The sequence below is a fragment of the Mustela nigripes genome, chromosome 1 (genome assembly GCF_022355385.1).
Source record: "Mustela nigripes isolate SB6536 chromosome 1, MUSNIG.SB6536, whole genome shotgun sequence".
Classification (NCBI taxonomy): domain Eukaryota; kingdom Metazoa; phylum Chordata; class Mammalia; order Carnivora; family Mustelidae; genus Mustela; species Mustela nigripes.
Genome location: NC_081557.1, coordinates 263,798,836 through 263,910,191, shown reverse-complemented (window position 1 = coordinate 263,910,191; position 111,356 = coordinate 263,798,836). Strand labels below are relative to the sequence as shown.

General features: G+C 46.7%; 3 protein-coding genes across 5 annotated transcripts in view; 2 read left to right on the top strand and 1 right to left on the bottom strand.

The window, feature by feature from the left end:
- FAM47E (family with sequence similarity 47 member E) overlaps positions 1 to 15,443 on the bottom strand; it is a 37,442-nt gene extending 21,999 nt beyond the window's left edge. For both annotated transcript variants that reach the window (XM_059397156.1, XM_059397167.1), the window contains exons 1-4: positions 15,299 to 15,443; positions 10,486 to 10,861; positions 8,238 to 8,380; positions 714 to 864 (exon numbers count right to left, since the gene is read on the bottom strand). In XM_059397156.1, coding sequence (XP_059253139.1) covers positions 714 to 864; positions 8,238 to 8,380; positions 10,486 to 10,861; positions 15,299 to 15,372 — 744 coding nt within the window. In that variant the 5' untranslated portion in view covers positions 15,373 to 15,443. The remainder of the gene's footprint in view (positions 1 to 713; positions 865 to 8,237; positions 8,381 to 10,485; positions 10,862 to 15,298) is intronic.
- A 21,246-nt stretch (positions 15,444 to 36,689) lies between these two features.
- On the top strand, positions 36,690 to 105,134 carry SCARB2 (scavenger receptor class B member 2). Its single transcript, XM_059385384.1, has 12 exons — positions 36,690 to 36,894; positions 56,843 to 57,000; positions 70,188 to 70,335; positions 71,544 to 71,732; positions 77,900 to 77,991; positions 82,577 to 82,696; positions 85,404 to 85,573; positions 96,167 to 96,285; positions 97,808 to 97,881; positions 100,078 to 100,129; positions 103,095 to 103,253; positions 104,700 to 105,134. Exons 1-12 carry the CDS (start codon positions 36,778 to 36,780, stop codon positions 104,736 to 104,738), a joined length of 1,437 nt encoding a protein of 478 aa, XP_059241367.1. The 5' UTR covers positions 36,690 to 36,777; the 3' UTR covers positions 104,739 to 105,134.
- Positions 105,135 to 110,643: 5,509 nt separating this feature from the next.
- NUP54 (nucleoporin 54) overlaps positions 110,644 to 111,356 on the top strand; it is a 35,902-nt gene continuing 35,189 nt past the window's right edge. The window contains exon 1 of one of the 2 annotated variants that reach the window (XM_059385366.1): positions 110,644 to 110,781. In XM_059385366.1, the coding sequence (XP_059241349.1) occupies positions 110,715 to 110,781 (67 nt within the window). In that variant the 5' untranslated portion in view covers positions 110,644 to 110,714. The remainder of the gene's footprint in view (positions 110,782 to 111,356) is intronic. The other variant, XM_059385371.1, reaches the window with a different exon arrangement.

The following is a 111,356-nucleotide window of genomic DNA, read 5'->3' as shown; positions in this document are numbered from 1 at the left end:
CTGATATGAGGAAGTGGAGATGCAACATGGGGTTAGGGGGGTAGGAGAAGAATAAATGAAAGAAGATGGGATCGGGAGGGAGACAAACCATAAGTGACTCTTAATCTCACAAAACAAACTGAGGGTTGCTGGGGGGAGAGGGGGTCAGAGAAAGGTCCATAAGTGGAGTTATGGACCTTGGGGAGGGTATGTGCTATGGTGAGTGCTATGAAGTGTGTAAACCTGGCGATTCACAGACCTGTACTCCTGGGTATAAAAATACATTATATGTTTATAAAAAAATTTTAAAAGTGCAAAGAAAAAAAGATAATTATGTGAGGTGATGCATGTGTTAATTAATGCAATTGTGGTAATCATTTTGATATATATAAATGCATATTTATATATATCAAATTATCACATTGTATACCTTAAACTTACACAATATCATAAGTCATTTATATCTCAATAAAGTTGGCAAAGAAAAAGAGCCACTAAAAAGAAAGAAACAGCAACAATGTGGCATATAAACAATAAGCACTCAAATACTCTGCAAGCTTGCAAACTTTCCAGAAACATCATCTATAGGGAACACTCCTATCATAAATGATGGAAGAATCATAATTCCTTTATAACTTTATTTGACTTAGATCATATCCTAACATTGTTTTTTAATAATAGCAACTCTGAGCTTGACTTTAAAAAGTTGGTTGTAAGTATTACTATGAACTTACAAAAGTAGTAGCCCAGTTGCAGAAGTCCCTAACTCCTTTGCGCACATTTTCATGGATAAGAGGACCATCTTCACGGAGCAAATCTGTTTGATGTGGCTTCTTTTCTTCATAAAGCCATTGACCTGGATGTGACACAGCAGTCTTCTTGGGACTAAGAATAATGAGATCATCAAAGACTTACAAGATGAGACACCATGAATCCAAACAGATATCAAACACTATCTTAAAGAAAGAAGTGGTAATGCTTGCATTTCTAATAGTCTCTCACAAGTTTTACAAGGTAGACGTTAATTTTCCAGAGACTACCTTCTCATTATTAATATCATAAAGGCAAGTATATCATGAGTTGTTATAATAATTAAAATGAATATAGCATTTTATTAGTATAAGTTGATATTTTGAAATTATGAGTACCATTTTTTTAAAAAGATTTTATTTATTTATTTGACAGACAGAGATCCCAAGTAGGCAGAGAGAAAGAAGGAAGCAGGGTCCCCACTGAGCAGAAAGCCCGAAGCGGGGCTCGATCCCAGGACTCTGGGATCATGACCTAAGCGGAAGGCAGAGGCTTTAACCCACTGAGCCACCCAGGCACCCCGTGAGTACCATTTATTAAGGCATGTGCCCATTTACTGTGTTTGGAGTTCCCTAAAGCCATTGACAATCTTAACAAGCAGGAGATGTCCTTGACTTCTCTCTCTCATCCCTAAAATCCAACCCGTTAACAAATCTGGTAGGCATGGGGCGCCTGGGTGGCTCAGTGGGTTAAGCCGCTGCCTTCGGCTCAGGTCATGATCTCAGGGTCCTGGGATCAAGTCCCGCATCGGGCTCTCTGCTCAGCAGGGAGCCTGCTTCCTCCTCTCTCTCTGCCTCTCTCTCTGCCTGCCTCTCTGACTACTTGTGATCTCTCTCTGTCAAATAAATAAATAAAATCTTTAAAAAAAAAAAAAAAGCTTTAATAAAAAAAAAAAAAATCTGGTAGGCTTAAATTCTACCTCTGTCTCTGGACTGTTGCAAATGTTCTTCACTGGTATCTCTGATCTCCCCTAGGGCCCCAACCCCCAAACCGTAATCCATTCTCAGCACCGCAGCTAAAACAATCACTTCAAAATATAAATCTGGTCATAGCAAATGAGGTCCCCCTTCGCCCTCAATTAAACCTCTCAATACCTTCTTTTTTAGGTTGAGATAGAACTCACATACTATAATATTTACCATTTCAAAATATACAATTCAGTGGCTTCCATACATTTACCAAGTTATGCAACCACTGTCATTATCTAATTCTGGAACATCTGCATTGCCCCCCAAAAAGCATCTCCGTAACCACTGACAGTCACTTTTCATTTCCCCCATTCTCTCTGCTCCTGAAAACCAGTAATCTACGTTTGGTCTCTATGGATTTGCCTATTCTAGACATTTTATCTGAATGGAACCTTATATGGCATTGTTAAAAAAAGATTTTATTGGGGCACCTGGGTGGCTCAGTGGATTAAGCCGCTGCCTTCAGCTCGGGTCATGATCTCAGGGTCCTGGGATCGAGTCCCATGTCGGGCTCTCTGCTCAGCAGGGAGCCTGCTTCCCTCTCTCTCTCTCTGCCTGCCTGTTTGCCTACTTGTGATCTCTCTCTGTCAAATAAATAAATAAAAATCTTTAAAAAAAAGATTTTATTTATATTTATTTGACAGAGAGATAGAGAAAGAGCACAAGTAACCAGAGCAGCAGGCAGAGGAAGAGAGAGGAGCAGGCTCTCCACTGAGCAGGGAGCCCGATGCGGGGCTCGATCCCAGGACCCTGAGATCATGACCTGAGCCAAAGGCAGCTGCCCAACCAACTGAGCCACCCAAGTGCCCCAAACATATGGCATTTTGTGTCTGGCCTCTTTCATCCAGTACGCTGCAAGGATCATACATGTTATAGCATGTATCAGTGGTTTCCTCCCTTCTATGGCTAAGATTCCATTGTCTGAGGAGACCACGTTTTGTTTATCTGTCATCAGTTGATGGACATCTGGGCTATCATGCACAGTGCTGCTATGAAAGAATGTTCAGGCACAAGTTTTTGTATTCAATAGATTATTACTCTTCCATTAAAAAGACCTAAGTCTTAATTCCGTTTCCAAGGTCCTTCATGGCCCAATCCTTGCCTGTTTCTCTGGACTGTTGCAAAAGTAGAAGAAGAATCTCCATTACCATCCTCCCTCACTCTCTGAGCTGCGGCCATCATGGCCTTCTGTCAGTTTCATGAACTCCTCACGCTCCCTTCAGCCACAGGGCCTTTGCACATGTTGCAACATCTGATTGCAATGCCTTCTGCATTCCCTCATCTCCCTTTTGTTCCAACATACATATCCCTTCCTCAGGGAGGTGTTCCCAGGCTGTCCCCAGAACCCACACTCTCTTCCCAGTACCCTGTACCTTTTACCCAGAGCACCCATATATTAATTCATCCATCCATCCATTCAACAAACATTTACTAAACACCAGCTAAGTACCAGGCACAGCTCCGGGCATTAGGATTCAGCTGTAAATAAAGTTTAAACCCTGTCCTCATAGAACTTAAGATTGAGACAGATGGGAAAGAGGTAAGCCTATGCCAGGTGTGATACAAAGAAAAATAAAAATATAAAAAAAAATAAAGAAAAATAAAACAGGGCAGTTGGTGTGGACAGTGTTGACGGGGGGCTTTTTATTTCTACAGAGAAGGCATCACTACCAAAGTGATAGTTGACCAGGGACCTCAAAGAAGAAATGGATCAAACCAGGCAGATATCAAACTGCAGACCCAGGCAGGAAAAAACATGTACAAAGGGCCCAAGGCATGGGTGTGCTGAGCATGGTCGAGGCACAGCAGAGAGGCTCGTGTGACTAGAGGGGTGAGACCAAGGGACAGAGTAGCAGAGAGCGAGGCCTGATGGGTAAGGGTGCCTGATCGTAAGAGCATTTAGAGTCAACCGTGAGACTTTGGATTTTACTCTGAATAAGCAAGCAGTTGGAGAATTTTTAAAATAAAAAACACAGCATTTATGGCCATGATATGGATGTCGCAGTGTGTTTGTGTAATTGAGGTGTGCTTGACCCATGATGTCACCTGAGTTTCAGGTGTGCAACCCAGGGATCCAACAAGTCTGCATGTTACGCCGGGCTCACCACAGGTGTAGCTGCCATCTGCCACCCTATGAGGCTGTTATAATACCACTGACTACATTCCCTGTGCTCTGCCTTATCTGGAGAATTTTGAGTAGAGGAATGAGGCTGACTTAAGTTTTTAAAAGAATCATTTTAACTACTGTTGGGGCAGAGAGCAGGGCTATGTTGGGTGGAGCTTACGAGACCAGTGAGTAAACTATGACAATAATTCAGGTAAGAGATGGTGGGATCTTGGAACAGAGCAACAGTCATACAGTAGGTATGACTGATATATTTCAAAGGTAAAGCCATTAAGATTTGTTGGCAGTTTCGAAAGTAACTAGAAGAATGAAGTTACTATTTAATTATCTAGAGAAGATAGAAGGGTGAGTAGGTTTGGGGAAGAAATCAAGAGTTCAGTGTGGACTTGCTGAGTTTGAGATGGCAAGGGTAGATTCATGGGCAAATGTTGAACATCTATATAAAGCTGGGCAGAGGGAGATCACCTCAGCAGATGACCGAGTCCGATGTACTTCAAGGTCAAAAAGAAGAGGAGGAGGGACCTGCAAATGAAGACTGGGGAGAGATCATTGAAGGGGGACGAGAGCCATGAATGAGAGGTGACCTGAGGCCAAGTGAACAAAAAAAAACAAAAGTGTTTCAAGAAAGAGGACATGATCAGTTGTGTCAACTACTACTGGCCCATCAAACATGATGATCACTGAGAAGTCAATGGCGACCATGACCCAGGGCAGATCCACTGGAGTGCTGATGAGTTAAAGAAAGAAGAGGAAGTAAATACGGGCACCTCTTTCATGGAGCTTTGCTCTAAAGGAAAGGAGAGACTCTGTGCTCAATAAGTTATTTTAAAGATGGGAGATATTACCTCACCCTGTGGTAAGCTGATGATGGCCCCCAAAGGGATCAGGTGCTAATCCTTGGAACCTGTAAATGTTACTTTACTTGGAAAAATTATCTCTCTATATACGATTAATTTAATTAATTTAACTTCAGATGGGGAGATTATCTTGGATTATCTGGGTGGGTCCTAAATGCCATCACAAGTTGATGAGGGAGCAGGAGGCTGGCTGAGGACAAAGCAAGAGCTGGCGCCTTGTACCCCCCCTCCACCCGCTCCCCTCCATATGTGTAGCATTCCTCAGGCACCCCTGACTGCCATAAAATGATAAATGGTTAACTTGCAGAAACCACAGTCCTGCAAGGCAGGAGTCTCCCTTGGTTTGCAAATGTCCTTGAGATTTACAAACAAAGAAGTTACCTTATCAATAGCCCAATTTCCAAAGACAGAGAACTCAGTTCCTCAAGCCCTAATGTCACCCTCCCCTCCATAAAAAACCGAAGGAGGCGGAGGTGGAAGGAAAAGTAAATCAAGTTAAATTTCTTCTAAACCTAAATCTCATTAACAAGGATGCTTGATAGCAGGAATGTAACATTCCACCAGGAGACTCCCAATTGTCTTTACTTGATAGTAACCAGGCCTTCAATATCCTGATAGTGCTTTTTTCCGCATGCGTGGTCTAACCCGGCCAGTTCTGCTTCTGTAAGATTGCTTTGTCTGCTTTCGCGGGCGGACCCCCTGACCCAATCCACTGACGCCAAGTATGCCTGTTCAAACTGTCAACCAATCAGCTCAGCCCTACCCGAAACTTGTTTGTATCTGTCTATAAAAATCCTGCACCGACCCAGCTCCGGACCTCTCAGCGTTATCGGCAACGAGCGGCGCAGAGGTCCAGGCTCGAACCTGCAATAAACGACCCTTGCTGCTTGGCTTTGACTCACGTCTCTGGTGGTCTTTTAAGGTGGGAGTAATACTCAGTTGGCATTTCAAAGTGTCCTTGTAAGAGAAGTGCAGAGGGAGATTTCACACACACACACCCCCCACACACACAGGAGAAGGGAATGTAAAAACAGAGCAGAGAGATTTGAAGATTTTGACCACGAAGATTGGAGTGACATAGCCACAGCTGTAGAATGCCCGTAGCCACCAGAAGCTTGAGGAAGCAAGGAGTGCATTCCTTCCTAGAGCTTCTGGAAAGAACATGGCCCTGCTGACACTTAGATTTCATCACAGTAGTACTGATTTTGGACTCTGGCCTCCAGAACTGTGGGATAATAAATTTCTGTTGTTGTAAGCCACCAGATTCATGTTATTTTATACAGCAAGCACGGACAAGGACATGCTAACAGAATGTGCTAAGACTACACTGACAGAAAACCTTACCATTAGGCAATTACACATTCATTCTGTGATGATAATTTATTAAGATATTAGTTTGGTTCACTTCCTCTATACTATTATCTTTTCTCCTTCTAAGTAGACAACACATCTGCTTTTAATTTCTTTTCCTGAAGATTTTTTCAGGGTTGACCAGGGAAACTGCCTACTGTTAAAGGCAGAACATCTCTCCAGTGGAAGGAAGCCCAAGCTTGTTGCACCAATTATACTCGACATTGTGGGTGACATGGAAGGGGCAGGGGCGCACAGGGTGTAGCACAAACAGCGAGAATGGAGAGAGGAGTCCCAAAGACCAGAAAGAGGTTAAAGATCAGTCCTGCAATTACTGGGGACCTACCCCACTTTCTTATAGTACAAATGATGACCATGACTGGTTTGCAGCTCACTGGGATGAGGGTTTGGGGCCAGACGTAAATAGAAAAAGAGAGAAAAGTGGTGTTTTAAAAACATACGGCTTTGTGAACTAAGATGGCGTACTTTCTGTATGTATTCACTGTTCCCTTCCACACCGTGCTGTAATCACCATGAGGACAGGGTCCTAATCTGTTTACCATTCTGTCCTCAGAGCCTAGCATTGTCTATGACCCATAGCAGGTACTCAGCAAGTACCGTTGTTTCGTTTCATTCCGTTCTACAGAAAGAGAACCAGCTAACAGTTCGCCGAGGATCAAAAAATTCAAAGATGTTCATAGGGCCACAGTGACCCACTCTGCTGGGCTCTCCAAGGGGATCCCTACTTATAAAGCTCCTCTCCCTCCCCCCAACCCCCAGTTTCTGAGCAAAACAATACAAAGAGCAAAGATGAAAGCCAAAATATTATTACTGACAACAACCATGTTGGAGCACATGGATTTAGGTCCAAAGGACCTGGTCACTGAAACCCAGAAATGGGCAGACTGTCCCGGCACCCAGCAGGCTCCAGTGGTGCTGGGCCAGGCCGGGGGTCCCCTCAGGAAGGGAAGAGCAGACAGGGTTTGTGTTTCTCATGCGCCATCTTGCTTCCTACTGGAAGAAGGACAGAGCGGAGATGAGTGTGCCCAGGTCTTTTCCCCAATTCTATGAGGGGCCAGGAGAGTTGGGTTCCTGTCACCTTGCGTCTCACGTCAGCAAACAAGTATAATTGAATAAAAGCTCTAATGTGGTCCCTTCCACACACCCTGACCATGGGCCTGGGTCTTCAGTGGCCCAAGGGCTGTGGATCAGCCTTTCTCTCCTTCATCCACACTCCTAAGGGCCCACCAGTGATGTCATCTAAATTCACAAGTTGAATTTGTATCCAAAAACTATTTTTTTCATATTTTATTTATTTATTTAAGAGAGAGAAAAAGAGAGACGGAGCCATGGGTTGTGGGGGGAGGGGCAGACAGAGGGAGAAGCCAGTTCCCTGCACAGCCCATTAGGGGGCTTGATCCCAGGACCTGAGCTGAAGTCAGGTGCGTAACCGACTGAGTCACCCCAGCGCCCCCCGAATCTATTTTTGTGTAGCATACTTATCGTCCCATGAACATTTCAGGTTAATTATGTGAACTGGGAATATAAGAGAGTGATACAAAAGAAGGAGGTTTCTATGAAAATTAAGCTTAGTGCTTTGGAAAGGGTTAATGAAGGTAGAGTTCCTGGTGTAGTTTAGGCAAAAATGATGACTGGGAACTTCAAGCAGGCACAGACTCCAAAAAAGGCTTGACATGAAAAGACTGAGCAAGTGAATGTACTGTTACGTTTTAGAGTAAAGTGAAATGCTTCGAGGACTTGATATCATTCTGTATAAGTCCCTGTGTTCCTCTTTCTGTTTTGGTTTGCTTTCCAGCCAACTACTGGTCCCAATCACGTTGAGTAAAAGGCTTCTGACATAGATAACTCAGTCGCTGTGGGTCAGTTAGCCAGGTTTTCTGCAGTTTTCCTCTTCCCAAACTGCTGTCCTAGAGTCATGTAGGGTCTATTGCCGGGTAATTCACATTCATTTCTGAAATAAACACTACTCACAGGAGGACCCAAGGCTTTGTTGCCTTCTCCTTGGAAGTTAGGTTATTAAGTAAGTTATTTTGCTCCTCGAAATTATTCAAACGGAGCTTCGAGAAGGGAAGTCCTCAAATATTTCGTCGGTGTCAGAACCAGCAAGGGGTTAAGGACAATACTTACAGGCCCGGGTCGTCTTGGGTGGAAAGTTTTTTTCTTAAGAGTTTGGCTGGTTCCTTTGCTCTTTTCCTGACACCCTGACAATAGGCCCACGTGTCCTCCAGTTTCCTGTCGGGATCCAGCACGTCCAGCACCTTGAATAAGAGCTACAAACAGAAAACCACCTTGGAGAGAAGACCAATGTGCCAAAAAAGAGAAGCCCCTGGATTCTAAAGCAGAACAGACCAACATGCCCCTTGGCGTTGCTTTTCCAGCGGTTAAGCCGTTCATCGGTTTCTGTGCGAGTCCTGGGCGGGGCGCTATGGGTAGGTGTCCCCCACCTAGATATTAGGGATCGGCTGTTGTGCTACGTCCATTTCCTCCAGACGGAATAGTCCCCCTGGGCCTACCCCAGTCCCTCACTGCTCCCCTGAGCCCAGTGCCTCCAGATAGTTTTTGCTTTTAACTTCCTCCCACACATAACAGTGTCTAGATTTTTCTTGGACTCCATCCGTGCTCCACGGGCAGGCCAGGACAGTTGAGACCACGGTGACTGGTTGAGCAACAGGCACACAAGCCAGGTTTTACCCACGGGAACCAGGCGATGGGATTTTGCTGGAAGCATGCAAAAAGAGGTGATCTTTTTCTTGGCAGAATTTCAATCTAGAGCAGCTGGTGGCCACCATGGTACCATAAGAAGAGATCCCACCTCGGAAAGAAGCCAACACACCTCGCTGGAGAGGTCAGACATGGAAATAAGGGCCACAATCCCAAGTGCCATCTGGGGGTAAGTGGAAACAATCTGCTTGTCATGGGCTCAGCAGCTCTGGCCTGTAGGAGGCCCAGGAGGAAAGCCCCAGGTGGAAAATTGATTAGAAATTCTGGTTGTCCTTTCTACAGACTTTTCTGCCACCGGTCACTTATTCACTTATTCACTTTCCACGAATCCTTACTGAGGGTCTACCCCACGGCGGGTATAGTGGAGCACAGTGAAAGATGCCGATGAAGTCCCCGCCCTTCTAGAGATTCTACTCCAGCAAGGAGCCCAGGGGCGACAAGAGCTATGACGAAAAATAGGTCACAACGAGTGCTAGAGGATGGGGCAGAGGGGAAGTGTTATTTTATGAGACATCTGAGCAAGGATCTGAAGCACGTGAAGGAGTGAGCCAGACAGACGTGTAGGGGCAGGTGTCGGGGCACAGAAGGGAGATCAGAACTGGACATGCTTGCTCAAGTTCACAGAGCAGCCAGGAGGTCAGCATGGCCAGGGCCCGGTGAGAGCAGGGGTGAGGCTGCAGCGGGAGCAGAGCAGGGGTGGGGCAGCGAGCAGACGGGCACACAGGGCCTTTCAGGCCATGGCAAGGACTTGACTCTGACTAAGAAAGGGCCTGGGAGGGCTTTGCAGAGAAGTCAGGCTCGCCGAGTGCCCGAGGGAGCAGACTACGTGGGCGTAGGCAGGGCAGCAGGCCCTGTAAGCTCCCTGCCCAATATCCATTCCGCCTTTTCCCTTAAATCTAACAGAATTATATTCCAGATTTTGCTTTCCGTCCCAATGCCCAACCAAGAAACTCCATTTTCTAGTGTCCCACAGCAGCTAGAAGTGCTCAGAGGAATGAGATTTTGCCACGAAGGTTGTCCTTTGTCTAATTAAAAGACAGTCCACTGGCCCGGACCCTTTAACCTTGGCCCCCTTCCCCTTCTCGTTTGAAAGACAGACTGGATGCCTGCAGGCCTGGAAGCGCCCTGGGATACAGGAATGGGAGCCACAGGCTGAGGATTCCGGAGCTGAGAGTCAAAGGCAGCCGGGACGCGGGGCGTACTGAAGCCGCGTCCAAACCCAGCCTGACCATGTGGTCAGTTTCCCCAGAACCTTGCGGGCTCCCCGCCCCACGCCCCATCTGAGACCTAAGTACCTCGGACACCTCCCGACACCAGGCTAAAGGAACAGAAGCAAGACTGACAATGTCCCCGGTGGCTCCTGCCCTCAAAAAGGCCCAGGCGAAGCAGGCTGGTAGAACTTCGGGGTGAAGGCGTTGAATGTTTCTGGTTTACTGGACCTTTCGAAGTTGTGTGGCTTCATAGCAAACACAGGGAGTGGCCCGTGTGTTGCTGCCAGTGTCCTTCCCGGGAGCAAGGAAGGCTGCGCCAGCCCCCGGGGCGCACCCACTTGTTCCCCCCAACCCCGCAAACACATCACCCCTCAAAGGAGCTCCCCCACATCTAAGGGGAATTCCTCTAGAGGCCCTCCCACAGCCCTAGGTCAGGAGGTCACCTCAACGGGCATGTCCTCTCCCAGATTAGGGTAGAGAGCCAAAGGGTGCGGGGTCCGCTGGGCTTCCACGTCCGCCAGGAAGGCCCCCCGCGCCCGCGCCCGCTGCGCAGGGGACAGCTCAGGAAACGGGGCTGCTCCCTCGGGCCACCTGCGCTGCCTCTTCTCTGGGGCGGGTCGGCGAGCTGGGGGACGGATCTGGGGGAGAAAGGCCTCCTGAGGACCGCGAGTGAGCAGAGCCTCGCACGGCGGGCAGCCCCTCCGGAAGTCATCCAGGCCCTTCTTCACGAACGTCCACCGCAGGCCGTCCAGGGCGGGGGGGCGCGGCGGCCGGTGCCTGGGCTTTGTGAAGCCCTGGGAAGGTAGACGCTCTTCGCACCTGGAAGACAGCACGCACCACGGGGGGGGGGGGGGGGGCAGAGGTTGGAAGGAGGTTGGCCTCCACCTTTCTTGAGGGCATGAGGTAGGGGAGGAGGGCTTGGTGGAGGGGGCGAGCTAATCAGACTCCTAGCTCGGCGGCCCACCACCTCCAGCCTATGCACGGCCCCTCCCCTGTTCGCTTTAGGCTGTTGGCGCGCATCCCACGCTCACTGCTCTCCCTGCGCAGGCAAAACCCCTCCCTCTCCCAGATTTGAAATGTTCCCTCTCACTTCTACCCGCCTTGTAATATCTGCATCGTTCTTGTATGTGCGTTTTTTCTTCACTTACATAAATGGGACCGTTCCACTTCTTACTGATTTGCCAAGCACCGTATTATAAAGGCCCATCCATGCCACTAGGAGTACATCTAATGTTATTACCACCAGGTTCATCTACCCATTCTCCTTGTCACAGGTTGCAACAAAGGACCACAGGGCAGGGGGAAGAATCTGGATCCCAGGGATCACTCACCCTTAACCGGCTGAATGACTTTGGCACTTCATTTAACCTCTGTGGGCCGCAGTTCACTCCCTAAACCCAAAGGGTCAAAGTTTTCAAACTGGCCGTCCACAGGCAGCGTGGGGCCTACAGACCTGTCATTTGGTCCCTTTTCTCTTTGAATAAGAATTAGAACAGGGGCACCTGGGTGGCTCAGTGGGTTGGGCCTCTGCCTTCAGCTCAGGTCATGGTCCCAAGGTCCTGGGATCGAGCCCTGCATCCGGCTCTCTGCTCAGCGGGGAGCCTGCTTCCCCTCTCTCTCTCTCTGCCTGCCTCTGCCTACTTGTGATCTCTGTCTGTCAAATTAAATAAATAAAATCTTTTAAAAAAATTGATCAGTTAACTTATATCAAGGACTTCTTATATAACAGGCATGTTCTAAATGCTTTACATGCATGAACTTACCTAAATCTCATAACAATCCAATGAAGTAGGTACCGAGTACTAGCATTATTCCCACTCATAGATAAGGAAATCGAGCGTCAAAGAAGTTTGGAACAAAACAAACCCTTGTGAGAGATCCCCTAGCTAATAAATGGTAGAGGGGAGATTTTAATCCAGGTGGTGTGACTCCCGAGAAAGGTGTTTGAGCCCTACATACATAATCTAGAGCAAAAATTAGGTTCTCTGGGAACACTGGGTCCAAGTTTCCATGGAGCCACCAATTGGTATAATAGTTGCCCTCTATAGACAAGTCCTAGGCTCTCTTAGTCACAGTCTCCACCCTTCCCTACTGCCTTATTCTACCCAGCCTGCTTCCCCCAGTTCCCTTACCCACCAGACCCCTGTCTGCACAGGGGTCTGTTAGGGTATGACTATGAGATGGAAGCAGTTGATGGAAGGAAAATGAGACTCGTTCCTAGATAATCTAATATATTTTAGCCATCAGGACTGGGAACATGAGCAGCTTAAGGGCAGGTCACTCATTATCTTAATACATCACTTCCTTAGTCAGATAGTTCTATATTATTGGTGTCTTTCCCTGAAGCCTCTTCACCTCCAGGCCCCTTTCATCTGTAACACTCTTTATACCAAATCTACTCCGTGTTGCACTCAACCCTGCGGGCACAAGGCATTTTTAAGAGTTTCCCGCTTAATTCCTATTCTTTCCTTATGAGTCCTAGAAACTTCTTGCTTGCTGGGTGTGCGTATGTGTGTGATTGGGCTTAAACCAGCTCTACTGTGAAGATCTAGATGAAAGGATACAAAAATTCGCTCATTGAAACAAACAAAACACTTAAGGAGCTGAACAGCAGGGTGTTGAAGTTTCATCCAACCTTAACATCTGATGACCCATTCAGCATGACCTACTAGCAAGCAACCTTCTATAATATTAGACACCTTTACAAAGTTTATTTTCCACACATTTACAAGTAACTCAGACATCCAAGCACTTCATGAAATCAAATCTGATGACTGTTTTTTGCTTAGGGACAGTTATATCACTCAAAAATGGGGACAGCCTGGCGGCTAGTTCCAGTCTCATAGACTGTTAGAGCTGGCGGGACCTGAAGGAAATCTAGTCCACCTCCTCTCAGACACTGAGTTCGGAGAGATGAACAAGCGTCCACTAGGGCTGGAGGCCTGCCCACTGCCCTGCTTGCCTCTCAGAGCTAATAAACTTCCCTCTGTGTTTTATTAAGTCTATGAAAATTTTTGCTTGGCCCAGAAAATCAAACTGGACACTTTTTTCCCCTAAATATTCACTATTTTCACAGTCATTAGCATATGCTACATGGATCAATATCCCCATCTGTAAGAATTACAAGAGTATTGATCATTTATCCTAAAGAAATGAAAACCTATGTTTGTATAAAAACCTGTACACAAATGTTGATAGCAACAACCAAAAACTAGAAACACCTACATATCCTTCAATAGGTCAAATGAATAAAAAACAGTGGCACATCCGTACCAGCAACAAAAATGAACGAATGGGGTGCCTGGGTGGCTCAGTGGGTTAAAGCCTTTGCCTTCAGCTCAGGTCATGGTCCCAGGGTCCTGGGATTGAGCTCCGCATCGGGCTCTCTGCTCTGCAGGGAGCCTGCTTCCTCCTCTCTCTCTGCCCACTTGTGATTTCTGTCTGTCAAATAAATAAATAAAAATCTTAAAAAAAAAAAAAATGAACGAACTACTGGGACACCTGGGTGGTTCAGTCAATTAAGTGTCAGCCTTGGGCTAAGGTCATGATCTCAGAATCCTGGGATCCAGTCCCACATCAGGCTTCCTGCTTAGCAGGGAGCCTGCTTCTCCCTCTGCCTCTGCTCACCACCTCCATGCTCTCTCTCAAATAAATAAATAAATAAATATATTTTTTAAATGGACAAACTACTAATATGATGGCTGGATGGATCTCAAGGGCTTTATGCTGAGTGAGGGGAAAAAAAGCTCATCTTAAAAGGTTTTATACTGGGGCGCCTGGGTGGCTCAGTGGGTTAAAGCCTCTGCCTTTGGCTCGGGTCATGATCCCAGGGTGCTGGGATGGAGCCCCGCCTTGGGCCCTCTGCTCAGGGGGGAGCTTGCTTCCCTTCCTCTCTCTCTGCCTGCTTCTCTGCCTGCTTGTGGTCTCTGTCTGTCAAATAAATAGATAAAATCTTAAAAAAAAAAGAAAAAGAAAGGTTTTATACTGTATTATTCTATTTATCTAACATCCCCAAAAGAACAGAGTTATGGAAATGAAGTACCATATTGGCTGCCAGAGGCTGGGGGTGGGGAAGGAGTGCTGACAAAGGGGTTGCAAGGAGTAGGGGCCTTCTGGTGAGACAGTTGTTTTGTTCCTTGATGAATACACGTGACAAAACTTCATGGAAGTTTATACACATCCAACTGCAAGCAAGAGCGGGTGAAACCTCAGCACGGTCTGTGGTCTAACTAATACATTGTGTCAGTGCGCATTTCCTGCTTCCGTACGGTGCAGCGGTTACCTAGGCTAGTTCGCTGGAAGCAGCTGGGGGACGGGTCCATGGGACCTCTGTACTGTTTTTGCAACTTCCTGTAAGTCTGCAATTATTTCAAAACAAGAACTTTGAAAATGTGGGGGAAAAGAATTTCCAGAAGGCCTCCTAATTGCTAAAATGTATGCAGTATATGCTTTACGGATGACACGTCGGTTACTCCTCACAAAAGTCCTCTAACGCTGGCTCATTGTGTTGTTCCCATTTCACCGCCCAGCAAACTGAGCCCGGGAGGAGCTGTAGCTCGTGCAAGGTCGCGAGGCAAACGAGAGGAGCTGCCGGCCTTGACTCAGCCTCTGCGGTTCTAGACCTTGAAATCTGCCGCCACGTCGGGCTGCGTCGCAGCAGCCGAACTCCGGCTCCTACACAGCTCAAGGAACCCGCGGAGACAGAAAGCCTCGGGTGGCTGCCCTGCGAGGGTGACGCCGGCCGTTCCACAGGCCGCAGAGCGCCCCAGCACCGGGGCTCCCCCGGCCCAGACGCAGGCCCGGTTCGGCCACAGGCACAAGCGCGGGGGTGGGGGGTGCGAAGCCCCAGACCCCGACTAACCCGGAGAAGGGCGGCGGGACACCAAGCTCTCCGGGGACCTCGGTCCCCCGCCCGGAGCGGGTTTGTGGGTCCGCCTGCCCCGGAGGCCGCCGCGGGGAACACGGGCTGCGCGACCGCAGCGCCCCGCGCGGGTGGTTTCTGTGACGACCGTGCAGCGGCCCAGCGGCCGGGGAGGGAGGGCGGGGGACCTCCTGCCCGCCCCCCGCCGTCCGCGCCCCCGCGCCCGCCCCCCGACCCTCCACCCCGCCCCCCGACCCCCCACCCCGCTCCCCGCCCTCCGCACCCGCCCACTGCTCCCCACCCCCACTCCCGCCCCCGCCCCGCCGCCCCAGCGTCGCGCGGAGCAGGCGCCCCCACGCGGCACCCGCCGGAGACGGTCACCGGGAAGCGCTTACCGGGGCCCCCGGTTCCCGCCCGCTGGCCCCCGCGTGGGCGCCGCAGGCCCGCACAGCCCCCCGGGCACGGCCATGGTCTGCCCGGCCCGGCGAGCACAGCCCGGCCCCCGCGGTGCGTGTTCCGGCCGCCCGCGTCGCTAGGAGACCGCGGAGCCCTGCGCCCGCCGGGTTCGCCCCGGCGCCCCCTTGCGCCCCCGGCGTTCCCCGGCCTCGCGCCGGCCGGACGCCTGCTGTGCTCAGCCCGGTTTCCAGAAGGGGCTGTCGAAGGAGAGCAAGACGCGGCCGGCGGGACGGATGGACGGGTGGACGGACGCATGGATGGACGGACGGATGGACGGACGGACGGATGGATGCACGGATGGATGCACGGACGGATGCACGGACGGATGCACGGACGGCCACGGAAGAGTGGAAAGGGAGGGGAGAGGTCCACCGACTGCTGGCGGTCGGGCAGGACTTGGGAATCCCTGGGCCTCGCCCTGCAAACTGACTGATTTCCAGAGCCTTCCCCATCCGTGTCACTGGACCCTTGTGCCCGGACCCGCTTCCAGCGTGACGTCCTCACCCGTGGTCCGGGTGGGCCGCAGCCCCACGTGTGGGCGGCCTGAGGCTGTGTTGGGTTTGCTGAGGTCGCCGCCCCGCGAGGGCTCCTGCCTGAAGCCTGGGGCGCTGCCTGCAGAGGGACGGAGCCGCAGGCGCTCTCCTGCCCCAGATGCTCAACTGTATTAAATTGTTCTTTACAGCGGGACGATGTCCTCGTCAGTGCGAGTCTGGAGTCTTCTGGTCCTGGAACTCTGCGGGAGGAAACGAGCGTCGCCTCTGGAAGCCGGTTGCCATGTGGACGCGGGGGAAGTGGCGCTCACACGGGACAGAACCAGCTCCCAGCGCGGGTTTGGCGGCCCGGAGCTGGGAAGGCAACAATCCAGACGCGAGCGGCGGGAGGAGGCACGGGTCGCTTCAGGCATGAAGCCAGCAGCTCGGGCACACACTGGACTAATGTCACAAAGACCGTCTTCCCCTTCCAGGTGGAGCCGGAGGAGTTTTAAAGCAGGGGGAGGCCCGGGTGAACGGAGGGAGGCTGCGTGCAGGGGCAGCAGGAGCGGGGCCCTTAGCCATCTGCCTTCATGACCCTGAACTTGCGGGCATCCATGGCCGCTGTTTCCGAATGTAGCCGGGCCTTATCTTCTGGGAAAGTTTGGTCCTTCGCTCCTCAAGGCCAGTGGTCTGCGAATCTCAAGGGAAGTCAGTGAGCTCTGCAGCAGCTCGCGGGACTCAGGCCTGCAAGCGAGGAGCGCACGAGCTGGAAGCAAGCTGCCCTTCACGCTGCCCGGAGTCCGTGGACACTCGTTCCAGCATCTTCATTTGCTTTATGTATTCAGCCGCCTTTTCTGTGCGGGGTAGAGCCGTGGGGTCCCACCACCTGAGATAAATCCCCCCTCAGCTACTTAATAATTATGCACCCCTGCGCGCCATTAATCAAACTTTTTTTTTAGCTCCATTGATTTTCTAGTCTGAAATCGAGAAAATAATAGCATCTCCTTATAAGGGTGATGAGCAGATCAGAGAGATGGTGAATGTAAAGCTCTTGCCAGTGCAGGTTGTCCCCAATCCCCCCACAACTGCTGAGCATTATTATCTCGGTTGTAGGCGGTGGGTAGTAGAGTCCATTAGTGGAGGGATGCCTGGGGGGCTCAGTCGTTAAGTGCCTGCCTTAGCTCAGGTCATGGTCCCAGGGTCCTAGGATCGAGCCCTGTGTCAGGCCCTCTGCTCAGCAGGAAGCCTGCTTCTCCCTCTCCCACTCCCCATGCTGTGTTCCCTCTCTGGTGCTATGTCTCTCTTTGTCAAATAAATAAATAAAAATTTTTTTAAAAAGAGTCCGTTAATGAAGAAAGCGACAAACATAGTCATTATGAAGAGCCTGATTCATTGTTTTCAGGATCCCTGGTAGTATCTTTCAAGTTCATTTGCTTGTGGATTCAAACTTCTATTACTTTGAGGAAGTAGGATTTTTTCATAAGAGTGAGGGTAAGGGTTTTATCTGTTGCTCCTAGTACTGGGCCTGGCGTGCAGGAGGTACTCCTTCGACGAAGAGTGGCTGTTACGGTCATTCCAGGTGCTAGGGATGCAATGAGGAATGAAACAGAATTGGCCCTTGTCAGCTCAAGTCTTGGTTTCTAGTGTTTGTTGCATGAATTAATAAGAAACCGCCTGTTTCAAGACTTTTGCATCTGATTATTTGCTCCATGCAGTCACTTTGACTCCATATCTAGTAGAAGACAAAGAACTTCTTTTTATTTCATCACATTCTAAACCTAAATTACAGTCATTAGTCAGGGAATCTCTCATTCATTCTCTCTCTGTCTCCGTCTCTTTTGCAACACAAGGGTAAAATGTGTTACATATATGAGCAGATGTTATTTCAGAGTGAGGATAATGAGGTTCTGCGCGTCTTTTCTGGCTTTACGGCCAGGTAGTGTAACAATTTTATTTCTCAATAGGATTTCTCAAACACCCACGACAGGGTTGCCAAACACCATTACTGCATCTTTCCCACTCAACGACTAATTGCTCTCTCTGTAGCATTCTGCCACATACTCAGTAATAGTCAGTTCATGGTACTTCCAGGGGCGGGGTGGGGGGATGCGTTTGAACAACAGAACTTTAAGCTGGGAAATTATAAAGTGGTCATAGACTGGTAGAAACCCTTGGTATCTTTACAAAATGTTACCAGTCATCTTTGAAGGACTACAAAGACCACTGTACCTCAGCCAGTTCTTACAGCATTCCTACAGATAAATTTACAGTGGACATGAGCTCACAAAATAAAATCCACGAGGAGACAAGATAACTGAAAGACAGCAGAAACAACAAAGAATGGAATCCGGTCTGAGACTATATGTATTGGGATGTTCAGACACAGAATATATGCAAATAAGATTAATTGTGTATAAGTATATATATATGTTTATGTACATAAAATAGGCATGTTTCATGTGTTTGGGGAATAATAGAGGGATTTGGAAATATCAGCAAAGTATAAGAAACTTTTTAAAAGATAAATTTGAAAAGGAACCAAATAGAACTTACAGAAATGAAGACTATAGTCATTTCAGCTGGCCTCGGAAGGTGAGGGTCCAATGGACGGACGGGTCCCTGAGACCCAGCGGGCTGGTAGGTTTGAGAAGATGCCTCCAGCTGTAAGTAATTCCTGCAGTTCGGATGTGGTAGGAGCTTTCCTGCTACTCACCTCCTGGTTACCTCATATCCTGTTTGGTTCTCTTCTATCACCCCTGGAACATGTTCTTGCATTTAAATCCCTTACTTTAAATTCACTTACTGTGGCTGCTGCTTTCCCGGTTGGGCCCTGGTACATATGTTACTTATGACCCAGCACTTCCCTTGCAGGGTATAGGAATCCTGAGGAATTTTCTCCCATAAGGGAAGATATGTATGAGGATATGTATCACAGCATTATCAGTAGTATCAGTGAGTTGAGGATGGTGCGTGTGTCCATTTCTGTGATGCAAATGAAAAAAATGGACGAATAACCAGGAATCCGTTAGACGTAACAGTTAGACGTAACAGTCTGACATACTCAGCAACATGGTTAGGCTTTTGGAAACATGGTGCTGGGTGAAGAAACAGTGAGATTCTTTTTACTGCAACGTGATTTATATAAATTAAAAATGCATGCACACCGAACAAAAATATATGTTTTACAAGAACTCCTACAAAGAGTAGGATATACTTCAAGCACTTAGGAATGGTTGCTTATGGAGAAGGCAGAAGAATAGAAGTGAAGATTGGAAAAGGAAAGGGGTGTCTGAATGAGTAAGAGAGGACCTTGCACACCCAACTGAGAAAGGAGCCTCCTGAATTAAACAGTAAGATTAACCAAGATGTTACACCTGCAGTTGGAAAAAAAAAAAAATGTTGCCAGAGAAATAGTTACAAGGTGGCACTGAGACACAGTTTCAAAGAATACATTGTGGATTGTGAAAGGTTGAAACAACACCTGCTCCAAAGTCAAGTTAGCTTGCAATAAAGGGCAACCACATGGCACAGAGGGTAAAGCAAAGAGCCAGGGCTGGTGACGAGTCCTGGATGACACAGGGATGTTGTCCGAATTCCATGGCAATGTTATGTGAAGAAGAGGATTCGAGGTCTCCTGATTTTCTTGTCATTTGCACTCAGATCTGAGCAAAGATTATGGGAGTGTCATAACTGAATAGAAATGTACAAAAAAATCCTGCTTCATAGCTTTTTAGGGTCTAATACAGCCTCAAAGGCTGGACTGCTCTCTCAAGTGGGGCTCAAATTATGACCATAATACGTTCAAAAATTGGAAACAAGGAGCATTTGGAGTCTGTTGCGGGGCCTTGAATTCTCATCCAGTGTAGTTAAATTAAAATGTAACAATAATAGAAAATAAATATTTAACCATGATATTAAATTTAACTTCCCCTTGCTTGTATTTTTAGAATTGGTTTATCTTAGTTCAAAAGTGTTCAAGTTCTGGAAGATTCTTTGCATAAAAGGTTGTAGGAGTACTTGAAATAATGACCATCTCCAGAGCCCCCTACATCATCAATATCAGTTGAAAACCACATTATATCTGTTTTTCATTAAGCTTCGAATGAGCTTTGCTCTTCTCTTTACAAATAGAGACTTTAAAGTGTGTTTTGCTCATTAATTCTGAGGCTGCTCCAAACATAATTAACTCCCTCTCAGCAATTAACATATTTGATGGTGTTTATTTGGGCTTTTCTCCATTTGTACAGAATGATGCCAAAAAAATATTTGTTAGGTTGAACTGAATTTTGTTTTCACAGTTTGTGAAGCCAAAGAAGCAATTCAAATAAAACAGTAATCCATTATCGACTCATTAGACTTATTAAGCTAATGTCTAATGACATGAGATCGAGACAATCACTCAAACTCATGCAACCAATTAGTGGGGGAATCCCATCATAACCCAGAGCTCTACACTGAGTCACCCAGAAAAAAGTTGACTCATAAACCAAGCTAAACAGTCAATATAATATAGTGGCTAACCTGGGTGACCAACCTGGGTTTGAGTCACAGCCCCGCCATTAATAATGTGGGAGAGTCCCTCGCAGTCTCTATACCTCAGTTTCTTCTTAAGGAAAACAGACCTGCTAATATTTTACATCATGTGGCTGTGGTCCGGGTGTGGTACAGAAATCTATGCTTTCTAATAGACATATAATGCAAGTCACCTATGTGAGCCATATATGTAATTTAAAATTTTCTAGTAGTCATTTTTTTTAAAAGATTGAGTTTATTTGAGAGAGAGAGAGAAAGAGAGAGCACGAGGGTGGGGTGAGGGGCAGAGGCAGAGAGAGACTCAGACTCCTGGCTGAGCCAGGAGCCTGATGTGGGGCTCGATCCCAGACTCATCCATGGGGCCAGACTCCTGGGTACGTCCACAGGGTAGCTGGACTTTACTTTCTGCCATACTGACAATCTTTGGAACAGCACTGGGACAGGCAGACACCTAAAATTCACTCTGGCTCATACATACCTTTGCCATTATTCATACCAAGTCAAGCCAACTTTTACTTGAACGTGACCCTTCCAGGCCAGGGCAGTTTCTAACCTGTGTTTTCCACATCACCTTTACTCATCTCATTACCTGAAATAAATACATGACAAAGTTCCAGACTTGGACAAGGCCTTAAGATACCTTAATAACTACAGGGAACCTAGATAATTGTGCTTACACTGGGGCAAGTCCTTTACTGTCTTCATTATTTTTCCTTTAAAATTCCTGTGATAACTATAAAGTGACTTAAGCCTAAATAGCCAGCCTGACAGGTTTCTTCTGGTTTGGGACAATTAATTAAAACATTCTTTAATCTCTCCAAACCACTTCATATACGCACAACATCCAAGCCCATTTTGTTGTGGTGTCTGAGCCTACAGTGTTAAGCACATGAATGTCGGTGCTGGGCTGCCTAGATTTGAATCCTGGCTCTAGTACGCATGAGCTGTGCAAACTCAGGAAAGTGACCTAACCTCTCCGTGCCTCAGTGTCCTCGTCTGTGAAAATGAGACCAGTGATAGCGCTTACCTCGTTGGGTTTTGTGAAGATGAAGTGAGTTATCAGATGAGAAATGCTTGAAAACAGTGCTTAGCAGGTATGTAAGCTCCCAGGAAAGAGGATTCAGAGGATTTCGGAGATGGAGAAACTAAGTAGAGCGAGTGGATGTGTTAGGGATCTGTGCTTCTTAGCATACCCAGGCCAGCTTTGCTGACGCAGGACATGGTGATGCGTAGGTAGTAAGAGCACCCAAACCAGTCTCGCTCCTCTCGGTTGGTGACAATCTCTCTTGAGCCCTTAACTGGGAATCCGCATCTGGTGTGTCCAGTCCCTAGCTTCAGGATCTCCGACAAGTTATTTTTCAAGCATAATATGAGGATATAATCCCTCCTCACAGGCTTCCTGTAAAGGAAGGAAAACAGGAAGTGCCCACTGCTGTCCCTGGCCTATGACAGAGGCTTCCCTCCTCCTAATGTCCACCTGAAGTTTGTCAAGAACAAATAGTTTGAAATTTCATTTTAAAAAGTATTTCTGAGGCGCACCTGGGTGGCTCGGTGGGTTAAGTGACTGCCTTCGGCTCAGGTCAAGATCCCAGAGTCCCGGGATCGAGTCCCGCATCGGGCTCCCTGCTCAGGGGGGAGCCTGCTCCTCCCTCTGACCCTCTCCCCTCCCATGCTCGCGCTCTCTCTCTCTCTCTGTCTCTCTCAATAAATAAATAAATAAATAAAACCTTAAAACAACAACAAAACAAAAAACTCTATGACAGGAGCAGCGCCTTTACAGAAGTCCCAGCACAGCGGGGGACAGTCACCTTCAGCTTTTGCACCAACCGCAAGGCTGGCCTTCAGGCTCCGAGCGGTCCAGGCTCGCGGGTCCCCGGATCTTCACCTGCATCCACGCGGGCTCTTCGGTCAAGAAAGCTCAGGAGGCGGTTTTGAATGAAGGGGACTTCGTTCTTGGCTCAGGAAATCCGCCTTTCTAGCAGACACGAGGTAGTAGGCTCACAGAGATGACTCTACTTCAACAAACGGAGGGCAAATCTGTAGGTGAAAGCGAGGAGAGGCACGTCGGATGCAAGCCCCCGAGACTGCTTCCACACGGAGCCCTGGTCTGTTCCTGCGGAAGCCCCGGCACAGCCTCTACAGGCCTGGAGTCACCTGGTCCACCACCCGAGGCGGACTTTCCAGGGCATCAGTAGAAGAATATTTTCGCAATGGGAACGGCTTCTTTTAGGAAGAGCAGCAGATCCTATCCGTGTTGAAAATGAAAACAGTGGGGGACACCTGGGTGGCTCAGTGGGTTAAGCCTCTGCCTTTGGCTCAGGTCATGGTCTCAGGGTCCTGGGATCGAGCCCCGCAGCGGGCTCTCTGCTCAGCAAGGAGCCTGCTTCCTCCTCTCTCTCTCTCTGCCTGCCTCTCTGCCTCCTTGTGATCTCTCTGTCAAATAAATAATAATAATAAAATTTTAATTAAAAAAAAAGAAAATGAAAACAATTTGGAACACTGAAAAAATAAAATTAAATTAAACAATAAAAGAAAAGAAAAGCAAGCAGAAAATACCATTCAAAATAGGGCACCGGGATAACTTCTTGCATGCTCTTTCAGAAAAAAGAAAACCTGTTTAGCACAGCTGACTATGAAAGAACGTGCAGGTCATTTCAGGAACTCCAGTAATGGGATGCGCTCGTCTTGTCCCATGACCTCACTGACACTGACATTACCTCATTGCCATTACCGCAGTGACAGTGAAGACAGGACAATCTGCTGACAAGTCTCCGGTTATCACTCTGAGACCTGCTACTACTTCAAGGTCATGAATTTGCTTTCCACAAACCCATGCAAGTGTTAAGACCTAATACTGAAAGGTAGACTATTTATTAAATACGCCGGTAGAAAGAAAAAGAAAGAAAGATAGATAGAAACAAAGAAGCTATTTCCTTAAAATGAAATTAACTTTAATTTTACTATTTAAATCAGCCACAAGACAATTTTAAAGAAAGACTAACACCCGCCCAAATGAAATAATGATGAGACATCATTTAAAACTATTCATTTAAACAAATCCCAGTGGTCCATTCTATATAAATGAAACCTACATATATTTATATATATATATGACATATATGTATGTATATATACACATAAAGATTTTAAACTGAATTTATAATTTAATATTTTAAAAGAAATATTCTGAGCTATTTCATTTTGTGTATATTAAGCACTTCTGCTTATCAGCTTTTTAGGGAGGCATAAAAACGACTTGTCTTATCTGAGTGGGACTCCTCGCCTGCTGTAAAGTCGGTTACAAGAGCGCTAGCAAGTGTTGTCGCTCCTCGGACACCTAACTCCCGTTCCACACGGGACACTTCAGAACGGTAACAACATTTACGGAGCATCTCCTGTGGCACATCACACACTTCATCTCATTTCATCCTGGAAACAGCTCCGTGAGGTAAGTCCTGTTTATGACGTGGGTAATAAGAGGCTTAACCCACTGAAGTAAGAAGAAACTGAGGCACACAGAGGTTAAATAATTGGCCTAAGGACATCCGGGTACTGAATAAGGGAAGCAGGATTCGAACAGGAGTGGGCTTCAGGGTACACCGACAACATTGAACTTCACCTGAGCCCTCTGCCCCCAGAAAGCAGCTGAGGTACCTCCGACCTTCCTGTGCTCCAGCTAACCTCAAAGGACCCCTTGCCCAGCAGAGGGAGGACCTGTCCTCACCTTCCCTCAGGATCTCCTTTACCTGCCTTGACAAAACCCCAGACCCTCTTTTTTCCTTTGAGACATTCATGCCTCCCTGACGAGAGTGCATTTTGCCCCTTGCAGTAATTGAAATAAAATCATCTCTTTAATTGTCCTGAGCATTTTTACACCAGAAACTTACCCATATTGCCGATTCCTGAGAAAACAAAATCCAATTCAGAGATGCCTAAACTGTGCTCAGGCAATGCATCTTTTGGTGGAGTGGACCACATACGTGTTACCCATCCTCTCAAAAGCATTTCAGGAATTTTGAGCATGGGGAGAGAAAGCAGATCCCTGAGAAGACATGAGGTATGGTCAGTCCACGGAAAACTCGGACTATTTTTTAAAGATTTTATTTATTTATTTATTTATTTATTTGAGAGAGAGTGCAAAAACAAGAGAGATCTCAGAAGCAGAGAGAGAAGCTGACTCACTGCTGAGCAGAGAGTCCAATGCGGGGCTGGATCCCAGGATCCCAAGATCTTGATTTGAGCCGAAGGCAGATGCTTCACTGACTGAACCATACGGACACCCTGAAAACTAAAACTATTAAAACTGATGTGACAGATTTGCAGTTTTGAAAATAGAACTTCTTTCCTCAAATCAATCAATCTCTTTCCCAACCTGCCCCTTGCCACTCTGCCTCCTTCTCTCTGTCTCTCGCAATGTCATCAAATAGGAACACTCTCGGGGCGCCTGGGTGGCTCAGTGGGTTAAAGCCTCTGCCTTTGGCTCAGGTCATGATCTCAGGGTCCTGGGATCGAGCCCCACATCGGGCTTTCTGCTCAGCGTGGAGCCTGCTTCCCCTTCTCTCTCTGCCTGCCTCTCTGCCTACTTGTGATCTCTGTCTGTCAAATAAATAAATAAATAAATAATCTTTTAAACTTTAAGTTCTCTCAACGTGGTCTGATGAGTCTGGGCAATAGTTGACTCTACCCGAGGGCTCTCTGTACGGGATTGCTTATTGAAAGCACATTGGATGAGGACAGCCGGATAGAAAGTGTCCTCGAACACTGACATCAGGTACAGAGATGACCATGACAAAAAAGCTTTCTCCTCCCTTAACCAGCACCCCTAAATTCCTCCCACCTTACTCAAAGTCTTGACATTTAGCTTTCAACAAATATTTGAACCTGGTACGTTCTGGGAACTCCTCTAAGCACTGCAGAGGTAATCTCATGGTTGAGTCTCTCTGTGCCTTGGTTTTTCCATTCTTATACAGTATCAGGAGTAAGGCACACAAGTAGAAAGTTCCCTACCTTCTTCTGCATGACACCTGCTTTCAACTTCCAGGAGGGCAAACTTCAGGACATATAGTAAGGAGTTCGTCTCACTCTTGTCCTAAGTTCACGTGTCTGATACTGTTGGCATCCAAGTTTTCCCTTCTTTTTCTCAATTACCATAGATGGCAAATAAGACATATCACTTTTACAGTGTTCTTTGGCGCAAATTTAATAAACCTTCATTAAAATTTGAGAACTCTCTGGAAGAAGGGAAAAGATATTGGTAAGGTCATTTATTAGAGTTGTTACGTCATCAATGAGAATTATCTAGGTTTCTGTCATTGTCTCTCCTTTATTACAGAACTCACGGCCCACTTAAAGGACGTGTGTCATTTCTTAGCAAGGGCTTTACCTTTGCCCAGCATATTTGTGGTCACCATCATTGTCATATTGCTTTAAAATCCTACTGAAATTACCCACGAGTTATTTTTGTCAGAAGCTGTGTCTCCTTCTTAGGAGGGAGTTACTGATAGAAGACACCTGAGCTGGGGGGCTCTTGCAAACCCCTGGGACAAGGAAGCCTCATGTGTCTGGGGCTGTGCAGACCCTGCCGACTGAGCCGGCCAGGCACCCCAAGTAAATGGAGAATGCAGGAGGCTTCCAAAATTAGCCAGAAAAGCACAGGTTTATGTTGTAGACCCCCTAGAGAATCTGGTGATTACATAGGACCTGAGAGGCCCCAACAAGACAACATTGGGGTTAGGGGCAGAGGGTGGGGAGGAAAAAACCGTGATTAGAGAGACGATCCCTGCAGGGCTACAGGGTAGATGCTGTTCAGAAGGACAGGAGACTCCATTTTTTAAAAAAGATTTTATTTATTTATTTGACAGAGAAAGAGCAGGCATTAGCGGGGGAGGGAGGAAGCAGCAGAGGGAGAGAGAGAACAGACTCCCCGCTGAGCAGGGAGACCAATGCGGGGCTCGATCCCAGGACCCCGGGACCATGACCTGAGCCAAAGGCAGACGCTTAACCCACTGAGCCCCCCGGGCCCCCCAGGAGGTTCAATTTAAAAAGTGATATTTTGCACCATCAAATAGTAAGATTTTATTTTAGGCAAAGTATTGGGCCTGCTCAGCCTCTGGAATTTCTACGTAAAACTCTGACATTATATTTGGCTGGAGCCCTCACTTATTTAAAACCCGCTTTAAGGACACCTGAGTGGTTCCGTCGGTTAAGCATCTGACTTTGAGTCAGGTCACAATAGCAGGGTCTAGTGGCTGAGCCCCGTGTCAGGCTCCACAGTCAGTGGGGGGTCTGCCCATTGCACTGCTTGTGCACACGCTCCTTCTCTCAAATAAATAAAGGAAATTTTTAAAAGAAATAAAATTAAATAAAAATAAAATAAAATAAAAACCATCTTATTGAGGTATGATTGACACTAAAAAGCTCTATCTATGTAATATTTACAACTTGAGGGGTTTGGAGAGAAGCATATTCCCACAGTCACCATGATCTGTTCTGGCACCACATGCCATAAACATATCCGTATTCCCCCACAGTTTTCTTACCCCCTCTTATTATTATTATCTGGTGAGAGAGAGGGAGAGGGAGGAAGGGTAGAATACTTAGCATGAGGGACACCAGGGTGGCTCAGTTGGTTAAGCGGCTGCCTTCAGTTCAGATCATGATCCCAGCATCAAGGGATCAAGTTCCTCATCTGGGTCCTTGCTCAGCGGGGAGCCTGCTTCTCCCTCTGCCTCTGCCTGCCACTCTGCCTGCCTGTGCTCTCTCCCTCTCTCTGACAAATAAATAATAAAATAAATCAATAAAATCTTTTTAAAAAAAAAAGAATACTTAACATAGGATCTATGCTTGTAGCAAAATTTTAAAGATGCTATATTGTTACCTATACCCTCCATCTCTACTACTTACTCACCTTGCCTAAGTGAAACTTCGCAGCCGTTGACTGATACCTCCCCTGTTGCCCGCGGTCCGCAGCTCCCAGAAACCCCCATTCTACTCTTTGCTTCTGTGAGTTGACGATTTTAGGTTCCTCATATGAGGGGTACCACGGAGTATTTGTCCTTCCGTGACCAGTGTATTTCATTTAGCGTAATACCTTCCAGGTCCACCCACGTTGTCTCAAATGTCAGGATTTTTTTTCTTTCTTAAAGCTGAATAACATAATATTCATTGTGAGAATATAACACATTTCTCTATCCATTCAGGCATTGATGGATATTTCCGTTGCTTCCGTGTCTTGGCTATTGTGAGTAATGCTGCAATGAACATGGGACTGCGTGTATCTCTTTGAGACCCTAATTTCAATTCTTTTGAATGGGAATCTGGACCATACAATAATTCTTTTTTATTTTTTTAATTTTTTGAGGAGTTTCCATACTGTTTTCCACACTGGCTGCACCAATTTACATTCCCACCGACAGTGCACAAGGGTTCCCTTTTCTCCAGATCCTCACCAACACTTGTTTTTCTGGGGTTTGGGGTTATTACTTATTTTTTTTTTTAAGATTTTATTTATTTGTCAGAGAGAGAGAGCACAAACAGGGGGAGTGGTAGGGAGAGAGAGAAGCAGGCTCCCCGCTGAGTAGGGATCCTGATGCAGGGCTCAATCCTGGACTCTGGGATCATGACCTGAGCTGAAGGCAAACTCTTAACCAACTGAGCCACCCAGGCGTTCCCAAGGATCGTCATTCTTATTTTTTATTTATTTTCATTTACTTTTTATTAGAAAGAGAGAGATGGGGAGGGAGGGGCGGAGGGAGAGAGAGAGACCAACCCCAGTGGAGGCTGAAGTGGGGCTCAGTGGGGACCTTGATCCCACAATGCTGAGATTATGACCTGAGCCAAAAATCACCAGCCAGATGCTTAACCACTGAGCCACCCACCCACCGAGGAAGCCCGGACCCTCATTCTTAAATGTGCCATTTCTTTTTTGGGTTTTACACACAGATATGAGTTCCATCAAGGTCATCGCCATTATTAAAAGACTTTGTACCTAATTCCATTATATCACCCGGCAGAAGTTAAAGAATAGGTTTTACCTGTGAAAAAGAGAACTCACAACACTAGGGTCAAGGCTGCAGGACAGTGTGCAGGTTCTGTTCTAGAGGAGGAAGCTTTCCCCCACCACCCATTCTTCCCCTACCCCTACCCCGCCCCCCCCCCCCCCAGAATAAATCTCCCTTTCTCTAGAACAAGTGTGAGACAGTGGCCTTGTTTTTAACCAGTAAACACACTGCGTGGTGACAGGCATTCTAGATTTAGAGTTTTGTCTTTCTCTTTCAAAAGATTTTATTCTTAAGTAATCTCTACACCCCAAATGGGGCTTGAACTCACAACCCCAAGGTCAAAAACCTCTCCAGGGCTTTTTCTCTTAATAGGGGTTGATCAGGAATGCCAGCTGCCCTGTACCTGGGCACCTTCCAGCCTGTGGGGTATGCAGTCTCCCGTGAGGAGAAGAGGAAAGTGGAAGGAAGGTGCCAGTCCCATGGGCAGGGTCTCTGCTGAGAGAATGAGGGAATTTGGGGGGGGGGGGTCCCTGCTGACCCCAGGTGAACACACATTCTTGGACAGTCCTGCTCCTTACATTAATAGAGAATGTATTTGTAACTGGTTATCCCTTTTATCTTCGCTCTGGAGATAAAAGATTCTAGAACTCTCTAGAATTATTTACAATTACTGGATTTTCAAAAGATCTTCTTCTAGGAGTGAGTATCCCTCAAATCAAATGGTATATGAGAAAGTAAAAGGAAGAAAAAAAAAAACCCTGGGAGTGTTTGATCTCGATACATTTTCTTAATTCTCCCATCTTCTTATAAAATCCCAATGTGATCTGTATTTTTTTGCCAAAGTGCAATTCACATAACATTAAACCAACCATTTCAAAGTGCACAATTCAGTGACATCAGTATAATTACATTGTTGTACAATGACCATCTCTATCTGGTTCCAAAACTCCATCGCCCCAAAAGAAAACCCTGTGCCCACCAAGCAGTCACTTCTTTTGTCTCCCTGACAGCTCTCAGTCTCGTTTCTCTCTATGGATTTACTTATTCTAGTAAATAATTGTGTGATTCCCACGAATGGAATCACACAATATATGACCTTTGTGTCTCTCTTCCACTTGGCTCACTATTTTCTAGACTCTTCCGTGCTATAGCACGTATCAGTACAGTGGCTGAGTAATATTTCACTGTATTTACCTAACACATCTTGTTTATCCGTTCATCGGCCAAAACATTCAGGTTGTTTTCCCCTTGGGCTGTTGTGAATAGTATTGCTATGAGTATTTATGTACAAATATTTGAGTACCTGTTTTCAGTCCTTTTGGTATAAATTGGGAGTGGAGTTGCTGGAACATATGGTAAGGCTATATTTAACTTTTTAAGAAAGTGTGATTAGTTTCCTTATCTCCTCTGGCTTGATTAGTAACGCAGGAAAACAGTACCGCTCCCGACGGATTGCAGTGCAGCTGAAGCAGTCACTAGTCATAAATATTCTAAAACATCCTTCATTGAAGCTAAAAAGAGAGAATCTGGTTATTTATCAAGGAACTGGAAATGTTTCTAAACCAGTCGTAAAGTTAACTGAATAACCATCTTTCTTGGTGTTGTATTCACACAGGAGGCTTCTGGGTGATACTTTTAAAGAGGTTCGGGGGATGTGGCTCTAGGTTACAGGTGAGGGACAGGACTTATTTTTAGACTTTCCAGAATCTAGCACCTTAACCCCTACCCGCAGCCCTTTCCACAGCCCCTTCTCCAGTCGGCCAGACCAGACGTCTCCTTTCTACCCCCTGGGGCTGCCAAGGACCGTCCCCACCCCCGGGCGCAGCCCTCTTCACTCCCCATTGCTCCCCCACTCTCTCCCCACCCAGAGACACATACTGAGTAAAATTGACTTTTTCATCTAAAACAACTTCTACCAATGGAATAAATCCTAAAACAATAACCGTAAACTCTAATGTTGCTTATTTAGCCCTGATTTCATAATGTGCAGGAATCAGACCTCGTATTTCATCAGGTGCCACGTGGAGCTGAGCAGGGTCCAAACACAACCCAAGGGCTGCCGGGGTGGCTCAGTCGGTTGGGCGTGTGGCTCGTGGCTTCTGCTCAGGTCAGGATCTCAGGGCCCTGGGAAAGAGCTCCAAGTTGGGATCTGTGCTCATCGAGGAGTCCACGTGAGGATTTCTCCCTCTCCCTCTGCCCGCCCTCCCACCCCACCCCTGCATGGGGGCATGCTCCCTTTCTCTCTCTCGGTCCAATAAGTAAATAGATCTTTTTAAAAAGGATTAAGAAGGGATGACTGCGTGGCTCAGTTGGTTAAGCAGCTGCCTTTGGCTCAGGTCACCATCCTGGTGACTTGACCTGGGATCAAGTCCCTCGTCGGGCTCCTTGCTCGGCAGGGAGCCTGCTTCGCCCTCTGCCTCTGCCTGCCTCTCTGTCCGCCTGTGCTACTCTCTCTCTCTCTCTCTCTGACTAATAAATAAAAAAAAATCTTAAAAAAAAAAAACAAAGGATTAAGAAAAATAAATGCAACTCAAACTTCATCTGCTTCTAGAAAGTACCATCAAACAACCTCAAATGAGAACAGATTATAATACTTTTCACATCCGGGCATACAATGGAAATTTACTCGTAGCTACCCTGAGGCTGAGGGGAACCTGCAGCTCCTTCCTGGACTGGGTTTCTCATCCAACACCACGTCCAGGCAGGCAGAGATGTTCTCTCTCTCAAACAGCTAATGCCAACCCCTCTGCCCCTCCTGGTTGCCCACGTCGCTGAGAATAATGTTGGTACTGTCACAGCTTTTTTTTTTTTTTTTTTTTTTTTTTATTAAGTCAATCATCACTGCTGTCTTTCTCCCTCAGAAAATAGGAAGTTCTACCCAGGAGTTAAGTGGCAAAGAGCCGGGCTTAATGTCTGGTGGATGGGGGTTCAGCACCGGCTGTGTTTCTCACTGGCCACGTGACTTTGAACTACTTGGCCAAACTCCCTGTGCCTCAGTGTCCTCATTTTTAAAATGGAGACGCTGCGTCTACTTTACAGGGTATTGCCAGTGTTCAGAGAGTAATGCAGGTCCCATGCCTGGCACCCCGCTTGGCCGCAGATAGATGCTGTTGACATAGTAACCATTTCTGCCCCCCCCCGTTTCTTTTCTCCCCCTCGCTCCTCTGCCCCCCCAAACCCACCACCACCACCATCTCACACATTCCCTCAGAAGAGACTATGTTTGTGGCTTTAGGGGAGGGCCGAGAACAAAGCAAATAGGTTGTGGCTTCCCAGTTACCGTGTTTCAAAAACGCCACATCCTTAGAGGAACGAGAAAAGAAACACAGATTTGAAGCGGGGGAGGGCTCCATATTTCTCCGCAACTCCAAGCAGAATAAAACCAAAGCCAAAGCCAAACAAACTAGAAAAGACTGCCCTAGCTTGGGCTGCAAAGACCGTGACGGGGAAGACACAGGGTTTCGTAGCTGGAAGAGGTAGCAGACGGGACCACGGGCAGCCTCAGATTCCTTCTGCTCTGCCGTGCTCAGAGTACGACCTATAAAGGACCAAAAAATCTCTAATCCAGGAGCTATCAGTTGTGTCATAACAGAATTCTTTAAATATTAGGAGTTTGGGGCACGTGGGTGGCTCAGTGGGTAAAGCTTCTGCCTTCAGCTCAGGTCATGATCCCAGCGTCCTGGGATCGAGCCCCATATTGGGCTCTCTGCTCAGTGGGGAGCCTGCTTCCCCCTCTCTCTGCCTACTTGTGGTCTCTGTCTGTCAAATAAATAAAATCTTAAAAAAAAAAAATATTGGGAGTTTGCAGTGACCGGTAAGATCAGAAGGATGGAGACAGAAATTGTTTCCTTTGTCTACCATGGCCTAGCCGACCACCCCAAACTGCGTAGCTTAACACACAGCCGCTCATGTGCTCACATGCTACCTCGCCAGTAGGGCTCCGCAGGGACAGCCCGTCATCTCTGTTCCCCATAGCATGTGGGGGTTCGGAGGGGCTATGACATCCCTGACGGCCTCTCGTTCATTCTCCAGTCTCGCTCGCCGTGGCTTCTCATCACCCAGGGGTCTCTCTGAGCTTCTACCGTGGGAGCTGGATCGCAAAGGAGTAAAGGAAGGGGCTGCCAGGCCCTTTAAGGCCTAGACTGGGACCTGGCCTCGTCAGTTCCAGCACATCTGGGGGCTGGAGCAGGTCACGGCCAGCCCGGATTTAAGGGCTGGAGGGGTAGACGCCACCTCAGGTTGCAGGAGCGGCAGCAGCCTTCAAGGGAAGAGTTGTTCACAGTCACGTTTGGGGTTTGTCTGCCCCACCTGTAGAAACCGGGTGTACTTTAAATGGTTACACTTGGGCGCCTGGGTGGTGCAGTCCATTCAGCGTCTGCCTTTGGCTCCGGTCATGATCCCAGGGTTCTGGGATCAAGTCCCCATTAGGCTCCCTGCTCAGCAGAGAGTCTGCTTCTCCCTCTCCCTCTGCTTCTCCCCCTGCTCATGCTTTCTCTCTCTCTCTCGAGTGCTCTCTCTCTCCCAAGTAAATAAATGAAATCTTAAAAAAATAAATTTTTACACTTAGCACATTAATAATTTTAACGTAAAAGTACACAGTGATTACCCAATAACCTCTGTTGAAGACATAAGTGGTCTAGATTTCGGGGGAGGGGGCCAAAGAGCCCTTCTTGCTTCTCTGGTCTTGGAGTCTGTTGTCCTGGAGCCTTTCTTAGGGTTTGTGAAGGAAGTTTTTTCTCTTTCTGAGTCTTGAATGACTGTGAGTTTTGCAGAAGGCCCCAGTATGCGATCATAAGGGCCCTGGTCCTTCTCAAATTCCTGTGCTCCTGACTTTGGGTGTCGAGTCGAAAATTCCTGCCTGTCTCCCTGCAGGGCGCCAGGCTCCGCATCTAACCGGTCGCGGCAGAGATCTCCCAGGCCTTCTCCCCCTCAAGAGGGTGGTTATCAGGGGGACAGTGGCCTGTGTAGCACCCCTCATATGTAGAGATGATCTCACCTGTAGAGGGAAATGCTTCTAGTGCACAAAAACGGACTTAATCATGCCAATTAGCAGTGGCCGCGACATGTCCCATAGATCAGAAATAAGGAGGAAGTCCCAAGGGGCTTTGGGAAGCTTGTGGAATGTGGGAGCTTGGGGGCATCGTCTATCTGTAGCCGCCATGGGGTGGAGAAGATATGACTGAGCAGAAAACCAGCCAGGCCAGCCACTAAAAAGCCATTACTGTGGGATTATAGACTGCTGTTTGGGGAACATGGATTTTTTTTTTTTAAAGCTGTTTATATTTTCTGTAATTAGGTCCTTTTGTTAGTGTTTAGTGCATTTTTTAGATGCTAGTCTGGTCAGCTGTGCTAAGAGGAACCAAGAAAGAGGTTTTTGTCCAGTCTGGACCAGAGTTTTAAAGGGGAAGCAGCTTACCAGCCGCCTGACATGATGGAAACAATGGAGTGGTGTTGCCTGAGCCAAAGAGCCTCAAAGGGAAGGTAAACTGAGGGCAGCAGAGTCGGAAACCCTTGTTCAGCAGCCCTCCCCACACCAAGATGTGGTTCTCACGTCTGGGCCCATCTCTCCGTCCGCATGGTCTGTTACTCCCCTATTGGCCCAGACAAGAGGCCAAAAGGAACCTCAGAGGACAAGGAGAAGGAAGAGTGGCCGGGCATTGGTGGCCCAGCCCTGGAGTGGGTGTTGGCCGTGGAGTTCGCTCTCGAGAACAGAGCTAGCAAACAGAAAATCTAGTCTGAGACACGGGGGAGGAAGGGTTCAATTTGAGCATGAGCTGCTGGGAGCCAAGAGCCAGACACTCCGGAAGGAAGGAAGATTACTGAATCTTTTTTCTAGTTCAGGAGGGAGAAGACACACACAGACGCAGAGCCTCCAACCACTGCCCAGGCAGAGCAGAAGCAAGGGCCAGGGGTGTAGTGTGGTCTCTGAAGCGAAGCGGGGGACAGGGAGAGCTGAGATGGATGGCTGGAATCTACAGCAGAGATGGGGGGCAGAATAGAGCACTACCGTGGCAGGTGGGGGTGGGGGGAAGGCTGCTGATTGTGGGCGCATGAAGACTGGGACCACCGAGGCACTGAGGCCATGAGGCTTGGAAGGGTTGAATCACCCCAGACCTCTCCCCTTCAGCCCCCTTGGGGCTCTCACTGGAGAGCTGGGCATGGGTACCACTGTCACTGTCACTGTCCTGGTTCAGTCCTGCCCTTAGGATCTGTTCCAGGTATCCAAAACTGAGTAACACACTAGGCTAAGCCTCAGTGGATGAAAATAACAGCAATCCTTTATTTTGCATTTCGGGTAAGGCAAGGCAAGAACCACTCTGCTCCATATGTCTGGGGCCCATGGCTCAAATGGTTGGGGACAGCAAGGGGCTGGGGGCGCATCTCTTTTCCTGCAGGCTCAGGCCATCTCCCAATGGCTTCTCCTGTGTTCTCTCCAGCATAAAGGTCTCAGGGTAGCTAGACCTACAGGTGGCTCAGGGCCTCCAAAAGCAACCGTTTCCAGGCGCCCGAGGCAGAAAGAAATTTCAAGGCATTTATGATCTGACTTCAGAAGTTCCAGGTTATGTGTCTTCTCCATATTCTATTGGTTTAAGAAGTCCAAATTCAAAGGTACCTCTCAACAGAAGGAGTGTCGAGGAATCTGCCATCATTTTCAATGCATCTCACTGAGTCCGTAACCAAGTCCCCCTGCCGAACGGCCGGTCTGCAGATTCTCATGGACAGCAGCTGGGAGGCAGCAATGCGCAGGGCAGAAAAAGCAGGGACTTTGGAGGACACCCGCCTGCCTTCCTGTCTAGACAGGCTCCACCATTCAGCAACCGGTCGAGCTTGTTAGGTTACTTACCGTTCAGAGCCACGGTTTCCTCTGGTCGAACAGGAATCATACCATTATGGCGACCAGGGAAATGTATCTTTCAGATCTTCCAATGCGGAGCATAACCGACCAGTGCATCTGTCCCAGAGCCTGAGATTGGAAATCTGTCCTCTGATACTCATCCCCGGCTTGGTGCAGAGGCCACCCGGCTGGCGCTGCTCACCGGCACGACTAAGTACAAGAGGTCTACTCCTGGGAGATGCTGGACCCCTGGGATAGGCCAGCGAGGCTTGAGGACACCCCACCTCCTACCCCCCACAGCCCAACCGTACTTTCTTACTTTCTTAGAGCTGCTCCGGGGCACGAGAGCTCCTTCCACATACCCCTCCTTCCTTGCTTCTCTACAGAGCTCACACCTGGCTTCCTGCGTGTCAGTCTCTTGCAGAGTGTTCTTGTCTGGCACTGCTCTTGGGGGGAGTGGGTCAGACAGCCACCAAGTCACAATGTGGCGGTATTAAATAAATGGCTGCGTGAAAGCACCTCACCGAAGGCTGGCACGTGGTTGACCTTCATCCCACGAATTCTGAGTTCGGGCTGTGCAGGCTTTAGCCTGTCCGCCTGGGACATGATGGTGAGCAAAGCCCATAGGGACAATGTCACCCCCACCTGCTTGACGCGTCTTCCTGAGCCTCACTGCTGAGGGATAACGTCCCGGCTCTTCTACGGGGCGCTGAGAGCCTTTCAAAGCGCATTTCCACACGGCCCGCACCTGAGATCCTGCACACCGGAGCCTCGCTGCTCTCCTTCCATCTGACCTCTTTTACCCCCGGGGGCTTCGCACGCGTTTTTCCTCTCCTTGAAACGGCTCTCCCTGCTTGCACAGACCCCATACGGGATAAGCCCTTCACATCCTCCAAGATCTAGTCCAGTTGCGGGGCCCTCGGTCACCGGACAGAGCGGGCTTGGGCGCCCCCATCTCGGCGCGCCGCGACGGGAGCAGAGCCGCTGTGAGCTGTCCCTGCAGCGCCGGTCCGGAGCGCGGCCGGCTGGTGCCCCCCGAATCCCCGGCGCCCGGCCCTCGCAGGCCCGCAGCTCGCATCGCCGGGAGCACAGGCCATTCTCCCGCGCGGCCCGGGCGCGCGTCGCGGAGGCGGGGGCTCGGCTGGGCCGGGCTGCGGCCCGGGAGCCCCGGGGACCGCCCGGGACGCGCGCGGCGGGCGGGGGCCGAATCGCCGCGGCCGCCGCGGGGCACATGACTGCGGGCCCGGCCTCCGCCCCGCCCGCTTCCCCGCGCAGCTGCTCGCCCGCCGCCGCCTCCCCCTGCAGCGGCGAGCCGGGCCGGCCAGCGTCACCGCCCTGCGCGCTCCCCTCTCCCTCCCGACCGCGCCAGCCGGGGAAACCGAAAGCGAAGCGGCTCGTCCCACTCGCCGGCGGCCGGCCGGGAGCACGCGAGCCGGGAGCCCAGCGCCGGAGCCGGGGGCCGCGCGCAGCGCCGGGGCCGCGGGCGCCGCAGGGTCGCGGGGGACGAGCCGCCGCAGCCGCCGCCCCTCCCTGGTTCCGCGCGGTCGCGGGCGGGCGGGCCCGGAGCGGCGCGCGGGATGGGCAGGTGCTGCTTCTACACCGTCGGGACGCTGTCCCTGCTCCTGCTGGTGACCAGCGTCACGCTGCTGGTGGCCCGGGTCTTCCAGAAGGCCGTGGACCAGACGATCGAGAAGGTGAAGCGGGCGCGCGCGCGCGTGTGTGTGAGTGTGTGTGTGTGTGTGTGCGCGCGCGCGGGCGGCTGTGCGCGCTCCCGGTCGGGCGGGGGACGCTTCCAGCCCCCCACCGCCTCACTCCCACCCCCCAGTGCTGGACCTCGTGCCGGGAGCCGCCCTCCCCGGCAGGCCCCGGGCTGCAGCCCTCCTTTGCGGCGTGTGTTCTTGGGTGGACGGGAAAGGGTTAAAGAAGGATGGGGAGGCGGAGCTGGAACCGCGCAGCCCACTTCTCCGGGAGGCTTTCCCTCACCTCCTCCCGCTCGCCTCCCGCTCCGCGCCCCCCCTGCCTGCGCCCCGGTCTCTGTCCGGCCCCAGCCCCTCCCCCCCCCCCCCGTCAGGGAAAAACAAACCCGGGCCCGGGCGGGTCTGTCGCCGCGCGCTGCCGCCCTCGGAGCGGCCCGGGATGCGGAGCGGCGGGGCCCTGCGGTCCGCGGCGCTCGCGCCTGCCTGGGCTGGGCCCGGCCGCTGGGCGGGAGGCCAGGCCTCGGCCGGGTGACATTTCCGTCCCGCAGAGTCCCTGCTGGTTTCCCCCGACTGAGCCTGGGGCATCTCATCGCGACGGCCTGGGTGGCTTTGTCTCATCAGGGATTCGTGCTTTTCTTAAATAACCATAAGCTTCAGGCAAGGACGCGGTTAGATTCTTGAAAGAATCAGAGCCTGTCCCTTACCCTAGATGAGTGGGCTGGAGAGCTGGTCGTCTGGAAGACTCCCCGGTTCCTTCCTTCTTCCTTCCACCAGAGGAAAGAGGAACAAGAGAGAGTTACTGGGATCACTTTTTCTTAAAAAAAAAAAAAAAAAAAAATCATTGGAGCAGCCTTCCTCCTTAGAACCGTGGCCCCATGCGTCCTCTGTCCCATGGGTTTGCACCTTCTGTCACCTGCACTAAAAAGCCAGTTTGATCCCTGAACTCCTGGTTAGTCACGTTGTCTCGTTCTGGTGACAACAGACATATTCCTTTAACAGAGGTTGCCAAAAGCCATCAATTCCTTGGAATCTGGCCGCTGGAGGCAAATTTTTAAAAGGCAAAAGTCGTGGTATAACCTAATTTAATTTTAAAGTTCATGTTATTGTGGGAAGACGGAGCTCACTCTGAGCTTCTGGAAGACCGCTGTTGTCCCTGAGCTGTTGTCAAGGGAAAACCCAATACCGGTTTCTGTATTCCTGGCCACCTGCAGATCCGCGGCCAGATTGTTGAAGGATATAATCTCTTGCTTGGGTGACCAGAGTGAGAAGCAATCCAGTTATAGTCAGTCTGTGAATCTTCTTGGGTGGCTTTACAAGGTGGCTTCAGGGGAGCTCCGGGAGGTGAGGTCTCCCCCGGGCCTCAGGTATTGCCAGCCCTCAGATGCTCTGCGGCTCCCCCTTTCATGGGCAAGGAGGGAGGTGGCCTCGAGGCAGCTGGCCTGGGCCTTGACTTGGCACTGATACTTGGTGATCAGCTTTTGCATGTGGTTTTCTATGTAAGGACTAGACTCTGATCAGACTAACTCAGTATAGTACAGGGGACGCGGGTTTTCAGAATTCCCTCTCCCCATTATGGAATGCGGAGCAGCGTGGTATGTGAAATCAAGTGACAGAGCGCGCTTCAGCGGGCAGGAATATTGCAAGTCAGCCGGACGGCACGCATTACTGTCGAGTTCTCCTCTCCGGGGTCACCTGTAGTGTGGACGCATGGGGCAGTGGGACAGAGAGTGGGACTCTGCCGTCCGCACTCCTCCACACGGACCCTGGCTCCACCAGGAACTAGCTGGCGGCCCTTGGGCCAGGTGCTTAACCTTCCTTCATTCTGGGTTTCCCAGTCTGCAAATGGGAATAGTAACAACTCAGGAGAATAGAGAGGCTATACAAATTATTAGGGGAAAATGGGTAGTTTTCATGGACTATAGTTAGTGCTTCGTAAAGAAATTTTATTTTTGTTAGAAGCTGTATGAGTACAGACAAAATTCATGAGATTTGAAGTCAGACACCCTGAGTTTCAATCCTGACCTCACCATTTGCACGCGCTTTGATTCTGGGCAAGTTACTTAACTTCCCCGAGCCGGTCTCATTACTTGGGAAGGCAAGGGTGTTTGCTGTTTCAAGCTCGGTGGTGCATTTAGTGTGGAGCACACTCAACTCCCGCCGCAGGCCCTCGCACAGGCCCTTCCAACACCCTGTATTTAATTCTGTATCCAAATTTTTTGGGGGGAAGGTTGCTTAGAAAGGGTTCCTCACATGGTATAAGCTTCCCACGAACCCTGGACCTGCCTGTGTGTGTGCCACTGGGAGATGGAGAGAGCTAATGTGGACGGCCCCCAGACAGCCCAAGCAGGGGACAGCTGGTCAGTCATGGCCACCGCCATCATGGCCAGAGGGGCCATTGCAGAACGATTCCTTCATAACTTGGCCTTAGTTGGGTTGTAACGAAGTCCATCCACTCTGATGCTCCCAGTTCTTCGTTTTTTTTGTTTTTTGTTTTTTTCATGTGAAGATTATCCATGGCCTGGCTTGACTATATCAAAAAGAGAAGAGAGGAAAAGGGTGACATTCAGAAGAGGGGGTTTAGCTCATTGTGAGAAGCGTGGCAACATAATTTCTATTGGAATAATTTGCAGGGAGATGTTAATATTAAAGGGAGACTTCCATTTTGGCCGGTGAGTGGAGTGGAAGGAACCGAGACAGTTTGGTTCCATTCTGGGCCTCCCTTGTTTACCAAATGCCTCTATTGGGCAAGTCCTAGCAATTGGTTCTGCTTCAATTTTCTCAATTGCAAAACAGGCAGAGTAATGTCTCCTCTATGTTTGCTCACACCCACTTCTTGAGGGATATTCTGGGCATTATCTGGATCTTCTCTGTCAAGTGTTCTTTTGGGGATTTTTTTGGTTTTAAGATTTTTTTTTAAGATTTTATTTATTTATTTGACAATGATCAGAAGTTGGCAGAGAGGCAGGCAGAGAGAGAGAGAGAGAGAGGGAAGCAGGCTCCGTGCTGAACAGAGAGTCCCATGCGGGGCTCGATCCCACGACCCTGAGATCATGACCTGAGCCAAAGGCAGAGGCTTAACCCACTAAGCCACCCAGGTACCCCCCTGTTTTAAGATTTTATTTATTTTTTATTTGAAAGAGAGAGAGAGAGAATGGAAGTAGGGGGAGGAGCAGAGGAAGAGGGAGAAGCAGACCCCGTGCTGAGCACGGAGTCCGACACTGACGCCAGGCTTGGTCCCAAGACCCTGAGATCATGACCTGAGCAGAAATCAAGAGTCGGAGGCTCAGCTAACAGAGCCACGCCGGCGTCCCTGAAGCATTTTGACTTCCCTGAAGACAGAGCTTTGCAGAAACCTTTCCATCTCTGTTTCCCCCCCAGAGCCAGGAAAGGCAGAATTTCATGCTCTCCCTTGCTAAGCCTACCAGCTGTCCTGGCCCGTAGCACAGTTCGTGGTCTGTGGTGGGCACACAATAAATGCCTGGAGCCTCCTTTTTGGTCATTAGAGTCAAAAGAACAGTGTTCTAGGAATCAGCAGACCTTGGCTAAAATTCTTTTTGTCCGTTGCTAACAAATACTGAGATTAAGCTGAGCCAGCCAAGGAGCAAATACTGAATCCCTCAAAAGCTCAGTTTCTCACGTAGATGGGAGTAATAGGGACCCTGGCCTTAGGCTGGTTGCAGGAATGAAATGGAAGGATTGGCATAAAGCATCCAGTGCAGCACCTTGCAAAATGCCCAAATATTCACAGTTGTTATTGTTTGTAGCTGCATTTTGTCATCTGTGAGCTGAAGCTTATGTAGTAGGTAAGTTTCCTTCTCGTTGCAAACTTCCGGGACTCTGTGACACAGGCACGTGAGCTCTGTTCGAGAGCGACTTTGCAGCGCAGAATATTAAATTTGCCCTTAGACTCACTGGCGGTTTGAACATTTCCCAGAAATGGGAGTGCAGAGCCAGTCAGAGTCCATCCGGGCTGCCTGAAATGAAAAGTTCTGGCAAGGGAAGCAGTGGGAAGGAAAGAGACTGTTTCCATGTTTCCTACTCGCAGGCCGAGGAAGGATGACCGCATTGGATGTCAGGGATGAGACCAATGGGACAAATATTCTTTATCCTTGGCCGGGACCTGAGACTCTGGGCAAGCAGGAGCAGCTGGCCTCTTTTAGGAGCCAAAGAGCTTTGGAACTATGCTGCTGAGGCCTCAAGAAATAAAATTTAATCGTGGGTGATTTAACCAAATAACATTAATGTGGGGGGTCTTCTTTTTTTAAAGTCGAATTAGTTAAACATCTTCATGTCTGTTTATGTGAAAACGATCAACTCTATGTAATCTTAAAAGACTTCTTGCCTGCTATTTCCTTGAATTACTGCTTTTCAGAGTTGTGAAGACTAGAACCTTAGAGTAAGAAAAAAACCTGAGACATCACTGAATCTGTTAATTTATAGTCAAGGAAACTGAGCCCCTTTCAGCTTTAAAATAGATGGCGGTAGGCACCAAATTGTCTTTATATTAATGTGCTGCAGGAAAGGTAGAGAATTGACTTACCAGAGGCCAGATGGAGAGGTAAGGGTAGGGTTAGGCGTGCAAGCTGAGTCTCCTAAATCACTTTTCCCATCCCAAGGATGACCAGAGAGCCTGTTGCCAAACAATCCTGGTTTATTTACACCTGCAGTCCTAGCACAGCACTGGCACCTTCTTTCCTCTTGAAAGATCCCTGGTTTGGACAGTCAGTTCTATCCTCACATACCACACTGTCCTCCTCTTCTTAGCAATTAAGAAGAGCAAGGAGCTACAGCCCGTGCATCCAGCCCGTGGATCCAGAATGACGGGGATTTTTTTTGTAAAGCTGAAAGAGGAAGCTCATGGGAGAACCATAGAACAGGAGGGCCTGTAGAGGACAGAAGAAACTGGAAAGTCAGCAGGACCAGGCACTCTGCATCTCCCACTCCTTCCTCTGTTTTCCCCTCCCAGATAGTTTCCTCTGTTGACTCAGTGCGCCCAGGCTGTTTAGTCACTGGGGGCTTCCTCGGCCGCAGCCTTATGGGATGCTTCAGCTGCTGAAGCTCCCACGAGCAGGCTTTATCTCGTGGTTTCTCCTTTCTAAATGTGTAACAGACTAATGTGATCCGCTCAGCGCAAGCAGAAGTCATAGACTCTTAAGCAGAGGCAGTAACCTTGCAAGATGCGTTAGCTCCTAAGCAAAATTACCCGTCGCCTCCCTGGCTTTTAGAAATGTGATCTTGTGATAGTAAAATCGTATTACGTTTCTTTCAATATCTTACTAATTCTTAGCGACCATGAGTGCATTCATTAACGGTCAGGGCAATGGAGTAAACCCGTAGGTCTCACTGCTGTCCCTAGACCCTAGGAACCACATCAGAATCACTTAGAGAGTTTCAAAACGCAGATGCTGCCAGGCTTGCTGAGCCAGACTCCTTAGCCCCGGCCCCCAAGTTAAAACGCTGACCCTGACTGGTTTGGATGGTCCTTGTGGCAGCCCACATCTTTGTTCCTCGAGATAGCGGTTCCTTTTTTTTTTTTAACCTTTGTATTTTATTCTTTATTTTAATTTTTCTGATAAGAAATACATGCCATTCTACAAAGTCAGATACAACAAAAAATAATAAAACAAAGATAACTACTGTTGACATAGTGTTAATCATTCCACGATTTTATTTATGCACATGTAGTAACAAATACACTTTTCAAAAATGGGGTGCTTCTGTTCCCACTTTTATTTATTTTTCATTTCTTCTGGTATAGTGGGTATGTGAAAGAGATGACGATTCCAGCAGAAGATGTTACTCTTCGTGGATACTGTTGTTCTTCAAGTTTACATTAAAGGAAGGATTTGGGTGGGGGGAGGGGAAGGGTGTTGCTTGTGAGAACTTGTGAGAACTGTTCTTGCTTGCTTTTTTTTTTTCTTGCTTTCTTAATAAAGTGCAAGATTTCATTCTGTCGGGTGCAGCAAAGGGACCATCTGTTCTGCCAGACATTTGCTTGTGTCCTGGGGAAGAATCAGCAGGTGGGACTGTAAGACCATTAATGAAAACATAGGATGTTGGCCAAGCGACTAGGCATTTATGGCCTGTGTCATCGGGAAATATTCTGTATGTACATGGTATACTAAATGCGGGGACCATTTTTCATCAACGCTGGTAACCAGTCAAAAGCGACAAAGGAAAATAAGGCTACTTTTTGGTGTTGCTGTCTGTATCGAAAAGTGTTTTTATATATATGCTTTGGCAGTCATTCATTTATTTAGCAAATATGTACCAAGTGTGGACCATTTGTGAGGCAATGTGCTAGCAGCTGTGGATCCAAGAGTAAAGTAGACACAATCTTACCCTTGCAGAATTTGTAAACTAATTCAAATTTTGGGGGTGCAGGCCCCTTTACACTCTTAAATTGAAGACCCAAAAGGCTTGTGTTTCTGTGAGTTGTATCTATCAATATTTACAATATCAGAAATTAAAACTGATAAATTTTTATAGCACCAGAGTACCCAAGCACGTATTAGCTGTCAGAGCAATGACACCGTTACATGTCTTACGGCCTCTGGAAAACTGCTCTCTACAGTCATGAGAGAATAAGCATGAAAAGGGCAAATAATGTCTTAATATTATTATGAAAATTGTTTTGACCTTGTGGACCCCCCGAGAGGGTCTTGGAGACCCCCAGAGGTCCTCAGACCACACTTTGAGAGCTGCTACTCTAGTTTTCATTTAATTAATTATGCTGATTTTTAGAATAACTTAAAAAAAATAACATAGTATCTCTGTTACATTTCTGTAAGAGCAATTCAGAAACTATGTTATTAATCGGGCCACCAGGATTTTGTTTGGTGGGTTGTACATGCCTTCCTTCAGTCTCCACACAGGCCCATGGGTCAAGTTCGTAGTGTGGATTTTCGGCACTGTAGCTTCAGTGACTCTCTTGTCGTCCCCGTGTGCTAATCGAAATAGACAAGACCATGCGCATCTCTATAATTGAATTATTTGAAAAATCGCCTCTAGCCTCAGCCCTGCCTATGACGATGTCAGTCCTTATGTCAATCCGTAGGACATACTTTAGTACTGGCTTGAAAGCTCCCTTTGAAGGTGGGGCCCTGTCATGTATAGCTGTGTGTCATCTTCCCATTGCATCAAGTGCAACGTTGTGCATAACAGATGTTTTAAGTATTACTTGGTGAATGCAAGAATGAGTAAATGAAGACGTACATCCTTGGGGATGATCTTGTTTGCTTATTATGTATCATGTTGTTTATCTTCACAGTTTTGTTATACTCTGTAGGCCAGTGGTCATTGCCTCACTAGACCTTTAAAATCTCCAAACTTTGTCCAATAGTCCCAGTTTCTAGCTTCTCCTGAAGCATGTGGTTGTTGTGCGTGCTCACCTGGCCACCGTCCGGTGCGACATCTGTCTGGGCAGAATGAGGCCACCCTTCAGAGGGGACCTCCCCCCCGTTCCCATGACCCTCACATTCCTGCTGGCTCCCAACCTCGGAGGCCCAGGGAAGGAGCCCTTTGTGATATCCTGCCTGCTCTGCTGTTGTTCTTAGAATAAAGAAATCACCTGTTTGTATCTGAACCTTTTTACCAAAAGAAGGGAAATGGGAGGGTGGTGTGTTTAACAAAAATGGAAGAGGGCACAGTTCTCTGAAGAAGTGAATATTATCCGCAGGGTTTGACACCAAACAGATGGGCAAACCCACGGCCGCGACACTCAACCACGCCGGCCTGGCCCCTTCAGCATCTGCGTGTTACGGGCTTTCTAGAGACGGAGAGGCAGATGCCATCGTTAGAGCAGGGTTACCGCTCTGGCAAGTCCCACCTCAAGGGGAGTTGCTTTCGACACGGTCCTTCTGATGGTCAACAGTACTGGAAGGAGAGGGGACGGCGATCCTAGCAGGCGCTGGAGGCATCCCTCACATCCAGCCAGAGATGTAATCACAGCCCAGCAGGTTGTGCAACAGTAAGAGTGGCCCTACGGGGTAGGCGCGGAGCCCGGGCATTGTTTCCATGGGCCCCTTCTCGAGTCACGTCTTAAAAATCCTCCTCCTCGTCCGCTCCTTCAGCCACCCCCTCCCCCCCCACACACATCTGCACGCACATCTGTTTCTCCAGGGTTCACCAGACCCTTGATCTGGTTTCCAGCTGGTGGCTGCTTTCTCTCCCTTTGGGCTGGCAGTTCTCAGCCTTGGCTTCACATTTATTATCACATGGAAGCGTGTAAAGAGTCATCTTGGGGGTGGACACCTGGGTGGAGGGCTCGGGTCATGCTGGATCGAGCCCCACGTCGGGCTCTGCTCAGAGCCTGCCTCTCCCTCTGCCTCCGCCTGCTGCTCCCCCTGCTTGTTCTCTCTTTCTCTATCTCTCTGTCAAATAAATAGAGAAAACCTAAATTTAAACAGAAGTCACCTAGCGGCTTTGTAGCCGGAGCTTTCAGGGACGGCTGTCGCCCGCGTTGTCCCTTCTGTCATTTATAGACGGAGTAGCAGCTTCCGCATCAACTAATGTGTGAACATAAGCTGTCAGATCTCATTAGCTGACATTATTACAATTGCAATTAAAGCAAAACGGGCTCATCAACAGTGACATTAAAAATGCCAATGTATTTGCTCCTGAGTGAAAATAAGGTCAGAGAGTTAGGGCAGAATGCGGATGGCAGCTTCTTTCCTGTCCTGCAGCAGAATTTAAAAAAAGGAAAGCAGTACAGATGACATACATGACTACGAGAGTCTGCACTGGGTCTGCTTCGTTTCAAGGAGAAAAAAAAAATTATTTATTTTTAAAGATCTTGAATTGCGAGAGAAAGTGCACCCATGCGGGAGAGAGAGCATGCGCATGCGCTCATCACAAGCGTGGGAGAGGGGCAGAGGAAGGAGACGCAGGCTCCCCGCTGAGCAGGCATCCCGAGGCAGGGCTGGATCCCTCCTGACCTGAGCCCAAGGCCGGTGCTCAACCGTCCACCGTCCTCGGAGCCACCCAGGGAGAAATTTTAAAAAACAAAGCAAACCAGCTAGTATTTTGGTATTTGGTGAGTTTTATGAACGGGGAGTCTGGTGAGGACCATTCCCACGCATTCCCACGCCGTTGGGCCAGGTTGTCAGGGTTGGTCTGCGTCATCTCCGGGTGAATGTAGACCCTGTAGACAGCGATGTGGATGGTCAGGTTGTGCGGAACCATCCAGTGGCTGTCTGGTGAGCTAACAGAACAACCGGTAGCGCTCTTGAATCCTGGAAGTTGCCTTAAAGAATTCCCCATTCCCGTCTAAGCGTAATGCATTATCTTATCCTTATCTTATTCTTATTCTTATCATTTGCAAGTGGCTTATACCAGGACAGCTGCTTCAGCAACCCTCTAACCCTCTTCCTCCCGCCTTCCCGGAAGATCTCTGTCGGGCTGGCTTGGATGTGTTGTGTCCTGTGGCTGTATTCTGTCAGGGCAGCTCCCACACCAAGCCGCTGACCCAGCTTCTACCCTGGGAGCAGAGGGTGGTTGAGTGTCGCTGATGCAAGAAAGTGCCTGGGAGGGAATGACAGATGATGACAGGTGACCTCCTGCGTCCCCTGAGTGAGGCAGGGGAAGGACCTTGGGCTTTATCCTATGAGCACTGGCGAGAGTGTCTGCTCCCATAGACACGTTTCATAGAACTTTCTGGAGGCTGAGGTGGAGCAAGGATTTGAAAGGATCCTGGAGAAGAGAATGTCTGTAGTATTGCTGCCGCCCAGGCCACCTCCGGGATCAGGAGTTGAGATGGAGAAGAAGAGTACAGGGTTTAGGATTAATTAGGGGAGGAAAATCGTAGGTCCATTTTTGGTCACACTGAGGGATGTCCAGATGAGGAGGGGATTTTAGGATGGGTCCATACAACTGAGAGGATCCAAATAATTATTACTTTCTTTGGGCTGAATTACTGGGCCTCGCACATCAGTGTTCACTGGCTGCTTCACGCGTGGCAGTTTTGTGTCCTTAGCTAAATTTCTTCGTCAGAACAGGGCCCATGTCTGTTGGGCACATAGAAATCTCTCAATCTGTACATACTGGCTAATTAGCTGAAAACAAGTTTTTCGGTTTAAATGATGAATTTGGTTGTTGACACTGCAGATTCACCACACGACTCCATAACCTTCCTAATCTCTCTTTTGGTAGTAGTACTACAATATTACGCCTGGAAAAATCCATCATGTTCTACTTGGGTACAATTTATAGGCAATATCCACGTCACATTGTAAAAATGATTTAGGACCTTGCCCTGAGATTTAACTTCGTGTAACTGGAAAACTCGGTTAATGACGGGGTTTGAGTGGTAACAGTCGCCACCAACAGCAGAATCCTCCGTAAGAAAGATCAGTTATTCCCAAGCTATATTTTCGTGTTTAAATTGTGCAAAGGGCTCCTTGGGACCAAGGGAACTGGTTTGTTATCTTGGGCAGAATTAATGACTTCTTGTGCCAGACATTTTCCGGGCTTGAGGTTATATTACTTGTTTGTTTCTAAATCCATCCTTTGCGGAGCAGGCCCCTGGGAGTGCACAGTCGAATGCTCAGAGGATCTGGGGATAGAAATTAGAAGTTTCAGGTCAAAATGAAGCCCTCTTCTGGACCATCCTCTGGCAGGAGGTTGAGGTGCTTTTTGGGGGCTCATTAGCAGGACGGGGCAGAGAAGCTAGCAGGCTTCTCTTCGGTCGGCCCCTCACTGAGCCATCCTGGGAGTTGGCCATGACTCCACACAGCCGCCCTGGTTTCCTTCCCTCCAGAGGTAAGGCCTGACTCCGCAGGAAGCGCGGAGTCTATGGAGGGGTTTCTGCATAGATTTACAGTCTCCCGGGGGCTGCGGGGTAACACACAGGATGCCTAGACACATCTGGATTCCAGATAAGTAGGGCATAATATTTGAGTGGGTACGTCTCTTGCAAGATTTTGATTCACTTCAGTTTCTTGTTTGTTACCATCTGCCGTATTTACTTCATCTCTCTCCGACAGCCTTTTTCTGGAATTATTTGAGTATAAGGTGCAGATACCCAATTTTTGGCCCTGAATCCTGCAAGCATGCGTCACCTAAGAATGAAAGTACTTTGTGACACACTCCATGCAGTATTTGGGGCGCACCCGGGCGTCCTCTGTTTTTAAATGCTAGATCTGGCAGCTCTTCCCCTGGGGGATTTGGTCTCGGGCAGCTGCTAGCGGGGCCAAGCATGGAGTTTATGCAAACCCACAGACCTGGACTGGGTCAGATTCGATTTGACTTCCTGGCTGTGTGACCTTGGGAACACCAGCACCACCATTTCCTTATCTGAAAAAAAGGAATTTTTACCTTGCAAGGTCCGCGTCAGGCTTGGAGATGATGGCCCAACGCCCTAGCCCAATCCCCGTCACCTAGAGACTCTGGAAGTAGGAGCTGACCCTGGTCGTAAGGGTGCCGGAGGTGAATGTCAGAGGAAGGACATAAAAATAAGGAGGTCGGGGACGCCTGGGTGGCTCGGTTGGTTAAATCCTCTGCTTTCAGCACAGGTCATGATTCCAGGATCCTGGGATCGAGCCCCGCATGGGGCTTTCTGCTCAGCGGGGAGCCTGCTTCCCTGCCTCTCTCCTCTTGCCTCTCTGCCTACTTGTGGTCTCTGTTTGTCAAATAAATAAATAAAATCTTAAAAAAAAATAAGGAGGTCACTGTATTTATGAGCTACCCTCTGTTCTTTCATTCCCTTTCTCCATCTGCACTTGCTGTGTGTACACACCCGACATGCGGTCCGTTCTGGGACTCGACAAACACGGAGCATCGTGGCGCGGAGCAGAGGAGACACATTAACTGTGCAGGAAAGGCCAACGCTCGGGAGGGCAAGACTTGGGTGGAGGAAGGAGCGAGGCGTGTCTGGGTGTTGACTCCACTGACAGGGGTTGCGGGGGGGGGGGGGGGGGGGGCGATGGCGGTGGAGGCCGGAGGCAGATGGCGAGGAGAGCCCCAGGTCCTACGGGAACCTGTTCCCCGTGTGGCTCTGGCGGGCTGTCACGGATCGCGTCTGTCGTTGGGCTGTGCGTTTGCTCTGTTCGGTTAAGGACGCTCCATGTTCGTTTCTATCCCCAAACTGCCCTGGTCGCCTTGAGATCCGGAGGAAGAAGTTCACATCAGACTTTTGTAAAACCAGGCAGCTTTACCCTCCCTTCCAGGGAGGATTTAGCCCTCCTTTCTGGAAATGCTTCTTGTCTTTGGATGTTCATGGCCTAAGAGCTGGACGCAAACCAGAGGAAATCACCTCGAGCCGAGCAGTTAAGCCATCTGTGCACTCACACTTGCTGGCTCTTTCGAGATTCGTAATTCTGAGGCGGTTTTCTTTCGGTAAATGAGACTGCGGGTCCTTTCTGACTCTGAAATTCTTCGCAGACTGGGACGCTTGTCGGGAGGAGTTAGCAAGGAAGGCAGCGCGCTCAGTCCGCGTTCTGGGCCCGTGGGGTGGGGGGAGAAATACTGGGGAGGCGGAACCCGGGGTGGGGGATGGCGGCTCCTGGAGCTTTTGTGGGACAGCGGCCGCAGCTGGCCCGGCATCAGCCTCGCCTTTGTTTTGCAAGGACCGAGGAAAAGCCCAGATGAAGCGGGTTCTCTGGGGGCCCACTCCCTCTCCTTTCCCTCAGGCCCCACTAATGACATTTTATAGAATCCGAGTTTCTGTCTTTGATTTTCACTTAAAAAAGAAAATAAGGGCATGATTATTTTTTCAGCTTCCAGAAGGAATTTATTTCTGCTGTAAGAAAAAAAAGAATCCTAACGATGTGGAAAACTTGGAGAACAGAAGACCCCTCCTGGTCCTGTCCCAGAGAGACGTGTGATTGGATGGTTAGCGTAGAGGCTTAGAGGTGTTGATGGCAACTAAAACACTGACATTTTTAAATTATCTGGATTTAACCCCCCCTCCATATTTTCATGTTTGCCTTTTATCTGCCAGTCTTGTGCACATGCATATATATTCTACACGGTCTTTCTCCATTTGACAAAGATCATGAACATGTTCCTTATTTCTGTGTAGTCTTTATCATTTTAATGGTTGCTTTCTCCTCCAGCCTGTGAGTTATCATATTTACTAAATCATTCTTTTCTGTTTGACATTTTGGTTATTTCTGATTTTATGCTAATTCCTCGTTGTCTCAACCTAAACTGAATTACAGACGGAGCTATAAGACAGGATCATGACTAAAGACTTCCTGTGTGGTCTCTTTTGTCTTTTATCGTTTAACATTTGCTGGACTGTCAACCGTGCAATGGACATGATTCCTTGTTTCCTTTATTTTTTTTTTAAAGATTTTATTTATTTATTTGACAGATCACAAGTAGGCAGAGAGGCAGGCAGAGAGAGGAAGGAAAGCAGGCCCCCCGCTGAGCAGAGAGCCCGATGCGGGGCTTGATCCCAGGACCCTGGATCATGACCCGAGCCGAAAGCAGAGGCTTTAACCCACTGAGCCACCCAGTGCCCCTCCTTGTTTCCTTTAAACCGAGAACTTTGATCCCCACCCTGAAGGTGGCAATAATCAAGATCACAGTTACCATTCGTTGAGCGTTTGGGTGTGGCCTGAGATAAGCACTCTGCGCAAACCTCATTTCATCCTTACTATTCTCCTAGCCAACCCCTCCTTCCCACTTGGACCCGCTTAACCTTTTAAAACACGTCTCTCCTGCCTGTGTTGACTCAAAATAGGCAATGTGGCACAGAAGTTAGGAGCTTCAAGTAAAAAATCCAGCCTAGGTGAGGAGAGACCATTTGAAAGGTCTAGTGCAGTAGGAAGCAGGGAACGTACCGTAGGGAGAACACTGACAGAGTGACCTCCTGGAGCCAGTTTTGCTGGCAACGAGGGAGAGTAAACAAGACTGAGAAGGAGAGAAACTTAACCAGAGTTTGGCTAATGAGCATTTTTTTTTCCACCTTGTTGAGGTGTGATTGACAAATACAAATTATATATATTTGGTGTTGAGCTGTGTAAGTTCTTTGTGTATTTTGGATAGTAACCTCCTATCAGATATATCATTTGCAAATATTTTCTCCTCTTCAGGAGATTGCCTTTTTTGTTTTATTGGTGGTTTCCTTCGCTGCCCGAGGAGACTTACCAAAAAAATGGTGCTTTGGCTAATGTCAGAGAAATTACTGCCTGTCTCTCTTCTAGGATTTTTATGATGTTAGGTCTCACATTTAAGGTCTTTCATCTATTTTGAGTTCACTTTCATGTATGGTCCTGGAAAACAAAGTCAGTGGAGGGGAGTGAGAAATACAGGCTTCCTGTTCTGGAATGAGTAAATCAGGAAACAAAAGGCACAAGATAGGGAATCTAGTCCATGGTACTGTACGGATACTGGAGGGTGGCAGATGGTAGCCACACGTGTGGCGGGCGCAGTATTATGTACAATTTACTGACTCACTATGTTGTACACCTGAAAGTAATTGTAACATTGTTTATCAACTATACTTAAATTAAAACATGTTTTTAAACTGTATACATTTAAGGTCTACAGCCTGACGTTTTGAATAACATCTACACTGTGGAATGATTATTATAATCATACTAATTAACATATCCATGTCCTCCATAGTTGCCTGTGTGTGTGTGTGTGTGTGTGTGTGTTGGGGGTGGGGGGTGAGAACACCTAAGATCTATTCTCTCAGCAAATTTCAGGTATACCAGAAAGAGTTATTAACTATAGTCACCATGTTGTACATTAACAGGCATCTTGTTCCCATCGATCGGTGGGAATATATGGTTCAACTCATTAGTTAGGAGGGAAAAAAAAATGGGAGTGTGGAGGGTCTGCATCTGGCCTGGTCAGGTAAAGGAAGGATAAACAATGGGGGGAAACTTATCCCAGTTATAGGGGAATTTTTTTGCAGTAAGCCATTTCCTGGAACACAGAAGGGGGTGGAGGTTCCTGAACTGTTTACCGTTTTCCAGGAATGTGGGGCTCTGGTAAAATTCAGCATCGCCAGGAGCTCAGGTTTGGAGTGAGTCCGGGTGGGAGGCTGACTCCACCTTGCAAACCTTAGGCATTCTCCTAACCTTGGAGCTTTGGTGTCTCGAAGCGTAAAACAGGGAAAATGATTTTCATGTTTTAGGCCATTCAGGGAATTACATGAGATAAAGGGCAGTATAGTGCCCGGCTCTTGATAAAACTCTGCAGCTCCAAACCTCCCATGGCTCCCCACTTCCTGTCAGATGAAATCTAGGCTCCTGTGACCCGAACCTTTCTTTCTAAGTGAATACACAGTCACACCCACTGCTGTCCCATCTCTGTATGTTTTATTGTCTCCTTCTCTACACCCACTATCTTTCCAGTTAAGCCAAGGGTTCCGAGAGAGACGGACACGGAACAGGCAGGCAGGAAGGGCCCACTCTGCCAGGACAGAGAGGATAGTGGAACCAACCCCGGCTGTCCGTAAGGTGTCCACCCACGTGACCTTCCTCTCTTTGCTAAGTTTTTATGCATTCTCCCTGGCCCATTGTAAGGACTGCCGTTCTCCGTCTCAGTTCTTAGAGTCTCTTCTCTAAGCACGGTTGAGAGCCTTTTCTGGCAGCCTCACTGACCAGCTGTCACATGCTACCTTATATTGCGGAATTACTTGCCTGTGTGGGTCGGTATTCCCCGAAGTAGGGGGCGTGCTTTTGGAATGGGTCATCTCTGATCATGCCTAGCAAGTATGCAGTGTTTTGATGATTCACATTCATAGTTCTATATTTTGCAGGAAAACCAAGGGTCTAGCACTGCTTCAGATAGTTGTTAGGAAGAGGGTCATGGAGGGACATGGATTTTTTTCCCATCCACGAAAGGAGCTGCTGCTCTTAGCTCTTTAGGGTTCTGGTTTACTGATAAGATGCACAAACTGACAGGTGCTAGATTTCCCAGGTTTATGTGATTATAATGAAGGTATTACTTTCCCGTATCTGAACATAACTAAAATGTCCAGGGAGCAGACACCTGCTCTGGGTACTCTTTAAAGCTCCCTTGGCTTTGTGGCTTGGGATCTGCTCTTGTAAGATCTGGCACTGTGACTTCGCATGTGACCATCCATGCCTTTCTTTGGCACCTCTCTGATGGCCTCCTGTCAACTACTCCTCATGGCGCCGTAGTGGCCAGGTGGTGGAAGTGGCCGCCTCTTGATTTCAGCTCAGGTCATGATCTCAGGGTGGTGGGATCGGCCCCAGTGTTGGGCTCCACGCTGGGTGTAAAGCCTGGCACTCTCATGCTTGCTCTCTCTCTCTGAAAGGAAGAAAGAAAGAAAAAGAAAAAAGTTCTTCTTGTCCAGCATCTTATAAGCAAAGTCGGTGGAAGCTAGTATTTAATTGTTCCCTCTCTCTCTCTCCTTTTAAAAATATTTTATTTATTTATTTGTCAGAGAGCGAGAGAGGGCACAAGCAGGAGGAGGGGCAAAGGGAGACAGAGAAGCAGGGTCCCCGCTGAGCAGGCAGCCTGACCCGGGGCTCCATCCCAGGACCCAGCAATCATGACCTGAGCGGAAGGCAGACGCTTGACCCGCTGAGCCCTCCAGGCATCCTGTGATCAAGTATTCCAGTACTCTGTTTTGTTGATTGAATAGATATTTGTCCAAGAACTGCATTGTTCTAGACACTGTGGGGAAGATCAAAGGGAAAAAAAAGACCCTTTCTTTGGGTCTTTTGGGTTAGCGCCTTCTTTTTGAAAAAGCCAATGGTTAACCTCATTCAGTTCCATACTGAGTAGATGCACTGTCCTCATTTTTGGTCGCAGATTTGGGCTGCTTCATGTTGATCCCCATTAACTTTGATTTTTATCAGGTGTTTTTGATCCTGACCACTTTTTCCCCAAGAAATCCCAATGTAATGTGTTATTGGGTTCAAAAGAAGGCGTGGTGCATCCAGTGGAAGAGGGATACCCAAGGCATTCATGGGAGAGGATGTCATTGCCTTGCCCCATTCTGGAAATTTATGGACAAGAAAAAGAGCTCCTTATTTTAATGAAGTCAGACAACTTAAAAAATATCTTTGGACCTTCAAAGTCCTCTAGAAGATGAATTATAATTTATGTATTATATTTCTCATAGTTAACATATCAGTTTTAGGTAGGTTAAGTTCATGTTACTAGGGTATTTCTGGAGGCTAACATGTATATACTTTGGTGGAGAATCTCTACCATACAACTTGTATCGCTAAGATGTATAGTATAATTTAAACCATGTACCAGGTTTTTGGTCTAAATCATGTAGGAGAAGTTAAACTTAAATTGCATTCTATTATGAGTCATATATTATCAGTATGAGCGCATTTCTGCAAGCATAGTTATGTTGAAATAAAGTTTTAAAAAGTAAAAAAAAAAAGTGTAGTATATTTTTACCCATTTTAAAATAACTATTATATGCAGAAATAGGGTCGGAGGGTAGAGAAGAGCCGCACAGGATTCCAGCCCCAGCGCCGACCTTCACCCACACCCCTTTACCCTTCTGGAGCCCCGGAGTTCCATCTTGCCAACCTCAGGACCTTTGCAGTTCTGCGGTTCTCTGGCTCTCAGCGTGACTCTCTCCAGCTCCTCTCCAGGTAACTGAGATAGGAGAGGAGATAAAAGACCACCAGCTTCTAGAAAAGCCTGCCTCAAGTTGGTGATTCAGCTGCTCCGGGGCTGGGCAGAGGAAGACCCAGGCATGCCGGGCATGTGGGGAGGACTTCACCCAGGAAAGGCTGAGCTGAATGTGGAAGATTGGAGGAAAGGAGTTTCATGGTTTGTCTTTGAATTTTTCTGTCTTGTCAATCTGATCTTATTTGAGAAAATCACTAATGATAGTAAACACCAAACTATTTCAATAATGTGTGGTTTGAAGAGAAATCTGACCATTGGACATTTTGAGCAGAAGCCGAACCACAAATAATCCCCAGTTCTAGGGCATGGCCGACTCAGGGATGTAGTTTATATCCAGCCCCCACCCAGACCACTAGCTTGACTTCAGCGAGCTTGGGTTCTCTGCATCTGCCCATCCCAGAGCCACTTTGTTCTTGGCTACAAAGATTTTCTATTTAATAATAGAGCCGTATCATTCCTTCTGATAAGTCGGAGGCCTAGACTGTTAAAATGGGACATTCTGTCCTGGGCTGTGTCACAGTACATGGTAGCGTGTGGTATCTATCAGACATGTTTTGAGGCTGGTCCCGTTGTCTGTTGTCACTCGGAGCCTCACGACTCCAGGTGACCTCAGTGCATGCTTCTCTTACCATCTAGTCTCACTGTTTCACCACTGGCCATGTATCGTCCATACCAGTCAAATCCATTTTCCTCTTTCGATTTTCTTTTTAAAATTATTTTCCTCTTTCGATTTTCTTCTGAAAATGTTTTAAATGTCTGTTTCTTCATTGGTTGTAAAAAAGTTGGAGAGTACTGAAATTCACCAAGTAGGAAATAACAATGGTCCAGATTCCCAATACTCCAGAGTTAATGACTGTTCATCCTTTGGGTTGTCTATTCTCAGTCTGTCTCTTTTTCTTGTGTACTTCAATACCCTAAAAAATGAGGATTTTTCCCGTCTGTTGAGGACGGTTGGGACTACTACATAGTAAGTTTCGGTCTCTTAACCTGGAGTGCTGTGTTAATCAGGCCTCCGTTGCAATGCTGCGTAACACACAATCTCCAGGTCTTGGTGTCTTATAACAGTGACATTTGTTTCGCACTCGTGGTGTGCAGGGGGCTGCACATTGAGCTGGGCTGGCCTCCATGAGCTTCATGTCTGGTCCACACATCACCGTTTTAGGGCCTTGGCTGAAAGATCCACAGCCATCCGACGTGTGCTCTTCTCTTGGCGACGGCCGATTGGTGGAAACCCCAGCCTTCTAAGGCCTGAGCCCCAGATGGGGGCACCGCCATCCCACCCACATTTCATTGGTCAGATCAAGTCGCTTGGCCAAGGCTGAAGTCAGCAGGGTGGAGAATACTCCTCCCATGGGGGACCAAGATGTATGGGTTTGTTAGGGCTGCTGTAACAAATACCACAGACTTGAACGAAGGAAGTTCATCGTCTCATGGTTTCGGATACTGACAGTCTTGAGATGAGGGTTTCATCCAGGGGGATGTCTTCTGAGGCCTCTCTCCTTGGCTCGCCAGTGCTGTGTCTTCTTCTTGTGTCTCCACATGGTCTTTCCTTTGTGTGTATTTAGCCCTAAGCTCTCCTTCTTAAAGGACATCAATCATACTGGATTACAGCCCACCTGAATGACCCCACTGACCCTCGGGTTTCTCTTTAAAGACTCTGCCTCCAAATACGGTCACATTCTGAAGTACTAGGCATTAGGGTTTCAAGATCTGAGTTTGGGAGGGGACCCGTAACACGCAGTAAAGATAGGAAATGAAGGAAGGATTGTCGATAACAGACCGCAAGCACCTCACATCAGTAAGGCTCAGCTTCCTCATCTTTTAAGACAGGGATAGGCATTTCTACGTTATGGTTTTATTAGGGACTGAATGAAAAAAATTCCTGTGAACCCCCTGCTGGTGGAGATGGTAGGAATGGGTGTAGTTCTACCTCTCATGGAAGGACCGAATCCAGCCATCTTGGGCCCATCACCTTGTTGTTCTACCAGCCGGGCAAGCTAGGAGTGTGCAGTGCTTCTCGACTTTCCTCTGCAGCTGTACCATCCGTGGAATCTCCATGACAAAGTCAATAGGGCTTTTTGGGTGTTCAATCTATGACCTTGGTTTTGGTAACACCATTTGTACCCATGAGCTATGGCTACCATCTTTCCTTTACTACAAGTAGTTATTGAAGACCTTTTATGGCTTAATAGGGCTGTGGGCTTCCTATTGACCCGAGGCACGGCCTTCCTCCCAAAGGACCGCAGTTGAATGCCTGTGGGAACAGTAAGTGAGCCAGGAGGTCAGAGCAGGGAGCGTCCCTCTCTCTGCCTCTTTGTTCAAAGCCAACTGCCTCACACAATGTCCTTTTGGTTTTCTCCCCTAGAATATTGTGTTAAGGAATGGTTCCGAGACTTTTGACTCCTGGAAGAAGCCCCCTCTGCCTGTCTATGCCCAGTTCTATTTCTTCAACGTCACCAATCCAGAGGAGATCCTCAGAGGGGAGATCCCTCGGTTAGAAGAAGTGGGGCCGTATACCTACAGGTGAGTCCTGACCACATCCCTGCCGGACCAGCCGGAAATACGGAGTGACCCCACTGGGGGCGGAGTCCACTTCTCTTCCCACGAGAGTCCTTTGTGTGCTGCATGGGGAACACAGGTTTGGTGACATCTGTCTGAAATGTTGCTGGTGTTGGGCACACGCCTGTGACACCTTGACAGAGAAAGGCTTTGTGAACTAGGGCCAGTCTCAACCTGTTAGGTTTAGGAATGCAGCTGCCTCCTCCCGAGTTCGAGGAGAAAGTGGTTATTGAACCATGAAGAGCTTTTCCCTGCCCGCAACCCTTTTAAGGTTACCCCTTGATTCTCTTTGATGACTTTTAGGCCTTCCTCTCTTTCCGTCCCCCACATACCATTTTAGACCAGGTACTAGGATTCGTTGTTTGTCAAAGACAGGCCTTTCTGTCTCCCGCTCACTCCTCTCCCACCCCTCTTGGGCATGAGAGATAACCAAGTGGCAGGGCAGGTTAGAGCCTCTGGCAGGGATGACCAATTCTGAACACGGGGGAGGTAGGGGAATCACTTTAATCATTTTCTAGAAGATTAGTAGAGGGAAGTGCTCGGGGCATCTTCTGGTCAGAGCAGTTTCCCAATGGTTGCCATACCCAGCCCCCCACCCCCACCCCCATAACCTTTCCAACAAAATTTCTCCTTACCAAGTTTAAGAAAAATTAGAGGCAGGGAGCCTGGCTGGCTCCATTGGAGGAACGTGCAACTCCTGATCTCAGGGTTAAGTTCAAGCCCCAAGTTGGGTGTAGTGATTACTTTAAAAAAATAAAATAAAATAAAATAAACCCAACAATGGTAGAAGAAGCACACAGCAAGAATTTTTTTTTTTTTTTGTACAGAACTGCTAAATGGCAAAAATGCCTCAGAATTCTGTCATAATCTGTTGCTCAATAAATGGTTGCTGACTAATGCACATTATAAATTAGCATTGTTCCCTAGCAAGAATTCAGAGATAAAAATCTTGGTCCCACGGGGCACCTGGGTGGCTCACTCAGTTAAGCAGCCCAACTCTTGGTTTCAGCTCAGGTCATGAGCTCAGGGTGGTGAGATTGAGCCCCGAGTCAAGGTCGGTGCTCAGTGGGGGGGTCCTTTCCCTGTCCCCTGCCTCTTCCTGCCACATATGCGTGTGCACCCACACACTCTCGCGAATCAATACATACATAAAGAAAAAAAAGATCATCCCTGTCCCTGCCTCGGGTGTTCCCGGTCTAGCTCTGGAGTTGAATTACCTGTTTGAATCTTACTTCAACCACTGACTATTTTTTGTGCCTCTGTTTCCTTACTGGAGATAATAATAGGACAGGATTGTTATAGGGATTAAATGAGCCAACGAGTCAGTATTTAAGAAGTGCTTAGATTAATGCCTAGCACATACTTAGTGCTAATTAAGTGTTTGGTATTATTACTCATCTTAGCGGACCGTTTTAGTCTGTATAAACCAATATCCAGATTTGTAAAGATGAACCCTGCTGCCATATAAAGGAATTTTAAATAAATACTTGGGTCTTCACTCCTAAAAGCAAAGTTCTGTATGGGTTTAATGCCTCCAAAACTATGCACTAGGTAGAGCTGGTCTGTGTTTGTGGCTGTGTTTGTGGCTGCTGAGGGATAATTAGAAGTTGAACTAGAATTAGGATCTGAATGTCCTGTTTAGCTGTTTTCCCATTTTGCAATTTTAACCATTTTCTATTGCGATTAAAAGAAAGCAATATAAAATGCGTAACCATTTTTAAGTGTACAGGTCAGTAGTGTTAAGTGTGTTTTTACATTGTTGTTCAAGAAATCTCTAGAACTTTTTCGTCCTGCAACCTCTGAAACTGTAACCATTAAGCGACTCCCCTCCCCCACCCGCGAGCTCCCAGTAGCCACCATTCTCCTCTGTTTCTGTGCCTTGGACTGCCTTACGTACCGTGTATGAATGGAACCGTTCAATATTTGTCTTTTTGCTCTTCTTGTTTTTTCACTAAATTTTTTTGGGCAGAGCGAGACTGCCTCTATGTAATAATGAAGTCACCTGAGAACTAAGAAAAACATTTGCCTTCGGGGGCTCCTGGACCTGTTCCTATGGTCCAGATCTTCATCTGAGAAAAAGAGATGTACTCCAATCATAACCCAGAAAAATACCAATATTCCATTAAAATGTCTTCCAGGCCGTTGGGTCTGCTGATCTAATGTGCTGTTGTAGATGTGGTTACGGGGATAGATAAGTCCTAGAAGTAAAGCAGTGTCTGTTACCCAACTCCCACCATTTCCCCTTTTAGATGGGCCAAGACTTACTCCTAACAAAAGCCCAGGAACATCTTGCTAGGGCTTGTTAACCCGGGATCCACAGGTCCCTAAGGGGTCCGTGGTTAGAACTGAAAGTGGTCTGTGGGGTGCGTGGGTTAAAGCCTCTGCCTTCGGCTCAGGTCATGATCTCAGGGTCCTGGGATCGAGCCCCACATGGGCTCTCTGCTCGGCAGGGAGCCTGCCCCCCCCCCACCCCGCCTCTCTGCCTACTTGTGATCTCTATCTGTCAAATAAATAAATAAAATCTAAAAAAAAAAAAGAGAAAGTGGTATGTGACTTAGGTGGGGAAAAAATTATGATTTGTCTTCAATAGCCACTCACTAAAATTTAGAATGTCCTTTGAGTATAAATGTAGGCAGCAAACCACAGCGATGTGAGCCCGACCCGTGGCTTCATCACCAGTGGAAACAGATACTGTGTGTCTCGTGATAGCTGTTGCTCAAGATACTGTGCATTCTCAGAAATACTTCAAAATTACAGTAATATTTAGACTTATGACTACATCTAATTTAAAGTGTCAGTATGGAAGCATGTAATTACCATATCACAGGTTTTTTAAATGATACCTGTATTTTGGTAATCAGTTTTCTTTGTAGTCCTGAGTATTTTAGTCTCTGTATGTAAAAACCTTATCTGAGAAAGGGGACTGCCCCGGGGGCCAATGGGCAGTGGCACAGATTAAAGACCTGAGAGCAGATTCAGTTTTTTGGAAAAGCAGGTAGGTTACTCAGTGATTGCCTCGTATTCCCTTCCTCCGGTTTTTCTCCCTGCCTTGGTTTCTCTTCTGTTCCGCTGCCAGAACGATTCCCCGAAGGGAGATCTGACGCTTCCTTCCCTTTCCTGCTCAGGGCTCTAGTGACTCTTCCTCTGTGATATTCCAAGCCTGAGCAATCTGGCTCCTTTCCGATGTCTAGCTTCTTTGTTTTATTTTAATTTCAAGTTATTTTTTTGGTACTCTCAACCTAGGCTTTGATACTCTGACCAGAGCTATCCAACAGAAATGTACGATAAGCCACATACGTAGTTGAAAATGTTCTAGGTGTCCCATTTTAAAAAGGTGAAATTAATTTTAATATTTTATTTACCTCACTACCATCCCAAAGAATGTCGTTTTGACATGTAATTACTATCCAGAATTATTAAGGAAGTACTTTACATCCCTTTTTTTTTTTTTTTTTTTTTAAATACTGAGTCTTTGAAATCCATAACACATCTCATTTTGGACCAGCCGGGTTTCAAGTGTGTGACGCAGCCACGTGGAGCTGGTGGCCGCCGTGTGGGACAGCGCAGTTCAGCTGTGTTCCCGTGGGCTGTTGGTCCTCAGACGCAGGACTCTGCCCTTACGTGCTGGTCCCTCAGGCAGGAATGAATTCACCAGGACGCCTGGTGGCTCAGTCGGTTGGGTCTGCCTTCAGCTGGGTCTTGATGCCAGGGTTCTGGGATCGTGTCCCGCTGGCATCCGGCTCCCTGTTCAGAGGGGCGCCTGCTTCCCCCTCTGCGGCTGCTCCCCACCTTTGGCGTGCACCTGTGCACTCTCTGACAAATAAATAAATAAACTCTTTAAAAAAAGAAAAAAAGAATGAATTCACCACTGCCTTTCTCTGCTCAAATGGTGCCTCTGCCTGAATCTTTCCCTGACTTTGGACAAGCTCTCCCTGGTATGAGTGTCTGTTACAAACGGACTAGAGGCATTTTAACAGTCAGTTATGAATCTTTCTTCCCCATCCGTGGAAAGCTCCAGGAGGGGCAGAAGTCAAGTCTTTCATCCTGGGACATCCAGTGGCTGGTGAATATTTTGAAACAAGTGAATGAAACATCCTCAGCGGTGGCTTAAATGCACAGGGACACAGGAGAAGGAGTGGTTGAAATCCACAGAGCGCGGGTAGCGCGGCTGGAGCTACAGACTTAGGGAACCCCGGGGCCAAACATGGGTGCAGGAGAGGAACAGGGTCTTGAAAATGAACGCCTTTGTTCAGAGCAGCCACTCACATGCACGGTACGTATGGACCACCCAGCGTTTCTGGCAGGGGCAAGTGGGTCCTGAGCTGGAGTTTGTAGAAAAACGTAACTTTTTAGCGACAATTGCGGCCCTTCTAGTGAGCCCTCTGCAGTCATCTAGTGGATCTGATCTAGTGGATCACTCAGGCTTTAATGATGCTATTATTTCCACAGACAGAACATTCCAGTACCTCCTGCCCCAGTGCTTGGGGGGTTCCATGGGCTCCCTACCAGCTGAGTCAGCTGATATGACTGGGTCCACAGGGGCCTGGGGCAAGGGAAGGGGAGGGCCTGCGGGCCTCCCGCTGGTCGCTGGTCGGTGTGGGCTGGTCTTGGTGGTGGGAAATCTCTGAGAAGGGGAAAAGGCCACCGCACGCGGAGCTGCAGGGGGCCTGATTAATTTGACAAAATGATTTATCGTGGCACGTTTCCTCAAATTTTCACACACTGTTAAGTTCAGGATATTCCTGTTTCTGGAAAAAGATGATGGTGGTTCCACCCTAAAAACCCGTCAGTCCGGTTTGAGGAATGTAGGGCATTATTTACATGTGTATGGAGCTGTGAGCCGAGCAGCCCTGGACGGGCCTGTTAGCCCAAACCAAACTGGCCTCATGGTTCTGTCGCTTAACTGATACATTTGCCTGAAACGAATATCCAATTTATGGTATTTTCATTGGCTTCTGTGAGCTTCTTGAGATTTTTTTCATTTTGTCAGATTTTTTTTTCTTTTGGGGCAACTATTTAGCCTATCAAGAATTAAAGAGAAAAATCCACTTGTCCAAGGACTCTTTCAACCGACGGTCATATTTTTAAGACATATTTGCTAAATTTACAATACCCTTTTAAAATAGCTCCCATTTGAGTTTCCTAGTTTTGTGGTTTGGATTAAGTTCTTTTTTAGGCTCATGTTACTGTCTTGATAGGAAAGGGAAAGATGTGAGGGACAAATATCTCATATGTGTATTTTTATTTTTCATTATTATTCATTCATTTATTATTTCATTATTCATTTTATTATTCATGGACCCTTAAGCAGTACTGGATTATGAAGTAACCAACATATATAATATCATGTGTAGCATTACCTTTAAAAGGTATAAACTGTATTTTATATTGTTGACCATAAACGTAGAACAGTCACTTATTTTACCACAAAATGGTTTTCCTCAGGAATAGCGGAGGAATTACGGTTCAGCACATGTAGCCGTAGGGAGCCATAGGCGAGTCTGGAGATCAGAAGAGAAGAACGTTACTTCCCAGAGAAAAGGAGGAAGTTGGGAGGGCTGTGGGAAAAATGAGAATTCAGGGTTTCTTGTTGGCTGAGTTGTGGTCCTCTAGTCATCCAGTGAGCGTGTTCCTGGGCAAGGAGAAAGTGTTCTCTTTCTCACTAGCTGAGCTTGTCCAAGGGCAGGAGAAACTGTTGTGGTCCTGGGCTGCACCTGAGGACACTTGGTAAGGTGTGAGAGCTCCCCCTTCTGGCCCCCTGGCTTTATTTTAAAGAGCGTTCTTTCATTGGGTTTCACATTATTATAAAAGTAACGTATATACGCAGTAAAGATGAACTTGAAAGTGGAATAAGGCAGATAAGACAAATTGCTACTATCCACGGTTCCGCTGTCTCAGAGACAACCAATGCTAACATTCTAGTGGGTATCTTGTCAGTCATTTTTCCGTGGGTGAGTTCGACTTTTATGTGGTTATCAAACAATATATCTATATCTGATATGCACGTCTATATACATTATATGTATATTCTGTTCACTTCGTATTACATCATAGGTGTTTCTCCATGTTCTGTCTTTGTCATGTAACTGAACCCAAGTTCACATGCCCAGCGTGCAGGAAAGCCAGTCCCCCAGACAAGGAATGTACAAGGAAGGCGTTTATCGGAGAGGCATCCAAACGAAGAGACAAGGAGAGGCCAGGCCTCAAGTCTGCCTCCCCAAAGGGCTTGGGTTGCACGTATTTAAGGACAAGGGATCAGGATGTCGTGAGGTGTATACACGGAGTGGAATGTGCTGATTGGATATGGGGAGAAGAGAGTGTCGTCCTTTCTCAGCATGTGTGTGCATTCAGGAATCATGTCTCTTCTTGGGCTACATGTTCATTAAATGACAGCAGGAGCATGATAAGTGGGGCGGGGAGGGGGGTCTCAGGGTGTGTCATCCCAGAGTTTACTTTCATTCACTCCCGGTCCTTTCTGCCCGGCTCCAAGAATTCTTCCCCATTTGTTCCAGTCAGTCTTCGCTATTCTTACTGGTAACGATTCAGCTTCTGCAAAACCACCTCCTAAATCAGTCTGGTTGACTGGCGTTTCCTTAGGGTAGAACGGTCAAGCATGTGTTAACTCAACGTGTTGGGTTCAGCCTTTATACAGATACATTTTCATGTTGATGATCTTCCGGAGCTAGAAGGAATATATTATAGCACTTTACTTATCCATTCCCTTCTTGGTCATGTAGATCAACTGTCATTTCATTATTTGGTTATGACACAAAATGACCATTCTCCCCATATCTGAGCTTTAGAAGTCTTATTCCCTTCAAAGATTTGAGATTCAAGTGTATTTTCTTATAATTCTCTTGTTTTACATTGAAGTTCTTAGGAATCTAATTATCTCCTTACAATTTAGCAAAGGTAGGAACTTTGTTTAAACTTTTGAATTCTGTCCTGTTAGCCCTTTGGTCCTTTAGTTATCTCCAAGGCCAGCTGTATACACTTTTTTTTTTTTAAATGCCAAAGAGATGATAGAAAATTTAGAAGTGTCATAGTTATTGCTCATTACAAGAGAATACTTATCTCTTTCTCTAAACCTGACTCAGACTCTTCCTTGATATCATATTCCCCACCCTCCTCAGGATAGAAACAGAAGTGACTTTAGATAAATTAGTTTTTTGTTCTTAATTTTTAACTGCTTGAAAGTAAGCAGAATAGAAAGTGATGCCTCCTGCGCCTCTCCTCTTTCTTATCTTGTACAAAAGGTGGTGGCCGGGTACTTGTCAGTTTTTTGAAGGCACATGGCAGTCCTGGCTGACTTAACCCGTAGGAGACAGTTGGGTCTGGGGAACACTTCAAGGTTGGGGGACCACTTCCATCTTCAGGAGTGAAGCTGTTTCTTGCACACCCCCAACAAATGCAGGTGGTGTTTTCCCTGATGACTGTCCCCCCCGCCCCAGGTTTTCCTCAGCATTCTGCTTTGGGCTCTAGGTTTTTCAGTCTTTCCCTTGGTTGACTGGGCAGTGATAACAGAAAGTTAAATACAGGTGCTACTCCGCATTGTTGGGGATGGACAATATTCTTCTACCCTTCAAGGTTCTTCTAGCTGGTCTACGAATTAAATTGACATGAGACAAAGATTAATAGGAGAAAATCAAATTTAATTATATGCCCTTGAGAAATCCATGTAAGCTTGAGATTCCGAAGACAGTGAGGCAAAGTGAGGTCCGTGTGTCATCCTGAACTAAAAAGAGGATGGGAGTCCAGGCCTTCCAAAGGAAGGAAAGCACTTTGCAGAAAGAGGAAGAAAAGTGAATTTTTGGTGGAAGGTTTACATGGCCACTCAGAAACAACGGGATATCGAAGACTTTGATCAAACAGGCCTTGATTTCTCCCTGTCTGCCCTGCCTAGTTCATATTCTAGTGTGAATCCGTGGTGATGGCTGTCTTCTGGAGCAGGTCCTCTCTCTAAACTCATTTAGGCAGTTAGCGGGAGGTCAGAGTTTCTTCCTGAGTGGATTGGGCCTTGATTGTTTTCAGTGCAAATAATCGATACGCCCAAGTGGCACGTCCGTTCGGAGCCCCTACAATACCCTGCCTCGCCTTCGGGCCATTCCCGTGGCTCTGCCATCTTTTCCTTGGCATCCTGTCCACTCTGTGACTTGACTTCTTCTCTGACGTGGCTGTTCGGCCCGGCTGGCCCGGAGCTGCAGGCTCTTCTTAAAGCTTCTCTTAAAGCATCCTCCTCCTGAGGACCACAGTTGTCTCCCAGCTCCGTGTAGGAAACACACCCTCCTTCACACTGTGCTGCCCATCCTCGCCCTCTCTCTGCCTCAAATTGGAAGCCCCTCTCCTCTCCCCCTGGGAGAAGCCTCCCCCTTCCAGAACCTGCTCTGGCAAGATGCTGACCTCAGGACTCCCATGCCAGCGGCCATCCCTCCCTCCTCGGGGTAGCTGCCTAGCACCTTGAGTCAGCGTCACCAGCACTTTCCACAGGCAAAATGGTGTTGGAATGGCTGTCCTCGCGGGCTGTGCTGTGGGGTTCTTGCAAACAGGAGCAAGATCTTTGCGTCTCTCCATCTCAAGAGCTCTGCTCAAGCCTGCTTGCACGTGATATTGGTAACTAGCGCATCCTAAACACTTAGGATGTGCCAGACACATTCGAACTGGATCACAAACTTCCGTGGATTTCATGCTCACAGCGGCCGTCCAAGGAAAGCATGTTATTGTCTCCATTTTACAGATGAGGAAACTGAGGCACAGAATCAAGAAGTAATTTCTGAGTCACAGAGCTTGTAACTGAGGAAGCCAGGGTCAAAGGCAGGCCCGGCAGGCAGCTCCCACCCACGCTGTGCCCGGCGGGCTCGTGACTTTCCACTAATTCTCAGCAGAGCGCGCGGACCAGTGGAGAACCTAATCAGCCCGGAGCTGATTTATCCAGCATCTCGGAGGAATTAGAGATTGCCCTGATGTTCATTTTCTCGCTACATCGAGTCATTCCTTCTGGTTTCCTTATCTCAGGCTATTGTTTGCCTTCCGGGATGGTGAGATTTTGTTTAATCATCAGGAGTTTAAAAACTTTTTTGTTTTAAAAGTTAGAACTCTGTTTTGTTTTGTTTGCTTTTTTAAGATTTTATTTATTTACTTGACAGAGACAGACACAGCGAGAGAGGGAACATAAGCAGGGGGAATGGGAGAGGGAGAAGCAGGCTTCCTGCTGAGCAGGAGGCTGACCTGGGGCTCCATCCCAGGACCCTGGGATCACGACCCGAGCCGAAGGCAGACGCTTAACAACTGAGCCACCCAGGCACCCCATAAAGTAAGAATTCTGTTTTAACCAAAAATGATTTTAAATTAACTATCTCTGAAATCAGTTTCGTATTTACCTGCCTGTTGAAGTAGTTCACGGTGTATAACTCAACCTTTTATTAATGTCCAGGGCCATCACTGTGACTAAAAAACAGTAAGCCAGGGGCGCCTGGGTGGCTCAGTCCCTTAACAGTCTACCTTCCACTCAGGTCAGGATCCCAGGGTCCGGGCCCCGCCCCACACCGGGCTCCCTGCTCACTGAGGAACCTTCTACTTTCTCCCTCGGCCGTTCCTCCCTTCTTGTGCTCGCGCGCACTCTCTCTCTCTCTCTTTCTGTCAAATAAAATAAATAAAATCTTTAAAAAACAATAAAATAAATAAATAAATAAAATCTTTAAAAAAAACAAAAAACAGTAAGACATAATCTGAGCCTGTGATGTCCAGGAGCCTTGAACATCAGTAAGATTTATTAGCATCTACTAAGTATGAGGCACTTCAAGTACAGTTCCTTAATTAATTAATTGTGTAGGCATAAGATTTGCTTTGCCTTTTTTTTTTTTTTTTTTAACTCTTGTCTCTATTTCTGGAAGTTTCTTTAGTGTTCTTGGATCTGTAGAGCGGTCATCTCTCCCTTCTTGCTCTCGGTCTGCTGTTCCCCAGGAGACCGCCCTACTGGCGGCAGACTGTTGTGGAGGAGCCGTGGGCGAGAATGGGTAACCAGACTTGTTGCTAATATTGTTAAAATTCCCCTCCTTCCACGGCGGCCTCCCAAGGGGCCAGATAAGAGGCTTGGGAGGGGAAAGATTTTGGATTTCCTCCAGCAGTCGCTGTTCTAAGAGAGCAAGGCCCCTCAGCATCCCTCCCGCGGCCGCTGCAGAGTGCGAGGCCCCTTCTGACCGCTAATGGCACTGTCCTCTTCCAGTTACAACACAGGCCGTATGTCAGTCATGCCTCAGGGTGGCTGGTGGCTGGGGAAGTCATGTAGTTTGCTGTGAGTGACCTGACATGGTCCCTCCGTGCCTGCCAAGGGAATTAAGTATCTCTGTGGTCTGGGAACCCTTGGCTTTGACCTTTTGAAATGTATTGAGAAACCAAGTTAAAGTTACCGAGGGCCTAAAGTGATTGGAACCTCTATGCTCAATTTCCCTTTAAAATGTTAGCTTCTGGGGCACCTGGATAACACAGTGGATTAAGGCCTCTGCCTTCGGCTCAGGTCATGATCCCAGGTCCTGGGATTGAGCCCCGAGTCAGGCTCTCTGCTCAGCAGGGAGCCTGCTTCCCCCTCTCCCTCTGCCTGCCTCTCTGCCTGCTTGTGATCTCTGTCAAATAAATAAATAAATAAAATCGTTAAAATACTAGGTTTTTATAGAGTAAACAATAAAGAAAACATTCAAAAAGCCATCTTCAGAGTCAGTGAATATAAACAGACATCCATGAAGCAGGCTCCAGGCTTGGAATTATTCTGGCCTCTAATTTTGTGACATCTGGCTTCAGTGAAAAATATATTAAAAGCTTTTGTGAGATTATCAGTTTTCATCATTCAACTGAAAACTTGGCAGAGTTCGTCCCTGGGCTTCTGCGCCTCGGGGGGCCGACTCCCCGCCTGCCTTTCTTGGAGTGCGAGCTGGTGTTCATCCTGGGGTTACTTTTCCTGTTTTCCTTAGCGGTCAGCGAGGCCACCGTGGAGTCCGGGCCGCAAGTACAAAAACTGTCCCCTAGAGAAGGCTGTCCCCCCTCACCTCCCTGAAGGAGGCTCTGGGCCACTGGGGTTTCCATCTCGGGGCTCTGTCCTCAGAATCAGAGGCCGAGGGAATGGAACTGGTCGAGCTCAGGTCCCTCACCATGGCCAAGTGCAGGAGAGGAAGGAGAACAGGCTCTGAGCGGAAGAGCAGGAAATGAATGGGCATCAGCCGGCTGGTCTGCGGCTGACTGCTGGCCGGCCCCATGAGGCTGGCTGCCACATACGGCCTCTGTCAGGGTCTCTACTCTTCCCTTGTACCTGCAAGGGCGTGTAATTTCTCCTGTTCAGCATTTGTTAGAGGCATTCGTGGGTTTCAGCCCGCAGATACTTAAAAAGCACCTGTTAAGGGAGGCCACATGATGTGGCAGGAAGAGCCCCACGTGTGAGTTAGAAGACTTGGGTTCAAGGTCGGACTTCCCTAATGCCTGTCTGTGCTCTGTGTCCCCATCTGTAACAGTGGGACAAAGCTGCTTAGCTCATCTGGGACACAGCGTTGTCATAAGGGCTGAATAAAATCAGATGAAATCGTGTGGTTAAACCCTTGAAGGAGCCGTGCAGGGTCTGATATTTATTTATTGAGCATAACTTGGTGCTTTATGATAAAGAGCAAAGACATTTATTTTAATGTATCTCTGTATTTACGTTTGTTATTTGCTTCTTGTCTATTTTTATCTTAAATTCTAGGAACTGAGATATACAAGGTTCGTTAGTCTACCCTGGGGCATCAAGATGAGTCCTGCCACAATCTAGACGATGTCGCTAAGCAGTTTAGTGCCAAAGACGTGGTCCCTTCTGCTCTGCAGCATTCAGGGGTGTGGCCGTGGTCAGGGAAGGCCTGGGAGGAGGTGGGGGGTAACCTTTGTACCTTTGTCAGAATTATAGACTCTTATTGATTAGCTGTGTCCAATAGAAATATAATGTGAACCACATACTTAATTTAAGATTTTTCCTGTAGCTATATCTGAAGACAAAGCAAAAAGAAACAGGTACAATTAATATGAAAAATATATTTTTATTTTACCCACTGTATTTAAAGGAGTATCATTTCAAAGCAGGTAATCAATATAAAACAATTCAGGAGAGATTTTACACTCCTTTTTTGATGCTGTTTTGGAAGTCTGGTGTGTCTTTTACCCTCACAACACGTCTCAGTTCCAATTAGCCACAGTTCAAGGGCTTAGGAGACCCGTGGCTGTGGGGTCAGACAGCGCAGCCCTAGATGGAACCAGAATAAGACAAGGCAAGCAGCAGAGGGAGAGAAGCAGCAGAGACTGGAATTCAGTGAGCACCGGCTATGGACCAAGCAGGGCCAGGACTAGCATTCATTCACGGATGAACAAATTTATTGGATCCTGTTTTTATTTGAAATTTGGATATTTTGCTCATCATGAATGTTTTTGCACTAATTTGGATTTTTAAAATATGCATTACAATATGATTTACCCTCATATTGTAGTGTTGTGTTCTGGTGCCTGTTCTATTTTGCATGCAAGGCAAGTGCCACACACACACACACACACACACACACACACACAGCCCTAGTGAGGTGCTGGCTCCAGGCACTTCCTGTGAACTTCCTAATACTCATCCGGGCATGAACTTGAACCAAACTGAACTATGTAACAAAAACAGGAGCCATCTCCTCTAATTTAAGTAAGCCTTGGGCATTTATTTTGTTCAATGAATTTTCAACTGAATTCAAGTTAGAAATAAAAAAGACTTTGGAAAATAAGTTGAAATTCAGACTGAATCTGTGAATTGAAAATTTTGAAAATGTTTTGGGCGCAAACTATAACACAGGAGAGAGTTCATCAGCCTTGATTTCCTGGTGTGAGGGGACCCTGGACCATCGCGCCCCGCCTCCCCCGTTGTAGGGGAAAAGAATGAAAAGGAGTGTTTTGAGAAGACTGTCCGAGGCCTCATTTCCTTCCTGCATTCCCCACATTCTACTTTAGTCTCCAGCCTTTACGGGGTCCTTATCTGCAGGCTCTCTCCGTAATGATGATAGTGGGAATGTTGTGTTGGAAAAAACTTTGATATTAAAAGAAAGGTCAAAAATTGCTTTTTACAGTGGTACCGATTTCAAACAGAATCCTCTTCTTTCTTTTAGGGAACTTAGAAACAAAGCAGATATTCAATTTGGAGATAATGGAACAACGATTTCTGCCGTTAGCAACAAGGCCTACGTTTTTGAACGAAATCAATCTGTTGGAGACCCTAAAGTTGACTTAATTAGAACGTTAAATATTCCCGCGGTGGTAAGTAAGCATTTTCGGTATCATTATTGTGGCTTTGAGAAGCAAGGAAAAAGCCCAGTTAAGGCTGTTCCGTTTTTACATTTAAGAGTTTTGAAGTTATGTTAAAAATAAATGTCTGTAAAAATATAAATACATTTTTACACTTCCCTTCCTTAGAGTTCGACTGAGACTTTTTCCAGACTTTTTCAAATGGTGACATAATTTCAAAGATGTTTTCAATGCTCCAAAGACAAGATCTTTTCAAGGGGTGACATAGTGCACATCTTAGGACTCCCCCGGCCCAGCTTCTTGCTGTGTGTTCAGGATCAGCTCTTGTGCAGATAAATACGGATTTTTTTAAATAGGGATTGTGGGGGCAGAGAGTGAATAATTTTTTAAAGATGTACGTGCCCCTTGTTTTGGTTCGGAAGGTCGAGCCACAGAATTGGCATGCCACTTCTTAGTTTAGGTTTCGATCTTAGATTTTTTAAATTCCCAAAATATATACTGACTTTCCCCCCTTAATAAACAGCAGAGAGAGGGCGGAGTGCAGCCCAGCAGCGTTTCCCTGGCTCCCTTACAAGGACCAGCCCATCTGAGAAAGATGCAGGAGACCCAGGGGACCACTTCCCTGTTCCCTCCAGCAGCCCCCTCTGACGCTCGCACTCGAGGCCTGGGTGGCGCCCGGCACTCCGGGCGGACCCAGGACCCAGACAGGACCAGAGCCTGGATTTGACCTCGTCCGGCTGCGTCGGCGGCGGGTCCGGCTCAGGGGGCGGCGGCGCCACCTCGTGGCCGGAGATGGTGGCGCGGCTCCAAGCGTCTCTCCGTCCCCGGCGCGGAGGGGACCGAGCCCCTGCGGGCGGGCGGGCGGGCGGAGCTCACACTCACAGTCCGCGGTGCCCAGAAGGGACGGGACCCGGAGCGGCTTGTTCTTGCACACGCAGCCGGGGAGGCTCTTTCTGCCTGACTTTGCGGCTGTTCGGTCTCAGCATCGACTGTGACGCTTCCAGCCCTCTGTGCCGGAGGGAGGGGCCGTCGGAGGGGGGGGCCGCGGGGGGAGGGGGAGGGGTTGGGGGGATGGGGGAGGGGGAGGGGCTGTGGGAGGGAAGGGGGAGGGGGGGTTGGGGGAGGGGGGGACGGAGGGGCGGGGGCAGGGGAGGGGGTTGGGGCGGGGGAAGGGGGGAGGGGCGAGGGCTCCGCGCCCTGAACCCGCCTGTGCCCCCCAGACCGCCATGGAGTGGGCGCAGCTCCGCTTCCTGCGGGAGCTGATCGAGGCCCTGCTCCGGGCCTACCAGCAGACGCTCTTCGTGACCCACACGGTGCACGAGCTGCTCTGGGGCTACAAGGACGAGATCCTGTCCCTCATCAACGTCTTCAAGCCCGAGATCTCGCCCTATTTTGGCCTCTACTATGGGGTAAGTCCAGGTTTCTTTCCAGAACCTCTTTACTGGGCTGGTGTGGGGGGAGGGGCACGGCGCGCCGCAGGCGTCTGCGCCCTGGGCTCCTTCCCGGAGGCGACCTGGCATCCTAGAGGTCGTGCAGAGTTGGTGAAAAATAAGACCGTATTTAATTTTTAGGGGGAAAAATGCTTCCCCCACGATTCCAACCTGCTTCCAGCACCGGCTCTGAACGAGCAGTTACGGAAAACGCACGGAGTGACTGTGCCCCTGCTCAGGCGGGTCTCTCCAAGTGTCAGGAATTCAGTGACGGGGCCAAGTCCCCACCGAGCCCCTGCGTCGCCTGACAGGGACAAGGAACGACACCGGGACGTGCGATCCGCAAGGGGTGGTGGCCCCGCGGTACGTTTTCAGACAGGCCGTTCCCCAGAGTCTGGATGATCTGAACCTGTGTCGCGCATCTGTGACTTCTTAGGCTCCTCAGAGGAATTTTGTGTGGTTCCTGGCAGGTTTTATTCACTTTGACTTGAAATAAAAAAAAAAAAAAAAAAAAAAAAAAAATTCAGGTTTCAGGTACTTACTGTTCAGAGCATATGTTATTGCTGCCCGAGTTTCAGATGCATTTCAGTTCAAAGGAATTTTGAAAATCCGTCTTCCCTCCACCAAAAAAAATCCCAATAAAAATCAAAAACAAAAGCCTGTGTGAAACGGAGAGTGAGAGGTTGGGAATGACAAACTTAAGAAGAAAGAGTTAGATGAAGGGGCAGGTCTGAGACTGTGACGCGTTTCCTCATCTTTAAGTTTGTGGTTATTCCCTGGTTCTCTCTACTCAAGAACCTCACTCTTCTCCCGTCATCTTCTAGCATGTTCCTCCATGTCTGTGGCAAAGGCTGATAATACGGCCCCTGTGCCATCAAGGGTATACAAAACTTGGACACCATCCAAACAAAATAGTAAAAGAGTTTTTAACATGATTTATGTAAGAGTTGGGGGTCCTGGGACTAGGGCTGGGCTGAGCCTGAATCCTTCACTCTGGGTGAGCTTGATAAATGCTCCCTAGAAGATCCCATCTGACAGGAGCCCAGCTTCCGTAAGACCAGAGGAAGCACCAATTTCTTCTTAAACTGTGGTGGACCTCCCTTCTTGAAAAAACTTGAGGACTTCCAAGGAAAGAGAGAAACGCAAGCAGTCTCCATGCCCAGCACAGAGCCCGACTCAGGGCTCAGAGCTCACAACCTGATATCATGCCTGACCCCAAATCAAGAGACCCATAGGTGCTTCTTAGCTGACTGAGCCACCCACGTGGTCCAACAAAGCTTTCCTTAAGGCCCTCTGGGTCCCAGTGACTTCGGTCCACCTGCCAGGTAGATCCTGTCCCTAAGACCTCAGTATTTTTTAGGCAACTTTCCATCGTATAGCCTCCTTTTTATGTTTTTATATCATTGACTTCATCAGACTTATAACTAAGATCCTTCTGTATCTCTTTAAAATGTAACCCGCGTTTATGGACTTGTTAAGAAATTGACATTTTGGGGGGGGCGCCTGGGTGGCCCAGTGGTTAAAGCCTCTGCCTTCGGCTCAGGTCATGATCTCAGGGTCCTGGGATCGAGTCCCGCATGGGGCTCTCTGCTCAGCAGGGAGCCTGCCTCCTCCTCTCTCTCTCTGCCTGCCTCTCTGCCCACTTGTGATCTGTCAAATTAAAAAAAAAAAGAAAGAAAAGAAAAAGAAATTGGCATTTTTTGCTTTCCCGAGGCAAGGATGTGTTGTTTTATGTATTTCTTCCTTCCTTCCTTTCTCTGTGCTTGCCCTTTGCCACTCCTTGCAGACGCCACTGTACGCTCACAGGGCCCCGCTGGAGAAAAGCCCTGTCCCATTGCTCAGGTAGATTCGTATGTGGCGTGGGAACAGAGCCAGGAACAGAGCATGAGACCTGCAAACAGAGGGCCTGGATTGACGTTCTGACTTTTTCACTTCATAACTGGGGGGCTACTTCTGAATCTTGGTTTCATCACGTGTGACTTAAGGCTCACAGTGTCCACGGTTCCAAAGCTGTTTTGCAAGGTTAAGTGAGAAGTCCATAAAAATGCTTGTGAAACTACAAACCACGGTAGGCATTGCAGGAGTCATGGCCCCCCCCCCCCCCCCCACGACTGGCTCCAGAGACGACCCTGAATTCGTCTGAGTGACCGCTGAATCTTTCCATTTGGGCCCCAGAGACACTACCTGCGGTGGTGTTGGGGAAAAGGCAGTGTCTCTGGTCGGTTTGTCATCTGCTCTGATCAAAGATTGATCTTCAGCCAATAGCACGGGAGTTCACACCTGCGCCACCATCCACCCGAAGATGGGGACAGGCTGCGTCGGGGGAGGCACACCGCCCTTGGCACCCACTCTTTTGCCCCTGCCTGAGCCTGGCCGAAATCTTTCCTGACTCCTGGTGGTCTTGTGGGAGCCTTCCCCTTGGATGTACCAGGCCATTGAGCGCTCTTCCTCCAAAGACTCTCGTGACGAGACAGCCAGAGACGATTACTAGAGAGGGACTGGGGTCCGAGGACGAGCAGGAGAAGTGACGCAGACATTGGCACAGAGCTTCCGAGAAGGACCAGGTTAAATATCAGATGCTCACACTGCGTTTTGCAGGGCCATTCAGCATGGTTTTACCCATTGATTTTAGGGCATCTCTGTTCTAAGCGCACACACACCTCCCACTGGAGGTGGGTTCTGGGGTGTATAAAATTCTAGTTGTCAGAAAGTGCCTTTGAGAGGTCAGCCCATCCAGCCCGTCCTTCGGGGGTGGGGGTGGGGGTCAGGCTTCCGTTACGGTCGTGGTAGGACAGCGGTGGTCCTAGCTCAGGGCCCCCCTCCGTCTCCCGCAGTAATGTTCCTTGCACCCAGCACACATCCGTGCCAGGACAACATAAAACCTCTTTATTCCTGCTTGTCCTCAAAGAACAAACGTTCCAGCAAGAGACAAGCATTCTCATGCAGTGTCTGACTCTCAGGAAGAAAACAGCTGGGGAGAACCCTTTCTGAATTTCTGTGAAACATTTAAATGCTTTTCTACTTTGCTTAGCCCCTACCTGAGTTAAGTGAAGGACTTGAGGAATCAGCATCCATTCCGTTTTTTATAAAATTGGTCATTCAGCCTTTTTTACACAGAGTATTTGAATTTTCTCTAAGTTGGTATAATGTTCCCAGTGCTCTCCTTAAAATGTCCTTTCCCTCATATCTTAAAGTCACTTGAAGCTTCATGTGGGGAACACGAGGTGACCATTATGGAGGTGGACCGAGTTGATATATTGGCATAGTTGGTGCAATTATGTTAAATGATGGAAACAAGAACCAAAGTAGGCAAAACACACGAGAAGAGAATTCACAAAGGGTCTGAATTTTTTTAAGGCAGAGCTGAATGATGTGAGGAAAGGATTCAACCGCAGGGAATAGAGAGATGCAAAAGGAGATAAGAAACCTTGTTCTTTTGGGGTTCATCTAATTAGCGGAGTTTAACAAAAGCTACTTGGGGAATGTAAACTGATTGACTCTGCTATTTCCACCACCTTCTAACAGGCTGACCTTGAACAACTTGATAAAATGTATCAAAAGGCTTAAACATGTTGGTGCTCTTTTCTCTAGTGATTTTATTTCTATGGGTTTGTGTAGAAAACAAAAGTACTGACAGTGCTTTTAAGCATAAAGATATTCATACAATATTATTTGTGGTAGCAAAAAAATTCAAAATTAAATATCCAATAATAGAATAATTATTTCTACGTAATGTTGTGGAGTCATTAAATTATACCTCTGAAGAACTTCTGATAACAGGGGAAATATGTTAAGTAAAAAAGTGGGGGGGTGGCAGGGCGCCTGGGTGGCTCAGTGGGTTAAGCCTCTGCCTTTGGCTCAGGTCGTGATCTCAGGGTCCTGGGATAGAGCCCGTATCGGGATCCCTGGTCATCTGGGAGCCTGCTTCTCCCTCTCCCTCTGCCACTCCCTCTGCTGTGCACCCTCTCTCTCTCTCAAATAAATAAATAAAACTTTTTAAAAAAAAATGTGACTTGGAGAGAATGTGCAAGTAAAGAAAGCTTACTTGGAAAAGGGGCTACATTAATGCCACTTTCTTCTGTTGGAACTGAAGTATAATAGGGCCTTGGCCTTGGACTTGCGCACACAATTATATATAAGATATAATTCACTTATCATAAAATCACTACTTTAGAGTGGGCAATTTAGCAGTTTTTAGTATAGTCACAAGATTGTGCAACCACCACCACTGAGTAATTTTAGAGTATTTTTGTCATCCTCCCCCCAAAAACCACATAATCCGTAGTCACCTCCATTTCTTCTGTTGCACTGATCTACTTTCTGTCTCTGGATTTGCCTGCAAATCTACAGACATTTTTTAATAGTTAAAAGGTTTGTGTCTTTTCTGGTTTTCTTTTTGCTTCTGCAAAGAAAAGTAAGATCATGCTTTTTGTTGGAGACAGAACACAAGAAATCCCCCCACACATGTGTACAACCTCTCTCCAGCCCCTTTGGGGTGCTGGGACCGCTGGCGCTGGACAGGAGTGGCCAGGCTGGCCCCGGCTGAGAGAAGAGAAGAGTCAGGGCTCTGTGTGGGAGCTTCTTCAGAGCCAGAGAGGAAGGGAGTTTGGGAATGGGGCTTGGCTTTGTTGGGCAAAAAATAGTATTAAAAAAACTCAGCATACATGCCCGCTCTCCATATGGGGCCAAGAGGCACTGCCTCTGATGGATGCATCTCTGGGAGTTGGACATTCACATGCAAGCTGGACCTTCCTGTAACTGGAATCGTACAATATCCCACCTTTGTGTCTGACTTCTTTTATTTAGCATCACGTTTACCAGGTTCATCCACGTTGTAGCAGGTATCAGCCCTTAATTCCTTTTATGGCTGAGTCCTATTCTGTTTTACGCATAGGCCATACTTTGCTTATCTGCTCATCAGTTGTTGGGTGTTTGGGTTCTTTCTACATTTTGGCTCTTAAGAATAATGCTGCTCTGAACATTCGTGCACAAGCTTTGTAGGGACGTTGACTATCTACCTTAGAATGGAATTCTCTTGGGTGTACAGGGAGGAGTAGAATTTGGGGTCATATGGTAATTCTGTTTGACTTTTTGAGCAACCACCAAATTGTTTTCCGCAGCAGCTGCACTGTTTTCCATTCCCACCAGCAGTGTGCGAAGGTTCCCATTTCTCCAGATCCTCACCATTGTTTGTTATTTTCCTTAAGATTTATTTATTTTAGAGAGAGAGCATGAGTGGGAGTGGCAGAGAGAGAGGGAGAGAGGATCTCAAGCAGACTCCACAATGAGAGCAGAGCCTGACATGGGGCTCAGTCTCATGACCCCGAGATCATGGCCTGAGCTGAAACCAAGAGTTGGACGCTTTACTGACTGCACCACTCAGGCGCCCCATTTTCTTTTTTTCTTTTATCGCCATCCTGGTGGGTGTGAAATAGTGTTGTGGCTCTGATTTGCATTTCCCTGAAGACTGGTGGTGTTGAGCATCTTTTCATGAACTTGTTGGCCATTCAGATATTTTGGAGAAATGTCTCTTCACATCCTTTGTCCATTATTTAATTGGGCTCCTATTTTTTAAAACCATATGTAGTAATAGAATTCATATGGTATTTAGTCAGATAGTCACCTTATTCCTGGTTCAGTCTTCTGTAACAATTATACCCAAATAGGATGGCTTCGTGAAGCTTAAGTTTCTCAGTTACTGTATCATCAGGGTTCTCCGGAAAAACCGAATCAGTAGGAGATCTAGATCTACTACCTATATCTGTAATATCTATCTAAGATTTATATGTATTAAGGAATTGGCTTATGCAATGGTGGGGGCAGCAGGTGGCCGGTCTGAAATCCATAAGACGGGCTGGCAGGCTAGAAACTCAGGCAGGTTTTCTAAATTGCGTAATTGGGAATTCCTTTTGCCCAGTAAACCTCAGATTTTGTTTTTAAAACCTTCAACTGATTGGTTGAGTCCACCCACATTATCAGTGGTAATTTACTTGAAGTCAACTGACTTTAATATTAATCATATCTACAAAATACAACACTATCTAGACTAGTGTCTGACCAGGCAACTGGGCACCATATTCTACCAAGCTGACACATAAAATTAACAATCCTGGTTTCTTAAAATGATCCTGTTCACTCATTTTCAGAAAAATGGGACTAATGATGGAGACTATGTTTTTCTAACCGGAGAAGACAATTACCTTAACTTTTCAAAGATTGTGGAATGGAATGGAAAAACGTAAGTGTAACAATTTACTGGTGTGATTATTTTTTAAATTTCTGTTTAAATTGAATGCCCATTTATATATTATTTCAAAAAATATTAACACTGTCATTTTTTTGCATGAAAACTATAAATATGTAAAATATCTTTGTAATTACTATTGTATAAATCAAGATTGGGGCAACACACTTTATAAATTAAATATCAGTGTTTTGTAGACTGCTCACGGCGAGGCATGCGTTACAAGCAGTGAAAACTTTCACTTTCCACGTGGTCATTGAATGATGTGTAGCTATAGCACAGATACTTTAAAACCACTTGTTTTGGGGGGAGAGGGAAGGGTTTCTCTTTTTTAATTTAATTTAGTGATTGTGGATTGTTCACATGTTTTTCTTTAAGGGTAAAAATACATGTGAGTTCACCATCATGGTATTCCAGAAATATATTTTAACATTTATAACTTAAACTACTTCCAAAAAGTTGCTGAGACAGCTTGCAATAAAGCTACATATAAGCCAAGATACTTTAAGTCAGAGGAATTAGAAACCCTGGAGAGAAAAGGAAGGTAGTTCTTCAGGGACAGAAGTAAGAGGAACTTGAACATTAAAAATTTCTTCTTGAACATTAAAAATTTACATCTAAGCTTTCCAGAAATATGGGCGAAAAAACCTGGCGTGGAATATAAGGGAACCTCTCTGTACTACCTTTGCAATTTTTCTGTAAATCTGAAACTATTTTTAAATAAAAGTTTATTTAAATTTTAAAAAGCACCCATATCTGTGTACATAAACATACGTTTGTGTACACACACTTCAAAATAGGTCAGATCCCTTAAAGAATATGTGAGAAGCTGGTAACAGTGTTGCCCCTGGAGGGGGGTATGTGGATGGCCAGGGCACTGGCCCCAGGGAGATTTACTAAAAGTGGATTTTGTTTTAGACTCAACCTGTTATTTTCTTTCTTATCTTTTAATAGCACAGTATTATTCTTTTAAATGTGTATCACAATTATTGATACAGTTATAATATAATGATATAGTGTTTGGTATATTGGACGTTTTTTCTGATTTATGTCTGTTCTACCCTCAGATTTTTATGGTTCATTTTTAACAATATTTTCAGACAAAATTGAAAGCTGTCTGTCTCTTCTCCTCCCAAACAGAACACTATCTACCAGTTGTGTAACATGTCACACCCCTCTTCCATGCTGTTTCACATTCTTTGTAAGCCAAATATAAGTAAAATGTTTATTATGTTTATAGTAAATAATTAATAAGCCTGTTTTACTAACTTTCCTTTTTTAATTTTCCGGGCAATTTTACTGAAATTCTAGTTAGTTAACCTACTGTGCAACATTAGTTTCAGGTGACTCAGCACTTCAACATCCGACACCCAGTGCTCTTCACAAGTGCCCTCCTCAGTCCCCATCCCCCATCTAGCCCATCCCTCCGGCAGCCCTGTTTGTTCTCCGAAGTTAAGAGTCTCCTCTGCTTTATTTTTCCCTTCATCTATATTCACTGTTTTGTTTTCTTAAATTCCACAGAGAGTGAAATCATATGGTATCTGTCTTTCTCTGACTTATTTTGCTTAGCATAATGCACTCTAGCTCCAACCACATCATTGCAAATGGCAAGATTTCATTCCCTTTATGGCTGAGTCATATTCCGTTGTATATACGTGTACCACCTCTTCTTTACCCATTCATCGGTTGGTGGACATTTGGACTCTTTCCTTAACTTGGCTATTGTTGGTAATGCTGCTATAAATGCTGGGGGGCCTGTGCCCCTTTGAATCTGTATTTCTGTATCCTTTGGGTAAATACCTGGTCGTGCAGTTTCTGGGTGGTAGAGTAGCTCTATTTTCAACTTGGAGAGGAACCTCCGTACCGTTTTCCAAAGTGGCTGCACCAGTTTGCATTCCCACCAACAGTGTAAGAAGGTTTCCCTTTCTTCACATCCTCACCAATATCTGCTGTTTCCTGTGTGGTTAATTTTAGCCGCTCTGACAGGTGTGAGGTGGTAGCTCATCATGGTTTTGATTTGTATTTCCCCAGTGATGAGTGATGTTGACCATCTTTTCATCTGTCTCTTAGCCATATGCATGTCTTCTTTGGAAAAACTCATGTCTAATGCCCATTTCTTAACTGCACTAAAAAAAATATATTCTGCTGCTTTAGGGTGAAAAAAATATATTCATATTATATATAAAAACATTTATATGTTTTTATATAATAATATGTAATATATATTAGACATATTATGTAATATATTAGATATTATTTATCTAATTATAAATATATAGATAGATAATATCTAATAGATATCTTATATTTAATATATATCTAATATCTAATATATTATATACTATAGTATTATAATATATTCTCTATATATTCCCTATTCTTTTCTCTCTATATGTATTAAGTCCATCTGGTCCAGTGTGTCATTCAAAGCCATTGTTTCCTTGTTGATTTTCTGCTTAGATGATCTGTCCATTGCTGTGAGTGAGGTGTTAAAGTCCCCTACTATTACTGTATTGTTATCAATGAGTTTATGTTGGTTATTAATTGATTTGTTTAATTGGGTGCTCCCACATTAGGGGCATAAAGATTTCTAATTGTTAGGTCTTGTTGGATAGACCCCTTTATTATGCTATAGTGTCCTTACTCATCTCTTGTTACACTCTTTGGTTTAAAATCTAGTTTGTCTCATATAAGTACGGCCACTCCAGCTTTCTTTTGATGCCCACTGGCATGACAAATGGTTCTCCATCCCCTCACTTGCAATCTTCGGGTGTCTTTAGGTCTAAAATGAGGCTCTAACTCTTAATCATGGGAAACAAACTGAGGGTTGCGGGAGGAACAGAGGGTGGAGCGCTCGGGTAACTGGGGGACGGGCGTTAAGGGGGGGGCACGTGATGTGATGGGCTCTGAGCGTTACATGAATCACTGACCTCTACCTCTGAAACCAACAACACATTATTGTTAATTTTTAAAAATAATAGTAAATAAATAAATAAATAAATGTCACATGCACGGAAAAAAGAAAAGAGAATCGTCTCTTGCAGGCAGCAATTGATGGGTCTTATTTTTTTCATCCATTCTGATACCCTGTGTCCTTCGATTGGCACATTCAGTCCATTTACATTCAGAGTGATTGTTGGTGATACAAGTTTCGTGCTGTTGGATTAGCTGTAAAGTCAGTGTTTCTGGAGATTTTCTCTGTTCCTTTCTAGTCTTTGTTGCTTTTGGGCTTTCTTTCCCACTCAAAGAGTCCCCTTTAATCTTTCTGTGCTGACAGGGGAGAAAACTGGTGGCAGCCCGCTCTCTCATCCCCAAAGAGGGGCGCGCGCGCCCACCACTGTCCAGGAAGCCTCCAAGAGGAGCAAACTCTCCCCTCGTTTGTCCCGACGTCCCTCATGTCCCTGCCTTCACTTTGCCAGCGTCGGAGCCTCTGCCCACCCGGTGGCACTGTGGCTTTTGTCTCAGGACCGCCAGCTGGGTTTCAAAACTCCAAATTTTAGGGACCCAGCATGGCACCGATGGGCACTGATCCTCCGGGGGAGGGTCTTGCCATACTGCAGCTGGTGCCAGTTTGTCACAGTAGGGTGGTCACACGCACGCGCAGGGGCTTGGAGTTTACAGTAAAGCACAGTAAAAAGTCCGCAGCTGTGCTAGTGGCCCGCAGCAGGTGTCTCTGCTCCTGTGCTGATGAACGGGACAGCACATTGGCACCTGCTGGCTCCTTTGTCTCGAGAGAGGCAATGCCACTTCTCCCAAGTGCACTCTAAGAAGGGAACCGTCTCTCCTCGTGCCACGCGGGGGATCCTCCGGCCACATTGTCTGCTCCTGGGCCTCACCTGCGAGGCTTCACCCCAGCAATGGTGCAGAATTCTAACATTTTAGATGTAAAAACTTGTGATTATCCCAAGTTTTCCCCGTCAGTGGTTTTGGGGAAGTGTTTTTCTTGTGTGATAACCTGCAGCCTGTGCCCCTTTTCTGTCTCTCTCTCTCTCTGTGATCAGGGGCCCCTCTCCCCTCAGCACTGGCGATTCTTTTCTCCCCATATCACAACCCCACATCTCCTACCTTCCATGACGTGGCCCCTTTTCTCCCTCTAGTTGTGCAGTTTGTCCTCTCAGTCCTCAGATTGGTTTCCTGGTGTTCTGAGTGATTTGCTGTTCAGCTAACTGTGTTTGAGAGATGGGGCAAGCATAAGGCCCTCCTTCTACTCTGCCACCTTAAGTCCGTCCTCAAGAGCCGATCATACCTATCCTGAACTCTGCTGTGAGTGGACTAGCTGTCGTGCATGCTAAACTGAATCACTATTTTAAGAAAAAGTATTTCTAAACCACGACATAGGATATTCTTTTTTGCAGGAAGGAAAGAGGGAGTTTTAGACATTGCCTCTATCAGAATGGATTTGGGGATCAGGTGCCTACCCTCTTGATCCAATCCCTAACCAGAGTCCCCCTTGTGTCTGCGTATAAATAAGCTTCTGTGGGTAGTTGGCTCCCAATTAAGGCTTGAAAAGTCCCGACCATCTGTAAAGATCTAAAATCGAATGTGACAGTCTCCTCTTCCTTGTGCTCCTCAATCACAGGTCCCTTGACTGGTGGACAACAGACACATGTAATATGATCAATGGAACAGATGGAGATTCTTTTCACCCCTTGATAGACAAAGAGGAAATTCTTTATGTCTTCCCATCTGAATTTTGCAGGTAAGAACTTTCCAGATAAGTTATTTGACTGTAGGACCACCAAAAGGGTGAGGAATATAGGCAGCTACCCCCCGTAGGCCCGGGCATTTCTGCTTAATCAATGACAAATGCTGGGGCGCCTGGGTGGCTCAGAGGGTTAAAGCCTCTGCCTTCGGCTCAGGTCATGATCTCAGGGTCCTGGGATCGAGCCCCGTGTCGGGCTCCCCGCTCAGCGGGAAGCCTGTTTCTCCCTCTCCCTGTGCTGCTGCCCCTCCCTATCGGTGGATTTGAACGCCAGCTCCAACTCCTACAGCTGTGCCACCTTGGGAAGGTCGTCCAGCCACCCTGTGCCTCACTTTCCTCATTTGTAAAACAAAGACAGAAGCAGCTGCCTGCCTCGGGAGTTGTCCTCGGCGCAGATGCATCACTGTCAGTGAAGCGCTTCGCCCTGGGCCCAGCGGACGGTGTCCATGTCCAGAGGCGGCTCTTAGTGACTACGACAGGTGCTGTCCAGTGTGATACTGGTCAGCGGTCAACTACGCAGGAGATCACTCAGACCGTTGTCTAGTTCAAGTTTGCAGGCATTTGTTGAGCTGTCACTTCCCTTAGATCGTACCTGCTCCCACTTGCCCTGTAAGCTCTCCCTCTCCCCCCCTGCTCCTTCATGATTCTGGCTCCTCTCTGGGAGGAAGGAGGAAGGCATCCTGCTCTCCATCCGGATTCCTGTCCCCCCTCGGCCCCTGCCCTTTCTCCCCCCGTCACCCCAAACTGCCGGAACGAGCGGCTGACTCGCCCCACCTCCACATCCGCCCCACTTACCCGGCAAGCCCTTTCATGGAGCTCCTCAAAATCCCAAGGGGTTTAGTCTCATTTGACACTGTCGGTCCAGTGTTCTGAAGAATGGCTGTTCTGGGGTTCCGTGGCTCACACGATGGCAGCGCCTGGCTGGCCAGCCCTGCCGGGGACAGTGGTGGCATCCTAAATCTGAGTGATTTGCTCCAGCGTCCGCTGTGATGTCTCCCCAGAAGGAGCTCTGGCATCGGCTCCCGCCGCTCCGTCCCTGCTGCCCGTGCCTCGTTCCCGGCCTTTCCGGCTCCCCCACAGGACACCACCGTCCCCCTCTGGCTGTCTGCTCTTGACCGTACGTGTCTGTGGAGGGACAGAAGGGTCAGAGATGCCCTGGAATGCAGTGAGTGCAATAAGGCAACCTAGAAGCGTCATAGCAGGCTTTTTTTTTTTTTTTTAATTTTATTCATTTATTTGACAGACAGAGACCACAAGCAGGCAGAGAGGCAGGCAGAGAGAGGAAGGAAAGCAGGCTCCCCGCAGAGCAGAGAGCCCAATGTGGGGCTCGATCCCAGGATTCTGAGATCATGACCTGAGCCGAAGGCAGAGGCTTAACCCGCTGAGCCACCCAGGCACCCCCGTTGGAGGCTTTTTAACAGACTTGGTACAGCGGAAACATGTTCTTATCTGACACGACCACTTTTTCTTTTTTTTACGATTTTTAAAAATTTATTTGTGATAGAGCGAGAGCGGGAACACAAGCAGGGGAAGCTGGAGACGGGGGAAGCAGCCTCCCCACTGAGCAGGGGGCCCGATGAGGGGCTCGATCCCAGGACCCTGAGACCATGACCTGAGCCGAAGGCAGACACTGAACAACTGAGCCACCAGGTGCCCCCGACACAACCACTTTTGATGTGCCCTTTGACCATGTTAGTAAAGCCGAGGACACGCAGACGCCATGGTGCCCCACTGCTCTGCGTCAGCTCCCTGGCCGGGACAACGCCTGTGCGGACCTGTAAGGAGACATGCACAGGAAAGTTCATCGCAGTGTGGTTTTGGGTTTAGGAGTGGAAAATCGGAAGCAATCTAAGGCACTCTAAAAAGGAGAACATAAATTGTGGTGTAGCCATATGAGGGGATACCAGAAAGATTTAAAATACAATATATCTTATATTTAAAATATAAGTGTTCATAATATAATATTGAACGAAGAAGCAAATTACAGGAAGAGAATACACGTGCTGTTTATATAACACTTCAGTAGAGCAGACCGTGCCGCGCGTTGTTTGTGAATGTGCATGTTTGTGAAAGGGTTAAGACCTGCAAAGGAGAGGATAGACCCCAAGTTCAGGACAGCAGTTACCCCTGAGGGCGCAGGGGAAGCGTTGGAGTCGAGAGTGTCACACCGGAGTTGGGAGTGTCACACCGGAGTCGGGAGTGTCACACTGGAGTCGGGAGTGTCACACGGGAGTCGGCAGCGTCAGCGTCACACCGGAGTCGGGAGTGTCACACGGGGGCGCCTGCATGGCTTGGTCGGTCCAGCGTCTGCCTTCGGCTCCGGCCACGGTCCCAGCGCCCTTTGCTGCCTTTTCATCTTTCGCTTTGTCCCCGCCTCCCCCTTGCTTCTGCTTCGTCCACACTGACTCGTGTCCGTGCTGGTCTGGACGACGCTTCGATTTCTTTCCGTGTGAGTCTCCGTCCTGAATGTCCTCTTCATTTTCTACCGCTCCTTTTCCCCCCCTTGGCCTGGTGTGGCTGTTACTCCACCTGCTGCCTCTTAAACTTCTTTCCTGATCATTTCTCTTCTACCCCAAGTGGCTTGGGTTCCTTTCAAGCCTTCTTTTGCATCTTCACTGCCCGCCTGTAGCCCATGGACTTGAGCCACGTTGTGCCCGAGAACAGTTGTTAACGCACTGGCTCTTCCGTTCTTCCCTCCTACCAGATCCGTGTACATAACTTTCAGTGACTTCGAGAGTGTGCGGGGCCTGCCTGCCTTCCGCTATAAGGTGCCTGGAGAGATACTAGCCAACAGCTCGGACAATGCCGGCTTCTGTGTGCCCAAAGGAAACTGCCTGGGCTCGGGCGTTCTGAACATCAGCATCTGCAAGAACGGTGAGGCCGGGGGAGGGACGTGACCCTGTCGCCTCGAGGCTGGGGGAGGGACATGACCCTGTCGCCTCGAGGCCGGGGGAGGGACGTGACCCTGTCAGCTCGGACGCAGGCTTAGTTCCTCAGCAAAGAATGTTCTCAGCCCACATGAAAGAGTGATTCCGACTTTTCCAGAATAATATTTCATAATGTGGCTGTAGAATGGTAAACTACTGGCTTTTCTGCATTGCTTGTTTTTTAAAAAAAAAAAAAGTAAGGTATAACTGACATATAACATTGCGTTAGTTTCTGGTATACACTCTAATGATGCGTGATTTGTATATATTGTAAAATGATCGCTGCACTGAGTATGCTTAACATCCATCACTACACACAGTTACAAAGACAAATGTTTTTCTTGTGACAAAGACTCGTGAGACCTGTCCTCTTAGCAAGCTGTAAACATGCAGTACAAGTAACTATAGTCACTATGTCGTGTACTACATCCCTGAGATCTTTATTTTATAACTGGAAATTTGCATCTGTTGAACCCCTTTCCCTCAACCCCACCGTCTCTGACAACCTCTGATCTGTTCTCTGTTTCTATGAGCTTGGTTTGTTGTTGCTGCTGTTCCTAATTTCCACATGGAAGTGAGATCGTAGATGCTTGTCCTTGTCTGATTCATTTCACTTAGCATCATGCCCCCACGTTCCATCCATGTTGTTCCACATGGCAAGATTTCATTCCTTTTGTGGCAGTATTCCACTGCGTGTGTGTGTGTGTGTGTGTGTACACCACACGTATTTATTCATTTACCCATTGATGGACAGTTAGGTTATTTCCATATCTTGGCTATTGAAAATAATTCTGCAATGAACATAGGGTGCATATATCTTTTTCAAATTAGTTTTTATTTTCTTTGGGTAAATACCCAGAAATGGAATTGCTGGATAGTATGGTAGTTCTGTTTTTAATTCTTTTAAGATTTTATTTTTATTTATTTATTAGACAGAGAGAGGGAGAGTGTACATGCAAGCAGGAGGAGGGCAGAGGGGGAAGGAGAGGGAGAATCTCCAGCAGACTCTGCCCTGAGCGTGGTACCTTACGCAGGGCGTGATCTCATGACCCTGAGATCATGACCTTAGCTGAAATTGAGAGTCTGACTCTTAACCAACTAAGCCACCCAGGTGCCCCTATTTTTAATTTTTTGAGGACCCTCAAAAGATTATATCATTTTCTCTATATATTTTCTATATATTGTGGCTGCACCGATTTACATTGCCACCAGCCGTGCTCAAGGATGCCCTTTTCTCTGCATCCTCCCCAACACCGGTGGTTTCTTGTGTTGTTGATTTTAGCCATTCTGACAGGTGAGAGGTGATACCTCATTGTGGTTTTGATTTGCATTTCCCTGATAATTAATAATGTTGAGCATCTTTTCATGCCATTCGTATATCTTCTTCGGGAAAAAAGTCTATTCGGATCTTCTGCCCATTTTTTAAATTGGATTGTTTGGATTTTCTTGCTCTTGAATTGCATGAGTTCTTTATATATTTTGGATGGATGTTAACCCTTTACAGGTACATGATTTGCAAGTATTTTCTCCCATTCGGTAGGTTGCCTTTTCATTTTATTGGTGGTTTCCTTTGCTGTGTAAAAGTTTTTTAGCTTGATGCAGTCCCATTTATTTTTGCTTTTGTTGCCTTTGCTTTTGGAGTCAGATCCAAAAAGCCATCACCAAGTCTTATGTCATGGAGCTTACTGCCTATGTTTCCTTCTAGGAGTTTTATGGTTTTGGTCTCACATTCAAGACCTTAATCTGTTTTGAGTGTATTTTTGTGTGTGGTGTAAGAGAGTGGTCCAGTATCATTCTTCTGCATGTGGTTGTCCAGTTTTCCTGACATTTATTGAAGACTCTGTTTTTTCCCCATCATATGTTCTTAGCTTCTTTGTGATAAATTAATTGGCCACATGTGCATGGGTTGTATTTTTGGGTTCTTTATTCTGTTCTAATGACGTACATTTCTATTTTATGCCAATACTGTACTCTTTTGATTACTATAGCTTTGTAATATAGTTTGAAATCAGAGAGTATGATATTTCCAGCTTTGTTCTTCTTTGTTAAGATTGCTTTGGCTACTTGGGGGTCTTTTGTGTTTCCACACAGTTTTTAGGATTGTTTATTCTATTTCTGTGAAAAATGCCTTTGGAATTTTGATAATGATTGCATTGAATTTATAAATTGCTTTGGATAGTATGGGCATTTTAACAATATTAGTTTTTCCAATCCATGAACATGGAATATCTTATCTATTTGTGTCTTCTTAAATTTCTTTCCTGTTACAATTTTCAGTGTACAGGTCTTTTATCTCCTTGCTTAGATTTATTCCAATGTATTTAATTCCTTTTGATGTTATTGTGACTGGGATTATTTTCTCTTTCTTTATTTTTTTCTGGTATTTTATTTACTTGTCAGAGAGGAGGGGAAAGAGAGAGGAGAGGGAGAGAGGGATAGAATCTAAGCAGGGGGAGAGGTAGAGGGAGAAGCCGACTCCCAGCTGAGCAGAGAGCCCCATGTGGGGCTCAATCCCAGGACTCTGGGATCGTGATTTGAGCCGAAGGCAGATACTTAACCGACTAAGCCACCCAGGCATCCCTGGGATTATTTTCTTAATTTCTCTTACTGAGAATTCATTATTAGTGTTATAGTAACACAACTGACTTTTATATATTGATTTTTTTTTTTAATCTTGCAACTTTACTGAATTTGTTTTTTAGTTCCGGCAGTTTTTTGATAGAGTCTTTCAGGTTTTCTTTTTCTTTTTCTTTTTTTTTTTTTAAAGATTTTATTTATTTATTGACAGATAGTAGTAAGCAAAGAAGCAGGCAGAGAGAAGGGGAAGCAGGTTCCCCACTGAGCAGAGAGCCTGATGTGGGGCTCAATCCCAGGACTCTGAGATCATGACCCAAGCTGAAGGCAGAGGCTTAAGCCACTGAGCCACCCACATGCCATGAGTCTTTGGGGTTTTTTACATATGATATCATGCCATCTGCTAATAGTGACAGTTTTACTTCTTCTTTACCAATTTGGATGCCTTTTATTTCTTTATCTTGCCAGAGTAATTACTCTGGCTAGGACTTCCAATACTATGTTGAATAAAAGTGGCAAAGATAGGTAATCGTCCCTTGTTCCTGATTCTAGAGGAATAGCTTTAAGCTTTTCACTGTTGAGTATGATGTTAGCTGTGGGCTTGTTGTATATGACCTTTATTAGGTTGAGAGATGTTCCCTCTATATCCACTTTATCATGAGTTTTTATCATAACGGATATTGAATTTTGCCATATTCTTTTTTTCTGCATCTGTTGAAATGATCACCGATTTTTATCCTTTACTTTGTGAATGTGGTATATACCCTGTTGTTTGCTTTGCAAATGTTGCATCATTCTTGCATCCCTAAAGTAAATCTCACTTCATTATGGTGGACAATCCCTGTAAAGTATTGTTGAATTCAGTTTGCTAATATTTTCTTGAGGATTGTTGCATTTATGTTCCTGAGGGATATTGGCCTATAATTTTCTTTTCTTGTGCTGTCCTTGTCTGGTTTTGGTATTAGGGTAGCACAGAGCTTGTAAAAATGAGCTTGGAAATGTTCCCTGCCCTTCTATGTTTTAGAATACTTTGAAGGATTGGTATTCATTCCTCTTTGAGTATTTGGTAGAATTCACCACTGAAGCCATCTGATCCTGGACTTTTGTTTGGTAAGAAGTTTTTGATTACTAACTCAATCTCCTTAGTAATAATTGTTCAATTCAGATTTTCTGTTTCTTCAAGATTCAGTCTTGGAAGGTTATGTTTCTGGAATTTATACATTTCCTTTAGGTTTGTTGGCATGTAATTGTTCATAGTAGTCTTCCATGATCCTTTGTATTTCCGTGGTATTAGTTGTACGATCACTTCTTTCATTTCTGGTGTATTAATTTGAGCTCTCTTTTTTCTTGAGGAGCCTTAGCAAGAGTTTGTCAATTTTATCGTTTCAAAGAACCAGTTCCTTGCTCCATCGATCTTTCCTGTTATCTGTTTAGTCTCTATTTCATTCATTTCCGCTCTGGTCTTTGTTATTCCCTACTTCTTCTAACTTTGGGCTTCATTTTTTCTTCTTTTTCAAATAACTTAGCTTATTTGACAGTTTCATGTTTCTTACGATGCGTACTTCCCACCGTGAATTTCTGCCTTAGAATTCCTTTTGCTACATTCCATAAATTTTGAGATGTTGTATTTTCACTTTCATTCATCTCAAGGCATTCTTTGATTTCTCCTTTGACTTCTTTTTTGACTCATTGGTTGCTCAAGAGCATGTTATATAGTTTCCTCATATGTGTGAATTTTCCAGTTTTCTTACTATAATTGATTTCTAGTTTTATACCATTGTGGATAGAAAAAAATGCTTGATGTGATGTCAGTCTTTTTAAATTTTTAAGACTTGTCCTAACATATAATCTGTTCTGGAAAATGTTTCACGTGCACTTGAGAAGAATGTGTATTCTGGTGCTTTTATATAGAATGTTCTTTATGTATCTAAGTTCATCTGGTCTCATGTGTCATGTAAGGCCAGTTTCCTTTTTGATGTTCTGTCTGGATGACCTGTCTGTTGATGTGAGGTGGAGTATTACAATCTCCTGCCATTATCGTTTGGCTATCTATTTCTCCTTTTAGGTCTGTTAATATTTATATATTTAGGTGCCCCTATGTTGGGTGCATAAATATTTATAAATGTTATATCCTGGATGCCTGGGTGGCTCAGTCATTAAGCATCTGCCTTCAGCTCAGGTCGTGATCCCAGGGTCCTGGGATTGAGACTCACACGGGCTCCCTGATCAGCGGAAAGCCTGCTTCTCCTTCTCCTACTCCCCCTGTTTGTGTTCCCTCTCTTGTTATGTCTCTCTCTGTCAAATAAATAAATAAAATCTTTTTTTAAAAATGTTATATCCTTGGGACACCTGGGTGGCTCAGTCAGTAAGGCATCTGCCTTCAGCTCGGGTCATGATCTCAGGGTGCTGGGATCGAGCCCCACATCGGGCTCTCTGCTCTGCGGGGAGCCTGCTCCCTCCTCTCTCTCTATGCCTGCTGCTCTGCCTACTTGTGATCTCTGTCTGTCAAATAAATAAACAAAATCTTTAAAAAAAATGTTATATCCTCTTGTTGGACTGATTCTTTTATCATTATATAATGCCCTCCTTTGTCTCTTTTTATAGTGTTTGTTTTAAAGTCTATTTTGTCTGATGTAACTAAAGCTACCCCAGCTTTCTTTTGATTTCCAATTACATGGGACATTTTTCCTTCCATGTACTTTCAGTCTGTATGTGTCTTTACATCTGAAGTGAATCTCTTGAGGCAGCATATGGATGGGTCTTGTATTTTTATCCATTTGACCACTCTGCATTTGATTGGAGAATTTAGTCCATTTACATTTGAAGTCATTATTGAGGGGCACCTGGGTGGTACAGTCAGTTTAGCATCTGATTCTTGGTTTCAGCTTGGGTCGTGACCTCAACAATGTGCGATTGGTCCCCTTGTCAGACTCTGGGCTCAGTACAGAGTCTCCTTTAGGGTTTGCTCTCCTTCTGCCCCACCCCTGCACACACACACTTGCTGTATCTAGAAGAATTAAATCTTTAAAAAATAAATAAAGTAATTATTGATAACTAAACGTATTGCCATTGTGTTCATTGTTTTCTGGCAGTGTTGTAGTTCCTCTGCTCCCTTTCATCTTTCTCTTGTGTAATGCTTCTTATTCCTAGAATGGTCATGTTGTGTTTTCTGGGTGGTAGTTTAGAAGTCTTAATAGTAATAATAGTTCATGTTTACCAAGCACTTATCGTAGTCATTGTTCAGCTAGTCATTGTTCTAAGTAGTTTACGTATATACATGGAGTTAATATGTGGAAATTAACTGATTTCATGTTCGTAACAATGCTAAATGAGAAAGTGGAGAACTTGGTAATGAGAAAGTACATATCTTGTTAAAAATTTATGATGATTTCAGCATTGGGGAGGGTATATGATATGGTGAGTGCTGTGAAGTGTGTAAGACTGAAGAATCACAGCCCTGTACCCCTGAAGCAAATAATACATTATATGTTAATTAAAATAATAAATAAAAAAATTTTATGATGATTTCAAAACAGAGTTTTTTTATTAACATATAATGCATTATTTGTTTCAAGGGTACAGATCTGTGAATCATGAGTCTAACACACTGCACAGCACTCACCATAGCACATACCTTCCCCAATGTCCATAATCCAACCACCCTAACCCTCCGCACCACTCCCCAGCAACCCTCAGTTTGTTTCCTGAGATTAAGAGTCTCTTATGATTTGTCTCCCTCCCCGGTCCCATCTTGTTTCATTTTTCCCTCCCTTCCCCACAAAACCCCCCGCCCTGCCTCTCAAATTCCTCATATCAGAGAGATCATATGGTAATTGTCTTTCTCTGATTGACTTATTTTGCTTAGCATACCTGACTACAAATTTCCCAGTGTCTCTGAATGTCTGAGCTATTCTGCTCCTTTCCATGAACGAGGCAGGATTATTGCTAGTACAGCTGACAAAGCATTTTCTTCATCTTGAAAACTAACTTTAACAATCATATGTTGCATAATTAGTCACAGTGTTCTTACTAGATAGGCATCCAAAGGCCTCTTTTTATAATCATGGAAAGCAGGGCTCAGAGAGGTAAAATGATTTTTATAAAATTTTTGTCTCTGAGCAAATCCCCGCTAGAACATAGGGTCTTCTCCTGTCCATGCTGTGATAATTCTTAGGCTACAATTCCTCTTTAAAGTTTCTTTTGAGAAATTTTGGAACCCCTCTTTCCTAAATAAAGTAATGTGCTAACTTTTGCCCTTGTATCTAATTTGCTTGAAAAAAAATCTCCTTTTGGGGTAAGTCTCAAGTCAGCAGTATACCTCCCTATTCCTTCTCTCCCGTGGCAGTGGCTCCTAAACCTGGCCTTGCAGGGGAATTATCTGAAGAGTCATTAAAAATAGATGTCCCAGGGTCCCAGAACCTGTACTTTTAACCTGAGCTCCAGGTGATTCTCATGAAGGTGGTGCGTACCATTTGGAAACCACTGTGCCCGGGGACATGGCACCCTTCCCTGGAGATACATAAGACCAAAGTAAATGGGAGCAAGTGCGTGCTTCTGACCTCTCCTGCTTCCTTCCTAGGTGGATGGTCCTGAAATCGTGCCTTGCCCACTCAGTCCATGTGCCTCTGGCTCAAGGCACAAATATGGACATATTTTTTCTCATTGTTTTGCTAACATTCTGCTTCCTCAAAAAGTTGATATCAAGATCAACAAAGATTCTCTCTGGCAAATCACCGTCTTGCTACAGTCCTTTTCCTCTTATGTACTTGCCTCTTATGTACTCCCAGATGTGGACTGAAAAGTTGGTCTCTCTGGAATTATCCTCAGGTATTTCAAATTTCCTTGGAGAACATTTTGGATAGTGGGATGAGAGAGTGTTCTAGAGTCAGGCAGATCTGGATTTGGTCCATATTCTGTCTATTAGCACATTAGCCAAGTTGATGAAGGAGGTAAAAATCTCAGGGGTGCCTGGGTGGCTCAGTCATTAAGTGTCTGCCTTCGGCTCAGGTCATGATCCCAAGGTCCTGAGATAGAGCCCCGCATCGGGCTCCCTGCTCAGTGGGGAATCTGCTTCTCCCTCTCCCTGTCCCACTGCTTGTGTTCCCTCTCTCCCTCCCCCTTCTTGTGTTTCTTGGTGTTGAATAAATAAAATCTTAAAAAACGAAAAGAAAAGACACGGAGGTAGACCTCAATTTTCTCATCTGTAATATGGGAATTGATGATAACTTCCTTGAAATATTGTGTGAAGGTGAGAGATTATGTATATAAAACACTCAAGACAATGTCTGGCCCTTATTAAGTACCCAATAAATCTTTAAAAATACATTTTAAAGATCACTGTAGATCTCAAATAAGGAAATTATGGCTTTGTGAAACTGTTTAGTGAACAGTTTCTTCCTAAACAAAACACACGGATGTGACAGATGGTATGTGTCTTGAGCATGGCTGATAGATAATGTAAGCAAATCTAAATTATTTGGCAATAAGCAGATTTCTCCAACAATTGTTGGATCCCTCTCTCCTCTTCAATAGCACCATCTAGAGTAGGTTTCTTTTAATAACTTGTTTCCCTATTTGTTCCTTTCCTAAAAAAATCTTATTAAAGTATATTTGACAATACAGTGTTCTGTTTTAACGCCTCACAGCATAGTGATTTGACAATTCTGTATATTATCATTCACCATAGGAAGTGCAGTCACATCTGTCACCATAAAACATTATTACAATTATTGACTGTATTCACTATGCTATGCTATTCATGTCTGTGTGACTTTCTTATTTTATAACTGGAAGTTTGTACCTCTTAATCCCCTCCATTTATTTCACCCAACTCCCCCAGTCACCTACCTTCTAGCAACCACCACATTGTTTTCTGTATTTATAGGTCTGTTATTTATATATTTATATATATATATTTATATATATCTGTTCTATATTTATAGGTCTGTTACTGTTTTGTTTGTTTGTTTTGATTTTAGATACTACAAGCAAGTGACATTATATGGTATTTGTCTTTGTCTGAGGTCTTTCACCTAGCATAATACCCTCTAGGTCCATCTATGTTGTCACAAATGGCAAGACCTCACTCTGTTTTTGTGCCTCAGTAATATTCTGTTGTACATAGATGCCGCAGCTTCTTTATCCATTCCTCTATCGATGACACTATTGTAAGTAATGCTTCAGTGAACATAGGGCTGCGTGTTTCTTTTCAGATTAGTATTTTCATTCTCTTAGGGCAAATACTCAGTGATAAAATTATCAGATCATACGGTATTTCTATTTTTTAATTTTTGGAAGAAACTCTACACTATTTTCCACTGTGGTGGTACTAGTTTACCCACCAACAGCACACGAGGGTTACTTTTTCTCCATGTTCTCATCAACATTTGTTATTCTAATCTTCTCTTTTTGATACTAGCCGGAACAACAGGTGTGAAGTGCTAGCTCCTTGTTATTTCGACTTGCATTTCTCTGATGATGTGTGATGTTGAGTATTTTTTCATGTGTCTGTCAGTTAACTGGATGTCTTCTTTGGAGAAATGTCTATTCCGGTCCTCTGCCCACTCGTAACAAATTATTTTTTTTTCAGTGTTGAGTTGTGTAAGTTCTTTATATATATTGGATATGAACCCTTATCTTCTCCCATTACGTTGGTTGCCTTTTTCTTTTGTTGATGGTTTTCTTTGCTGTGCCAAAGGATTTTATTTTGGTGTGGTCCTGATAGCTTCCTTTTGCTTTTGTTTCCCTTGCCAGAGGAGACATATCTATAAATATGTTGTTAAGGCCAATATCCAAGAGATTATTGCCGGTTTTTTTTTTCCCCCTAGGAGTCTTATGGTTTCAGGGCTCATAGCTGGGTCTTTAACCTGTTTTGAGTTTATTTTTATATATGGTGTAAGAAAGTGGTCCCATTTCATTTTCTTACATGTAGCTGGCCAGTTTCCCCAACATAATTTATTGAAGAGATTGTCTTTCCCCCATTGTATGTTCTTGCCTCCTTTGTCATAGATTAATTGACCATACACTTGTTTAATAAAGCTTTGTAGTATATCTTGAAATCTGAAACTGTGATGCTTTCAGCTTTGTTCTAATTTCTCAAGATTGCTTTGGCCTATTCGGGGTCTTTGTAGGATCTTACAAATTTTAGGATTATTTGTACCAGTGCTGTGAAAAATGCTACGGATATTTTGATAGGCGTTGCATTGATTGCAAGGTGGATTGTCTTGGCCATTATAGACAGTCTCTATTTGAGTTTTATTATGAATAGGGAAGGAAATAAAAGAAAAAACAACAGATCATGTGGGCAGACCTTGAGCTAGTCAAATGCTGGGCAGATAGCATGACCAGGCAAAGTCTTAAAAAATTTTGTATCAACATATTCAGGAGAAGAAAGCCTGTCTTAGGTAAACCAGGAAAAGCAGAAAAACAGAAAAGCAGGCCCCCAAAAAGGAAAAAAAAGTCCTTTTACTGGTAGAGATTTGCTGTTGAAACAAGTGCTTTCAGATGAGATGTCTCTCATTCAGTTAGAATTCTGCCTTCATCACCAACAGCTGGATGCCCCTGGACGTGTTTTGTTCTAACACCTCTGAACTTCACTGTCCTCAAATGCAAAATGAAGTTAATAGGTTTAACTTAATAGGGCTCCTGGGAATGTTAATTAAAATAATGTGTGTAAACCTTTATATTTCATAGGTGCAAGAAATACTGGAGAATATGTAATTTAGCCATGACTTCACTATATATGGCAGAATAAAATAATGTTAGGGTCAATGAGATGTCAGCTAATGAGTATAAATCCCAAACTAGGAGGTGTCGGACGGAATTTAACCTGCCCTCTCCCCCACCCGAGGTTACTTATGGATAGAACTTCCCCCTCCGTAGGAACCAGGTTTGTGGGCAGGAACTTCCCATTCATCTTGGACTTTCAAGAACCACATCATTCATTTCTGTTTTCCTTAAAATGCAGGTGCACCTATTATTATATCTTTCCCACACTTCTACGAAGCGGACCAGCAGTTCGTTTCTGCCATAGACGGCATGCATCCCAATAAGGATGATCACGAGACATTTGTGGACATAAATCCTGTGAGTGCACACGTCTTCCTGGTAAAAGCTTGCATTTTATTCTGTCCAACGCAGTGTTTATCGGCTTAGTCCAGAGCCTGTTAACATTACTGTCTGCCTCGCATATACATATTCAAGGGGAAAAGCCTCAGCTCTGTGCATGTGATACCTAGTCTCATGGCCTAACAGGCTGAACTGTGTGGCCCTGACAGGCAGAAATAGCGGCAAACCTAACGAAAAAGCACCTGTAAACATTGCATTGCTGGAATGACCGAAATTGGACCCGTAAAACCTGGCCAGTGTTCCGCTGCCAGCCTTGGACTTGAACGTGTATACATTCTCCCACTGGCAGACAGATCAGCAGGGTCGAAGCCACATTTTTTCTTTGCTCACTGCTGGGAATGTTTTGGTTGAAATTTAAATATATGGTGCTTTTTTTTTTTTTTAAAGATTTTATTTATTTACTTGACAGAGACTCAGCGAGAGAGGGAACACAAACAGGTGGAGTGGGAGAGGGAGAAACAGGCTCCCCGCGGATCAGGGAGCCCGATGCAGGGCTCGATCCCAGGACTCTGGGATCAGGACCTGAGCAGAAGGCAGACACTCAACAACTGAGCCACCCAGGTGCCCCGAGCCTCAGTTACTTCTAGCAAGCCTCATTCTGCAGGCACTGTTGAGAGTTTATTGTATGATATTAATTTAAAAGGCATTAGATATACATGTACTTTAGTCCTGTTTTCAAAGAGGAGATAAACTAAAAACCACGTTAAAAGGAAAGGAATATCGTTTTATGACGTGAGAGCCCTTCACTGTTGGAACTGAGTTAGAGGTCAGCTATCTTCATTTTGGGGATTTTGAGCACAGGGAACAGTAAAGAAATAGCAAGAACAGCCTTTTAGCTCAGCAATTTATAGGCACTTTGCTCTTGTGTCTGAGAAATCAATGGTTTTATCTTTTTGTGAAAAAGATCCAAGTGTTTTTCCCCCCTCACCCCCCCTCCCCTGCCTTTTCTCTTCACCTTCAGTCAGTTCCTCTTCCTCAGCAGAAAGGTGGGCAGGTGCTTGTCCCCGAGGGCCAGGGCAGTCCCTTAACCCCAGTTCAGAGGCGAAGTGGCCACGGGCAGACCACCTTCCGGCTTCGTGGGCGTCCCGACCGTCCCGGGGCCCGCTCTCGGGCTCAGAGCTCCCTCCTGGCAGGGTTGCCCAGGGCTTCACCATCCCGAGGGGAGCATCCTGGGTGCTCGCCAGCCGCACCCCATGTCAGGCTTCACTCTAGCCCTGCGGCATCACGGTCTGCATGGTCCCAAGGCCCCAGAGCTCCCACGCGTAGTGAAGTTTGGGAGGCAGTGGTCCACCAGGCACCCGACCACAGCCGCGGTTCTGCCTCTGCCCTGGGGTCCGTGTTCCCGTGTCCCACCTGTCCTCGCGGACCTGGCAGCGGCCACGCTGGTTCTGAGCATCCCATGGAGCTGGTGCTTTGCCGAGAAAAGCTGTTCACGGTTTTAATAAGCCCTCGTGTTTTCTTCCCACTCCTCTGATCGCAGTTGACTGGAATTATTCTAAGAGCCGCGAAGAGGTTCCAGATCAACGTTTACGTCAAGAAGTTAGAAGACTTTGCGTAAGTTTTACCTCTTTCGTCGGAGGCAGTGGGTGGTTTGGCTGCACTGACTCTCCGGTGGGTCGATGTCAGGAGACGGATCCCTTTCTAAGCCTGCCCCCTCCTGCCCTTCAGGGATGAGGCATCATCAGCGCCCGCAGAGGCTGTCCTGGTCTTGGAATTTACGTACTTTATTTAACCAAACACCTAGAGCCTGCTCTCTGTGGATCACACATTGTTCCAAGCATTGTATGATACACACAGGAACTCATGTATTCCTCATGGTTACGCTGTGTTAGCCCCATTTTACAGATGAGGAAACCAAGGCACGGAGAGGTGACGTAAGGCTACAGAGTGCGCGCCTCTCCATGGCTTGCGGCGTTGCCCGCCCTTGCCACGACTCTGGTCGCCTCCCTTCCTGTCTGCCCACTGCTCCCACCCAGGGCCACAGGCTCCCAGTTAAGGGGCAGTTCACATAGGCTCCTGAGTCCAGCCTCTCCTCCTCACACTCCATCTAAAAGCCACCGCTTAACTAGGGTCACTAAGTATAATCTCCTGCTGAGACTTTTCAATGGGAATTTTAGGGGTATGAGAAGATGCTTATGACTTAAAAAACAAATTGCAAAACTGTACATAATGGTAGGTATCTATTCTTTGTTTCTGTCTGTCTACCCATCTATCTATTACAGCACTTGGCTCCCCCATCAGATTTGCAGATTTAACCCCACATGTCATGGATCTTTCTGGAAAATAAATGTGGTTTGCAAGAATGCATTTTGCCACCCCTGTGTATTTTCCTGAGGCAGTATAAATTAGTAGTTAAGACCTAGAGCCTTAGAATCAAAATGAAATTACAGTCCTTTTGGTCCTGGGCAGGTGGTAGGTACCACTGTCCCAGGGATTATGGGACATAATACCACCCATAATCCCTGGGACAGTGGTACCTATCGCAGGAGACTAGTGAGAGAATTAAATGAGATCGGGTCCCCCAAACAGCAGGTATAGAGCTGGTTCTTGCTAACGTGCTCTGGGCTCGAGCGAAGACAATACTTAGGGGCCTGGTCATAAAACATTCTGAGGAGGGGTGCCTAGTGGCTCAGTCGATTAAGCATCTGAGTTTTGATCTCGGCTAGAGTCTTGATCTTCAGGTTGTGAAATGCAGCCATACACTGGGCTCTGCGCTCAGTGGGGAGCCCTGCTCCCACAACTTATCTCTCCAGCCAGTGTGCTATCATAATGAGGATGTCTATAAAATAATCTCAGACATCATCTTTTTTTGTATTGAGGCACGATTGACATCCATTATATTAGCTTCAGGTTGACAATATAATGAGTCGACATTTAGATGTATTACAGAAGGATCAGCCCAGTCAGTCTAGTTACCCATCACCACACTAGGTACAGATTTCTCTTCTTGCAATGACACTTTTCAGATCTACTCTCTTAGCAGCTCTCACTGTGCTTACAATATTATTCACTATAGTTGCCGTGTTGTATGTTACATCCCCAGGACTGACTTATTTTATAACTGGAAATTTTTATCCTTTGACTCCCTCCACCCATTTTGCCCACCCCCAGCCCCCAACTCTGGCAGCCACCCATCCGTTCTCTGTGTCATCTGTGGGCTCAGTTTGTTTGCTTTGTTTGTTTTAGATTCCTCGTGTAAGGGAGAATATATAGCATTTGTCCTTCTCTGCTGATCCGCTTAGTGTAGTGCCCCCAGGGCCTATTCAGGTTGTCCCAAATGGCAAGATTGTGTTCTTTTTTATGGCTTAGTAGTATTCATTCCAGTGTGAATATATATCAAGTTTCCTTTATTGATTCATCCATTGATGGACACTTTGGTTGTTTCCAAATCTTGGTTACTGGAAAAAAATACTGCAGTGAACCTAGGGGTGCATGTATCTTTTTGAGTTAGTGTTTTTGTTTTCTTTGGCTAAATATCCAGAAGTGAAAATGCTATATGGTCATTCTATACCATTATATGGTACCATATGCCATTATATGGTAGTTCTGTTTTAAATTTTTCGAGGAACCTGCATGCTCTTTTCCAGACTGGCTGCACCAATTTACCTTCCCACCAACAGGGTTCAAGGATTTCTTTCATCCACATCCTCACCAACATACACTACATTTTGCCTTTTGACCCTAGCCCCTCTAACAGGTATGAGGTGCTATCTCATGGTAGTCTTGATTTGTCACCTTTTCTCTTTATAGTGAAACGGGAAACATTAGAACCCTGGTTTTCCCAGTGATGTATATCAATGAGGTAAGTCGTGGGAGGGAGCCACGGGTATATTTCACTTGTGAAAGTGTGGGAGACTTCCGGTATGTCATCTGCTACTGTGACTGCGCGATGTAAGATGTGAGAAAGGGGGCCACTGATTTTTAAAAACTTGTTTGTCTTCAGAAAGTTTTCTGTTTATATGTTTACATGAGGCTGACTGTGTTTGAGATTTGAAAAAATTTCCTTTCTCAAGAACATATTTTGGGGGAAACTCTTTTTCTGGGCAGCTGGTTATGTCAGAAACAAAATGCAGAGCTAAATGAAGCAATGTCAAACACTGTGGACATTTTAGTGATACATGGTTGCATTATCTTTTATCATAGCCTACAGGGTTTTTTTTTAACTTCCTGATAAACAAACATCTATCATGAATTATAGGACACAGACCTGTCATAGTTCAAACAAAAAGTATTTCGCTAATGAAATACTTCTTTCTTTCACACTACTCCCATAGAAATTTTATCCCAAAATATTAGGTATAAATTAAAGTTCTGCAAATAAAAACATTTTCAGAAAGCTCAGTAAACCACCTGCTATCTCAGACACCTGTGATAAATTCTTTTCTGAATCACGTGCATTTACTGTACAAATCCCCTCAACTTCTCTCTTTCTCCTACTCAGTTTGGAGGGGGAACATGTAGGGGGCTTTTCCTCTCTAATAAATTCTTGATTGGCTTGCTTCTGTTGTTAATGGCACCATTTTTTAAAGTTTATGTTATTTTTCTCTGTTCCCTAATTAATTAATTAATTAATAATCTTGCTCTGTATAGAAAATTCAGTAACAGTGATTGGCAAGAAAAAAGAAAGCTAAAATAACTTTCACAAAACCTGGGTGAGATTGATATTATTCTTAACTTGCTTATTTTACTCAACAGCGTGTGGTTAAAGTGTTTCCAATAATAACTTTGTAAAAAATAATTTAGTGTCTTACACTTTGTCAGACTAACATGAGCTGTTTATAAAGCTCTTGGAAAATTATTAAATTTATACTTTAGAAGTGAATCACCAAACAAATATTGAGCCATTATATTGTATACCCAAAACTAATCTGTTTATGTCAATTATACCTCAATTAAAAATTTTTTAAAATATTTAAAAGGCAAATCACTGATAACCTGCCCTTCAGAAACAAGTGCAGCTGACATGGCTCCTGTTGCCTCTTAACATTATTCTGCTTGTGATATTAGATAGTTGAGACCACTCCATAAATACAGTTTTATAACCTTCTTTTTTCATCTGGCATTACTTTGGTAGCCACATTTATAAACTTTTGAAGGGTTTATGATTGCAATTCTAAGACAAGACTTTCATTGTTTGCTAGGAAAATGTAAGCAATATTCACCAATTTCTAGGATCTGTTTGCAGTTGCTCCCGAGTTGTCATTGTTACTATTTGCAGAGAAGGACTCAGAAGCAGGGCTTTTTGAAAATGGGGAAGGACCCTGCTCTGCCGGCTTGTGTTCCTAATTGTGTTTACATTTGAAGTCCCCTCCAACTCAACGATCGCTTTGCTTTTTTGTTGAAGACTGTATTGAGTCCAGGGAATTGAGGAGTAAAACCTTGTGCTTTTGGTACCTCCTAGAAAGGACTTGACTCTACTCTCCAAAAAGGAAACATTAGACCTTGATGTGACCTTGGATACTGCTCTCCCACCTCCTTTTTGGATCTTATTCAGTTACTGGAAGCTCCAGTCCTAGAAACCCATCCTCTGCCCCAGTCTGGTGCAGGTTCAGCCTAAATTAAGCCCAAAGTTCCATTTGTTGCTCATAATTTTTATGAAATTAAGCTCTCCAGACATCTCACCCATTACAATTTAAAGAGATAAGATAGGCGCCTGGGTGGCTCAGTGGGTTAAGCCGCTGCCTTCGGCTCAAGTCATGATGTCAGGGTCCTGGGATCGAGTCCCGCATCGGGCTCTCTGCTTGGCAGGGAGCCTGCTTCCTCCTCTCTCTCTCTGCCTGCCTCTGTGCCTCTATGCCTACTTGTGATCTCTGTCAAATAAATAAATAAAATCTTTAAAAAAAAAATAAAGAGATAAGATATTTGTTCTGCATCCAGAAAGTGTTATTCTAGAACATTTTCTTGGTTATCAATACCCTCTGGAATTCTAGTGAGCCTCATGACTTCTTTAGACAACCTGTTGAGACCTCTGGTCTTTTTAGGTTACTTTTATTTTTAAGAAACTTTTTAAAAAAGATTTTATGTTTAAGTAATCTCTACACCTAACAAGGGGCTCGAAGTCACCACCCAGAGACCAAAAGTTGTACACTCTACCGACAGAGCCAGCCAGGGTCCTGAGACCCCTGGTCTCCATCACTAAGGATTTAACCAAGACAGTAATTATACTTTGTGCATATTATTTTTGGAATATTTCATTCAGTTAGTCAACTGGCATTAATTCAGCACCTACTGTGTGTAGAGTGCTATTTCTGACATTGAGGTGATTAAGATGTAAGTCTTGCCTTTGGAAACCTCACAGTCACAAGGAGACCTACAGATCAACAGACAGTTACCGCACAGAGTGCGCAATGATGGGGGTTTTAGGGACTGGTACAGAAGCTTAGTAAAGGGACTTTTAACAGGCCTGAGTTGGCCAGAGAAAACTTCTGGTTGGAAGTTATGTTGAATTAGATATTAAAGGATGTGTTGGAGTTGTCTGATACAAATGATGGTGTTACTTTGTTATGTTTTATTACTCTTTCCCTCCTACTTCCAACCTAATTGGAAAGGAAGACATGTGTTCAGGAAAAAAAAAAAAAAAAAAAGATGTTAATGAATAAATGCCCCTTCTGGTTACTCTAATTTATAAATGAATTTTTAGTCTCTTCAGTTTGCTAACGGGAAGACTTACCCAAATTATGGTTAATGAGTTGGAGGAAAGATAGAGCAAAAAACTTTACAGCCTGCGTATTTAGTAATCAGGGGAATACTATTTTCTTGCCTTCCAGAGTGTTCTCATTGATAAAGAGACTGCAAGTCGACTGAAGTCTGTGATTAACACCACTTTGATCGTCACCAACATACCCTACATCATCATGGCGCTGGGCGTGTTTTTTGGATTGGTCTTCACCTGGCTTGCGTGCAAAGGACAGGGGTCCATGGACGAGGTGAGCAGTGGCTGGAGGAGCATCTCCCTCACTGGGTAACTTTACCCGATGAGGTCCGCTGTGCTCCACTACAGGGCTGTCAACGGCTCCGTCACCGGAACCCCCAGGGGGATATCTGGGGGTTTGTGCTGGGCGCGGTGATTTCCTGGCCGCGTTACTACTGAACCAAAGGAAGCAAAGCGAGTGTGTCAGAGAGGGAGGAGGAATGCAGTGATGCTCTCTAGAAGTGGGGGCTGTCTTGGTAGGCCTGGAATACCTGGCACTGAGCTTCATGTTTCTGAAAATAACCCGAAAGGAGAGGGAGAATATTTAACAGCTAAACGTCTGGACTTTGGTGTCAGACTGGTTCAAATCCCAGTTCCGCCTCTTAGTGGTGGCGTGGCACTAAAATGGGCCTTAGTTCTTCATCTGTAAAGTGGGATCATGAGAGAACCTGCTTGAAGAGGTTTTTCGTGAGGATTAAAGGGTATAGTGAACAGAAAGCACTTGGCCCTGGCGTTAGCATTTCATAGGAGCTCGATAAGCATGAGTTGTGGGATGAAGTAATTCAAAGATTATAAAGTCAAGACAAGCAGAGACCTGCTTGGAAGGAATCAGAGGATGCCAGAAGATGCCTCCCACTGAGTCATCCCTGCGTATGAAATGACTGGCACAGGGGACCAGTAACGTCCCACCCCCCCACAACAAATGGTTGGGATAAACAGAGTTCGGTTGACCTAAGTGACCACCTGGCCCTCCCAGCTCCACCATGAAGGAGCCTTTCCTGTGGGAGCAGTGTCCCTTTCTGCACCAAAGGCTTTCCCCCCCTTCTAGACGCTTCAACTAAGTGTCTGAGGCCAATGTGAGGGAGGAAATGAAATAGGTTGAAACCATCGGAATAGTATTAGCTCGGATTTCCCTGTGTCCGACACGATTTCTCTTCCGCTGTGCCCATCAGGGCAGCGTGACTTAGGTGTGAGGTGATTATCTCGCCCTTCCTGTGTCTGAGGTGATTATCTCGCCCTTCCTGTGTCTGGGCCTCCCTTCCTGTCTGACGTCGCACAGTCACTGAGATTTTCACAAGCACAGGTGAAAGCCCAGGTCAGTGCTCTCACTGCTCCTGCCATTAACCGTCTGCGTGTAGTCAACAAGCAGGCGACGACGGGGCACCCACCGCCTCTGAGACCTAGTTGCCTGGTAGGTTTTGAGCCAGGAAGGAGCAAGTCCATGGAGTGTGTCCGTGAGGGTTATGGGCCCCGGGGTGCCGGGGAGGGCGCTGCTGCGGAATCGGGAGCCAGGCTGAGGGCCCAAGGGCAAGGCAGCAGCCGGCTGAGGTGGGACAGCCGCCCTCCTGTCAGACTCTCCTCCCATCTTCCCCCGCCGCCCTGGCCCCCAGCGTTTCCCCCCCTGGGAGAACTTTCTGAAGGGACCACCTGACGCTGCTGTCCCCTCTCTTCGGAGTCTCAGGGAACCGCAGACGAAAGGGCGCCCCTCATACGAACCTAACCGCGGCCCGAGCTGGGCGGAGGAGCCGTGTGAGCTGTCCTGACCCGGACCATCCGCGTCTACACGGGCATGTGGCCTGTCCCGGAGAGGAGGGCGGAGACCCCGCGCTGGCGAGTGAGGAGAGCGTCCCGGCAGGAGGTTAAACGACTGACTGACTCGGTTGGCCGTTAGGCTTTATAAAATTGTTTGTTTTCCATGTGTCTGGCAGGTATTTAATAAACTCTTGTATAGTAATTTTTTTTTTAATTGGGTGCTGGTAGCTCCAGAACTGTGTGACCACTGTCGTGGTTAAAATGTGTCCGCGTGGCTTGTTAACGTCCCTCCGTCTAACCTTCTTCAGTGTGTTTCAGTCACCAACTTTGTGCTTGAAATATATAAAGACGATTTTCTGTTGTATTTTCTGTTGTATTTCACCCCAAAAGAGAAGGAAGGAAGAGTTCGGAACCCAGGGTAAAATGGTAGCCTCATAAATACATCCTTAAAAGGCATCTAATGTCCTCTTTTTAAAAAGTGGTATATTGTATTTCATGCTAATCTTCAGTTCATAATTCCTCCAGGAAAATAATTCGATCTTTTGACTCCTCGCAAGCGCAGTGGGGAAGGGGTGTGGGGGGTGTGCTGTGGGGCGAACCCTGGGAGTTGATTGTGATTAAGCACCTGAGGCATTTTTGCTCGTACTTTTGCGAATTGATAGGATGTACAGGTAATGTTGGTGTGGACAGGTACAGATGTTTCATGTGGTGTAGAAGTAAATGCTAGTTATGACATTTGTGCGTAGTTTGGGAGGGTTTTTTGTTTTGTTTTTAGTCAAAATGATCTTGGTATGGAAAGGTGCTTCGGAGAGGTGTCACCAGTAAGTGATTTTTCCCCCAGTCACCCGCGCCAAATATGATACTCTATTAATGACAATATTATTGAGTGATTCTTTGTAAAATTATTTATGAATATGGGAAATCCATCCATTCACAGCCCGAGTTACACACACACTTCAGGAAGTCTGACGGTGCTCACAGGATATTTCTTCCGGGGCAGTCTTCATGGGAACTTTGAAATTGTTTTTGTAAGTTGGCTTTCTGTCCCCAGATTTGACCTCTTCCAGTGTTCTGTGGTTCACTGTCACTCATGGAGAGAGAAAAATATGCCCTACACATCCTGTGACAATCATCTTACTGACAGAATGAATGAGGGGGTTTTAAAATATTGCACAGAAAAGGCTTTAAAGAAAGGTCCCTAGGGACCCAGGGGGCAGGGCCACCTCTTTTCAGAAGACCCCTTGGCTTTCAGTGCAGCCTAAATCAGAGGATTAGGAACCACCATGTGACACAAATTCAAGCATATTTAAGGGCATTTTCTTGGTTCTCAAAGTTCACTATTCATTTTTGATCGAGAAAACTGTATAGTTATCCGGCAGAGTGCACAGAGAATTTCATAACAGCTGAATTATCTTACAGGATTTTCTGTCTGACGCTGGATTTCAGTGTAGCAAATGAAGCGAGAAGGCCATGACTGTCACAAATACAGCTTCTGATCCTGTGTGGAGGTGGTAATCCCATTATTTGCCCCAGTTTCTTTCTCTCTACACCAACACAATATGTGACGTGTTCCCTTCTTGAAGGGGCTAATTCGTTAAACTCACAACTTCTCTGTGAATGAAGATAGAACTTACAGATATCCCAAATCACCAAAAGGGGAAAAACTAAATTGAAAATATTTTGTCTTCAATAATGCCAAATATCTAGATTTTTAAATTTATCGATATTTGACTATATTCTTTTGTTTATCCACTTATCCACATGAATAAAACTGATGAACCAGTGCATGTTTATTGGTTCATCCTATTATCAGGGTATCTGTGAGGAGGAAATTTCTAAATACTATGAGTGATAACAGCCCATGTACGCTTTCAGACTGACTCCCACACAGGCAGGGAGACCAAAACACATTACCACCTTGCAATTCTTCATAGTGATTTGGCTTAACATCCCATGTGATATTATGCCTCTGAAAAATCTGTGGAAAGCCCATACACTGACGTCAGGGTTATTGGTTGGTTAAAAAGAACAAACGTGCCTCTTGGGCTTTAGGTTGAGCATAACAGACTTCCTCACTGATTCTCTCGGAGCCCTTATCCTGGAAAGGCCTCCAAAGTCTGTGATTGTTGTTATCACAAAATACGTGTGTCCTGTACTATGACACTCAGTTTAGGGAGAAACCGAACAGAGGGAGGTGACTATGCCTCTCTCAGGGAAATCTGAGAGTTGAACACAGGACAGGGAATGGGCTTTGCCACTGGTAGCTCAAGGCTTTTCCTACTGGACTTAATTTCTTTATGTTCTGGAAAGATCACTAATGATCAAGTGCAGTGAGTACTATAGGACTAGCCCCTATTGGGGTTTTTACTGAAGGGAGGTTGGTTTTTGTTTTTTTATTTAAATTGCTTGAGACACGAGTTCTGCAAAGGGTGACCTTCACGCTTGCTGTCTGGGCATTGTTTCTGGAAGTAAATGCTCCTGGCCATCAAACAGAATACTGACCAGAATGCTCTTCCTATAGCTGAAATAATTGGTTCATTTCATGTGATTCTAGACTTGTTTATTTCTACCCGTAACGCAATGAAGTATTTCACTAATAAAACTGTTTCTATGAAATTTCACTGGAAATCGTATGTGATGTCATCAGATGACTATCGTCTCTGGAGTTTCATTTGAAAGACGTTCTTTGTCCTTGTGACAGATGCAGGCCTGAGTCTCACCTGTTGGGCTCCCTGTGAGTTCTGCTTAGCTGTGGTGGACGGGTCCAGAGAGCCTGACCCATCAAGCTTGAAGCGGGTCCACAGCGAGTTTCTCTGCCCCAGGGCTTTCTCTAGAGGCCTGCAAGCCCCTTAGCAGCACTGGGGGTCGGTAGGCCGACATATTGGCCCTTAACCAAAGGGGGCAGGAGCAGGAAGGAACATGTTTACAAGTGACAAAATAGGACATGGCAGGTTTGTTTAGCGAGGCCTGCTCTGGCTGCGAGGTGAGTAAACTGGAAGAGTCTTATGTGGATACAGGGAGGTCAGTGAGGAGGCTGCCATGTTGGGTGGGTCCCTTTGGGGTCTGCGTTGGCATGTGAGATGGGGGTCATGCACCGGACTCCAGGGAGAACTCCACAGAGCTGCACAGCAGGGGTTAATTAATTGGTTTTGTTGGGGAAAATAAAAATGTATAGGCCCAGAAGAGCAAGATAAAAGGCGCAGACCCTCCAACCTCCTCTCATCCCACGGAGAGGCCAGCCAAGGGCCAGAGTACTGCTTGGTCTCACTAAAGAGTACAAATCTGCCTTCTAGTCCCCCTTTTGAAGAGACAAGCGTGAAGAAGCAGTCTTGTCCATGAAGGAATGTACAAGCCATTGAGCCACAGGAAGTTTGGATTGGGGTGAATGCTGTCTAGAAATCGGGAATGCCAGCTGCCAGTGGAATCACTGGGGAAGAGAAGACCCTGGCTCCATGGGACCTGAGCTTGGCTGCAGCCCCTTCTCCCAGCAGAGGGGGGAACTCCTAGCTACAGTTAGCTGGTTCTCTGGGCACCCCAGAATGAGGTCACCATCTGACTCTCCTGCTCACCGCACTACAAGGGCTCCTGCAATGTCATGGTCAGGGTTGGCAAACCTTTTCTGTAAAGGGCCAGATGAAAAAGTTTTGGCTTTGCAGACCTCTCTTGTCACAACTATTCAATTCTGCTCTTGGATCATGAAAGCAGTCGTAGGCACCATGTAAGCAAATGGGCCTGTCTGTGTGTCTTTACCCAAATAGACAACAGTCCACATGGGCCATCATTTGCTAATCCCTGGTCTAGGCGAAGGACAATGATAATTGGAATCGGGGAGATGGCAGGGGAGATGAAGTATTTTAGAAATGTTTAAAAGATAAAGTATGTGGGGCTTGGAGATGAATATGGGAAAGGCAAGGGAGAGGGACATGTCACAGGACTCATTCATCACCCCACAGTATTGAATAAAGTCTGTTGCAGGGGTAGGCCCTCTGCTCGCAGTAGGGATAAAACCAGTAAAAAAAAAAAAAGAGTTCCTGCCCTGGTGGAGGAAGGGGGGTCAGGGAGGGCTTGCTGTGGAACAGACTCCCCGTCGTTGTTCATCCCGCTCCCTCTCCCCGTCCCCGCATCATTTCTGCGACTGCACTCTGCGGGCTCTCCTGCTCTCCAACCACGCTCTCTCTGGCTCCCTTGGGGGCCGTTTCCTTTCTTCTCAATACCTGCGATCAGCGGCAACCTCTTCTGGCTTGATAACTCTTCCTGACCACTCCACTGACTCCCTGACTTCCGTTACAACCTGAACGATTCCAGCCGACACGTACCAACAACACCTGCTGGATAGCCTCCGCCAGATCGTCCTCAAACCCAGAAAGCAAAAAAAAAAAAAAAAAAAAAAAAAAAAAAAAAGGAATTCATTTTTTCTTGTCTTCATTCCAAATTCCCACTACCGAGGAATGGCACCGCAATCCACCCAGTCGTGCAGGCCAGAGAACAGGGACTCTTGCTAAACTTCTCCTTCCTCTTCCCTCCACACCTGCCAATCCATCTGCTCCTGTCTCCCTTCCTGCTGTTCTCCTCCCTCCGTCGGCACTCTCACTGGGACTCCTGCGATTACCACTGTTGGGACTCCTGCGATTACCACTGTTGGCGTGATTTCGTTTTTTGAGTAGGTAAACCATTTACATTTTCAAAAAGCATAAAAGGGGTTTATGGTGAAAAGGCTTCCACCGTCTCCCAGACACGCAGTTCATCTTCCCAGGGGTTAACTAATGTCACTCACCTTTTTATACCTATCTTCCCAGGAATATTTTATACAAGAATGCGTATTTGCATATTCTAACCCCCTTTTTCATCACCAAAATCGTAGCATACCGGAGAAGGTTTTCTAATTGTCTTTTATGTAGTACATTTTTTAAAAGATTATTTATTTATTTATTTGACAGAGAGAGAGAGAGAGAGATCACAAGTAGGCAGAGAGGCCGGTAGAGAGAGGGGGGTGGGGGGAAGCAGGCTCCCTGCTGAGCAGAGAGCCTAATGTGGGGCTCGATCCCAGGACCCTGAGATCATGACCTGAGCTGAAGGCAGAGGCTTTAACCCACTGAGCCACCCAGGCGTCCCTGTAATACATCTTTGAGATCTTTTTCTTTTAAGCACAGAAAGAGCTCTACTGTTCCCCTTCCATGTCTGAATAGTACTCCTTTGTATCAATCCAACTGTTGAAGCAAACCCGTGTTTCCAGTCACTTATTATCGGCAATGCTCTAACCAACAAACTTGTCCAAAATTTTGCCCATTTGTAAGATGAATTCTTAAAAGCAGATGGGTCCAAGGATTTGTCATTTTGATAAACACAATGTGGGCTTGTTGTTGTTATTTTTATTTTTACTAAAGTATACGAGCACATAGATTTAAGAATCAAATAATTCTATAAGGTTTGTCATATTTTTTTTAAAGGGGGGGGGGGGGCTAGAGATACCATCCTCAAAGGCATCTCTATTGACCCTTTCTCCCATGTACCCCTGACTGGGTCAGGCTGCTCCGGGAGCCTCCGTGAGTCTTAGCATCCGCCCTGTACCCTCCGCCACGGAGGTGAGGCCGCGGCCTTCCTCTCCGTCCTCATCACACTCCTACTCAACCTCCCGCACATGCTTCCACGGGGCCTCCCTACCGCCGCACTTAGGGGCTTCCGCACCGCACGCCCCGCCGACTCCCAGCTCTCGCCCGCGGCTGAGACGCCCCCGGCCACGCAGAGCCCCGAAGCCCCCGGAAGCCGGCGGCGCGTTCCCGCCCCCGCGCCCCCGCCGCGTGCGCCCTTCCGGCGTTCCGGCCTCGGAGGCTGGGCCCGAAAAGAGGCGGAACTCCCTAGTCCGAGGGCGGTTTCCCCGCGGGACTGAAAAGCGGAGTGCACCGGATGTCGCGGGAGCAGAGTCTCGGTCCCCTGCTCCCGCGACATGGCTTTCAACTTTGGGGCTCCTGCGGGCACCTCCGGCACCGCTGCAGCCACTGCGGCGCCCGCGGGTGAGTGAGCCTCTCGGACCTTCTCCCGGGGAGGAAGGGAGGCCTCCGGTCCACCCCCTCGGTCCGAGATGCTCCGGGTGGCGGGTCGAGGGGGAGGGGGAGGGGGAGGCTTCGGCCGCTCGGGGGGTTTCGTGCTTCGGGGAAGGGCGGGCGGCGGCAGAGCGGGCCCGGGCGACTCCTGAGGGGGCCGCGGGGGCTTCGAGGCGCAGCCCGGGTCGTGGGCCCGGTCCTCCCTCGGCTCGCTTCCGGCCGCCGGGAGCCCTCCCGGGAGACTCTGGGGGCGGCTCCTCTTTGCCGCCGCGGGAGACCCGCCCTGTCCTCCTCCCCTCAGCCGCGGGGCCCCGCTCGGCCCGGCTCGGCCCCGGCTCGGCCCCGGCTCGGCCCCGGCTCGGCCCCGGCTCGGCCCCGCTCGGCCCGGCTCGGCCCCGGCTCGGCCCCCGCTCGGCCCCGGCTCGGCCCCCGGCTCGGTCCCGGCTGGCCCCGCTTGGCCCGGCTCGGCCCCGGCTCGGCCCCGGCTCGGCCCCCGGCTCGGTCCCGGCTCGGCCCCCGGCTCGGCCCCCGGCTCGGTCCCGGCT

What these genes read in the sequence shown, in the direction of transcription:
- SCARB2 (XM_059385384.1), top strand. Translation starts at nt 36,778, where the DNA reads ATGGGCAGGTGCTGCTTCTACACCGTCGGGACGCTGTCCCTGCTCCTG. An exon ending in ATTTTGGCCTCTACTATGGG is followed by an intron (nt 71,733 to 77,899) that starts GTAAGTCCAGGT and finishes ACTCATTTTCAG; the next exon opens with AAAAATGGGACTAATGATGG. An exon ending in GTGGAATGGAATGGAAAAAC is followed by an intron (nt 77,992 to 82,576) that starts GTAAGTGTAACA and finishes CCTCAATCACAG; the next exon opens with GTCCCTTGACTGGTGGACAA.